At 32.1% G+C, this 127,347-nt stretch overlaps 7 protein-coding genes across 8 annotated transcripts; 4 read left to right on the forward strand and 3 right to left on the reverse strand.

Moving 5' to 3' along the window:
- Window positions 1-11,195: 11,195 nt before the first annotated feature.
- KUP3 (K+ uptake transporter 3) lies at window positions 11,196-15,894 on the forward strand. The gene is made up of 9 exons (XM_028072315.2): window positions 11,196-11,430; window positions 11,856-12,096; window positions 12,200-12,445; window positions 12,588-12,638; window positions 12,742-13,002; window positions 13,182-13,234; window positions 13,604-13,718; window positions 13,808-14,062; window positions 14,574-15,894. Exons 1-9 carry the CDS (start codon window positions 11,386-11,388, stop codon window positions 15,659-15,661), a joined length of 2,355 nt encoding a protein of 784 aa, XP_027928116.1. The 5' UTR covers window positions 11,196-11,385; the 3' UTR covers window positions 15,662-15,894.
- A 22,931-nt stretch (window positions 15,895-38,825) lies between these two features.
- LOC114163842 (DEAD/DEAH box helicase) lies at window positions 38,826-56,163 on the forward strand. 2 transcript variants are annotated; one of them, XR_003599429.2, is made up of 14 exons: window positions 38,826-39,656; window positions 40,121-40,346; window positions 40,445-40,690; window positions 42,610-42,744; window positions 42,841-42,965; window positions 44,107-44,246; window positions 46,493-46,563; window positions 48,390-48,551; window positions 49,412-49,498; window positions 49,716-49,889; window positions 50,016-50,060; window positions 50,596-50,952; window positions 55,283-55,629; window positions 55,705-56,163. XR_003599429.2 is itself a non-coding variant. In XM_028048205.2 (13 exons), exons 1-13 carry the CDS (start codon window positions 39,067-39,069, stop codon window positions 55,382-55,384), a joined length of 2,460 nt encoding a protein of 819 aa, XP_027904006.1. In that variant the 5' UTR covers window positions 38,826-39,066; the 3' UTR covers window positions 55,385-56,163. The 2 variants fall into 2 exon arrangements, 1 of the variants encoding a protein (XP_027904006.1); XM_028048205.2 differs by having other exon boundaries at window positions 55,283-56,163.
- An 8,807-nt stretch (window positions 56,164-64,970) lies between these two features.
- On the forward strand, window positions 64,971-67,593 carry LOC114174559 (syntaxin-22-like). The gene is made up of 7 exons (XM_028059397.2): window positions 64,971-65,253; window positions 65,326-65,419; window positions 65,868-66,007; window positions 66,335-66,403; window positions 66,557-66,714; window positions 66,802-66,902; window positions 67,202-67,593. The coding sequence occupies exons 1-7, from the start codon at window positions 65,081-65,083 to the stop codon at window positions 67,265-67,267; spliced, it is 801 nt and encodes a 266-aa protein (XP_027915198.1). The 5' UTR covers window positions 64,971-65,080; the 3' UTR covers window positions 67,268-67,593.
- Window positions 67,594-82,413: 14,820 nt separating this feature from the next.
- Window positions 82,414-83,878, reverse strand: LOC146888830 (uncharacterized). The gene is made up of 3 exons (XM_085666429.1): window positions 83,154-83,878; window positions 82,965-83,061; window positions 82,414-82,887 (listed from the first exon to the last, which is right to left on the reverse strand). Exons 1-3 carry the CDS (start codon window positions 83,741-83,743, stop codon window positions 82,414-82,416), a joined length of 1,161 nt encoding a protein of 386 aa, XP_085522555.1. The 5' UTR covers window positions 83,744-83,878.
- Window positions 83,879-93,215: 9,337 nt separating this feature from the next.
- Window positions 93,216-95,017, reverse strand: LOC114189806 (uncharacterized). Its single transcript, XM_028078508.1, has 4 exons — window positions 94,810-95,017; window positions 94,630-94,704; window positions 94,279-94,501; window positions 93,216-93,855 (listed from the first exon to the last, which is right to left on the reverse strand). The coding sequence occupies exons 1-4, from the start codon at window positions 95,015-95,017 to the stop codon at window positions 93,216-93,218; spliced, it is 1,146 nt and encodes a 381-aa protein (XP_027934309.1).
- Window positions 95,018-98,859: 3,842 nt separating this feature from the next.
- On the forward strand, window positions 98,860-100,068 carry LOC114173558 (plant viral-response family protein (DUF716)). Its single transcript, XM_028058040.2, has one exon. The coding sequence runs from the start codon at window positions 99,011-99,013 to the stop codon at window positions 99,914-99,916; it is 906 nt and encodes a 301-aa protein (XP_027913841.1). The 5' UTR covers window positions 98,860-99,010; the 3' UTR covers window positions 99,917-100,068.
- A 10,454-nt stretch (window positions 100,069-110,522) lies between these two features.
- SNM1 (DNA repair metallo-beta-lactamase family protein) lies at window positions 110,523-114,546 on the reverse strand. The gene is made up of 10 exons (XM_028062483.2): window positions 113,936-114,546; window positions 113,522-113,702; window positions 113,125-113,364; window positions 112,877-113,021; window positions 112,220-112,354; window positions 112,066-112,132; window positions 111,855-111,932; window positions 111,269-111,321; window positions 110,940-111,150; window positions 110,523-110,816 (listed from the first exon to the last, which is right to left on the reverse strand). The coding sequence occupies exons 1-9, from the start codon at window positions 114,483-114,485 to the stop codon at window positions 111,052-111,054; spliced, it is 1,548 nt and encodes a 515-aa protein (XP_027918284.2). The 5' UTR covers window positions 114,486-114,546; the 3' UTR covers window positions 110,523-110,816; window positions 110,940-111,051.
- Between the last annotated feature and the right edge of the window lie 12,801 nt (window positions 114,547-127,347).

Here is a 127,347-nt window from a genome sequence, read left to right on the forward strand (position 1 = left end):
CACACAATGTGTCTTCCAATGGCTCCTGTCGGTCCCAAAACGAGGATTTTGTCTTTTCCGGCCATGAGAAGAGATGACACTGAAAACAAACATTTAGCTCTGTGTGGGTTTCTTGTTTTGATAGCTAAATAACTGATTAAAACAGCAATGGCTTTGTGATGCACAAAGCATCAATGTACATGAGCGCAATTACCACAACCCCTCTCTCCTACGGACCCTCCCTCCGCAAAGGTACCATACCCTCCCACTCCCAATCCCAATCATCCCAAAACCAAAACGATGTCGTCCTCCAGGAAGAAGCCTTCACCCGCGTTTTCCTCCTCACCGCTCTCCGCGTCCCCTCCGCCGAATGCTCCGCCCTCGAAAGCCGCCTCTGCGGCCACCTCCTCAACTGGCCCCGTGTCCGCAACATCGCTCGCGCAAGGCACCAGGTGGAGGAGCTCCTCGGTGGCGCCTGACTTGCTGAGGAGGACGGGCACATCACGTTCAGTGAGGATCCCGATGTCACCATGGAGCGCGTCGACCGGCGACAAAAAGGCGGAGCGGATGCCGAGCGAGACGAGCATCTGCGAGATCTTGTGGGCGACGAATCCAGACTTGCCGACACCAGTGAAGAAGACGGTGCCTGTGGCGTTAAGGAGGGCGCGCGTGAAGGCTAGGGTTTGGGAGTGGTCTATGTGTTCGAAGAAGAAGTTGAGGTGGCTCTGTTGGGACTTGAACAGAGGTGCTAGCGCGAGGAGGAAGAAGGGTTCGCGAATTTCGAACCCTAAATAAACCCTATGGCTTCGGTTGTTAGAGGAACCGAAGCCATTGACCCCCTTTTGGCATCGGGTCTTTTTGGACCGAGGCCTATACCCTGACTTCCAGCCACTTTTTGGCTTCGGGTCCTACTGGACCGAGGCCTATACCCCTCTTTGGCACCGGTTTTGAGCGAACCGAGGCCTATACCCTCTTTGGCTTCGGGTATTTGGAGAACCGAGGCCTAAAACTTGGCTCTAATTGCAAAAATGCCACCGTGCCATTATATGCTTCGGTTCCTGGCCAACCGAGGCATATAAGGCGAGGTAAAATGGACATTCTGCACTAGTGTTATCTAGTGAGGAGGGAAGCAGGGAGTTACTACCTGTACCTGTCCCAACTCGTTGGCATCCCTAATTATACTCAATGCTCGAAGGTGACTACCTATATTCTATTTTAAAGAGTATAGGTACAAATGATTCAACGACAAAAAGACATTAAAGTTATCCAATAACCAATATGCAAAAAGAAAAGCAACCTGATAAACAATACAATAATCTTTTAAGTTCATGGTATAAGTAAAGTTCAGTAGAAGAAATAGAGATCAATTTGGATCTTTGAGTTAAATTGAAAGAAGGTCACTTAACCCTTGAAAAGGCCATAGTAAGCTTTTAGTTCGTTCAAATACCTTCTGAATGCATATGAGTAGGGTGAACTATAAGTTTCACAATTTAACAAAAAGACATGGTCACTTGACATGTCGACCTATTCACTTGGAATGTGGTAAACATGTTAGGAATGATCCAGACTTCATATGCTAGAACCTCAACATCCTCCTTTAATCCAATCCAATGGCCCAAAGAAAAAGAAATCTCGTGAAGAAGTGTTAGCAAGTAATTGAACACGATGGAAATAAATTATTAATGGTCAACTTTTATAAGAGACATTACTTAACCCACATGGCTTGCCAACATGGTCATAAAGAAAAATCAATGGTAAATGGTGAATGTGAACAAAAGTATACAAACCTTAACAAATCATTTCCCAGTAATACGTATTCTCTATTGAAAATAGATTGCCTCACCAATAATATTTTGGGGTAGGAGTTGAAGAGACCTAAATGATTTAATCCCTTTTAAAGAGTCTTGATGATAACAAATATTAAATGTGAATTATATATGTGCCATATTCTATGAACCTTCCGATGTGTATTTTTTGCTAGTTGTACCTCATCAAATTCTCCAATGATCAATCATAGTTGTTAGACGTTGATAGTCAGTGTCATTCTTGAAATCAAATATTAAGGTTTTCTCTAAAATCTACAATACAATGTGCAACCTAGGTTGATTATTAGAGGATAAATACTGATTATTCAATCTTTATTATTCTCCTCGTACAAATTAAAACTAGAGCTTTAAGAATTTAAAAAATTGGAGAGAAACATATTAAAAATGTAAAAAAAAAAATTACTTTTATTAGTTATCTAGAGATTCAATCCAAGTTTGAACAATTAACTAATTCAATTAATAAATTAAACTAATTATACAATTCAAATAAAAATATGTATATAATTATCAAATCAAGATTTAAAATCAATTTTATTTCTAAAATTGGAAACACAAATTGTAATCACAAAGTATAAAGTCGAATTCAGAGAAATGAAGAACAAACTCAAAATATAAATGATTAGTGCAAAAACTCAATTTGATTGGTTTGATCTTGATTTCTTGAATTGATTCTCAATAATTAGTTCTCCATAGATGAATAACACAAAATGAAAGAAATTGTGAGAAGAGAACGAAGAGCCAATTTGAAATTTGGGAGAAAAATAGAGGAAAAGAGATGAAGACTCAGTTAATAAAATTAAACAAATTATTTATGTGTACATGTTTAGAGCAGATTTAGACTATATATATATAGACTCCAAAAGATAAAGTAAATATGAGTATAAATGTGGCTAGACTCCAAAAGATAAAGTAAATATGAGTCTAAATGTGGCTTCTAATTAGGTTTATAGGCCAAATTACAAAAAATATAAAATAAAACAAGAAAAATTGAATTCATGTTGGTTTTATTACAAAAACTTAATAAAGTTGCTCCCAACTTCCAAAGAATATACAAAGTAGAAAGAATTCCATATGTGAAAAAGAAAATCATACATCCATGTTAAAGCTTAGGGAATGTAGAATACAGTGCAACTAGAATAGGCCAAAAATAATATCTACAAAAATAGTTATAGCCAAAACAATGACAAATATGTTTTCTAAAAATATTAGAATAGTTAAAAGGAAATTTGGTCTAAACATGGGCTAATATTAGAATATTCTAATATAAAGCAAATATTAGAATAGCTAAAAATACAAAATTGTGGCAAATATGTTCATGGAACCTAATTTATTACTATTAAAATGAAATGAGTTAAAACCTAAAAATAAGGCATATGGAAAGTGATTTCAATGTACAATAAAGTCATAAATAAATATGTGCACAAAATATGTCTCATCAAACCTTACATAGCTTATTTGTATAATGGTAAAGTTATCTATATTGCATATGCTTTCTAAAATTAAAGTACAATAGGCATTAAAGTCAATGTTACGATTTTGTTTCCAATGAGATTATTGCAGGTTACATCAATTGTTTCATGGCAAAGACTAGGTAAACCAAGTCAAATTGAAGACTTTGATTCCTATAGTTAAGTAAGAGATTATTGCATTGTGCATGAAATGTCTCTCGTGGCCTAGGCAAGTCACAATTGAATTATGGTGCTTTAGTTATAACACTTTTAAGAAGATATAATTGTATCCTAAGTATTAGTAAAATTATATCATCCATACATTTATCGATACAAACCCTAAGAAGAAGGTGACTCGTCAACTAGGAAAACAATTTGGCACATCGATTTTACAAAAACCTCTTCATAACTTTAATTGCTTGTTGTGGCCAATTCAACAATCTAGGTCTTGAGGGTTAATAAGTGTCATATAAGTAAAGGAAGCAATTGACATATGAAACATAAAATTTAGACAAAGTTAAATCTATTTATTTGTTTCAAGTCATGGAAAGATAACGAGAAACTAAAGACAATGATTCCAACAAGAAGTGCACAAGAAGAAAAGGACGCCTATAAAATGAAAATAAAAAACCAAAACATGTAAGAAAAGAGATAAAGATAAACATCACAATAACATACAAATAACTATTTAAAAAGATATAGAACCAAAAGATAGACAAAATATAAACAAGAACAATTCAAGAACAAGACATCAAATCAAAAAGAGAATACGAGATTTAGAAGATGAAAGAAATGATGCACCACTTCAAAGGTCATCCTCCTCTAAGATAAGTGTCATAAGATGAATTACCACTTGACTCCTATGAACCAAAGTAAAAATCTAAAGAAACTTGATCAGTCTTACAAGAACAAACACATAAGATATTTATCTAATTCTCATAAACTCAAAAGTAATGTATACAATGGAAGGGATAAGGGGTGGATTTATATTGCTACCCAAGGACACATTTGATTGAGAATTTCAAATACAATGTGAAGTCAAATAAAATTTAAAATTCAAATAGATTTAGATCAATGGATAAAAGTGGTTTAGGCTTCCCAGGCTTGAGTTACACCTCTCATGCGAGTTTCATACTTCTCATGTCTAGTCTTCTCCCTTAAATTTATATTACATTGAACAAGATTCGTTTAGGGTCCAAGTGATTTTGGTTGACTTCAAAATACTCCTTTCTTTCTTATCTTCTAACATCCACATCCTTTAGCCTTATTAGGCATAACAAACCCAACTATAAGTTAGAAAATACTATTGCACTTACTTTACAATTAAAATGTAAAGATAAATCTTATATATTATGAGTCCAAGAAATGAAAAATAAAGAAACTAAATAATTATTTTTTTATTAAGAATGTATTTTGTTGTCATGCTCCTTGTTATCTCCCTTGGAATGTTGTGTCCTTTCTATTTTCCCTTACTTTCATCCATACACTCATTGAGGGCCCCTTAGACTTCTTCAATTTTTTCTTTGAGAGACACAACATTTTACTTAATAATCTCTGACATTTTTTTCAACCATCATCGTGGGCTGCAAATCTTAACTTTCCTTTTTCACATCTTACATGTTCTTCTTGGCACGAGACCCTTGATTTTCCAACACCTCATTCTCCTTTTCCTTGGCTAACATAGTGAACTCATTATTCACTACTACCTTTTCTAAATCTAGTATATGACTCAAAGGTTTTGCATAATCAGTGTTGTGACTTTTTAATTATACATGATGGATATACACCTCACTATCATTATCTCAAGCGAACTGAAGAAACCAACAACGCCCCATAATCAGTGTTGTGACTTTTTAATTGTACATGATGGCTATACACCTCACTATCATTATCTCAAGCGAACTGAAGAAACCAACAACGCCCCAAACCTTTAAGAGTTCGACACAAAAAGGACATGGAAACCTAGAGTCCCAATATTGACATGAGTAGATTACATATTGATGTGCCACAATGGACTGGTGTTGGGAGCTTTGATTGAAACATTATCTACTCAAGTCAAGGTATCTTACTTGCTTTGGATGACAAAGGTGGGAGACTCATTTAGGTAGTTGAATCCAATGTAGAAAGGTGACCACATTAGTTTTGCTTTTCTCTATGACCTCTGAAAATCCACTGATGGATTACTTTCTAATAGGTAAGGCTTGACTTTGCACAAAGTTGCATATAATCAAAGTCTTTTTTCCATGAAATATACATAAAAGATGATAGATTAAAGCAAGAAAAAGCATCTAACATAAAAAAATCATTACCAAAATATATATATATATATATATATATATATATATATATATATATATATATATATATATTAGATCCTCGATATATGGAATGGTAAGGAGATCTCAACTACTTAACAAACAAGGAAGTTCTTTAATTACCTTGATATCTATCCTATCGTCAACTGATAATAAATACTTGACTCTATATTTAAATTTATCTAACCTTTGCCAATAAATAGGAAACTAAGGTATTTTACTTGAGTACATGAACATAGTGTTATTTACATCCTTTGTTAAACATTCCATCTTTAAGAACTTAATTTTGAAATTTTTAAACGAAAATGAAGGACCATATTGAGCTCCTTATAAAGAAACCCAACTAATAAAACCATGTTTGAGTTAATAAAAACACATAAAATTATTAATGCTCATAATGGAAAGGTATTAGCATAAGGTATGAAATAACATTCATTCATCAACATCTTACATTTGAAACTAGACAAAGGAAATAAAACTTATAGATCCTTGAAGAAATATTCATTTAAAAGATGAAGTCATCATTATCAACTATAGGTTTTTTATACAGAGAAATCTTGACAACTCTTTCATTCTAACAAATGTTGAAGGATTTATAAAACTCTTCAACTAATTCTTTCGAAATATACTCAGAAGAATAAATTCATTAAGTACCTAGTGATACTTAAAATTCAAGATAAGGGAAACTTGTCTTTTTGTTTCTCGCTAAGGGTACTTGTCTCCACTTGACATATACCCTATTGGCTGTATACTTTTCACCCATTTGGAGTTTACTTGTGACAAAGACAAGTTTAGTCATCATCATTGGAGAAGCTTCATTGACAACTACGTCACTAGTAAGAGGAGAGACAAAAACCTTCGTAAATTCTCCCCAATTCAACTATCAAAGAAAGATTATTTTCTAATGTCGAAAACCTCCCCACCAACAAAGGGGAACCACCAAGAAAATTAGAAAAATAAAAATACATGGTGAGAAGAAGTGTAACTAGTTTAAATGGATGAGAATTCAATCCATTTTATGAAAATAAGACGTGTATAACAAAAAACAAAACATTTACTACTTGTGTTGTGAATTTTGAGGACTTTTAAAACTCCTTATTAAGGAGCATCAAAGGTGCATTCCTTTGTTAGTTTTGAAATGGTGAGTTTAGCCAAGAAGAGGGGTTGAATTGGCTTTATAAAACTTTTTCGAAAGCTTAAACCTTTGCATTCTTACATTGGGAGACCCTAGGATATCCCACATTTCCTTTGCACTTGTTCCTTCATGTGTAACCTCTAGGACATCCCACATTTCTTTTGCATTCTTACATTGGGAGACCCTAAAAAATTCATCCATACTCAAAGATGAAGTGATGATGTTCTTGGCATTGCAATCATATTGAGCTCTTCTCCTTTCTTCATCAGTCCATTCACTCAAAGGCTTGTCCACCTGCTTATTTTCAACAACACATTTAGGAGTATATGGTTCATTAACTATTGCATCCCAAATTCCTTTGTCTATAGATTCAATAAAAAATTGCATCCTTATTTTCCAAAACTGATAGTTTAGGCCACAAAACATAGGTGGTCTATGTATAGAGGCACCTTCAGCAAAAGGGAGTTTACTTTCAGCCATTTCAAAAGATTTTTTATCAAACTTGAATACCTTTCAAGAACCTTGCTCTAGATACCAATTGTTAGTTTTGAAATGGTGAGTTTAGCCAAGAAGGGGGGTTGAATTGGCTTTATAAAACTTTTTCGAAAGCTTAAACCTCTTTTCAATTGAATCTAATGGACTAGAAAGTTTGGATGTAAATGCAGCAAACCAGTACACTTTCAGTCGATTAAAATATAAAATAGCAGACTAAATTTTTCTTGATGCTATGAAACAGTCGATTAAAAGGACAAATCAGTCGGCTAAAATACTGGAGAATTATACAGAATTTGCGAATTCAACTCAAACAACAATCTTTTACATACAAGACTTGTTCCAATCAGTATTTATAACAAGTATAGAGCCTCAGATTACACAAGAACACATTAAATCACACCAAGATCAAATTGTTTAGTTTTCTTGAGTGTTTAAAGAGTTTCAAAGAGAGTGAGATGAGGAAAAGAAGAATGCACAGTTGTTTTTATACTGGTTCACTCAATCACAGAGCTACATCCAATTTACCAGGACAACTTGAGCCTGGTTTCCACTATATTCACAAGTTTTACAAATCACACACCAAGATTACACTTTTGAACAACAAAACTCACAATATTTTTTACTCACACAAAAATCTAGACAAACACCCCACAAGAATCACACTTGTAGACCTGAAATCACATCAGGCAAACCAACCAGAGGCACAAGAACATCCAAACCTGATGGTGGCTGTCTCTAGCCAACCATACATGTGTTCTTAAAGCTACTTAAAAGCCAAAATGCCTCCAAGATCAACCAAGATCAACCAAGATCTTCAAAACACGAGTTACAACTGTGTATTACACACAGAGAGAGAGAGAGAGCTTCCCAGAGATGAATGACAGTTTCGTTCTCAAAAACTCAAAATCGCACTTCTGCTCGTGAAAAAACAACTTATATAGTCTGATTTAAGTGAAAATAGTCGATTGAATTTTTCGTACAGTCAATTGATTTCACCTAACTTAAGTGAAATCAGTCGATTGAAAAATAATTCAATTGACTGAATGCATTCATACCAAAAACTATATACAACAAGCCTTTTAATCTGTTAAAACTCATTTTAACATATTAAAAGAGACACACTAAGGCACACAAGACATCTAACCTATGTCATATAGTCTACCAACAAGATATAACACTAACACATTACATTTAACATGTTATTTACAGATTTAACACACTAAAACATAATCTTCAAAAGGATCTTCATCAAACACCTATGATCTTCATGCACATGGCTTTATCAATTCTTTGCTTCAAGCTTGCTTGTGCCAACATCCTTCACATGTCTACTCATACAAACTAGCACTAAAATGCATATTCTATGTTGATTGTTCATAAATGCAAAGATTTTTCATACACTTGACAAAATAAAATTGTTGTATTTACACATATCGAAAGACATACATAAGTAAATAAAATTTGCATAATGATAGAACTCGATCTTAAAAATTTGACCCTCGTCAATCATAAAAGCTTGACCATCAATAACCAAGTCAATCTTACCAGACTCATTCATCCTCATAAACGAGAACTAATCAACCACTTATGCAAACAAATCATTTACTTAACTTCTACGCTTCAGAGGCTTGTGTACCTACCTTCCTTTGAAATACTCGGATAGCATAGCATTTCTATTACCATAATTATTGGAATTGAATCTAGTAGTCTAGTACTTAACAACCCAATCAGTTGAGTGATGCATAAAGAGTACATATAAGAAAATTGAATACATTAATGCGTTCAAATTCATTTATGAAGGCTGTGAATACACATCATTATTGAACCATATGACTCTGTATATATGTCATATATTGAGAAAAAAGTGATGGACATGTTTGAACTTCATAATTATGAGTGCGACATATCTTTATTTATATGCAAGGTCGAAGTTGGACATGTGAAATGTATCTATAAAATAGAATTAGTCAAAATGCGAAAATTTCTCATAAGCAAGTTGATATCTTTAGAGTCATGAATGACAACTATCCTTAATGAGGGTCGTGTACAACAAGACCTTGTCTACACGATGCTAACTTAGGATAAGGAACCTCAATTCACCTTGTCTTGTTCAACAAGCTTTACTACTAGAAAGAGAGATATACTTTGAATGTTTTTGGTTCAAAGATATCAAACTTCTTTAGCTATAACAATTACTAAAGACAATAAATTCTACTTTTACTTTTACTCGTATTATTACCATTTAAATTCTTTTATTGACTTGAGTATCAAAGAGTATTTTAAAGATAAATGTTAATTTCTTCTTCAACATAACAACCAAAATAATTCATTAGTATGAAAAAAAGATATCATTTATTTTACGTCCAATCACACTTTTTTTTTATAAAAAAAATGATAAAATATTACGTGACAATGTCTTAATGATGTTGATTTAAAATATTATTAATTTTATTAATAACTAATATTTATTTAAAAATTATATTAATAATCCTAAATTTATCCATCTCATTATATATATATATATATATATATATATATATATATTTTTTTTTTTTTTCAAACATTTAAAAGTTATGCACTCAAATGCTCTATACTAACATGCACTTCATTTTTTTAATAGAAATTAAATTATTCTTCAGGTTATACTAACATGCACTTCATTTTTTTAATAGAAATTAAATTATTCTTCAGGTTCTATAATTATTGTAAGTGTATGTTTAATTTGATATTTGGAGTTTCAGATTGATTGAATGGAAGAATAAAAACTAGTTATTTCACTCTATTCTCGACCAACTAAAACACCAATATAACACATAACGCATCCTCCACTATTTTTCCCGAAAGTGAATCGTTCCTCTCCTCTAAAATAACGTCACGTGCAGCTTCTAAATCATACATACATACACATGCATTAAAACAAATCATAACACAAATCTCAAGACAAATTCAATGTCATTGTCGAAATCTTAAGAAAATAAAAATAAATTTAACTCTCTTACGATGCTGTAATATGGTTGTAGGTTAATAGGTTTAGTTAGAAGAACAAAAACTAACCAATGTTTATTTCGTTGACTCCTGTCTATAAAACTATTTTTTTCTCTTAAATTGAATTAACCACTTACATTGGGTTTGACTATTTTGCTGTGGCTTCTAACATGCATTCAATGTAAAAGCCGTTGATGATCAAAGTTTATTCTATTAATTAATTAACTCAAAGAAGAAGAAAAAAAGGCAACGTTATGGCATCATGAACTAGTAAATGACAACCGACCTTTCCCCGTTGAGGTTGACGCTGTAAATGATTGAAAAAATAGTTTAAATTTCACACAATTTTTATTATAAGACATATTTCAAAAACATATTAATCTTTTTCTATAAATTGTTGGTATTATTCTGCTACTTGCAAAAATTGAAGTTCAGATCACATGTTTTATATTTAAAGCTAAAACTGGAACATTATCGAATTTGAGTTCTAAAATACACAATAACTCAACTCATCAAAGTAATGGTCAACAATAAATAACATTTAATTCTCAAATCAGTGTAAAAAACGTGTTAGTAAAATTATTTATTACAAACTACATACAATACAGGTATTAAATGAAAAATAAACTACGCTTAAATTTTTTATCTGAAAAAGACAAGTATAGTTATCTTTTTTATAATAAAACAATAACTTTGTTAAGAATAAAATAAATAGTAATAAGTCGCATTAGTTACATATTTAAAAATAAAAATAATCATAATACATATATTTTAAAACATGTCATGGGCAGTGGGCCCAACCTATGAGTTCACGTAAGAAAAAAATAAAAATAAAAACAAAAACCATTTAAAACTAGTAGGAGGGGCTAGGTGGTGGTGTCATAACATAGCAACCATGTAAGAAGCACGCGCAGGCGTGTCGCGTGAGGTATACGTGTGCTGGATGAGGAAGGTGGAAATGACTGTGAAATTGTTATCATTCTTTTAATTCAACGATTGGTTCCACTTGGTTTCGTTCAGTGTCTCACGCATTTTACTTCATTATTTATTAATTACACGAATCAACGAAACGGAACCCGAATTGAAATGTAAGTACTGCTGCTGAACTAACTCACTCGTGACTCCTGTGAAGAGTGAAAAACCATATCGTCTACGGTTTCTTTTCGTTTCGCTCACAGCTTCACCTTCTCTCTCTGTAGAGAATGGAACCGGAATCTGGAACTTCGACTTCTCGGAATCCTTCTCAGGTTAGGGTTCTTTTTTCCGTGACTCGCTATTGCAGTGTTTTCGATTTATCAAAAACTAGCGAACTGTAAATAGAGTGTGAAGTTCTTGCCTTAATTCCATTCTCCTTGTTTTGCTTCAGTTTTTAATTGATTTTAAGTCAATCACTATCGGTCTCTGCTGCATAAGCCTGTTTAAATTCTTCTGTTTCGTAGCTTGAGCAATTCGAGGACGTGTTTAATTGATGTAATTTTGAAACGTTTGTTGATATTCGTGCCAAACTCCAGTTCTTTTGTTTTTCATTTTAACAGTTTAATAGGTATTTTTATTTAATTTTTTTTTCTTAGCGTTTTTCATATATATAGGTCACTGGTTCGTTTCCCGAGTTTTCTGCTTACTTGAATTAGGAGGTGTTTAATATTTGAATTATTTATTTGGTGTTTTGTAGTTGTCCTGGGTGAATCTCTCTCGGAATCTAATATTAGCATATCAAAGCTTTGGTGTGGTGTACGGGGATCTGAGCACTTCACCTCTCTATGTGTTTACGAGCGCGTTCAGGGGAAAGTTACTGGATCACCATGATGAAGAAACAATATTTGGAACTTTCTCGTTGATTTTTTGGACCCTTACTCTGATTCCGTTGCTTAAATATGTATTCATCTTATTGAGTGCTGATGACAACGGGGAAGGTATTCAGCTGATGACTTTATTTTTTGTTTTACATTTTTTTTTTCTTGTGGAAAGGTTATGAACCGTGTTAGTGTGATCTGACTATGGTACATCTGTTATCAGGTGGGACATTTGCTCTTTATTCTCTGCTCTGCAGACATGCGAAGTTTAATTTACTCCCCAATCAACAAGCAGCTGATGAGGAGTTATCGTCCTATAAATATGGCCCCTCTTCACAGGCTGCGGCCTCTTCTCCATTGAAGAGGTTTCTAGAGAAACATAAAAGGTTAAGAACCGCCCTGCTTGTTGTGGTACTATTTGGTGCTTGCATGGTCGTTGGTGATGGTGTGCTTACTCCAGCAATTTCAGGTACGGCGCCTGTGTTATTAATTTTTTTTAGTATAATGCTTTGGTACAAATTGCCCTTGGTTTGTGAGTGCACAGCTCGTTTTGTTTGTTTATTTACATGAAGATATTAACAAGAAGCTAACCCCTGGTTCTTCCTCTGCAGTTCTAGCATCAGTGTCAGGATTAAAAGTGACAGAAAAGAAATTAACAGATGGTGAGGAAAATCTCATTTGTTATTTTTTTGTTGTTCTTATCGTTGCCTTTCTAATGTTAAGGGCATAAGTATTATATTAATAGAAATTTCCCGTTGTTTGCAGGTGAACTTGTCCTGCTTGCCTGTGTCATATTGGTTGGACTGTTTGCTCTCCAACATTGTGGCACGCACAAAGTAGCATTTATGTTTGCTCCAATTGTAATCATCTGGCTTGTATCAATATTTTCTGTTGGGCTGTATAATACAATCCATTGGAATCCACAAATAGTCCGTGCTATATCGCCATATTATATCATAAAGTTTTTTAGCAAGACTGGTAAAGAAGGTTGGGTTTCTCTTGGAGGGATACTTCTCTGTATCACTGGTATGCTAGTTCTTGATAACTTCAATGTAAATTTTTGTGATGTTATGCTGGTTATTCCATACTTCTGTTCCAACTTTACAAATTTAGTTGAGCTTTTAATTTACTAGACGCTGAGACTTTTAGAACTCAGATGCTAGAGTTCACTAACTGTTTACCTTATTCTTTTGCCCCCTCTCCAGGAACTGAAGCTATGTATGCAGATCTTGGTCATTTCACTGCTTTGTCAATAAGGGTAAGCTTTTAGTTTGACTGAATTTCAAGAATCTGTCACAGTATATTAGGATTTATTTTTGTTTTTGGTCTCCGAATATGTTACTATTGTTTGACTGAGCCTGTTTTTGTTGTAATATTCAATCAGGAGTATTTAGTTAGTGTTTTGTACCATCATATTATTACAGACAGCACAACACAATTGCCCGGTGTTATTTCTCTTTTCACTACAATTTCAGTTTTCAACATCAAATTGATCTCCGTTTTATAATTGATACTGTTTTTCAGGAAAGAATAATTGCATATTGTACATTTGCTATACTGGTAATTTATCATGGGATAATTTTGTTGTACCAGTGAGAAATTTCTTAGTATCTGTTTCCTTGTGCAGCTTGCATTTGCATTTGTTATATACCCATGTTTGGTAGTACAGTACATGGGCCAAGCTGCTTTCTTGTCTAAAAACCTCAACTCTGTTGATAACAGTTTTTATGACTCAATACCTGGTTAGTTGAACTTGTACGCTGACTTTTTGAAATCAACAACAGTGCTTTTAAATTAATACAAATTGTTAATGATTTTGGTTGTCCTGCAGAACCTGTGTTTTGGCCTGTTTTTGTTATTGCCACCCTTGCTGCAATTGTTGGGAGTCAAGCTGTTATAACTGCAACTTTCTCAATCATCAAGCAGTGTCATGCACTTGGTTGCTTTCCTCGAGTTAAAGTTGTACACACCTCAAAACATATATATGGACAGATTTATATCCCAGAAATCAATTGGATACTTATGATCTTAACGCTTGCCATAACCATTGGATTTCAGGACACAACCATAATTGGAAATGCATATGGTAATTTATTCCCACACAAGTCTCTCTCTCTCCACACACACTCACAGAAACACAATGCCGTTTGTGTCGTTACACTTCATCTCTTTTCGATGCTAATCATATATCAAAATTGGCAGCGTTAGATATATTCTGATGTTGCACTCTGGTGTCAATTGGCTATACACTGTTTAAGTGCAATTATTGCCCCCAATTATGAAATTGAATTGATAATTCCAACAGATCAAAAGCCAAAATAGATGCTTCATATGCACAGTTATTAGCTTGTGGTTGTGAAACCACTGTTATGAGGAAATAAAAAATCTTTTTCAATATAGAATATCTTAACGGATAGATCCTACGCTCATGTCAAGTAAGCAGAAAGGTAGCATTCATTGCCCTTAGTGTTCACCTGATCATGTCTTCTACTTTGTTCATGTATTGCATGTTTGGCAAATTCAGATTTTGTTCACATCAGAACTTGTGTTTAATTTGTCATGTGGAAGTTAATTGTTTTTCTGTATTTGGTTTACAGGACTTGCTTGTATGACAGTTATGTTCGTAACTACATTTCTGATGACACTAGTCGCAATCTTTGTCTGGCAGAAAAGTGTGTTCATTGCTATAGCATTTCTTTTATTCTTTTGGGTGATAGAGGGAGTATATCTATCATCTGCATTCATCAAAGTGCCTCAGGGAGGATGGGTTCCTCTTGTCTTATCGTTCTTCTTCATGGCTGTTATGTACGTGTGGCATTATGGAACTCGTCGGAAGTATAGCTATGATCTGCACAACAAAGTTTCATTGAAATGGTTACTGGGCTTGGGCCCGAGCCTTGGCATTGTTCGTGTCCCAGGGATTGGTCTCATCTACACCGAACTAGCTACCGGAATACCTGCTATATTTTCCCATTTTGTAACAAATCTTCCTGCATTTCACAGGGTGCTGGTTTTTGTTTGTGTAAAATCGGTTCCTGTTCCATATGTTTCACCTGAAGAACGTTTCCTTATCGGGCGAGTTTGTCCCAGACCATATCGAATGTATAGGTGCATTGTCAGATATGGTTACAAGGACATTCAAAGGGATGATGGAGATTTTGAGAATCATCTTATACAGAGTATAGCAGAATTTATCCAAATGGAAGCAGTGGAACCCCAGTTTTCAAGTTCTGAAGCTTCTTCACTTGATGGGAGGATGGCTGTTATAAGTTCTAGGAACTTAGAATATACTTCAAGTTTAATCGTTTCAGAGCATGAGGATATTGGCGTGGACATATCCATCCCTAGCAGCAGATCTGTAACCCTAAGAAGTTTGCAATCGGTTTATGATGATGAAAGCCCACAAATTAGAAGGAGACGAGTAAGATTTCAGCTACCAGAAAATCCTGGCATGAATCCAGATGTCAAGGAAGAGCTTTTGGATTTAATTCAAGCCAAGGATGCTGGGGTTGCATATATCATGGGGCACTCGTATGTGAAGGCAAGGAAATCATCCTCATTCTTGAAAAAACTTGTGATTGATATTGGCTACTCATTTCTGCGGAAAAATTGCAGGGGTCCAGCTGTAGCTCTTAACATTCCTCACATTAGTCTTATCGAAGTTGGAATGATATATTATGTGTAGTTGTTAGGTCTGGGTGAAATTTACATCTTGATCCTAGTTGATGCATAGGTTCTATATTCCTTGTAGGTAATCAATTTGGCCCTACTTCTATGGAAAAATGTATCAGAGCGTCTTTTTGGGCTACGTGTTTATATTTGCTTTTGCATCTCTCCCAATGTAATTAAATAGTTGCAATAAGGTATTAGAATTTTATTTAGGAATCAGAATATTTAAATGCCTTTCTTGCGCGTCCATTTGTTGTCTGATTATCGTTTTGTCCGCAAAAGCAAAGTGAATGGTGGGTGTACTCGCAAATTTTGTTAGGAGGGTATGTTTGCGCCAGTAAAACTACCTACCTAGATTTTTAGATAAGGCCGATAGGGATGGCGGCTTCTGACTAATATTTCATGCCCTTTAAACGCACGGTATGGCTGGAGTTATCGGTCATTATGCAGCAATGCTTAAGGTTTCTATTACGTATGTTGCCACTTTGTAACCCTTTCAATAATAACTATTTAGTGAGGTAGTATATTTTAAACTCAGTTTTTGTAAAGTTACGCCTAAAGATTCTTTGGGTCTTGCTTAGATCACTTTTAATGGGTAATTCTTCGTGACTATACCCATAAATTAGATGTCAAAGGACTAATGACAAACCAATCTTAAATTTTGATGGATCTGGGTAAATAAATTCAACTTTACCATGTTAAATTTTTGTCCAAATTTTATATAGAATTTGAACTTATGATTATGTCTATTGTAGATTCTTGCATTTGTACTTTGCAGCTACAACTATTGGTGATATCTTTAAAGGTCATTATACTGAAGCATGCTTATCATGGAAGAAGGTACCTCTAATCAAGAGACATGTGGTTCAATGAGGTCATGGTATGTTTTTATGTGAGTTATTAATTTTACATTGATCGTTAATATGTAATTTTTATAGAACTTCAACTTGTTTTACTTTATATGTAAATTGTTATAATTAAGCAGCGAAATAATTTGTTGTCTTTTCAGTTTGATGTTTATTTTTTGTATTGTATTGTCTATTTCCTATGTTCTTTATGACTAATTAATATTAGTCTTCTGGTCTTTCTTTCGCAAAGTCTTTCCCATTTTTTCAGAGTCTTGTTTCTACACAGTTCCAAGAGTTTTCCAAGTGTTTCTACAAAGTTTCAAACTTTTTGAATTTCATCTACGTTCTAATGTTGGAGTTTCTCTATATAGTTCGCAAATGTTTTCCTCTAAGAGTAAAAGATACCGTCTCAAGAACCTATTCCAAGATAGTGTCTGTATTGAAAGTCTCGATAAGGTAATATTTTGAACATTATCTATGTGAACGGTGAAATTTAATGTTTTTTTTTTTGTTTAATCAATAATGTTTAGATAGTTCGAAAGCCTAGAGTTGGATAACTCTTATCAGATTGTGAATAATCTAAGAAATAGTACTAATCCTGAATCAGATGATATTGACCTATCAATGGTGAAGTGTTTAAGTGTTTACGACGTTCAAACGTCCTCATTAAAATATTATTATTTTGTTGTTCAGTTTCGTTAATTAAGAGAATAATATTTTATTTCAATACCTCAATCCAAGTTTTGCCTGGGAAAGCTCTAAGGTAGGCACGAAAGAAGTATATCCTCTTTACAGAATTAGACGGACTAGGAGAAGCTGTGAATGTTATTTCACTTATGGGTGGAAGAAATGAGAAGAACAACTTGATGACTATTGTCAAAGTTTAGGATCTTATTTAGTTTTAAATTGGTTTGAACAATGTATTATGAGGTAGGACCTTTTTAGTTTTTGTTGTTAGATGTAATATTTTGATAATCTGGCTATGACCATGGTTTATGTATCTATCTGATTTTGTGATTGTAGTATGAAAATATTTTACTTTTATTCACCTGTGTAGATTTTGATGTTAGTATAATTGAAAATTTATATCTTAGAACAATACAAAAATAACTTTTTTGGGCAGGAATTGATGGCACCACAATATTTTTGAATCTAGGGATGGCAATTAGGGCCTGGTCTGCAGAAAAAACGCGGGGTGGATCAGGGTAATGAGCCCGTAGGCCTGCGTTGGCCCGGCCCGCATAGGCCTGCAGTCCGCACAGGCTAGTCCGCGGCCTGCAAGCCCGCATAAAATTAAAAAAAAAACATGCACTTGTGTATATTAATTACTTCTTTTATGGACTCTTGCATTAACGTTTCAAATTCTTGTATAACTGGAAAAGACAAGTATTATGTAATTTTTAATGTGCTAAAATTTAAAGAATACATTGTGTATGTCATAGTATGAATATGATGAAAATGTTGAATTATCAATTTATCATCTAATTCCCCAAAGTCTTTACTTAATTTTGTGAATTTCTTAAAGTTTCCCAATTTTTAAACATGGAAAGTTTTATCATAAAATAAATAAATAAATAAATAAATAAATAAAAAAGTGAACCGGCCCGGGGACTCGCGGGCCAAGAAGTATGCGGGACGGGTCAGTGTTTTCAGCCCGCATAAAGTATGCGGGGCGGGGCGGACCAGCCCGCGTTGTGCGGGCCTTATGCGGGCCAGACCAACCCTCATTGTCACCCCTATTTGAATCCATGAATTTATTGGAATAGAATATTGATTTTAGTTAACTCAGTTTCAATGCATCTTTTATTAACGCAATATACTTTATTGGTTGATTGAAAAATCAACCATGGTTAGATTTAAGTTTCAGTAACATATGAACTTGTATAATAAAGTATCGTATAATATAAAAACAAATCAGTTAATATCATATTGAACTATAATAATATGGTAATATTGCTTATTATAGAAAGAATAAATTAATAAAAGTCTTTGAAACCAAGTTATAATATTATATATACTTATGGATACGTTGACACGAATACTTATTATCTTCGGTATGTTGAAAGGTATTAACTAATCGTGTATCAATTGATCAAATTTGTTGAGAACCAATTAGCTATTATAATCATCATACATGATGGAAATGCATAAACCAATTATGGTGGTGTCTTTAGTTAAAAACTAAATATTAGTTGGGTCCATCTTTGATGATTATTTAATTGCGTTAAAATTTGGTTTTGATTTAAATGCATTTTGTCAGATAAAGGTTGGTTGAGACAAATTAATGGTCAACAATGAAAGATGACAAAGTAGTTGAGAGCTTGTTGGAGCAACTACAAACATGTGATCGACGAACAAAGTTCATGTACTTATTCGAGCAACTTCACGCATGGCTCCAGGTAACCAAGTTCTTGTTATGATTTTCGTGGGGGTGGTGTTTGGAGTTTAAATTTGAAATTTCTTTAATTTTTTATTTCCTGAAATATAATGAAATTGTTTATAGAATTAAGTTTCACAAATGATTGATAAATAGGGGAGAAAATATACAAACATTAATCTTTAGATCCGTTGAAGAAAGAAATGATAAGGATATTTTTTTGTCTTATCTTTAGATCCATTGAAGAAAGAAACGATAAGGGTGTTTGTTTGTCTTATTGCCAGAGTTTGTATATTATTTTTCTTTTAACTGGTGTTGGTTCCAGTCTCTATTCCAAATTCACTTAGGGCTCTGTTTTTGTAAATCAAACAAATAAATTTTGTTTTTGTAGTCATTTTTAATTCTGGTAGTGATTATTGTATTAACTTGAATGAATGTCTTTAGAAGTACTTTCTGCTAATGATTATTGCAATAATACACTTCTGTTAGTTGTTTGTAAGTGAAGCAACAAATAGATAAATGAATACTTAACTAAATATCAGGAAAGATATGCGTAGATCCAAAGCAAGTGTGGATCCATACAGGTTATACATTCTGCAAAACTTCTTGGAAAATGACATTGGTTATAGATTCCAAAGGATTTTTTCACTGTCATGGATTAAAATCTTTAATCCAACCTTATTTTGCACCCTAGAAACTGCAACATATAATTGACCATGGCTAAATACTGATGTAGGCAAATACAGACCAACTGTTTCCAAAGATTGTCCTTGAGATTGGTTTATGGTCATAGCATAGATACCATGATGGGGAATTGTCTTCTGATGAGCTTAAAAGGCCATGGAGACTGTGATGGTGACATGAACATTCGTGAAATGTAAATCTCATCTCCTGTTGTTCTTGCATTAATAATATTTGCACCGATTACATGTTTTGTAAGTTTTGTTACTATTAATATGCTTCCATTACACAAACCTACTTGATCCAAATTTCTTAAAAGCATAATTGGTAGCCCAACCTTTAGGTTAATAATGTGGTTTGGTAAACCTAATGTTTTTAACGAATTTAGGAATTTTGGAGTAATGCCTTCATATGGGTCATCTTCCATGTTGTCTGATGTGTTAATAAAATATGAGCTTAGATATTGTCTTTGTTCACCTGATTGCCATGATGGAGATGATGTTATTAGTAAAGTTTAATAGTTACTGAACATGAACAAGTTAAAACTTAAAAAAATCATTTATTGTTACCAAGTATTGGTTGTAGGACATAGTCATTGATTTCATCAACGGTTTCAATTCTACTTGTCAATATTGCTCTGGTTTTGAGGAAGGTTTCATCTTTGTATTTTTGCATCAGTATTGGATATGTGGTAGACATTATGGCTTCAATAGGATCAATATAATTTAGAATTAATAGGTCAGGTTGGATTTCTATATCAACTAAACCATCATTTGGTTCACTTAGTGTACCATCACCAATTCGAATTATCCAAGATGAGAACTGTTCGATTTCTTCAGCAGTAGACCTTTGCAATCCATCTTGTAAAAGTTTGATGTTTTTTGTTAGATTCATATCTGACTATGATATCATAGATAGGATGAGTTTATTGTTGCGTGAACAATATCTGATTTGCTACCTTGTGGAGTAACGGGAAGAATTTGTCTAAAATCCCCTCTAAATACCATTACTTTGCCTCCAAACACTGAATCACATTTCATTATGTCTTTCAAAGTTCTATCTAATGCATCAAAATAATATTTGTAGGTCATTGGTGCTTCATCCCAAATAATTAGCTTAGCAATTTTCAACAAATCTGAAAGTTTACTTCCATTTGAAATATTGCAGACAAAATGCTCCAGTGTGGGGATTGGAATCTTGAATTTAGAATGTGTTGTTCTACCTCCTGGTAATAATAGAGAAGCTATGCCACTTTATGCAACTACAAGTACAATTTTACCTTCTGACCGTAAAGCAGAACATAATGTCTTCCACATAAATGTTTTCCTGTTCCTCCATAGCCATATAAAAAAAACATTTCACCTAATTCATGATTCACAACATATATTATCTTTTGGAAAATTTGTCTTTGTTCTTTTATCATAATATATGCATTGTATTAGTATATAATGAACTATAGTAAAATATGCAATATATTTATGTATATTAAGACAAAAAATTTAAACATGTCATGGAGTTGAAATTTGATTGAAATAGGAGTCGTTCATCAACATTGTTGTAATCAAGTTCTGCATATATTAACCTATTTCTAGATTGTTGTCCTAGAAAATGATTAGGATATGGCATGGATATAAACTCTTTCAATGATCTTTTATTGGTTTGTAATATTTCTCAATCTCAATCAAGGTTAGATTTTGTAAAGTCTGAATATCTATATTCAATTCTGCAACAAATAAAGATCATAAGTTTTATTTCATGCTTGTAACATAATTTAGATAGATTATAAATAGGTTATACCTGATTTCCTAGCAATAAGTCTCTCATTATATAATATTCCATCTAAAAGTCATTCCCATGTTTTGCTCCAAAGATCTTTAGGTTTGTTGACACTTTTTCATATTAGGATTGTTACAAACAATTTTCTAAGGAAGTGTCCAGATCCCCAATTTTTGGCTTCTTTAATAACTTCTACATATTTTGTATCATCTGCTATAAATCCAGAAGCTAAGCAAGCTTCTCTAAATGTAGGATAAGTTATGTTTTCGATAGTTTTGAGATCTTTGTAAGAAAGTGGACCTTTTATTATTGTTAGCATTCTTCTAAGATAGAAAATTTCAATAGTTGTTGGGGGAACTCATACAATTCTGCTAATGGTATTTCCTTTTTCCTTTCGTTTCCAATGTCTTCCTTTCTTATTGTAAACATACTTTGAGACAAATTGTGGATATGTTAAACTCCTTGCTTCTAAGTATTTGTTGTTACATTCCATCCAACTTATAAAACTCCTTAACAGTTGGTTTTGCAATGATGTCATTGATATCATTATCATCTTTGAAATATACTAATTGTTCATCGGGGAGATGATAAAATAATCGTTCCATAGCTGAATTTCTCCCATGAATAGGAAATGAAAATATTCTCCAACATGTTTCACATGGTGATATGTATATGCATTCCAGATATTGTTTTATCTCATCTGGAGTCTGTTGTAAAAAGATGTTTAATTGTCATTAGGAACTATAGCCGATGTAATTATATCATAACTCTTGTTAATGTAATTAAATAAGTACTTGATTGAATTACTCTTATTACACCATTCTACATTGATATGAGCTAGGTACTTTAGTAGTATCCTGGGGTTATAAGGGACAACAAAACGATTATTTAAAATAATATCATTCTTCACAACTGTTAAACCGTTGTTTCTTTGATGATAATATGGAAAACCATCTTTTTAAATGGTATTAGCACTTTGAAATTTCTTTGGGTAAAACTGTGAACATGATCCATTCTTCATGCAAGGAGATGAGTTGTTAGCCATCCCACAAGGACCATGAATCATATGTTTTGTGACACAATGATATCAGTGATGCAATAAGCAGTCATTGTTATTAATATACACTAGTGTTGGGTATTTTCTAGAAGGATGCAAAAATATCAGCAAATGGGCATGTGGTAGATCATGTTTTTAGAATTCAATACTATATATGTCTACAATGAAAGAAATTTAATAATTAGAATATGAAATGAATTTAATGGATTGAATTTGTTGACTTATAATGTAATACTTACATGCAATCACTCTACCGAGTACATGCTTCTTCGTCAAATATGTTAGAAGTTCATCAATTTGATTCTAAAAACTCTTGCAATTATATATGGTCGGTCCGTTGGTCTTAACTTCATAGAGTTTAATATTCTGGAAATTTATGGCCACTTAGGGTTGCAAGTAAATGTGAGGAAAAGATTTGGGAATCCAACATGACTATAAATGGTCATTTTGTCAAAATATAGTTTGTAAGACCTGAGAAATTTAAATAATTAAATAAATAATTATTTAATAAATGCGGGTAGTGGAAACCTTTATGGTATTTAATACAGGCATTTATGATGTGAAAAAATACTAGCTTAAATGGTTGAGAGTACTTGATTGTGTTAAGAGAACTTGGCTTCAAGTCCTAAGTATGCTAATTGTTTGTTAATTTAATTGTTATTGTTTTTTTGGTGTATGCTTGAGACTAGAGTAAGAATATAAAATCATAGAGAAGTAGGAATTACCAAGAAACGTGAATTAGTTTGATGGTTGTGCATGTACTTTGTAATTGGGAGATTGTGGGTTCAAACCTTGGTTAGAGTAAAATCATATCATTTTTTTATGCCTCATGAATGAATTTAAGAGATGAAGAGCTGGAGATAGGTTCGGAGTTCAAAGGTGGGACGAATTAGGAGCAAAGAGGAACACTAAAGGAAATCATTGTAGCAGAAATTCAAGGTTAGGGGAAGTTGAACATGTGTATTTCTTTTCTCTTTTGTGTTATGATGCCTGATTCTTATTATTCTTCTCTGACGTATGTGTATACCACGATGCTGAAGTTGACATTGTTTTCTTCTTTTATCTCTTATATTGGGTGGATGAGACTTTGAATGGTGTGTTTAAATCTATGAGTGTCATTCATGTGACTATTTTTAGAAGCTAGATATGTTTACTTTTCTTTATCTTTTGATGATTGATGAATAAATCTGAATCGTGTTTGTTCCATGGGGTCTGCAATCGGGATTGATGAATACTCTGCTCTTTCTTTATTATTCTCGGAAGCTGGTTCATGGGGTTGCAATTAATTTTGTTGAGATCACATGTTGGCTAGGTGCAGTGCATAGAGTGGAAGTGTGGTGCAGTTTGTTCTCTCTTATTTAATTCTATATCATATTTCCATGTTGGGGCACATGCAGTTTGTTTAACTCCTTTCTTCGTCGTGGTGCGGTGTTGGGTTTAGACATGGAGTGTATGCCTTTATTCAATATATTAGTATATTGTTTTTTTATTCCATGATTAAGTGTTGGTAGAATACCATGGGACCCACGAGTTGCTAAAGCCCTTGGACCATTTCAACATTGATGTATAAACATATATTTTCCTTGTAGTTTTTTTAGTACATATAGCATTGGATTGGATGAGAAACCAATGAGGGTGTCAATAGAATAGGACCCACATGTTACCTACTTGTGTACGTGAAGTTCCTCTTTTTACATCTATTATCAACCTTTGTAGCTAGTTCCACCTTTGGAACTAGTTTGAACAGTGTGATCTTAGTTTGGATGTCTGTAGTTGGAGATATATGATACACATGGTTGCTGGATTGGAAGTCTTTAAAGTGCATAGTGATGATAAATTGTGGGCTTGGCATAATGCATTTGGAATGAATAGAATGTTGTAGAAACTATTTTGGAGTTAAATTCAATATGGCATGATTTATTGATAAAATAAAAAATGTAAGGAATTATTGTGAAACCTTAGGTGATGGTGTAATGAATTCATGATGTATGTGATTATGTTAGATTGTGATCTAGTTATGTGATTATGACTAAATAAGCATATTTGATGTTATGGATTGTATGTTTAGTGCTTGGGGTTCTTTGGAACTTGCTCCAAAGTTCCAAAAAAACAGTAGCAGTGACACTACTAGTGTGGCGCCTAGCAGCGTAGGGTGTGCCGCAAGGCGATAAGGGAAAACCAGAAAAAGCCTACAACGCGTGGCGTTGACAGAAAGGGTGATTTCGCCAGGCAGAGAAGATCGGGCAGAGGCTCTAGGAAAGCGCATGACGCTTGGTGGCGTGAGGTGTTCGCTAGGCGGTCTGGAACCAGACAACGCCAGGCGACGTATGTGATGCGCCAGGAGGTTTAGGGTGTTGAATTGGACTGCAAGGATAATTCTACACGGCTTGGATGGAGGTATTTATGCGATGCTTTGCTAGGGGTCTAGTTACGAGTGTAACTCGTATTGGGGTAACACGTGGTCACTCGAGGTTGTAGCCTAGTGGTTTTGGAAGTCTAGTAAAGTGTGCAAGATCGTAGCTCCTACCCGTTGTGGGTTTTATCCGCGGATACCCGCGAGTATGAATTTTTTTGACATCCCTAATTATATCAGATAGAGGTGTACAATTTCGGGTTCTCTTTGGAGGGCAATTGTGTTGTACACATGTTGCTTTAATCCTCTTCCCCTAGAGTATCAATTTCTTTTTCATTCTTGCATTTGACAAACTTGTACTGCAATTTCTATTTTGGTCCCCATCTCACTACATAAAATAATATAGTTTAGCATTAGCACATGATAAAGATTGCAGGGAACCAATGTAACAGTTATTTAAATGTTAAAAATAACAGGAAAAAAAGTACTGATACAATTTGTCACCAATAATAGTGAACAATGTGTAAGAAATAATGTTTATATTAGTTCTTCTTCATCCCATGATACTGGGTTTGACATTATTTTTTCAGAAACTCTGATCAGTAGTTAAGGTTGTTCTTGGTGACAGTAAGAGTTTATTAAGTAAGTAGTGTTATTGGCTCCTTGAAAAGTTTGCAGATGAGCGTCAATTGTAATAATTTTGTTAAACTTTCCTTATTTTCATTAGTTAGATGTAGATGTTGATTTTGAGGACCAATTCTTGTAGATTATTTCTGATTGGGAAACTTTATTTTAGGTAATAAATACAAGTCTTTTTAGTTAATATAGATATTTGTGTACATATAAATATTATTATATTAGTACTAATAATGTTAAAAGTAACATCATATAAGATGTGTATTACATGTAATCAATGGAGTAAAAAACTATTATCATATATTCTTTGGAGAAGCTAGAATTCTGGGTTTTTGAATTTACTTTTATATTTACATTTCAGAAAGTCTATAGATATCAGTCTCTGTTTTTTAGTTAAGAAATGCTTTTCAGTTGATACAAAGTTGATAATTGGTGTGGTTTATTTGACGGATGCATAGAGCAGTATTTTCTGGAAATTATTTTGTCTTACTGCTAGTAATGAATATCTTTTCAATTATTAAATGCATGTCTTATCTGACATTGCCAAGTTTTTTTTACTGCTCTCCATTCCATTATATAAAAAAGGAATAAGCTACAAAACTAAATAACTTATAATGACTAATTGCAACCCATGTCTTTTACCTAACTGATTAAGTCTATTTAATTTTGACCTGTCTACGTAAAAAACAATGTTCATTTATCATACTTAATATATATATATATATATATATATATATATATATATATATATATATATATATATATATATATAATAGCAAGTTATTATATAAGTCTTAAGGATTATAGTAAACAAAATGTGTTGTATGATCTAGTGGTGCTTTAATGTCATTTTTTAATATATAAATACACTTTATGTTTATTTCTCGTGTAGAGAATATATCTATAAATATTTATTACAATAAGGTATTTATTGCTTTAATGGACGAAATAAGGCATATAATATGTTGTGAAATTTCCTTAGTATTTGATTAATTATTGGCAAATATTTGTATAGTAGTAATCCTTAAACTGAAATTAAAGAAGATGATGATGATGAAAAAATATGAAATAAAATTGGTCTCCAGCGAACTTCTTGTCCAAGTCCTTTATAGCCTGAAAAACAACATGATCAAACAATCAAATGAAAGGAATTATATGTTAACTATTAAATGTCAATAAATATACTTAAAAAAAATAACACCTTACGTAGGTATGGTCATATGTATATTATGATTGTTTATTTATTTTTTCATAGAGAAACTACTAATGTCAAAGATTTATACATTCCTAGATTAATAAGAAAAAAAAGCATCTACTATATATTTTGCAAACATTGATACCAATCCAATAACCCTCACTTTGAACTCTTCATACTCACTTTGTGTCAAAAAAAATGAGAACAAAAAATGAATCCAATTATTGGTTGATGTCAAATAGAAGAGGTGAAATATGATAGGCAACACAAAGAACAATTTGACAATTTGCCTACTTGACATCTATAATATTATACCTAAGAGAATAAACATTTTTAGTTATAAAAAGGATGAAAATGTAAAACATGTGTTGTCATCTAATGCAAAAACTCTAATCGACAAAATTGAATGTGGTTCGTAACCAAAAACTACATGAAGAGGCAAATTGTAGTAAATATTGATGAACTACTAATAATAAAACACAGATAAATTAGGAATTGTCACCATAGAAAAATACATGCTAGCTTAAAACTTGCAAACATGTTTCAGATCTAGCTCTGCCAAAGGATATGAAATAAATAAGTTCATTAATGACACTAATGGGTGTGGAAGGAAACAATTCTAAACTAAATGTCTATAACAATCAACCAACATTTATCGATAACAAAATACCTCACCAATACAACAACATCGCAATCTAACATAACCCAAATATAAAGGCAGCCATCAAGACACATGCCAAAAGAAATAGATGCATTTTCAAACTCCTAAATCAGTCACCAGCGCACCAGAATGTCAATAAAGGGCACCAAAACAAAAAATTCTCAATACCAAGAGACTTCTCGTAGTTATGGTTCAAAGCTTTGTCAAAAGAAGCAGTTTTATGGTCTTGCATCACTTCAAGGAATAAAAACAACTTTATTCATTAAACTTAATAGTCAATAAAATCACAATAAGTCCATATAATACAATATTAACTTACATTGATCAAATAATACATATAAGTAATTTGGGGCTAAGTTAGCCAATAACATGATTGCTTTGGCATCTTTTGTCATCAATATTCCCTTAGATCACTGTAGAATCTTTTGTCAAGCATAATACCAACAAGCTACAAAATAAATACAAATAATGAGCAACACGAAAATAATGTAAACCACAAAATAAGTACATAAAAGCATATAAGGAACTAACACAATACCCAAAATACAAACCACGAAAACCGCAAATACAATATTCAGAGCACAAATAGTGAAAACTATATAAATAATCGTTTATAAAATAGAAATTTATTACCTTGATATTTGAGTTCTTAATCTCCAAATAGTCCAGTAGACTTTAACTTCTATTTTCCAAACCTGAACAAAAACCCCCAAATACCAGGATATTAATTAAACTAAAACTTAATCCCACAGCTAAAATTCATAAAATTAATAGGTTCTAACATCTACTTTATAAACCGTAAACAATTGATTTAGTCTTGGATCAACTTCATAATAGGTTCTAATGGAGTTGTTAATGACTTGGATGATGAAAAATACAACTATTATGACAAATATATGTATCCAAAAGATCTACAAAACAGAGAGCAAGTATACAAACTTCATAAAATAAGAATAAGACAATAATAAAGGAAGGAACTTTTAATTGTATTATCCTATAAAACCTTCATTAAAAGAAAACAACCAAAAAACAAAGGTACTAGAAAACTAAAAACCCATACTATGAAAACTAAAACGAAGTTAAGAAGAACAACATAATAACAACCTAAAAAAAACTTCTTAAAGAACCATGAGACGAAAAGAATTTTGGTTGAAGAAGATCTAACCTTCAAATTGATACTGAAAAAAAAATAGTAGAAGAAGAAGAAGAAGAAGAACTAATGATCAACAACACCTAAACTTCAAAGTCATTGTGACCGAATAAAAAGATGAGGGGCTGAGAAAGTAATGGAAGATGAAGAAGAACTAATGTTCAAACAAATACACCATTGATAAACAAAAAATGTTAGTGGAAGAGGTAGCACCTAAACTTCAAAGTCGTGGTGACCGAATAAAAAGATGAGGGGCTGAGAAAGTAATGCAAGATGAAGAAGAACTAATGTTCAAACAAATACACCATTGATAGAAGAAGAAGACAGAGACGAAAAATGTTAGTGGAAGAGGTAGCGGGAAATTTAAGTAACTTGCACACCACCATTTGTTCGTCTACCAAATTTCGACATACATCTTTTGATGCGAATGCTTGGGTTCGTCCGAACCAAATGAAAAACAATGGAAGCAATTTGAGTCGAATCTAGATTGTAGTGATCCTGTGAAATTAATGTAGAGAAACATGTATGTCGACCGTCAATGGACCTGATTTCTCAATGATGTCTGATTTTACTATAACTAGCCCTCAAACACCATTGGCATCCATTGTTGTAATGGATGCATCGTGCAACGTAAAGATGGAGTTTCGATTCTAAAACTTTGAAGTTGTATCCATTAGTGATTTGATAATATTTTATTGCAGACATTATTGCCTCTTTTGAATCAAAGTGCATCTGTTTCCGCAGTTCGACTTCTCTATATGGATTGTAATTCATAGTAGGGACCGAAAGAATTTCTTGATCGTCTGGATTGTCTTCATAAAAATCATCAGAAGTAAACTCATCCACGATGTCTGGAATGGCAGGTTCGTCTTCGATTGGATTAGACGAAGAAGATCCTCTATAACTCCATGAACTCATTATGTTAATGTTGCTATGAAATGAGTTGTAAGAGATTTGAGATGTGAAGTGAGCGGTGTATGCATAGAAAATTTGGTAGAAGAACAAATGGTGGTGTATTTCAATATATAAGCACTTAAAAGCATGTTCACATAGCATTAATAACAAAGGAATATGAAGATCTAGAACCAAAATAGATGGAGCGGGATGCACAAAGAAAAAAAAAACCATGAAAACGTGCACCCATAGGATATTTTCTTCTAAAAACGTAGGGCCCCCACATGTTTTCTAATAGAAAACGTGCCCTCTTAGCGTTTTCTTTTTAAATGTTGCCCACGATTTCTGACTTCGACCAAAAAACGCACAGGGGTCACACGATTTCTTCATGAGAAAACATGTTTTGCCTAAAATCATAATTTTTAAAAAACTTGCCTATTCTTGTAATTATGCAGTGTGATTTGCCCAGTAAAAAAAAACCCAGCAAATTGACATAGCAATAAGATAGGAAAAAGATTAAGAGAAGGATAAAATTGTAAACTAAGTACAAAAAACCCGTTGTTTAGGACATGTATCAGTAAAATAAAGTGGATTAAAATATATTTTACCTAATGGTTCATTATATATATATATATATATATATATATATATATATATATATATATATATATATATATATATATATATATATTAGAATATAGCGGAGTTTGTTTGATAGAGAAGAAAGTTTCATCACTCTAATAAAGTAGAATCATCAAATTACATATGTTGAATAGCATTCTAGAACACTTTTATGATAGATTAAGTAAAAGATGTTTTGTGCTCCAAGGCATTCAACATTATTATTGCAACAAATTTATTTTTTAATTTTTCAGTTAGTATTATAATTATAGTTCAAAACTTCCAAAGTAAAAAAAGTATTTAAGATTACAAAAGTTAGAATTTGTAATTACATTTTTTTATTAGAAATTCTAAAAATGGTTTGTGAATTTTTTTAATTTACAGTTACAAATCTTGAAATTATTTTAATATATAAGGTGCTTTTCAAAATTATATAATCTAAAATTTATACCATTTTAATTAGTTTTTTTTTTCTGTACTACACTTCATCTAAAAAAATAAAAAATAAAACATCCTTTCTTATTCTATTATATTATTGTTATGTTGTTGCTGTCATCGTACTGTGCTATCATTGCTGCATAATGGAAAAAAGTAAAAATAAAAAAGCTCTTTCTGAAAAAAGAAACTCATTTCAAAAATATCATTCTATAATAAGAAATGATCTTTTGACTCTTCCTTCTCTTACTCAATTTTTACTCCATTATGTGTGAATGCGTATTTTCACTTTTTGTATTATGCACCAACACATTTGCTTGTACTTAAGTTGTAACGGTTATTCACTTTCTATACACTGCATCACTCAACCTTCCATTATATTTCTTTTAAATTTTTAATTATTTTATTTTTCAATTTTGTTTCAATTTTTCTTAAATAATATTGATAAAATTTAATGACTTTTATGATAATTATCAAACTAAAACTCCACCACATCCGTGTATATACGTTTTGAGTTTATTAAATATTACTTTTACATTTTAAATAATATTTTACGATTATGTTTTTCATTATTTTTTTAAAATACTTTTTGTATTACTTCGAAATCTCTTTTACTAATTTGTAAAACAAAATCATTTAATTATTGTATTATATTTAAGGTTAAAATCTCTTACGGATAGTGTTTTTATTCCAAAAACTTAATTAGATTTTCGGGATTTAAGTCATCTTAATTGGATTTTTATTTTCGAAAATATGTGTCAATTAGGCCATTTCAATTAGTATTTTGCTAATAGAGTTAAATTTGTATGTCAGCTCATGTTTTTTTTTTAAATTTTTTAATTTTTATTAATATTAAAAAATTGGTATATCTCAAAACACCATTGTGCCACATGATGATATAATAAATTTATTTGAAATATAAATTTTTTGGAATATATATTTTAAATAAATTTAAATTTATAATTTTAAAACAAAATTTAAAATTAATTGGTTGTTGATGTTGTCATGCATAAATGGGGACCTACATCAAATTAAGTGGGGAACTGCGTTATATTTTTTGAACAAATTTTTCAACTTTGACTAGTCAAAGATTTTTGACAGCACACCTCCACTATTTTTCGTTTCTTTCAAACTTGAACTTTAACATAAACTAGGTTTTGACCCGTGCATTTTTTTTTTTTTTTTTTTACTTAGACATGATATTTACATATAATTATTTAAAGAATGAATGTTTGATTGTTAGATATCTTTATTATTTAATTATTATTTTAGTATTAATTTATTATTTTGAAAATAAAATATAAAATATCTTTGTATCAGCTAATGCAGAATGTCTTTTCGGATGTCAGAATAAAATTTTTGGATTGTGTAGAAATTTATTTGTGATGAGGTTATACATAGTGTGTAAAAGTATTTTTCAAGATTTATTGTGGAATTTTAAATATAATACTTAAGTTAAGAATTATGATAAAGTTAAAATTTTTGAATTTTGTGTATATTTTTATAATAGTAATCATTTAACTATAAATAAGTAGTATTTTTTATTATTGATTTCTGATTAATTTAGTAGATCATATTGATCTTAATAGTCATTTACAGTACTTTGTTGAATTATTTTTTATTAATAAGAATAACATTAATTGATGGGAAGGTAGAAGTTGAAGTGTTTAAATATTTTAGTATTTAGAATAATTTTAATTAGTTATTATTGTATGGTTAGAATTGAATTATTATTGTTTAGTAGAGCAATATTAAATAAAAAATGTGTTTGCTAAGGTATTATTGCACAAGTCGATTTTTTTTTTGTTTTCTTTTAAACTTAGATTAAGAAAATTATTATAATTATTATTAATTTTAAATAAATAATTTATTTCTATAATTATATTTAAGTGTTATAATTATTTATAATTATAGTTATATAAATATATAATATTTAAAAAATGTTAATAATTTTTTATTATACTAATAATAAGTTTACTATTAATATTAATAATACCAATATTAAAACAATATTGTTCTATGATTAAACTTTATAATTAAATTTTTGAATTATATATTATATTAAAATGAGATGCATATACACGAATCATTGTTAAAATAAAATGTAGGTATATTATGCATTATGGATCCGTACAAAATAAAAATACAGAACCATTAAAATTTGTTAACAAAAACATAGACCTCAAAACTTAAATAAATATTTAAAAATAATTGGTCATATAGAACGATTAATCAATATATATTTAAAAGATTTACAATAACATGAAATCTGTACACAAACTATAGCTAAAATAAAATGTAGTCATATGATTAGTTATAGATCCCACAAAAAACAACAATATTAATAAAAATAAAAATATTATTAGTATTATTATTACTACTAATAAGAATAATAATAATGAAAAATATTAACAATAATATTAATAATAAAAATAATAATAATACTAAATATTCAATAATCTATAACAAAGAGGATTATCTCTTTTGTGTCCATATTTTATAATGTTAATTCTACCCTTTACAATATAATTATTTATTATTATTTTTTAAAATTAATGGTTATTTTTACCTATTTTCTATAAAAATGTTTATCTTTTCTTCTTCTTTTTTTATTCATCAACAATTAATTTCTCTATTCATTTCACTTTATCTTTAAATTTCTCTATTCATTTTAATTTATTTTTAAATTTTTCTATTCATTTCACTTTATTTTTAATAAATATAAATTTATTTTATATATTAATTTAATAACATTACACTATTATCACCTACTAACATACTACCATTCATATTTAAAAGAAAAGATGTGTAGTACTTGTGTGTACACTAATATTAATAATAGTAGTAATATTAATATTAATTCAAATAATAATAATAACAATAATGGTGGTAGAATAGTGTAACAATATTGTAGATCATGGATCCCACACAATAATAATAATAATAATAATAATAATAATAATAATAATAATAATAATAATAATAAAAGTATTAATAATAACAATAATAATTTTATTATTATTAATACTAAGAATAATGCAAAATAATAATAAAATAACAGTAACATTAATAATAATACAAAATATTTATTAATATTAATAAAAATAATAGTAATATTAATTTAAATAATAATAATAATAGTAATAGAATAGTGTAGGCATATTTTTTATCATGAATCTCATACACAATGTTCAAAATAATAATAATTATGATTATTATAGTAATAATAATAATAAATAGTTATTAATACTAATCATATTAATATTAATAATAATAGTAATATATTATTAGTTAGGTGTAGTAAAACAATATTGTTGTATAATTAAAATTTATAATTAAACTTTTGAACTATATATTAAATTAAAAGAAAATATGTATGCACATATCATTGTTAAAATAAAACGTAGATATATTATGCATTATAATTTGGTACAAAACAAAAATAAAAGATGAAGTTTATGTTAAATTTTGTTAAACAGAACCATAGATATAAAAGCTTAAACCAATATTTAAAATAAATTAGCCATATTAAATCATAAAATATGAAGTTAATTAACATAAATTATTTTAATTAAAAGTTGTAACATCCCGTTTTCATAGTTTTTATGCTATTAAATAAAACATTAAATTTTAATAATTCAGAAGCAGGTGATAGTAATAGGCCAGTATAAAGTAACGATACAGTCATCCTCAAAATAACTATACATATACTGCCTATACTAAACAAAAGGGGGTTACAAAACACCCTAAGCATCTAAGAGGAACAACAAATAACAACTATTGCTGGAAACGTCCCAAAACCCACTCAACTCCTGTCCAGGAGGGGTATATCCTCACCTGCACCTATATCTGCTCACGCCATTCAATAAGGACGATCATTGCAAAAATAGAAGACATATAGAACACACAACATGCAAGAAGGGTAAGCTAACTTAAATCAAGGATAAATCATGAAATTTTGATAGTTAAGCATTAATCAGAGTTGATCACACAATTATCAGAATCATCCACATCACCACAACCATAACACAATATCACCAGTCTAGACTCAATATCCGGATTATATAAGTGACATTGGAGCTCTCGGTAGCTTGCACTTGTGACGGTTCCCAAACTCTGCAGAGTTTTGGGCACAAGGGGTATTCACCCAACTACTCCCAAGGTAAGTCTCCTTCACGTCTATGACGGATCGGGTCCATAGACTAGGACCTCCTACTACTCCCCCCGACATAATCCATTATATTCTACATGAGTCTTAATGGTTATTAGGAGCGTCAATATGCCACCAATATGAGTCCTCATGTCCTTACATTTACTAAAACCATTTTCCTTAGAATTTCCCTTGAAATCCTAACTCCAACACATACTCATACAGACCAATTCCACACAATTTCATCATACTGACTATCATGCATAAGAATCACATACCAGACTAACCATTATCACATTAATTCAATTAATACAGCTGTAATTAATCAAAAACAGGGAAGAAACTCAATTTCTGCAATGAATCTTGCTCAAGCTAGAGGGTCTCGCCTAAGCTAGAGAGTTGTCTCGCTTAGGCGAGTTGCTCTCGCCTGGGCGAGACTTCTTACAGTGGCAATTCAATAATCCTAGGCGAACTCTCGCTCAGGCCAAGCTGGCTCGCCTAGACGAGGAGTTCTCTCGCTCAAGCGACTCCAGCTCGCCTAGGCGAGACTTCGCACAGTGACAAAGGCAAACTTCTGGTATTTTTGCTCAGGCGAGAGCTGCTCACCTGGGCGAAATTTCCAGGATTTCTCATCTGTTCTTCACATGCAGACTCGCTCAACTTCATCCAACACTCAATTTCACACACAAGCAGTTCCAAACACAGATTAAACACATAATCAAGCAATTCTATCACTTATGAACACATTTCATACGAAAATTGGGCGAATAGTCAGCTTCCCTTACCTTTTTGCCAAGAATTAGATTGGTGGAGTCAATGAATAACAAGGGAGCAGAATCCTTCCGTTTAACCTAGAAGAATCCATCATCAAGATAGGGAGAATGGAGAATAACGCGATCAGACCCATAATTCAAAGATTAGCTAGCGAATTCTAGCTGGAATTGAACCCAATTTAAAGATGAAACCTACCTAGGAGAGTGGAAGCTGAGGGAGGAAACTGTTGAGGGACATATTGGCTGGTTCTTCCAGAATCTGAATATGGAATAGGGAAACTGTGAGATGGCAGCAAACAGAGAAGAGAGGTTGGGAGAAGGTTGGGTTGCAGAGGAGTTGAGAGAGAAGTAATGTTTTTGTGTTTTAAGGGGAATTAAGAAAGAGGAGGTATCACAAAAGTCACCTCTATATATATATATATATATATATATATATATATATATATATATATATATATATAAAAGACAGTATGACATTTAAAAAAAGTTAGAATAACATGACATGTATATACACGAGTTATTGCTAAAATAAAATATAGATATAGTATGTATCATGGATCCCAGTACAGAACAACCACAACAACAACAACAATAATAATAATAATAATAATAATAATAATAATTATTATTATTATTATAATTATTATAATAATAATAATAATAATAATAATAATAATAATAATAATAATTATTATTATTATTATTATTATTATTATTATTATTATTATTATTATTATTATTACAGTAATATAATAGGATAAATATATTTGTGCATTACGCATCTCGTAAAAATTAATAATAATAATAGTATGAAAAATTAAAATAATTAATTACAAGTATTTTTTGTAACAAAATAATTAAAAAAATAATATTTTTTATACCAACCTTTTAAATGTGAATAATAAAGTGTAATAAATGTTTATAATTTTCAATAAATATAAATTCAATAAATGTTTATATTTTTTATACCAAAAACTAAGATTTATTTAGCATTTCAACCATAAATCACAACTAATCCATAAACCATAATAAAAAAACCATGATAGTAGTTCAAGAAAATGGGTTAAAAGAACATTTAACCTTATAATCTCAGTTTGTCAACTGCAAATGCTTCAATGGCGAATGTCTGAACTTATTTTTGTAGCTTGTGATTTGTAAACCCTTCAAAATTGTGAGTATATACCACATACCAACTAAAATTGACAATAAAAATTAAAAACATAAGAAAAATTAAGTAAATAAAACCTCAAATGCTAAAAAAATACCTTTTTGCTAACACCATACCATTGCATTATTCTTGGATGTATAAAGCCCTACACTTAAACGTAACAAAAAAAAACTTACAAAATGTGACAAACGCACAACGACATATGTAAAATAGGAGCAAAAGAAGGATGTGGAATAATAGATTAAAACCCTAAAAAATATACCAACAAAATCCAAACAAAACCACAAACCCTAAGACGGTAAACACCAAGTAAAACTATCATAAAAAATGTAAACACCAAGTAAAACCACAATCGAAAAACCATAATAAAAAAGCAACTAAACCATGATAATGTTGGAAGAAATGGGGTTAAGAAACATCCAACCGTTTCGTGACCTCTAAATCCTTCAATGGAAACCTCATAACTTTTAGGGAGTACAGAGTGTTGTTCATCAAGTCTTTCATACAGGGTATGGTAGAGAAGAAAAAAAAGGGGAAATACAGAACCACAAAACAAAGAGAAGAAATAACGGGGAAAGGAGAGCCCCTTTTCTCAGACATTTGAAGTGCGAGCCCAATTACGTCTATCAGCTACAGTCTCTGCTTTTGATATTAAAGAACGCTGGAAAGACAAAGTTGTCATTAAAGATGCACATCTTCAAAACAAAAGCAGGGGTACATTAGTAAAGCAACAATGTCACCAATACAATGACGAAAAGACCATGAGTGAGGACAACTCTTCAAATAAAGATAATGGGTATAAACAGAACAATAAAAATGGAAATGACTAAAAACCCATCTATTTGGACAGCTGTCAAGAAATTAAGTATGAGTATTTGGGTAATATCTCTACCAGTATGTTTTCTTATAGTTATAGTAGATTAGTAAAGCAACAATGTCACCAATACAATGACGAAAAGACCATGAGTGAGGACAACTCTTCAAATAAAGATAATGGGTATAAACAGAACAATAAAAATGGAAATGACTAAAAACCCATCTATTTGGACAGCTGTCAAGAAATTAAGTATGAGTATTTGGGTAATATCTCTACCAGTTTGTTTTCTTATAGTTATAGTAAAAGTACCATAGTACTATTTATTTTGCCTTGGCTAGTAATTACCAAAAAATGAACTCGTTTCTATTGTCATGCATAAGTGGGGACTAGAGTGTAATTAAGTGAGGAGTTGCAGTAAACTTTTTGAACAAGTTTTTCAGTTATGGGTTAAGATACACTAGACTTTTTGAACAAGTTTTTCAATTTTAGGTTGGCATACATTTTTTACAACACAACTCTACTGTTTTTCGTTTCCATCAAAGTTGAGCTATAACATAGATCCACCATTTACTTGGATTTGGATCATTCATTACCAAAATGAACTAATTGCTTCTGTTATACATAAATGGGAACCTACATCAAATTAAGTGGGAGCTGCAGTAGATTTTTTGAACAAATTTTTCAACTTTGGCTTACTAAATCATTGTTGTTACCTAATATGTCATTATGTGTAGAGTTTCGTCCATCTGTATCTTCCTAAGAATATATGGACAAGTAGTGATGAAAACATGTGAACAAAGTTTTTTTTTTTCTAATATGTGTAATTAAGTTATTAATTTAAATATAACACAATAGTTAAATGATTTTATTTTAAAAACTAGTACAAAAGATAGTAATAAAAGAATATTTTAAAAAAATAATAAAAAAATATTATCAGATTGATTAAAATGTAAAATAATATTTAATGAACTCAAAACATAGATATAATCATGTGATAGAATTTTAATTCGATAGTTATCATAAAAAGTCGTTAAATATTATAACATGTTATTTAAGAAAAATTAAAATATAAGTGAAAAATAAAATAATTAAAGATTAAAAGGAAATAGAATGAGAGATTGAGTGATGCAGGTATAGAAAATATCAAAAGTTCAAGCAAAAGCATGTGTGCAAAGATAAAAAGTGAAAATACCTGCACTGCCACGTTAGTGAGTAAAAATGAAGCAAGAAAAAAGAGTAAAAATATCATTTCTCTTTCAAAAAACTTAATTTGAAAAATATTATACACATTTCAAAATATTCATTTTTAGAAATTTGATTCCGAAAAGCTTGTTGTGAAAATCATGTTTAAAAAAAGACATTGAAATATTTTTGACCTCAAAAATCACTTTCATAAAGAGTAAGATAATTATTTTAAAAATTGTAAAAGTAAAAGAAAAAAATAGGAGGTGATGAAGAAAAAGTATTTTAATCAAGTACACAAAAATGTTATATTGAATCCGTAACACTAGGAAGAAATCACAGTATGCAGGAAGCAAAAGCTAACAAGATATCTTAAGATTATCCTATCGTTCCTCTTTAATTTTTGGTATACAGAAAATATCTGAACACCAACTTCTGAACACAAATTTGTTGGCATCACTCCCTCCACACAGGCTTCGCTTTGAAACGATGGTCGTAACATGATACCACAACACTGACATTTTTCATATTACAAAAGATAATCCTTCTTTGTTTCCAACAACAAAACCCCTCCAAAACCTTCATCTTCCAATTATCCTTCCTTTTCACACTCTTCTTCTCCAATGGCATTCTGAACACACACCCACATGGCTTCTTCTTCTTCTCTCCTCCCAAGGCCACACCTTCCCACACCCCTCATCTCCAAACTCAGCTCTTTTCCGAGAACATGGAGTCTCTTCATCCTCACACACCCCAAACACGGGAACAAGCAAAAGCTGTCACCTTTCACCATCAATGCAGTGTACACCCCACATAGCCCCTACACCCCTTCCACACCCTCCAAAACTGAGCCCCGCAACGACCCCATCTCCGTCCTCAACGAGAGGATTCGCCGCGAGTACAGCAAGAAAGAGGTTTTCAGAACGGTGATGAACTCAGAGGAAGCGGGGAAGTACATGCGGATGGTGAAGGAGCAGCAGCAGAAGGGGTTGCAGAAGTTGAAGGGCGAAAGGGAGAGAAAAGATGGGGTCTTCAGCTACAGGGTCGACCCTTACACGCTCCGTTCTGGGGACTATGTTGTGCACAAGAAAGTGGGGATTGGGAGGTTTGTTGGGATACGGTTTGATTCTGCTAAGAATTCTTCACAGGCCTCTGAGTATGTTTTCATCGAGTATGCTGACGGCATGGCAAAACTACCAGTCAACCAGGCTTCCAAAATGCTCTACAGATATAGTCTGTGAGTTTTCTTATGCTGCATACTTCTTTGTCATTTGTTGAATCAAATGTGGAGGTGGTGATGCTGAACTTTAGATTGGATGAACTTTTCATTAAGCGCTTATCAGAGAAGAAAATAAGAAGGAAAAACCAGTTAAATTTATCTTATGTATAAGTTAAAATCAACTTTAGAAGAAACTAAATTGGATGGTCTGTGTAAAGGTTAGACTGCATAAGTTGATTCTAACTTATAGGAAAAGTTTACTTCATTTTATCTTCTTATTTTCTTCTTTCCTATGAGTTAAACTCATTGGAGAAATTAAATGCTAGAGTTTGGATATAAATTTGAAGTGCTTAAGTGATTTATTTAGCTTATTCATTTTATTTTCTTCATTTGCAAATGCTTTATCATAAGTTTATTCAAACATGGACTTAGATGCTTTGGTAAATATTGTTGTGTGAAATGTCGCGTGATTGCATTTGTAGGCCAAATGAAACCAAGAAGCCAAGGACATTGAGCAAGTTGAATGATACTGGTGCGTGGGAGAGAAGAAAGGTTAAGGGTAAGGTCGCAATACAGAAGATGGTTGTGGACCTGATGGAACTATATCTACACAGGCTTAAGCAAAGAAGGCCTGCATATCTGAAGACTCCTGCCTTGGCCGAATTTGAAGCTCAGTTCCCTTATGAACCCACACCAGATCAGAAACAGGTGACATTGTAATAGATGCTATGGAGGCTTAATTGATTGCGGTTTTTTGTTGCAATTTTATATGTTATTTTATCTCTTCTGAGTGAACATTCTTGTAGGCATTCATTGATGTTGAGAGGGATTTGACGGAGCAAGAAACGCCAATGGACAGATTAATTTGTGGAGATGTTGGTTTTGGTAAAACTGAGGTTGCAATACGTGCTATCTTCTGTGTTGTCTCAGCTAAAAAGCAAGCGATGGTTCTGGCACCAACAATAGTTCTAGCAAAACAACATTTTGATGTTATTTCAGAGCGCTTTTCTGTATACCCTGATATCAAGGTTGGGCTACTAAGCAGGTTCCAGGTATGTTTGGGAAATTTTTCCATTTTAGTTAAATTCATCTAGTCGATAGTCTTACACAGTAAAAGTAGATATTTTTCATTAATCAAATTAAACTTCTTTGATTGTGAAATAATAATATATTGTTGAGAAGTTCTCTCTATTGATAATCCACTTGAATCAGCATCAGACTATTTGAAGTATCCCATAGATTAGAACCATGGCCTGGACTACATAAATGGCAGTTTATGGGTAGAGTAACATTTCCTGGCACTAACGACACAAATTAAGTTAGTTAATTAGCAATCATAGGTCATTTACACCTCTAATTGTTGTTGATGTTTTGGTGTACATTTCTATCCTCTCATTTTTCTAATTATGAACTAATGACTGTATTAGATAGTTGTTGCAGTTATCCACGTATTATTAATACATATATGAAATATGTCACGTATTTTGCTTTGGTGTATCTATATTGTCCATCACCTATTTTGGTTTTATGGGCTAATTTCGAGGAGGAAGGAGGGGAAGGGGGGAGGTGAATTGAACTATCACAAATTTTTTCAAATAATTAGAATGAGAAATCTTATTAAATCTTTGAATTTCAGAATTTGGTTAATTAATGCACACACTTAAGAATGTACTATATCAAGAAACTGAGATAGATCAAGACAACGAATTTTGATACTTGTTCACTCTATACCAGGAGCTACAACTAGTGCTCAGCCATACTCGCTAAGCTCACTATAATTGTAGAGTTTTTACAAACACAACCAAAACAGTGAAAGTAAATAACTCAAGAAACCTAATCTTGAACCCTACAGAACCTGATTACTGTCCTAGTAACACTCTGTTACTACTATACTTACCTGAAAACCCTATCCAGAAACTATCTAAAGACTAAAATTTAATTGAGGAATAAGAAGAATGTCACCTGGAACAAGATCAACCAGCAGAAAAACAAAACCCAGGTGAACTGCTATGTTTTCTTCAAATCAAGGTATTGATACAAAAATTGCATAAAGCAAGCTTCAAGAATAGTTTTTAGATCAATTTGGACTCTCTCAGTAAGTAAAAATGATTTCAGAAGGAATGGTTTTGATTTCATGTTCAATGGTTTTGAAATGATAGTTATATAGAATTCAATCGGTCAATTTTAATGGATTAAAACAAAAAGTAATCAATTAACTCCTCGTTTTAACATATTAAAACAAAAGGGTCCAAAACTTTAATGTAGCTTAAGTGATTTTAATCTATTAAAATCTCGTTTTAACATATTAAAACAGAAAGGATAGAACTGAACATGGTTTTAAGTAATTCTAAATTCTAATCGATTAAAATGCTTCCTATAGTCATTCCAAACCAGCCAAGAATATGTTAACAGATTAAAGCATATTTTAATCAATTAAAAAACTACATGAAAAGCTCTAATGAGTCAAAAAAGCTTTTTAATTGCAATGTAGGGTCAAATCTTGAAAGGACAACATACATTAATGTTCTAATCAACACAAAACAACCTAAAATACTTGTAGGTTTTCATGAATATTCAAAATCTTCATGGGAATGATTGGATCCATCAAATATATGCCATAGCTCCAACAACCTACAAATTTTTATGCAATGCTGGTTTCTTTCTCCTCATTTGGCAAATGCATTTTATCAAGCTGTTTATGATTGCTACTCTATGCTTAATCTGTTCATCTATCTGAATTCATATTAAATTCAATATTTTACTGAGAAACTGGATGCGTTGCTCCCCCTTTTTCATGCTACAAACTTTTCTTATAAAGTGGAACCACATGGATGTTGTAGGAACATGAAATTGGGAAAATTTTTAAGGTCAATCAAATATGGGCTACATCATGAGCTTCTAGATGAATATTTATGAATAACTTACAAGTTCTATATCAGTTATAGATTATTTCACTTGTCTCAACTTGCAGACCAAAGCTGAGAAAGAAGAGAATTTGGACATGATTAAGAATGGTAGCCTGGATATTATAGTTGGGACTCATTCACTCCTAGGAGATCGTGTTACATATAACAATCTTGGTCTACTTGTGGTTGATGAGGAGCAGGTTTACCAATTATCTGCAATTCATATTTTCCTTTTTCTTTTAATTACAGTGCATTCCCCCCTCCTTCCTTACTGAGCAACAATTTATTGCTTGCAGAGGTTTGGTGTTAAACAAAAGGAGAAGATTGCTTCTTTTAAAACTTCTGTGGATGTACTTACTTTATCTGCAACCCCCATACCACGAACTCTTTACTTAGCATTAACAGGGTTTCGTGATGCCAGGTAAGGTAACTAGTCTTTCTTCAAATTATGAAGGAAGATTCACTGTCTTTGATTAACTAGGTATTGAAGAGAGAGTCTGTGATGAATCTGTCTTGCACATTGTTGGAAAAAAAATTCTAAAATATCAGGTTGATGAAAAATAAAGAATGTAATTTTTGTTTTGCTCACTTAATCATGTAGTGGGGTGCATGTTTTATAGATGTCTTTGTGTGTGAGCGAGTGCGAGAGATACAGTGAGGGAACTATATTGAATTGTGATATAATTGATCTTCCATATTACGGTACATTAGCATATTTTAAGTTGCTTTACTAGTAGTTGGTTTAAGTTGGGTATTGGTTCATTAGATATTAAACCATTCATTAGCCTAACCTGATTGGTTAGGCTTTTGGAAGAGTTAGTTCTTGACACGGTATTAAAGCCTCTATGACCACCACTCGATTAGGAGTTTGATTCAGATTTCCCACATTGTTCTGAATGAGAAGTTAAATTTAGCCCAAGGTAGAGCAACTTGTGAATTAGCCACTCTTGATATTAAGTATAAAACCATTTGCAAGCCTTCACCTGATTGCTAATGCTTGATAGCTTAATCTTTGAGAGTTATTTTTTGACAACTCTTTTAAACTGCCTGTGTTGGTCACACCGAAGATGTCTTTTATCCTAAAATCTAGAAAAAAAGGAGGAGGCTAAGTAAAAATATATGTTCAGAAAAGGGATAATGAAGCACTCTAATATCTTTTATACTTGATGGCTAAGTTATTCCTCTGCCTGCACTGCTTTCTCCCCCAAATTTGTGTATAACAGGATATCTGTACTGTTGAATAAGAAAATCTAGAGCAAAAGGCATAAGTATGCAACTATCTTAGTTATCAGAGAGTTGGTTCATCAATTCCCTAGAAAAATGAAAAATTACCTTAAACACAAATCTGTGTAACAATAAAATTGGTCTTAGAAATGCCCTTAACCTTTTTTTGCTCCTTAATCTTGTGGTTCTAGTTTTGCTGAGTATTACACTTTGGGTGCTTAGATGGAAGCATCATCTATTGTATGTTAGCTCTTCCTATTGAAATCAGGACTAATCAAACATCATTACCTGAGCTTAAGTATAAGGCTAGATATGATTTCTATTAATTTCTGTTTCAGTTTAATATCAACACCACCTCCAGAAAGAGTTCCGATCAAGACTCATCTTTCTTCATTCAGCAAGGAAAAAGTAATCTCAGCCATCAAGTATGAGCTGGATCGTGGTGGTCAAGTTTTTTATGTTCTGCCACGTATTAAAGGTGAGATACTAATTTCTATACATGTATCTGTGTGTAAGCTTATGTATTGTTCAAGTCTGAAAATAAGACCTTTTTGTTTGACTGTAAAAAGTGTTCTTCATATTACTCAGGTGGCTGATTATTAGTGTTCTATGGATAGGGTTTTCATTTGAGAGGAAAAAAGAAGAATGTTTTGAATGGATAAAAATGATAAAAAGGACACAATATTCTTTAGAAGATCTCTTATTGGGATAACCATCTGAATCTGCATCACAATACCCTATAATTTGAATATATCCTTAGTCCTCATACCTCAATATTGGTCCAGGAGCCTTTTTGATATATCTGAGAGTGCAGATTACAACATTTTAGTAGCCAATTTGAGGGTTTTGCATGAATTGACTACCAACTCAGACTAGATAAGAAATATCAGGTCTTGTAATACTGATATAAATAAGTTTTTCCATCAGCTTCTTATAACTTTTTGCATCTGAAAAATTTCACCTTCGTCCACAACTTTTGATTTGGATCATAGGATTATCAATAGGCTTGCATTTACCAACCCTGTCTCCTCTAGAATGTCAAGAGGATATTTTCTTTGTGAAATAGCAACACCTTCCTCTCATTGAGCCACTTCATAATGGTCTAACTCTTGCCACAATTTTGTAACTCATGGTCATACTCTCTAATTGAGTAATTCCCTTGTTTGAATTAGAGATTCTCATCTTAACCTCAAATTTGGGCAGCATCACCAATCTTGGAATAGTTTGCTTTACAGTTATCTCAATGCCCCCTTAGCTGTCTTCATAAACATGTAAGCATCACTCACTTTGGTGTCATGACATTCCATAACCATGACATACCACTGCATCTGCCTTGTCCCAACGTTAGAAATTTGGGATCTGAAAATTTCATACTGTTGAGAAGATGACTTTATTTGGCCTTCCCTTTTGAAATGGTTTGGACAAAATGAGACCATTTTATTTATTTTTTCCCATTGAATCTCATTATCCAAATTTTCTGATTGGTTAAGGGTTTTTTGTCTATCGGACATTTTGGAAGTTTGAAGTTGGAAATGCAGGCCTAGAAGGATAACAACATAAGAAAGAGGCATTGCAGCAATGCAGGCTGCAAAGATGATTACACAGGTTCCCAAGGATTTTGTAGCTCTAGTACCATGTCAGATAAATTGCATCTGATAATTTTTATAGAAGAGCAATTGCTCTTAAATAGAATACAAAGAATCTAATTAAGTAAACTCCTAATTTATGATAGACACAATCTATCCCTATAATTCAGCATCAGTGCAAGGTACAAAGAAAACAAAATATTTAACCACTCTATTACTTATGAAATATAATTAAATCTGTGCAAGGAAATATCCTATACTCCTAATGATAGAATTTAATTAATTCTTTGGAGGTGAATATTATCTTCAGCGAATTCCTAGATATTCTGACATTATCTTAAACATATTTCTAGGGATTCTGACAAAGAGTGTCCTTTGATACAATAAATTGCTGATGATCAGAATGCTTGTCTACCACTAGAAAATTTATTAGAAAATTGCTCAAGTGTTGCTTTGTAATATCAAGCTACCTCATTTCACTTGATTAGTTTGTTTACTTTTTTTTTTCATTAATTTTCAAAAGGTGTTAAAAACAAGTCTTATTTTTCAGCATTTGTGAGAATTCTTGGAAACAAAAAATAAAGTGAAGACAAGGTCGCAAGCTCATAGTACTAATGAAGATAAATCAACAGAGGATAAACCAAATGCACCCTAGTAGAGTTTGTGATTGTATATTAGCTTAAGTGTTTAAGATTCTGTTGTAAGCTATAGATTAGCCTCTGCCAGCCGTAGTTGATTATACCACCTTCTGTTGTTAACCAAACACACCCTTAAGTATTCCTGAAATCATTTGAGACATTAAAATTTAGAAGAAATAACTGTAGAATGAGCTACGCTGGTAATTTTATCAGAGGAATGTGAGTCCAGAAAACTTGTGATTTCAGTTCCTGAGAAGCCTGTTGATATATCAGTTATACATGGATGATAGAAAGAAGTTGATCTAAGGTCTCTCATTAGTGTGAATACATTTTTGTGCACATTTGGTGTTGCTCTTCTCAGAAAAAGAATTATACTATTACATGGCCATCACAGTCCTGTAAGAGGGTCATCATGATGTTGCTGTTAATGTATATTTTCTAATATGTATGATGTCTATTACAGTACTGAATCTGGTTTCTTAATAATTGTTGTGTTACAGGACTGGATGAAGTAATGGCATTTCTTGCAGAGCCATTCCCGAATGTGGAAATAGCCATTGCCCATGGGAAGGTAGTTACACACTTACCTTTTTAAGGGTCTATTGCAAGAAGAATGTTAGTTTGCTAAAGTGTGAGGAATGTTAGTTTTGGCTGAATACATTTGCTCTATAACTCTGTGTAGGTGGATAAGTAACTAAAAAAATTACATTTATTTTTGTATTTTGATACTCTCTCCATTCCAAAATAATAGTCTTTTTATCTTTTTATTTTTGTCCGAAAAACAATATTGCTTTTAGCTTTGTAAAGCTATTTTTCCAGCAGCCTCTACATATGGTTACGAGTAATAAATATTCCACTAGCATTGAAAAGAGATACTAGATAAGTTTAAAAGTTAGAGGTACTTTTGCCTAAATTTATTTTAATTTAAAGGACTTTTATGAAGAGATCTATTGAGATGTTTTAGAAAGTTTTAGATTTTATTGTCAAGATATTTTAGGAAGTTTAAGATTTTATTCTTAATGGTTTTAATTATGTATATTGGTTGTATTTGGGATTTATTACTGTTAGATATTGTTTAGATATTGTTTGATATTATTAAGATATTGTTAGATATTGTTAATCACAATTGCAAACAATATCTTCTATTTACTCTATTTATTTTCAGTTACTCTTTTTAATTGTACCTCTCTCTATTATAAATAGATTACCTATGTGTGATTTATACACAAGGGAAATTAATCTCAATCCCTATTTTCTTTATTCTCAACATGATATCTAGAGCATGGGTCTATTGTTCCACTTGTTTTCGAGCCGTTATGGGACCACTCATCAATGTTCAGTCCCATGCTCTAGATGTTCATGCCTCGGTGTGAGAGTGTGTGTCGGAAGTTCTACATCAATTAGAGATAAGTCCAATTTATCGTATATAAAGGGGATCAAACCTTACCCTACAAGTCCGTTTTGATTGGCGACCACTCGGTTTTGATTGTCTCGGCCAGGAGACCTTCATTCTGTCAACAACGTTTTCATCAAAGCTCCCATGCGCTCCCAAGTGCCTCTTGAAGTTGCCGATTTGCTCCCTTTATCGCTGCACTTGGTGGCGTGTCCTGTCTCCTCTCAGACAACGATTCAAACTACTGAGTTCGCCTCTTTCTCCTCTTTCAGGATGTGTGCTTGGTGCCTTTACTAGAGGCTCTTCAATTTTTAAGGTTTTTCTCTCTCCTGCTCGTCCATGGCTTCTTCCACTAGTGTCTCTTTTGACCTCTCTTCTACTAGTGGTGCCTCTGACCCGTTCATATATACTATGTCAATGTGGACTGGTTATACTTTTCCTCCAGTGGCAAAGATGTGGCAAAGATGGATTTTGTTTGTTTATTTATAGCCATAATGACTTTTCAATAATGGCCATTTTATCAACTAGATGTCAAAAATGCATTCCTCAACGGTGATTTGCAAGAAGAGATTTATATGGAGCAACCTCACAGATTTGTTGCTCATGGGGAGTTTTCTGGGTTGGTATTTTCACTAAGTCTTTACGGGAATCCGAGAATTGATTATATTTCTTGAAGTCCAATTTTAGTTGCTTTCCAAAAGTAGATATGCTTCACTCGTTCAATTTCACTTCTTCCTTTTATTCAATGCAAGGTGATAGTGCTACTTCAAATACAATGGAGAACACTGCCTCTACCATGATAAATGTGTCTTGGATCTTTTGATGGCATTCGTGCATCATAAAAATACTTAGTATACAAATTCATTCTTCATATGATGAATTGGATTGATCAACTCAAGTTAAATTCTGTTATATCAAAAGTGTATGTATGCATCATATATGTTAACATTTGACATTGAGAATTTGATCTTAATTGTATGCGTTTGACTGTTTATCTGGAGTAGCTGTTCTCAAAGCAATTAGAGGATACAATGGAGAAATTTGCTCTAGGCGAAATAAAAATCCTTATCTGCACAAATATAGTAGAAAGTGGGCTTGATATTCAAAATGCAAATACCATTATCATTCAGGATGTTCAGCAATTTGGCCTTGCACAGTTATACCAGGTTTTGTTCTTCCTAATTTCATTCTATTATTTTTGGTTTATAAGTTCTCATATTTTTTGTTGCTGACTCCAAGCATTGTTTAGAACTGGTTATTCTTATTAAATTTGTTGTGTAATTCGTATTACACTATCACTAGGTATAATGCATTTTTTTTTTCAAATTTCAGATATTGTGCTGGAGTAATTCTTTCCTCTCTTACAATCAACTTAATATTTTTTCAAATAAGCATGTTTTTGATAACCATGAAAGAATTTGAATGTGAAGTGTCAGAATTACATGGATTTTGTTAAAGGAGACTACGGATAATAGTCTCTTATTCTTGTTGATGTGGTGCAAAAGGCCAAAGGACTAATCCTTATTTATATTAGTATCCTCTTAATTCTAATCAAATTAGGAATTGTATGATGAAATTCAATGAAAATGGAATTTGCAAACCACTATAAGAGGCCATCCACTCTAAATATGGGATGTAATTCTGACATAAATATGGGATGTATATCGGAGAAAGTACGGAATTCCACATAGTCGCCCTTGAATTTCATTTGCTAACATTGTCTAAATAATTTATTTTTTAGAAGTTCTTTATTATATTTTGGGCTCAATAGCCCTTAGATGACTACTGTGAAAAAATATAGTTTGTTGATGTCTTGGAAATGGTGCACAAATCCCGGATCGAGTAGTATGGGATGTTTGGTATGTTTGGTGGAGTATTAAAGTGTTTGGTTCCCTCACTATAATAGTTGTGGGTTCCCCAAATGTTTTGGTACTCGTCTGAACTTTATGTAGTTGTTATCCGGATGTAGAAGAAAGTAGAACCTGTATGCATTTTGTTAACTTTTTCATTTGTTCAATATTTATAGTTGCGTGGAAGGGTTGGGCGAGCAGATAAGGAAGCACATGCATACTTATTTTATCCTGACAAAGGCCTGCTTTCTGATCAAGCACTGGTATGTTTTTCATCAATCCGTACCTTTTATTTGTAGAACTTATTGCACAAAAGAATTTCGAGTTCATCATATACATCTAACAAATGTAATATAACTCGGTATGTTACATACTTTAGTAATATTCCTATCTGTAAATTGATTCTTTCATTTCAAATATAGAAAGTTAGATGCTAAAGAATTGCTTAAAACCAGCGTTCTCCTTGGTGTTCTCCCATAGGAGAGGCTTGCTGCTATTGAAGAATGTCGTGAACTTGGTCAAGGCTTCCAACTGGCCGAGAAAGACATGGGTATTAGAGGTTTTGGTGCAATTTTTGGTGAACAACAATCAGGGGATGTTGGAAATGTTGGTGTTGATCTGTTTTTTGAGATGCTCTTTGAGAGCTTGTCCAAGGTAAAGTTTGATTTGTGATGTCTATTTGGTATGTAGCATCGGTCCTAGAATTTTAGTTAAAATAGAAGAATTCTTGATCATCTGCATGATAGTTTTGGGCTTATCCTATTCTTCTTTCACTTGTAGGTTGAAGATCACTGTGTTGTTTCAGTTCCTTATCACTCGGTACAGGTATCCTTGATGTACTACAAATAATTATTATAATGAAATGATATTTATTTTCTTTATTTTATATTATAATTAAATGGAAAAATTTAGAAGTCTTTTTTGCAGAAAAGGTAGTTGTTGGTCATCTATATTAATTTTTATAATAATATAACGATGCCAAACACATTAAAGTAATTACTCAATAAGTACTGGTCTAATTAGGGTTAGATGATTATAATGAACTACTTTTGTTGTTTGGAATCTTTCCTCTCTAAGTTGAACTTACAGACAAGATTTTAAATGATCCATATTCACAAGTAAAGTATATCGTTTATGTCATCAGTCTTTAACAGGATGAATTTTGCCCTTTTGTAGAACTCTTTCTTATTTGCTTTGGAAGTATTTTTTATTCTTTTAATTATTCAAACAAACTTTTGGATAAATTTGTAGTTCTGTTAAAACATGATTGATGGATAATAATCTGTATCTTGCATCTGTATAAATGCATGTAGTAGAAATGTTGGGTTGATGAATTTTCTACTTTATTATTATTATTTAGGTAGACATCAACATAAATCCTCATCTCCCTTCTGACTACATTAATTATCTGGAGAACCCTCTGAAAATTATAAGTGATGCTGAGAGAGTTGCTGAGAAAGACATCTGGAGTCTGATGCAATTTACAGAGAATTTGCGCCGCCAATATGGCAAAGAGCCTCGCTCCATGGAGATTTTACTGAAGAAGCTTTACTTGAGGAGAATGGCGGCTGATTTAGGGATAACCAGAATTTACACTTTAGGGAAGATGATCTTTATGAAAACAAACATGAGCAAAAAGGTATTCAAGCTGATGATACAGTCCATGGCATCAGATTTACATAGAAATTCGTTGGTTCTTGAGGGGGACCAAATTAAGGTATTCCATAGAATTTCTTTATTTCTGAATTCTTTAATTTGATGAATTTTGGCACCTCCTGTGATTTGCATTTGTATTTTTTTCATTTTTTTCCTCATTACACATTAAATATTGAATTGTATATAGTTAATTTGGTCATTTTATTGATAGATATTTTTATAGTTAAAATTCCATTTTGTTAAGGGTTCAATTTGTGTAGAAGCACTAATCATAATTTTCTTTTGGTTTGAAATTAATGCATTTGGACAGAAAATTCGTTTATGCTTCACTTTGAGAGCTTTTTGAGAGCTTCTTTCTACTAGACAAAGCTCTATATTTTGAATAAAGAGTGCTTTTAGCTTGTATCCAAACTGGCTCTTTGCCTATGTAGTTTTAGCATTAAAACTACCCATGTGGTTTCTTCCAAAGATGATGTAATAGAATGGCACTATCACCTAGGACACCCTAATTTTGCATAAAAATTCCAATTTGTTCAATCGTGAGGTATGTGTGAGTTAGCCCCTAAATCTCATTATCCTATCCAGATGTATAGAACACCATGCCCATTTTCATTAATTCACAGTGATGTATTGGGGGACTTGTTGAGTTAACAATTTGATTGAGTACATATAACCATTGGAAGCTTAAACAACATAGAAGAATAAAATTGTAAGAAAACTAGATCACAATTAGAATCTCATCCTTGTCTTAAGTCATGAATTGAATGAATCCTTGAGAGGCTTGAATCAAGGATTCCATCAACATAAGAAGATGCATGAGATAAAGGAACTGAGAACAACATAAGGAAAGAATTAAGAACATGATGACTGAATATGATTTAGAAGTAGGCGTGAATACAAAAACAAGGAATAAGAACAAAATCGAATATGACATTAAAGAAACAAAATAGAAAAGATGAAGAAAACTTATGAGATGGAAGAATATGCTACTTAAAGTTGAGAATTCATCTCCAAGATAAATGCTTCGGATAATTGTCACCCTAAGAAATCAAGATAATACCCAAAGAAAGAGAATCACTCTAACAAAAGAGACAATGCTCTAGAATAGCTCTCAATCTTTCGTATATTATAAAAGTGAATTACGAAGAGTAGTGATGGCTATATGTAGCCACTTGCAGAAATTTCAAATGGCCGAAGGATAGGTATTAGGCATGAAAATAATGAGGAAGAGTGGAATAGGTATTATAGAAGTAATGATAGGATATGGAAGGTTTATTGTAGAAGGAGAAATAAAAGGAACCGGTGGAAAAAGGTTATTATAGAAGACAAGAATAAAGGAAATGGTGAATAAAGGAAGGAGTGGAAAATAAGTGAATGTGGTGCTGTCAGTTGGGAGTTGATCTATATAATTAGACCAGTCAGTTCCTTGGAGGGAAGGAATAATAATTTTGTAGATTGAGCTTTAGCTCTTTGTGAACGGGGAACGCTTGGTGGAGAGAGTGCTCTCCTATTTTGTGTTCTTTTCAGTTTATTCAATATATAAAATTACTCTTTTTCCTCTTTACAATTCTAGGTTCCTATCTGTTAGAAGTGGACTTTAAGTCTAACTCAACCCCACAAGACCGGCTTATAAGATGAGGATTGCACTCACTTATATATTATGAATTGGCCTTATCTCTAGTCGATGTGAGACTTCTAACACACCCCACTAACACTGAGATATGTTCATCTCGTGCGTGCGATAAGAAATTAGTGGGTGGTCTGTTAGCAGTCTGATATCGGATAGAACAAAATGTTCAAGAAAGCTCACTAGAATTAGTTTTTTTTTTTAAACAATGACTCTGATACTATGTTAGAATAGTTTTGTGGGATTGAGTTAGGCTTAAAACTCACTTCTAACACTATCAGAGAGAAATTAAAATATTAAAATTAAAATTCCCCGAACTTGATGATTGACTGAGATTAACTATGTGCTTCCATGTTCACAGTTTCTATGCTTGGTAACATTTGCCATGCTTCCCTTGTGTCTTATTCTCTTGTTGCTGAACTTTTCTTCTTAAATTGGGCTTGAGTTTAGTATTCAATTGAAACCCAATTTCAACCCAAACAATGATTACAAATTAAACCCAACAATTTTGAGCCCAAGAAATAGAAAATAAATATTTGTGTTACCCCACCTGTTAGGCACCTTGAAACAGAGACGAGAAAACAAGACAGAGAAGAAGCAAAGATAAACTCAAACTGAATTTCACTATTAGCTGAAAAAGCCAACGTTTACAAAGGAAATAGCTTCCTTTCACACCAGAAGGCCCGCTAACACCTTCCAAAGGGAAACTATTTGAAGAATTTTTCAGAAAGTCTCTCCCCCATAGCAACTAACCTCATAACCCCTTTTATTTATAAAATTCCTTCTATAATACACATTCCACTCATTATTTCCCTGTCTACCATTACCCACAACTGCCGGAACAACTTTGTCTCCAAGGTTGAATTCTAAAATTTGATCTTTAATGGTAGAAGCGTCTTCCCACATGATTGCTTTGGACTGTCCTCTTGCCATTGCACCAGCCCTTGTTTTGAGCATGAAGAACAGGATTATGAGCTAAGGCTACTAAACTTTTATTATCACAATAGATAGCAAGAGGACCATGTGATATGCTTAGTTCTTTAAGAAGAGTTTAAATCCGTAGAATTTCAGGATTTTTTGAGCAAGACTGTGGTGATACTTTGCTTCTACACTAGACTTGGCTACAGCAGCTTATTTCTTAGACCACTAGATGAGGTATGATCCACGAAAAAATGACAGCGCTGAAAGTGGACCTGCGATCATCGTGCCTATACTGCATCACAAAATGCTTGAAAGTGAAAAGGAGAGATAGAGGTCATAGGAGTGAGATGAAGGCCATGTAAAAGCGTTCGTCCCTTTAAGATTTCAAGGAATTCTTTTGACAAAAATTCAAAGAGATCCAAGAAGTTGAGCTATAAACTAAGACACTTTGTTCACAGCCTAGTTGATTTCTGGACAATTTATAGTAGCATACTGAAAAGCACCTACAATAGATCTATAGGAAGTTGCATCAGGAAGAAAATAAGAACCTTCTTTAAGTAATTTGCAATTAGAGACCATAGGGGAAGAAATAGACTTCGCATCGAACATATTGGATCGATGTAAAAGATCAAGGAGATATTTGCTTTGGATTATAGAAAAAGCGAATCAACCTGAACAGTTATAACTCTGATTCCCAAAAAGTAATCAAGGTGACCCAACTGCCTAAAGGCAAAGTTAAATTGATTGATAATCCTTTGAGCAAAAGTGAACGAGTTATCTGTTATAATTATATAATCAGGATAAACTAATAAATAAATAGTGTTAGTTTGACAGTGATAAACATAAAAAGAAGGATCACACTTGCTAGGCTTAGAACCATACGGGACAACAGTTCCTGGTAGTTTGGCAAGCTACGGATGAGAAGTCTGCGTCTAACCATAGATAGCCCTGTTCAGTTTACACGCTAAAGAAAGATCATGACACCCTTAAGGTATAGGTATAGCTGTCAACATTGGCAGGTGTATTTTTCTTTTTTATTCCCTAAGGATTTCCTGACTGTAAATTAAGGTGTCCTTTAGGGTAAATATGCGTTCCCAACCCTACCTAAGGTGTATTTTTAAGGTTGTTGGCTTTCCTGACTGGTGTCATTTGCTTGACTTAAAATACACATAGCCATCTCACCCGTTTTATATATTGCACATTTAACCGTGTCACCTATTAAAATATATATTGCACATTTACAGATTCAAAACCAGGAGGTTGTTGCATGTAAACAGTTTCATTCAGAGTACCATTTAAAAGGGCATTACTAACCTCTAATTGAATGAGAGGCTAGCGATTACTAATAGCCAAAGACAATATAGTACGAATAATAGCTGGTTTGATGATAGGGGAGAAGGTTCATGAAAGCCTTGTTCATTTTACACACTAAAGAAGGATCAGGTTGTTAAATGTAGACAGTTTTATCCAGAACACCATACAGAACAGTATTATTGACATCTAATTGAACAAGAGGTTAGCGATTACAAATAGCCAAAGATAATGTAATACAAATAGTAACTGGTTTTATGACAGGGGAGAAGGTTTCATGAAAATTGTAATCAGATTGTTAACGAAAATCTTTAGCTACAAGACGATACTTGTGTAGAGAACCTTCAACATTGTCTTACCATTTATATGTAGAGTCAGCATTTTCTCTTTTTTCTGGCCATTTGTATCAATTAATGTAGGTTTCTTTTTGCATTATGCATCCTTCCTAACTTTACAAACAACCTAGGCCCCATACACAAAATAATATGTAGTAAGTTTATGTTCCTTTTTCCTAATGATTTTCTTCATGCAGGCTGAACTTCTTTTAGAGCTACCAAAGGAACAACTTCTTAATTGGATCTTTCAATGCCTGACTGAACTTCATGCTTCACTTCCTTCTTTCATAAAGTACTAGTTCCAATAGATGGTCAATTCTGTCAACACCGAAGTTGGAAACTCAACTTACTACTTACTTCACAAATATGTAAAATTTGATGGATTTAGTGTTCTGAAGAGCCAGAAACCTACCACGGCAAATGCAAAACAAGACTGTTTTGCTTGATGACTGTACAGGGACATCTGAACAAGTTGGAACTATCAGCTGATACTACTGAACATGTGCTTCCTTTCAAGATGTATGATCACAGCCACATCAATGAGGTTAGTTACAACTCATAGGCACCTTAGAGTTGGAGCTATCTAAATTGTACTCCTAAATTTGCATGCCTCATGCAGGACAGGGGAGTATGATATGAGGAAGCAGCTAGTGACCTAGTCACCTTTAATACTTGCACTCATAAAACAGCATTCCTTTCAGAAGCCATCTATGGTGATGACCTAGACATCTTCTCCAGTAAACCTTCAATCAAAATACCCAGAATTTACCTTTTGTATACATCACTGAGTAGTAAAGCGTTCTACATTCTTCATTTTTCCCATTTACAATTTTTTATCCAAGTTACCTGATTTGGAGAAATTCATTGCCAAGACTCAGTCTCAAGCTAGTTAATACATTCTAAAGAAACTAGAAATCATTCTCGTGAGTGGAGCATTTTTGTTGCCGATTTGTAAGAAATACACTGTTTATAGTTGTTGCTAGAAACTTTTATTCTCTATAGAAAGAAATTTTTGTAACCGTCACATGTTTTTGTAATCAGTTCCATCATTTAATATTAATTTCGTAGTTGACATCTATATTTCTGTTTTTCAGTCTTATCTTTTTCATTTATTCATATATCAAAAAGACCCCCTTCAAATCAAAGGAGAGAACAAAACTTATGTTCCTTTAACTGTAAAGAAATATGAAAATCTTTTGCGAAGGCATTTCAACGTGTTAATGTGTAGCAATGCTTAATGCATGTTACTCACTGAGTTTATGTTAATGACATTTTCACATGCCATGTCATTAAAAAGTTCCAGATCAGTAAGTTTGATGTAACCAAAAGTACATATTTCTATTCTTTATTTCTATTCTTTATTTATTTATTTATTTATTTATTTATATATATATATATATATATATAAATATAAATATAAAGAATAGAAATATGTAAGGTAATGACAAAAAAGACCGACCCGTCAGCCTGTCCAAAAAATACGGGCGGGGACAGATAACGCAGCTTGTGAGCCCGTTGCAACCGGTCTGACGAGCTTGCCAACACGGGGCCAGCCCGAGAGCTACAGTGGGCCAACTTGCAGCCTGTTGTCTAATTTTAAAAAACTTGTGCAGTGTTAAGTGAAATGTTGTTGGTGGCTTGAAACTAATCATAAGTGCGGTGCCAAATTGCCAATTTCCCTTTCTCTCGCCAAAACTGCCAATCTTCTTTTCTCTCTATTTTAAGATTTTAGTTTAAAAATGATATTATAATTTCTTGTGATTATTACATGGTTCATTATTGTCGAATTTTCATAGTGTACTTCCTTGTATTATTGTATTTTTTTATAATAAATATTCAAAAATTAACGAAGTAAAAAAAAGGGATAAACTATGTTAATGTTTCAAATGACTATTAACTAATTTTGTAAGGAGTTTGTGATTGAGAGTAACCAAAATACCTAATCATTTTACATTACATATACCCTTTGCTTCTTTTATTGTTGTAGGTGTCGTAAACCTTTATGAATACAAGGTTTTGTTTTTGTTTCCTTTTGTGTTTCCTTTATAGATGCTAAAATTTAAAAAAGTCTTTGTAGATCTTGCAATCTAGAAGTATTCTTAACATACAGATATATTCTATATTCTGGATTGGGAGATGTCAAATGCATTTTCAAATCTATAAGTGTATTCACGATCCTTGGAAATGCATTTCAAATTCTATAATCTAGAATATATTTTTTATACATAAAAAACATTTTGAATTTCATTATGTTGTAATGTTATGATGTTTTTCATTATGTTTCAATAGTTACACAAGTTTCTCACACTATTATGAAGTACTCTTTTTAAGTTTCAATGAGTCAATTAAAAGCTTGGGAATGGTTAAGACATAAATTTTCTTATGTTACATTCTCTTATTTAGACCGGTACTAATGTCCATTGGAATGTATAAAAATACTATGGTAGTCATGATTATGATGAACAAAAAATAACTATGCATGTTATAGAATAGTCTTGTTTAGGTTAATGGAAAATGTTATTGGATGTGTGCACAAAGAGAATGACTAGTACTAGCAATATGTAGCATAATATTTATCATAAACTAAAGGGTTAAATATGTTTTTAGTCTCTTAACTTTTAGTGAATTTTAGAATTAGTCAATTTCAAAACTTTGACCTAATTTAGTTCTTCATATTTCGAAATATGTGGATTTAGTCATTTTAATCAAATTTTGTTAAGTTTATTTGATATTTCAAACGCATTTCATAATAGTATTTGACTTAACATTAAAGTAAAAATGTGTCAAACCGTATAAACAACTCAAATACAATTGGACAATATTAATTCCATAATCAAGATCTTGATGTCCAACGTAATAGTATGAAGAATATAAAGAAAAAAAATAGAGCTATAAAATCTTAATATGCATAAAATTCACAAAGAAAAATAAGAAAATCTTAAAAAAAAATTCACGGCTGTAAAAAGTAGTTATAGGATTGCATTAAGACATTATCATGAAGGAAGAGACTATTTTGACATTATAATTAAGACAATTTATAAATAACTTAATTTAACTTAGACTACATTTTCCCCATCATTTAACTTATTTTTTGAATTTTTTTAGATCGGTCTAATGAGTCAAATTCATTTTATCATATCTAAATCAATAATTTAAAAATTGGTTAAATAAATATTTGTAATGTTAAATTAATTTATATTTATAATCTCATTCAAATCTTGCCATATTTATTATTATTTGAAACAAACAACAATTGCAAACCTCATTTGCATTCCCAACAGGTTCTATCAGCTTGGACCCTATGACAATCCTCTCAGAATACTTAGAGGAGATATGAATACCTTAGCCCAAGTTTGGATGACATTCTTCCTAACAAATATAGTGCCCATTGGCCATGTGTCCGACTTGAATGTGCCTAGATGCCATCTCCTCTATTGTATAATGAGGGAGGATCTCAATGTTGATGTGGTCACCATTATTTCTTAAGAAATCCACAAATTTATGACATATGAACTCAAAAAATAGTGAGAAGTCAAAAGGTGCCTTGGGATTCCCAGCTTTAATCACAACTCTTTGCCAAGCTCAAGGGGTGGAGGTAGAACTAACTGAAAAGATACAACCCTTCATCACCAAGAAATTCATTGAGCATTTTTGTACCAACCTAGTGGAATTTGAGCAACCAAAAGAGCCATAGTTAGAACAACAAGTTGTAGAACAAACAACAACTGAAGAACAACAAACAGGTCCAGCACAACAACCTCAACTCAACATAAATGATGAATTACTTGAGCATATGAGGTATTTGAGGTTGCAAATGGAGCACTTTCGCCAACAAAATGCCTCCATTCATAGAGGACAACTCCACCTTCAGGTGTACCTCTATCACAATGTCTACGGACCTTACCCAAGCATGACTCCACTAGAATTCCTTGCATATCTACGATGGCCTGAGGACAATCCAATTTTCCTAAGGGGGAGTGCACCTTTCATGGATGTTCTTGTAGTAAAATGTTAGCCCTTTGAGCATAGTTTCCAACAAAAAAAGAATAAACACATTTAGAGTTTTTGTAGAGAAAGTTATGACTAAAACACTAAACAAAGGTCAGTGCTCCTGAGTTCCACGTTGCGTTGGGCACAAGATCTGGCGTTAGGCGATGCCTGCTAAATTTCATTGATGCTTGTTTCATTTATCATCACTTTTCTTCATGCAGCTCCTTCCACGATGAAGCCATATCCTTATGTATGCACTTGGTCATGGCTAGGTGGTTGGCATCATCCCCTCTCTCTTCAAAAGGATTTGCCGTAAAATATTCATGTTTCCTTATGGCAACATCCTTCTTCAAAAGGATTTGGAGATTTTTTTTTTGGCTTATTCCCTCAAGATCAAATACCATTCTACAGAAAATAAAAAAAAATAAGGTAATTGTTAGTAGAATAATTATGTAAACCATGTAGCTTCCAAAGATCATACACCTTTGATCTAATGAATGATCAAGCCATTGGAGTTTAGAAGCATCTTCGTTTAATCTCTTGTTTGCCTTGTGATGAATCCATGTGCTTTTAGAGTGACTTCCCATTTGAACACAAGATCTTATTTGGTCTTGTCTTTCCTTATACTAGATGAAGATGAAATAATACCTCTTTTGATTCTCCACACAAGCCTTTGGCCTTTATCATGAGTACTCCTTTGTTAAGGCATCATTGGACTTGTGTATGTTACTTTGACACTTAGAATAGTTGATCTCACTAGAGTGTGTGGGAGTGTCTTTCTTTTTCTCTTTAGCTTTTTCTTATTGTTTCTTCTTTCTCATTTGTACTTGATCCTCTACCACTTGAGATGGTGTTAGAGGGTGAAGTACAAACTTTTTACCCTTGTGAGTGAAGGTTATCTCATTGGTATGACCATTGTGTGTAGTTTCCTTTTCAAAATGTCAAGGCCTTCACAACAGGATGTGATAAGCTTCCATAGGTACTATGTCATATAACACATTATCCTCAAAATTTCCTATGGAAAACTTAACCTCCACTTGTTAATTAACTATCATGCCCTTATCATCTTTAAGCCATTGGAGTTTGTAAGGTTGTGGATGGGGCATGATAGTTAATGCTAATTTTTCAACCAACTTAGTGCTACAAAAATTACAACATGAGCAACTATCCACAATGAGAGAACATGTATTTTCTAAAACTTTACGTCTTGTGTGAAAGATATTCTCTCTTTGGGTTAGTTCTTGGGGACTAGGTTGATTGTAGAGCATTCTTTTTATCATAAGAAGATCCCCATTGCAAGGGTAGGCATTCTTACTTTTAGGTGTGCTAATCTCCTCTTTCCCACTATCATTCTCCTCATCTTGGCTACTATATACATCAATACCCCTTAAGATCATGGTCCTTTTGGTAGGGTATTATGATGAGATATGACCTCTACCAAGACACTTAAAACACTTAATGTCACTTATGTGAGTGTGTGATGATGTTCCCTCCCTTAATCTTTCTTTTTCCTTTTCTTCTCTTTTCTCTTTCCCTCGGCTAGAGGGTTCCTCTTCTACCAATTGTTCTCCCTCTCTCTTGTAGTCCTTCTTGGTACTGGAGTTAGAGTTGATAGTTTTAAAACCTTTTCTCAAGAGTTGTTGCTCTACTTTTATGCACAATTGTACAAAATCATTCAAATCTTGATAGGGTAACAATTTCACTCTATCTCTAATCTAAGATTGAGACCGCTAAGAAACCTATATATGGTTTTTCTTCCTCCTCTCTAATTCCTACCCTCATCATGTAAAGCTCCATCTTTTTTCTATAACCCTCTACACTCATAGTTCTTGTTGGAGCCTTTGGAGTTTGTCCATAAGCTCTCTATGATAGTAGGAGGGTATGAGCCTTTTTCTCATGGCACTTCTCAAGTCATTCCAGTATTGGACTTGAGGGGAATTAGAGAGTCTTATTTCTCTCATTAGGTACAACCCACCCTTCAAGTTGAGTCATATAAATTTCCTCCTCTAAAACACCATTCAGAAAAGCGGTTTTAACATCCATTTGGTGTATCACTAGCTTATGAATAATTGTTAGAGTCAAAAAAACTTGAATAGAGTAAACCTTAGTCACAAGGGCAAAGGTATATCAAAGTAATGTATGTTGGGTTTGGGTAAAGCCTTTAGTTACTAATCTTGCCTTATACTTCTCTATGGATCCATCAGGGTGATAATTTTTTCTTAAAGATCCACTTATAACCAATGGATTTTGCTCCTTTAGGTAAGTCTACTAAGGTCCAAATATTATTTTTCTAAATTGATTCAATTTCAATCATAATGGCCTTATCTCATTATTTTGCATTAGGAGCACTAGTAGCCTCTAAAAAACTTGTTGGATCATTCTTAACTAGATAAGTATAAAAGTCATCTCCAAAAGAAGTTTCCTTCCTCTGTCTTTTTCTTCTTCTCGAATCCTCACATGTGGCATCACTATTAGTATATATAGGTTGATCAGATCATTAACCTTTAAAGGACATATATGTTCAAAGAACTCAACATTTTTTTGTCTCTACTATAATATTATGCTCAATCAAATCACTTTTTAAGAACAAGAAACCTATATGCAGCACTATGTTCAACATAGCCTAAGAACATACAATCATAAGTTTTAGAGACTATTTTCCTTTTCTTAGGATCGAGTAACATTACCTTAACTAGGCACCCTTACACTCTTAAATATTTAAGATTAGGTTGATAACCTCTCAATAGCTCATAGGGAGTTTTACCAGTTTTCTTATGGGGTATTCTATTTTGTAAAAAACATTCAGTAGAAGGGCTTCTTCCCAAAGGTTATCATGTGCATTATAACTAATAAGCATGACATTCATCATTAACTTAAGAGTTTTATTCTTTAACTCAACTACTCCATTAGACTCAAGTAAATATGGTGGGCTTACTTTATGGATAATACATTCTCTAACACAATATTCATTAAACAAAACATATTCATTACCTCTATCTAATATAATCCTCTTAATTTTCTTATTCAATTGATTTTCTACTTTTGCTTTATAGGTTAAAAACACATAAAGGCTCCAACCTTATGTTTGATTAAGTATACTTTGGTGTTTCTAGAATAATCCTCTATAAGTATTACAAAATAATTTTTTCCACCTCTAAACATGGTTTGTTTTAAATAAGGTAGATCAGTGTGAATTAACCCTAACAATTTAGTTAAACGTTCTACAGAATGACAAGCTTTCTTTGTAATTTTAGATTTCACGCATATATCATATTTATTACTTTGCTTATCATACATATTAATTAATCCTAGTCGTCGTAATTTCATTACATACGAATAATTAACATGTCCTAATTTACCATGACATACATCATATGAATCAATAACATAGGCACAAGAACAAGATTGATTAATAATTTCTAAAATATTGAGTATAAAGATACTTTGATCACAATATCCCTTCCCCAAAAAACATTATTTGTTGTCATTACAATCTTGTTAGATTCAAATGACACTTTAACCCCAACTTTTCCAAACAAGGCTGTAGAGATTAGATTAACTTTGATTGATGGCACATGTAGCACATCACTCAAAGGCTAGAGTCTTCCCATATATGAGCTTTAGAAGAACTTTTCCTTTTTCCAAAACAGGAGTTGTCTTGGAGTCACTAAGATACACATGTTCTTCTCCATCACCCACAATAGTGTGGGAGGTAAAAGAATTTTTTTTTGCACAGATGTGCCTTGTAGAACTAGAGTCTACCACTCATTTTCTCACATTGGTCACAAGATGTATTTCAGAAATGACCTTAATAATTATGTCTTCTCCTTCGACTATATTTGCCAGAGGAGGATTGTTGTTCCTAACTTTAACCCCAACTTTTCCAAACAAGGCTATAGAGATTAGATTAACTTTGATTGATGGCACATGTAGCACATCACTCAAAGGCTAGAGTCTTCCCATATGTGAACTTTAGAAGAACTTTTCCTTTTCCCAAAACAGAAGTTATCCTGGAGTCACTAAGATACACATGTTCTTCTCCATCACCCACAATAGTGTGGGAGGTAAAATAATTTTTTTTTTTGCATAGATGTGCCTTGTAGAACTAGAGTCTACCACCCATCTTCTCACATTGGTCACAAGATGTATTTTAGAAATGACCTTAATAATTATATCTTCTCCTTTGACTATATTTGCCAGAGGAGGATTGTCGTTCCTAACTTTATTTTCGTTAAAAATGGGGTTGAAAGCATTGTGATCAAGTTTTTTCTCATACCTTTTTGGAGCTTTAGTCGATAATGTTTATGGTGTGTCGCGCAAGCCTTCAGGATACAACAAGAAGTTCTCAAACTTTTCGAGAATATTAGAACTAGCATGATAACTCTTAAAAATGATTAAATATACCCAGGATATTATAGAAGAAAATATTAAGAGAGAAAAGAAAAATAGATAAAGGAAAAAAAGGGAGTGAGGATGTGTCTTTGGTTGGAGCATATGTCAACTATTTTTAGGTGTAGATGGGTTCCAAAACCCCAATCTCCTATGCTAACTCACCATGAGTTATGGAGCGAACCCCACATCTTGCGAAAGAAGCTCAACTCCACACTCATCATGGCTTGCAAAAGAAGAAGAAAAACATTTAAAGGAAAATTGTGGGGCAACAACATATGCAGAGGAAAAGTTGCATAAAATTTGTGAATGTGGGAACCAACTACCTAACATCCATCTTTTGCAATATCTATGTATAAAATGCTTATTTTATAACAACTCATAGCATGAAACGAGTTTGACATGTGAAAAAAAATTAATGTAATTGGCCTGAACTTTGACATGAAATTGAAATTCATCAATGTTCGAAACTTTTATACATCTTGGTCCATAAACTTTAAAAATGAATGGATATGTCCTTTTAACCCAATTATGTTAGAAAACTTTTACATGTCAAACATGTTTCCTAATTGGCATTGAAGTAGAAACGTGTCAAACGGTGTAAACAACTCAAATGTGTTAAAGTTTCGAATAAAGACAAATATCAATTTCGCGTCAAATTTTATGGACTAAAAACATATTTAACTATAATAATAATAACTTTTAGATTTAATTACTCTTTTGGTTCCTGTTTTTGTTCAAAATTTTCAAATTGGTTCTCTAGTTTTTTTAAGTTTCAATTTAGTTCTGATTTTTAAAAAAATTGATGCAATTTGGCTCTTTTCCATTAATTTATTGAAGCGAATCAATGATTTTTTAACAAAATTGACACTATGATTATGTTAATTACATCAATAAATCAAATCATTCTTATTAACAATTTTAATTTTGATGAAACATCTTTGATCTGTTTCAAAAAATCTAACGAAAATGGTCAAATTGTATCAATTTTTTAAAAGTCGAGACCAAATTAATACTTACAAAAACTGAAAGACCAATTTGACACTTTTAAACAAAAACAGTAATCAAAAGAATAATTAAACCTAACTTTTATGACAAAAAAAAATGATAATCTTTTATTTTTATCATTCAAAGCATTTTTATAATCTATCAAACTTATCCATCACATTACTCATCTTTAATCCCTTCCCTTAATCTAAACAATCACACTTTATGATAACACACATTTATGCTAGGAACACGTTACACGTAATAAGATGACCTAAGAATAAAAATATTGAATGGATGATTTTTTAACTCTAATATTGTCTCTCAATTCCAACATTTTTTTTCTTCGAATAAAATCACATAATGAGTGCTTATTTTAATTTTAAAATTTGATTTTATGGTCGAAACAAAGACAGACAAAAGGGGGAGTGGGGTCTGTGCAATGTTACTCGTCACTTTTGAGTCATGCTGCCACTTTTCAATTGGTTCGGTAATAATTAAACTAAATTAAATTGAAATTCAAACTCAAATTCTGAACTTAAACCGAAACCATTCCTCTCTGGGTCTTCAAGCAATTGACTTTTGCTTCAAATTTCATAACCGAAGTGGAGGATCTCATTCCATCTTCCATGAGTTTTCAAGACATCCAAGGTGGACCCCACCCTCCATCTCGCCGGAACCAGTCACCGGCGCAGGCCGTTGCCGCCGGAATATTCCAGATCAACACTTCCGTTGCCACTTTCCGGCGACTCGTCGATGCCGTCGGAACCGTTAAAGACACTCCCGAACACCGTCAGAAGCTGTACCGTCACGTTACCCCCACTTATTTAGTTTTTTTTTTTTTTGTGTGTTTTCACAGTGGTTTGTTTGGTAGGCACAATACGAGGCAGAGGATTTTGCAACAGGTGAAGGATACTTCAGCTAAGCTCAAATCCTTGAGTGAATCTGATCGTGGTGCTAATTCCAATGTAGGCTTCTCTTTTCTTGTTATTTTTTTATGTAATTTTTGTTTTTTCTTTCTTTTTCTTTTATTTGATGCTTCAAATGTGGGACTTTGAATTTTGATTACCCGCAATTGATCATACCCCGGTTATGCTTCCTGGTTTCGCTATTCACTTTTCGCCTTGTATTCGATGCTCTTCCATTTTACTGTGCTTGAAAAAACTACGAAGATTTTCATTTGAATTCTCTCACAATGTGAATATTTTCATGTTCTTATGTAATCATGATCATTTGTTACGTATGTATGTTGACTCTACTAGTAATTATTTCATTCCACTTGCGGGTAATTTCGAATTGGTTAACTAATGATTTTTACAGTGAGAGTGTTTCAAAATTAAATCAGCTAGAACTGAATCTGTGTAAAAAGGAAAAAAGTTTGGATAGATAACCCTCCTTGTTCTTTTTGAAACCCAGGCTAGTCAGAAAATTAAAGATGCCAAGCTTGCTAGAGATTTTCAAACGACATTGCAAGAGTTTCAGAAAGTACAACAGCTTGCTTCTGAGCGAGAATCTGCTTACACCCCTGCCTCCGCCTCTTCTACTTTACCAATAAGGTCAATGAATCTACTTGTATGATTTTTTTCAGAAACACTTCTGAAAGGAAAAAAATAAGAAGTAAAATAGAAATTAGCTTCTCTAAACTGAAATTAGCGCAGAAACACAATTTTTTTTCTCTGTTTTTCTTTTTAACTTGTTCATAAGTTAATTTTAGTTTATAAAGAAGTGGTGTTTCTTTATTTTTATCCTTCTTATTTTTCTTTCTTAGAAGTGTTTATGACGAAAGGTATATATATAATTGTAAAAATGACTTCTATACTGTTGAAACCTAATTTCCTTTTTTCCCTTGTGATTTGAGGTCTTTTTAATTTCTGTGTAAGCAGCTCTGGCTCTGGTGAAGAATCGACTGGAATAGATGTCGAAAGTCAACCTTTTATTAGAGAACAGAAGAGGTGAGTCAGCAACATTTCAGCTGGTTCACTGGACCGATTGAACTCAATAATATTTAATCTTTATCTTACCGTTATAGGCAGGCTTATTCAACTCTCGATTGAAATGTAATTTTTCATGGTTTGATTTAATTGATCATTGAAATAAAACTGTAGGCAAGAGATACTTCTATTGGATAATGAAATATCATTCAACGAGGCCATGATTGGTGAAAGAGAACAGGGAATTAGAGAGGTAGAAGAGCAAATTGGACAAGCAAATGAAATATTCAAGGACCTTGCTGTTCTTGTTCATGATCAGGGAGTTGTTATTGGTAAATAAGATTACCATGTTAGTTGCTTATTGTTGCCAAAACATTTAGTTATTCTAGTAGTTCATATTTTATGCATAATTATGGCAGATGACATTCAATCAAATATTGATGCTTCTGCTGGTGCAACAACCCAAGCTAGGGTCCAGCTAGCCAAGGCTTCCAAAAGTGTGAAATCCAGAACCTCATGGGTGAGTCAAAAAGATCTTATCGTACTAATGCTTGAGTTTTGTCTTTATAAACATTAAAATATGATGCCGTTCATTTCATGTTTTACATTTGGAATTTATTTTTCAGAAATAGTTTCTTATTTCTTACTAATGGCATTGCTCAGTGCACACTACCCTTACATGTTAACATCTCTGCACGTAAAAAATATTCCCAGTATCATACCAGCACGCAACATTATTCTTTAATGCTATTATGTTATTACACTTGTACATCATTCTTATGTTATTTGACTACTCATATAATACTCCTTTCTTTACAGTGTTGGTGGGTGCTTGTAATTGTTGTTGTTGTGCTGGTCATATTACTTATTGTCCTCATTCTTTAGTGTGCAAGTGCATACAACTGGGACAGATTTTTTGTTCCGTATTTGGTGTGTTTTGAGGTGTGAAGAGTGTTTTGACCAAAGGAAAGTGTTGGAAGGTACAGCAATGGAGTTTGATATATTGATTGCATCTGCAGCTGGAAGTTGGAAGAAGCTAGTGAGGTAAAGTGATTTTATTAAGAAATATTGTCCTTTGTAATATTGACCAGTGCATGAATACACAAGGAAAAAAATAAGAAAGAAAACTCAAGAACAATCACAAGCTGTGTATGATAAGGAACAAATGAACTTCTTTACTCATAAAATAAGTCTTTGTTTTCTTTCTTTAATATTTGTGGAAAGTTAATATCTTATTAAATCGATACCAATAATCGTGGATGCAACTATGCAAAACAAATAAGGAAAATAAACCACATTAACTGGAAGCAAATCTCCCCCCCCCCCCAAAAAAAAAAGCAAAACACGGGTGTTCTAAAAAGTAAATTTGATCTAATTAGGATTTATTACTGATGCCTCAACAAAATTGGCATCCATCGAAACATTACTATCTCGTGAGAAAAAGAAAGAGCGATACAATAAGGAGGAGACAACGGTTATGTAAGTGTCATAACAAACTGCATACGTGGTCAAAGACAACGGTTGGATGGCAACGGGTTCATTTTGTCCCAATATCTAAATTAAAAATTCATTTTTTCATTTCAATAATAGATGATTATGAAATTTTTGTTTCATTTCTATTTCATTTGGGAAACAATTATATCATACTGTTTATTTACTACTCTAAATATTAATTAAATATATTTTGATAAAAAAGAATAATTATAACAAAAGAAAAACATAATATTAAGTATTTAATATAAAAAGATACACAACTTTTTTTATATTAAATATTAAGAAAGAAATTATGAAAGTAATATTATCAAATAAAAATATAAAAAATATTTAGATAAATGCCAAATAATTATAAAAGTGAGTAAAAGATTATTATTAGAAATAAGTTACGAATTTAATTATTAAAAGAAAATTAATACAAGTCTTTATTATTCTTACTCAAAATTATATTTTATTAATTTGAGATTTTTCATCAATTGAGATGAATCAAAGAATATTACGAGAACGTGTTTATTTTGTCATTTTAAGTGAGAAAGGAGAATAAGATTCGTTTAAAATATGTTCGTTCTTATTTCTTAGCATTTTCTGTCCCCCAAACCTTATTTGTAGGAGATGAACCCTGAAGTTCTTGAATTCGATAATTCCTATTAATTACCCTTAATTTGATTCTACAAATTTCGATAAATATATCATTCATAGTTTATTTATATCTCTTTAATTTATTTTCAACAATAAAATCTTAATATTTCTAATTAACTTACACTCTCCTCCAAGTTAGTAAAAAGATATCAATGCTCAAAAGGTTGTCTTGGTAGATCCTTCAATAAAATTTAAATAAGTTGGTGATTCATTAAGGTAAAAATTATACAAATCTGTGATAAAGTGTTCATTGAACTCAACATGCTTCATTCAATCTTGTAAGAGTGTGAATTATGAACAGTAACTGCTAAGACTCCAAATACCCATTGAGCTATTAATCTAAACTCAACTTCATCATTGTTGCAGGGAAACAAAATATTGTATTTTGATCCTTCACGTAATAAAGTTACTCCGATGAAAGTGTGCAATATCCTAAGATTAAGAATACAAAAGTTTCGCACATTTATACAGAAAAAACTAAATACGCACAGCTTAATATGAAAGAGCTATCATAGATGGTATACATTCAACTTTCTTAATGATGATCTTTTAGCAAAGTTATCTTTGTATGGATCTTCATGGAGATGACAATTATTATATAATCTTCCATATAAATAATCTTTATGTCCTTGATCACACAATTTGTTAAGAATTGGGCTTTAAGCATAATTCAACTCCACAAAACCGACTTGTAAAGTAAGGTTTGCATCCCAGTATGAATTGTCTTATCTCTAGTCGATATATGACTTCCAACACCTCCTCACGCCGAAGTATATACATTCATGCGTGAGACTAGAATTAATGGGTGATTCATTAGGAGTCTGATAACAAGAGGAACATAATGTCCAAGAAATCTCGTTAGGATAGGCTTTATAAATAATGACTCTAATACTATATTCGAAGTGAAATTTATGTCTAACTTAACCCCACAAAACCGGCTTGTAAGGTAAAGCTTGTACCCCGTTTCCAACACAATCCTCTAAATCTTCACACAGACATATCCTTGTTATGCTTTGTTTGAGAGAGATCATTGTCTTGACATAGAGGGTTGAATTTCCCTCTTAATAATCTTGTTGTAAAATTATATAAATAGTGTAAAAATATTTTATAGATATATTTCATTTTTTTTAATTATGTTGTTCGCACTTGAAGTTGATTTTAGGATTCTTACATTCATCTTCAAAATGTTTTTGAAAAAAATTTATTTCTATGTATTTAGAAGATAACTAATTGAAGGTTGTTTGTTATGTCTATATTCAATTTGTGCAAGAATTATCTTTTCCAGAAAAGTGTTGTTTTTAAAGTGTAAAAGACAAACTTGAATTATGTTGCAACTTACCTTATATATCATTAAGAAAGTGATAGACTAATAAGAATATAATAAAGATGAGATAAATGTTCTAATATATGATGATCACATTACTAAACTAAACACAAATTAAAAGGTTTTGGGGGACTGATTCGGACCATACAAATATTTGGTTTAGTTTGCACAATATAGTTTTTCGTCTAAATCTCAATTAAAAAATAAAAATTATACTTTGACTCCCATTTTTTTACTTTCATCTTTTACTCTCTGACATGGTTTAGTATGAACCATTGATTCTTTCAAAGAAAAATATAGTAGCACATTAATCAATGACTGTCATGTCAAAAAAAAGAGAGTCTTAGTAACATGTCCATTAAAAAATGTGATTTATAAATCTAACAAAGATAATGGCAAGTCCACGTTAGCTACAACTGATAAAAGACCCAAATAGCGGTTAACTTTGTCATAAAGAAAATATTTAAGAATAATCTAACTCATTGTTTATAAATCTGTTAGCTATCACTTGCATCCTAAGTTAGAGAAGTAGAATAAGTTCAAAAGGAAAGGGATTGAACTTTTACAAAATATTTGTCATTTTCTTCCGAAAGAGAATCTATGAGTTTCTTTTAATCAATTAAATGAAGGAATTATCCATATTTTGTAATGCTCTAATGAAATTTACAAGTACAACAAAATATAAAAAAAATAAGAAGCAAAGAAGAAAAATGCTAAATTATTAACTTAGTTAATTAACTAATTTCAAGAGCAACAAAAAGAAAAAGAAAAATACACGGCATGACACAAAGTCTTGAACCTTACAAGATATGTTACCGTAGTTTGTTAAACCCTATAACAAGTGCACCTTAATCTTTGGAATAACAAATGAAAACAACAACGAAAAGATTTGAAACATGATAACTTGGAGGTGATAATAATAACACATCTTTTAGCCCAATATTCATTTGTTAACTACGAGTTTAACTTACCAATACAAAAAATTTTGGAATTACCGACAAAATTTTACTGATGAATGTATTTCTATCGATAAATTCAAATTATTGATAGAATTTTATCGACGAATGTATTTTTTGTTGATAAATTTGAATTATCAACAAAAACATTCGTCAATAATTGCATAACATAAAATCTGTCAATAAAATTCATTGCAGAAATTTTTTTGTCCAAAACTCATCTTAAGAGGGTGCGTTAAAATTAGAAGAGAAGAAAAAAAAGATGAGAAGAAGAAGAGAAGAAGAAGAAGAAGAAAAGAAGGAAGAGGAAGAGGAAGAGGAAAAGGAGGAGGAGACGCTGGATGCGCATTGATGGTGAGGCGGTGACACGATGGCAGCACGATAGTTGTACAATAGTGGTGTAACAAAGACACATTGGTGGAACGACGAGGGTGATTGAAGAGAAAGAGAAAAAAGAGGAAGAAAGAAGAAAAAGTGAGAGAATGAGGTGGGGAAGGAGAAGGAAGAGGAGGAATCAGCAACGACGACAATGGCAATGGCATGACGAATTTTCCAAGATGAAGTGGAGAAGGTTTTGGAAGAAAAAAAATGAAAATATAAACCATAGAAAGAAGAAGAAGGAGGGAGAAGGAAGAAGATGAAAAATTCGCATTATTTACAAACGAATTTTTCAGTCAATAATTACCAACAAATTTTTTTGTCAGTAATTATTAACAAAATTTACAGATAAGAGTTTTACTGACGAATTTTTTATCATAGATAATCCATCGGTAATTTTGATTTACTGACAGAATTTGATCTTCGGTAATTAAAAGAACACATACAAGTAGTAAAAACCTTACATGCGACAAAAACTAGAAGAAGACCAAGGAAAAGGGGGCTGAAACTTAACTTACACGAACGGAGAAACTGATCAGTCCAATTTGAAGAGTTCGCCATAAGGATCACTCCTACGGTTTTAGATCTTCAATCATGTGAACAGAGGAGGAGAATCCTTAGAGAGAAGTCAGAGAACTCTAAAAAAGTGGTTTCTAGAGAGATAGTGTGTTCTAAAATAATGAAACTCGTATATAACAATTCTATTTATACCAAAACCTTTTAATATTAAAATAATTGTATCTCACTATTTTTAAACCTCTATCACCTTTGAAATGCCATTTTCTAGGGAATTACATAAGTTAAGAATAATATTTACATGTACTTTGATTAACCTTATGTTCAAATCTACAATGATTTTATATATATATATATATATATATATATATATATATATATATATATAATTATTTTTGTATTTTATTTATAATATTCACTTAATAAAGTTATCCCATTTTTTAAAAATATAAATGAATAATATTATAAATAAAATACATACAAAATAATATTTTATATATGTATTACTCTAGATATGTACATAAGACTAAAAAAAGTGCAAGTAAATATTATTCATAGTTATCTTATATCTACATACAATAAAAGAAATTAACTACATCAAACTATCTATATATTTGTCTATCGTGCTCCTTTGTATACTACATATAACTAAGAGCAATTTCAAAAGATAAACTCCTATATACCTAAAATCTAATCTATAATGTGAATACACTAGGTACATGTGATCTTTTGGAAGATGTTTGAAACTCTTTTGATATATTTCTATGTATTAGTGAGTCATTTATATAATCTATTGGTGGATCAAACTTATAATCAACATGTGCATATTGGGCTAAAAGATATTTTATTGGTACTTCCTAAGCTGGTGTGAGTCATGTACCTCAAAATCATCAATTGGTGGATCATATAGGAAACAAACTAATGTTGTGTTCACTTGTGGGGGAGTAATTGTTCAGAGAGAATGGTGACGATGGATTAGGGGGTGACATTTGCATTCGTTTATGTGGATTTGAGAGCGAGGAAAGGTGATGATTTGCAGGATACCCAAATTTTTCAATCCCACTTAAATTGAGGTCATTTGAGGGGGATACATGTATAAATACATTGTTTCTTTTCCATGGTGGTGAAGGATGGAGGCAAATGTCCTCCATGGATTTCGTGGTCGAAGATAACAAGAAGAAACACATTTCATTCATGGAGAAGCAAAAGGATTTGATTCCCATGAAGTGAAACCGATCCATGAGAGTGAGCTGAAGAGGGATCTGATCCCATTAAAATAGAATTGATCCATGAGTTAATTTGTGTGTAAGGGATTGATTCCCATGAGTGTTGAAACCATTTCATGATAGAAATGTGAGAGTGGATTTGATCCCCATCTGTCGGAATCGATCCATGGCAATTTAAAATACATGTATCTCAATTTTTGGATATGGAAACTTACCTTTTTCATTATATTTACATGTGGACTGTTTCATGCACTGAATCCAAACATGTATTTTTTTTTTCACTAAAAAATAATTTCAAATAATTGGTTCCATCAACATTAGTGTCTCACTTTGAATTTTCTTCTTTACTTAACTAGATTACAAGAGAATGTTAATGCATGGAAACTTATTTTCTTGGGTTCAAAAATCAGTTGCAAGACCCGGGAAAATTAATTAATTAAATAATTAATTAATTAATAAATGCGGGAGGAAGGCGTCTTTATAACGTTAATTTTTGTATAATGTGATGTGGAAAAGTACTAGCTCAAGTGGTTGATAGTACTTGATTGTGTGAGAGGACTTGGGTTCGAGTCCTAGGTATGCCAATTTTGTGTTGTTGTTTTATGATTTATTTTAATAATATGTAAGAGTGTGGAATTTGAAATGTAAACATATGTTGATTGTGTATATCACCAAATGGGATTTGGTATACTGGTTGTGCTCGCGAAGTGTTTTCTTGTGTGGTTGAATACTCGTCTAGGCAAGGTTGGATGTGGTTTTGGGCAAATTGGTGGCTCGCCCAGGCGAGAGCCTAAGTGAGATAACGTACTATGGGCACTGTTTAAACCTCGCTCAGGCGAGGTGAGCTAGCCTAAGCGAGGCGGAAGGCTTAGCTTGGGTGAGAGGTCCCTAACTTAAGCGAGTTTATGTGATTTACTATGTTTCTATGTGCTTGTGAGTGTGTTTGGTTATTATACCATGGTTAGGTTGTATTTGCATGTGATGTGGTGGGTGGGCTTGAAGGACTAAGTCCATTAGGGGTCTGGGATGTGCTCGGTGGTTGGACACATGATGGGCATGGAACTGGTTGAGTTCCCGTCGGCTACTAATGGGCGATGAGTCCTTAGTATGGTGATTGCATGTGTCGGGCGCACGATGGGCAAGGAACTGTGATGTTCTCGTCGGCTACTATCGGGCGAGGAGTCCATAGTATGATGATTGCGTGCGTGCCAGGATCCAAGTGTGAGACTTGGATGTTTTACTACAAACGAGGAGTCTGTAGGGCATGACTATGAGCGGGATAGGCTCATAGGGTTGGACCACGAATGAGTCAGTTTCGTTGGAGCACAGGGAAGTCCCAAGACCTAGTTCATGCATATGACTCATGAAGGACTATGAGGTCATGGTTGAGTGATTTGGAAATTATGAGTTTTGTACTTATATTGTTTTGGGTGGGGAAGCATATTTACTTCACATATATCTGTTTATGTTTTATTGTGCATAGCTCACCCTATCTATGTGTGTGTGGCGATGATCGGATAACTTGTTATCCAGGAGCAGATGATGTGACAGGTGGGCCAAGAGACACTTAGACGCGGAGCGAGGGCTAGCAGGGGGATAATTTTGTATAGATGTACATTTTTAGCTTTGAGGAAACTATGTAATCCCTTTGGGAGTTTTTGATTTTTAATTCGGTTTATGAATTATGAACTCTTGGATTTATGGATTTTTAATTTTAAAGTTTTAAATTTCCCGTGTTTTGGGAAATAGTTTATATTAAATGCAACACTTGTTGGATTTCAAATTTTTTATTTATTTAATATCAGTAATATTCCTTAGGGATGTTATATCAGTTATCTTATTTTAGTAAGTTGAAAATTATTTCAATTCTTGGTTAGATGAATAGACCATAATTTGAAAATTCTAGCTTTTAAAATTACTCTTACAAAAAAATTAATATCTCAAATTTCTAAATTATTTACCAAAGCAATTATTCATTACATATTTTTATTATTTTTTATTACAATAATTATTTTTTTGTAATTTATTCATTTAAATATTTTTATAAAATAAATTTAACTCATCTTAATATAATTTTATATTACTTTCAACATCAAGGGCAATATGGTAATTTTACTTTTTTTCATTTAAACTTTTTTTTTTAATTTATTGCATCACTCAAATCACTTACAAACTTTATCTCTAAATCCTCTCACTTTCACCCTTAAATCTACTCAAAAAAATAACACAGACTTCACCCTTTAATCCACTCTAATCCATCTTCTTCCTCTCTCAAATTATTCTTCACAAGTGAACACACCCTAAAGGTAGGTGTGTAAAAGTAAGTTGTACACTAATTATTTGAAACATGAGACTAGTAAGACCCAATAGAAACTCCTATGTCACCTTTATATGTAATTAACCTTGTTTATGTTGGAAATATTTTATTATAATTTAAAAAATAAATAATTAAAATAAAAAATTCTACTGTTACTGAAGTTTTTATAGACCTTTAATTTATGGGTTAATGGTTTTTATGGCTAACGGCTATATTCTTATTACTATTTACTTCTTTTGTTTCCATTTTCTACCTATAAATACCACCTAAGTGCATGGGGAAAGACAACAACAAAGACAACAAATATTAGAGTTTTCTCTGAAATGTTCTTCTTTTCTTCTCTATATTATCTTTAAGACAATGGTGGTCATAAGGTTCGGAGATCCTTCGCTGGTTGTTGTATCTTGGGAGAGAAACGCATATGATTTGAAACACATATGAGTGTGTATTTGTTTAGTCCTGTGCAGTAGGGGTGTTTTCTCTCTAAGGATAGCGTTATGCGTGCCTCAACCCAAGATATTTCTACTCCTTACCTTTTATCTTTTATTTATTATTATTATTATAATTGTTGATCTCTGATTAATATTCATTATTTTATATATTGTCTTAGTATTATTATTGCTCTAATTATTATTATTATATTATTTCATATTTTTATTATTATTAGTATTATTTGAGTAATCATTTTCTAACATTCTTAGAGAGAAAAATTATTATCTTGTTATTTCTTTTTTTGATTACTCATCTGTATTCATTTCTAAAATTAGAAACAATATAGAGTTAAAGACTGAAAACACATTTTATGAACTAATGTGTTTGTTATGGTTATAATTAAATCAGTGTCAACTAAGCCTAAAAATTTGTGTGTACAATTGTTGTTATTTCTATTGATAACAATAAATGAAATTATGGATAAATGAAATTCCTAATCATTGAATAATATTTTGTGATGTTTATAGCTAATGTTTTTGTTTTATATTAATTTATGCTTTAATATTGTCTATTCTTACCATTGATAAAGATGTTCTATATCATGTATATATTTTAAGTGTTTTGTATGAAAATGATTATAAAATAATTTGTCTTACTAAAACTACTATTGTGTTATGGAAAAAAAATATCTTGATATCTATATGAAAAGAAAAATGATCGATAATAAATATAATCTTTATCAAATTTATGAATTTAAAATTATTGTTTATGACATGAAATTAAAATTAATTATTTTAATTGATATCATGTTTAAGATCATGTAAATGCTGATAAAAGAAGAAATCTTCATATCAAAAATTGAATGGATGGTCAAGTAAAAACTAAACTTGTCTTCCAAAAATTATTTAAAAAAAAAACAAGAAGAGTTTTTCATGTTTCTGAATTTATAAACTTTCTTGTGCTCAACAAGGTTATAAAGTGGTTTCCAAGTACAATAAGATTACTATTTCTAGACATTGTTTTTTGGTTGGTAAATGATATACTTGTGATGATTTGTTTGAGTTAAGTGTTTTTATCTAGTAATAAAATATTTATAAGTTTTCTTTGATTATTACAAAATGTTAAGTTGTGATTTATGACATGCTAATATTATAATTGTTGAGAAGTTGAGAAATTTTGGTTAGAGACCATTCAAATTATAAAATTTTGAGGTGCAAAATTAATTAAATAGAGAAATGATGATACATGTCTTTATAAATGAGTTTTTTGTGTGAAACTCATGGTATTATTCATTATGTAACATCTTCATATAGTGTATGGTGTTAATATAATGGTGCAGTGAAAGAAAAAAAAATGCTTTGATATGATAAATGTTATTCTACAAGTTCTAGGTTATGTAACATTATATTAGTGAAATTTTATATCTTGCTTACCATATTTTGAACACAAAAGATTGTGATAAAACTTTTTATGAGTTATGAAAGAAAAAAGAACCACATTAAAAATATTTCAAAGTGTGGGGGTGTCTTGCAATGGTTAATATACCTGTTAATAAACAAATCTTGGTTATATATTATAAAGTGAATGAATATATACCTCACTGTATTGCCATCTAGTGTAATATTATTTGTGTTTCTTATATTATGGCAATATGTCCAATTTCTTGAGATTATTGAATGATATTTTTAATGTAAATTGGATATTGATTTTGGTGACGCAAAATCACCTATTGGTTATGGCTATGTTTTAACCTTGGATGGAGGTGCACTATCATGGAAATATGTTAAAAAGTTGTTGTTCTATAATGATCTACTGTGCAAGCATAAATTATTTTTTTGTCCAATGCATCCTGACAATCAAATTATTATATTTAAAGTTTTTAGTAAAAATGTCAATGAAATTGAAAAATTGACATATGAGAATGAGAGACAAATATATTAGAAACTTAATTACTCATGATATTATCTCTCTTGACTTTGTCAGGTTAGAAAGAAATGTTGCAGATCTGCTTATCAAAGGGTTGATGCATCAACAACAAGTATTTGAGTCGTCGAGGGGAATGAGACTATAGCCCATAAATTAATTGCAAAAATGGACACCCATCTCTACATGAATGGCGATCCCATGGAATGGAGTTCAATGGGTAACAACGAAGTTGTTGTTGACTAAAGTACACCGAATAATTTGATTAAATTTTATGTCTCATTCCTATGGCGAGGTGTACTATAAATTGTGACAATAATAAGGTTGAGGTATGTGCATTATCATGCTTATTTTATAAAATACCTCTTAATAAACCCAATGGTTGAGGTATGTGCCTTATTATGCTTATTTTATAAAATACCTCTTAATAAACCCAATGACAATTATTGTAGGGGTGTGAGTCACAAACCACCCTTTGAGGGTTTACCTAGTGAGTGTGATGGTGGGGCCACAATTATGAGACATGGGCAAGTCTCTAAGTGACACTCATGAAACAAGATACATGCACAAGGTCGTAACGTGTACCCACTGATTAGAACCTATAATGAACACCGATATTGTATATGTTATTTACTAAAACCCGACCACAGGGGATGTAGTTCAAGACAATCAAGTCTCTGTATTTTCTCGGGTGGAAGTTTATAAGCACTAGGTGTAAGGGTCAGACCCGGAAGGGTCCTTACACTGAACTACAATATTTTGTTTTAAAAGATAATATATTTGTTTTATTTTATTTTTTAAATTATGTGGGGGATTGTTGGAAATATTTTATTATAATTTAAAAAATTAAAAATAAAAATTAAAAATTCTACTGTTACTGAAGTTTTTATAGACTTTTAATTTATGGATTAATGGTTTTTATGGCTAACTGTTATATTCTTATTACTATTTACTTCTTTGTCTCCATTTTCTACCTATAAATACCACCTAGGTGCATGGGGAAAGACACAACAACAAAGACAACAAATATTAGAGTTTTCTCTAAAATGTTCTTCTTTTCTTCTCTATATTATCTTTAAGACAATGGTGTTCATAAGGTTCGGAGATCCTTCGCTACACTCGATCGATCTGACGGGTTGTTGTATCTTAGGAGAGAAACGCATATGATTTGAAACACATATGAGTGTGTATTTGTTTAGCCCTGTGCAGTAGGGGCGTTTTCTCTCTAAGGATAGCGCTATGCGTGCCTCAACTCAGGATATTTCTACTCCTTATCTTTTATTTTTTATTTATTATTATTATTATTATTATAATTGTTGATCTCTGATTAATATTCATTGTTTTATATATTGTCTTAGTATTATTATTGCTCTAATTATTATGTATTACTTTGTATTACTCCAACAAATATATGTATAATATATTATGTAGTACTTTGTATATAGTTGCTTACCAATAACATTAACAAACCATGCTCTTTTTCGGGTTGCAGGCCTTTGTTCATCTACTTGCAACTCAATCTCCTCATTTTCTTCCTCTTCATTTTCAGAATATGAATGTGATGTAGTTGGTATTGTTGGTTCAGATACATGAAATGATTGATATGGTGGCTGAGAATTAGATTGAGGCGCAATTGGGGGCTGGCTAGTTGAAGATATCCTCACTTTCAAGGTTCTTGAAAATAAATTGGTTAGATATTCCTAAAACTGAATATAAAATCAAATTGATATATACAAAATCTAATGTAAAACATATTATATACATAATACTTATTCATGAAATATGATAAAACAAATTACTTGGCTGAGGTGCAGATGGAGCTGGAGGGCAAACATATTTAGGATCTTGTTGAATACTTGCTTGAGATGCAGATGGAAGTGGAGGGGAAAATGAAAATATAGGACCTTGTTGGATATTTACTTGAGGTGTAATTGGGGTTGGAATTTGTACTTCAAGTCTTGGAGGTTGAGTACTAGGTAGTGAAGAATGAGTACTCACTCCAGTTTTTAACTTAGACTTACTTGAGGTTGAAAAGTTCATCTTCAAGTCTCCTGACAACAGATAAAAATTGATAAAGTTAGAAAAATAACTTAAGTCTATTTAGACCACATGCTAAAGAAATCGGACCAAAATGGGTATGCTTCAACTTTGATGCATTTAGTTGGATAACTTGGGTATGCATTTAATTACGAAACTATGGTAAGATTTAGATCAAACAGTTTTATTTTGTTCAGCAAACATCGCATATCTTCATCTATACCTACATTAACCCAAAGATTCATGTCATAAATTTGTGTCTGATGTATGTCATGATGTTGCAATTCAGACGAGGTTTATAAATATATACAAGTTCACAGAATGGTAATTAAAGGAATAGGGGTTGAACCAATTCAACCCCTTTGGTGTGTTAGGAACCCTAGTATGTGCAACACAATTCATTAAGCCTAATTGCATTCTTCCTCTGTCATGAAATGTAAGGAAAACAGTAAAAAGAAGATACTCAATGAAACCTTTTCTTTTACTTCTAGCAAAATAGATACATAAGTCAAAATATATCTTATAGCTGTGTAGGAGTCTTTGAAAAAGCTATTGTTGTATGATGAGTGATTATAGTTGTTAAGGAATATTAAATTTTTTCGTATATTTATGCAGTTCTTGATTTCAATTAATCTGCTTTGAGCTGGTTTATTGATAGATTAAGACTATAATCAATGTTTATGTTGGGATCTTAGGTGTTTGAATCGAGTGTTTTATAGGAAGGTGAGAAATGTTGAACACTGAATGTATTATAGTGTATTGTATATGATGAAGGAATGCATTATTAAATTCAAAATCGTAGGTTGGCTTTGTATCCATACAAATAAAACAATAATCACACCCACAATTTGCATGTTCAACATGGGTGGTTAGACAACTAATCAATTATTTTACCGAATTGAAACAAACTGAAATAGAATGAATAACAACAAAATAGCCTTTAAGAATTGATCCAATTTGAGAGGCTTGATCGTTATGTCTACAACTTGAAATCTCCTATCATTATGTTTGTTTTTCCAATGAAAAAATTGATTCTTGAATGCTTGTATATTTTCGATCATTTATCTATAACGCAAAATTGTGACTGCTACTTGCTCAAAAGGTCTCCTAACTTAAAATGATAACATAAAGCTAAGAAACTACTCAATCTCTAAAATCTACTTAAAACTCAGAATTACACTATCTGAGACCTAAAACACAAGCTAAACTAAGCTAAAACAAGCTAGAATTACCAAACTAGTAAATGGAAATGTTATGCAACTATCTTGACACCAACTAAATGATACATGAAGGTAAAAAAAACTGAGCTAAAAGTGAAAAACAACAAGAACTATGAAACCAATATGCACATAACCATAAAATGCACTAAATCAGTAAACTAGTTCTATCCTTATACTTAAATGACTTAAAATGAAGGCTCAAGCTATCTACAGCTAAGATTCACTATCAAAGCAAGTCTAAGAAGAAAAAGAGTATTACAAACCATGCTAGTTACTGAAAACAATAGAATTAAAAACTTACTATGAAAATCTGAAAAGAAAAATTCCATGCTACTCTCAAAACAACAAAATAACTATGTTAGCAAATGTAAATTCATCAAAGCATCCTATTATAACAGTTATTTATTCTAAAAAACAAGAAAGACAGAATTTAACCATGCACCTAAAATAATACTGCAGGAAGAAATTAAAATGAAAAGAAAATTTTAACTAGTAAACTAATTTTGAACTAGCTACACGATTGTAAATCAACAACATACAGCTACCTGCAATTACAACAACTGGATAGAATTTAGAACAGGAAGAAAACACATAACAGAATTTAAAACCAGAATGTAGAACAACTTCAAAACAAATATGATAAAAAAATCAAATACAACTATCTGCAATTACAGAAAAATCATAACAACTAAAAATAAAGAGAAAATGTTAGTGATGTTGGTTAAGAAAACTAGAAAGAAAAATAAATGCAAACATTTAGAATTTTAAGACCTCGCCCCCACACTTAAAGTGACATTGTTCTTAATATGGCAAGGGAGTCTGACCTTTTTAGATTTCATTTGTTATTTACACAAAGAAACCAAAAATACCTGAAACAATAAGGTTCAAATCCTAAATTTGATGAAAGAATGATATTGGAGACACAAAGAAAACATGAAGCGACTTGACAAAGATATAAATCAAAAATAAAACACAAAGACTTCAGCTGAGAAATCTCCAACATTTAAACTACATTAGATGAGGTGCACCAGACCCTTGCAGTAGTGCAAGGACAATGCTTGAAGGCCTCAATAGCAAGCTATTGCAATTGACTAGCACCAGACTATGTCAGTATGTCCATCTTATATTATTCTTTTTTTCCAGATTTTGGTATGATAATTTTTTTAATATAAAATCATAAGCTATACATAGACTAAGCCTATTAAGGAAGTGACATAATTACTGAATGAGATTGATGATCAACTGCATGTGTAACTACATGTTCCCATGTAGAAGATTTATTGGTTGACATTTTCTTCTTGGTTGATATTTTCTTCATCTTTCAGTGGTCTTCAAATAAGATAAACACATCAAATTAAACAATGAAGGATTATAGTTTAAAATGAATTAGTAAAATGACTCAACAATGGAAAAAAGAAAAAAAAACCTTGCTAGTTGTATATTTCCATCATCGTTAGAAAATAATATTTCTAGGTTTTGTTGTTCAAATGGCTCACATTCATGAAAATTGTCAACATCATCTCCATCCATGTTGTATAAGTCTATAGGCTTTACATGTATAGGTATGCACTAATTTTTATCCAACTCATCGTCTACATAATACACCATTTGAGCTTCTGATGTCTTAATATATGGCTCGTCATCATCATTATCACCGGTATGGATTAAGCGTCCAAAACTTACTAATGTAAATCCATACTCATCACTCATAATCCCTCTAGAAGTAGTTGTATTATCCCAGTTACATTTGAATAAAACAATTGAGAATCGACCATGGTAGTTTATCTCAATTATGTCTACCAATCGACCATAATACGACACACCTCCAAACTGCATTTGATTATCACTACTACTTGCATAACTCCTTGTCCCAAATGTACCAAACACTCCACTGTTTTGTATTTTAAGCCATAGATCACGCTCCAATATACGAAATTTGAACCCATTAACATTGTAGACACTATATCGCTTTGCACAATCAATAGGACCCATGGCCAAGAACTTTAAATCATCCGAATGGATATCGAATGATCCATTCCTTATCTAAAACACAAAAAGTAAGAATCATATAAATTATAACATACTCATAAATCAAAGATTTCTAGAGAAAATATACATACACAACGTGAAAACCACTCAACAAATTCTTTATGAACCCTTTTGTCTATCACAGAGGAAGATCGTGTGTGGCTTCTTAGTTGTATTCGTATAATGTCTCTAAATTCCCTATGTGAAACATGTAAAATATGTTATCTAATGTTAAATGAAAAACCAAATATATAAAAAAGCCTTGCTCTATAAATACTTACTGTATAAATGGGTCAACTATGGGGCAATTTGTTAGCACATGACGATGTGCTTGCAGCTTTTCCTTTGTAGATAGAGTGAAATAAGTAAAACTCCAAACTGGTTTTCCGACTGGTGGGAACAATGTACTTACATTACAAGACACATTATCAGGTTCATCATCAACATGATGCAATCGATTGAATACAGTCTCAATTCCATCTAAATATCTAGAACAAAATGTTAAAGACTCTTCAGCCATGTATCCTTCAGCTATTGATCCTTCTGCTTGTGCTTTATTACGGACATACGACTTCAATTTTCCTAGATACCTCTCAATGGGATACATCCATCGGTATTGGACGGGTCCTCCAAGCATAGCATCTTCCACTAAATGCACAATTAAATGAACCATGACTGTAAAAAAGGAAGGAGGAAATAACATCTCCATGTGACACAATGTGAGAACAATTCTACCTTGTAGTTGGTCAAGTTCATCCATTTTCAAAACTTTATTACACAATTGTCTAAAAAACAAACACAAATCAATCAAAATTGAGCAAACTTCATTAGGGAGTGTCTTTCTAATTGCCAAAGGTAGAAGTTGCTCCATCAAAACATGTGAGTCATGACTTTTTAATCCTCTAAGCTTACGTTGTTTGACATCAATGCATCTACTAATGTTACTAGAGTAGCCATCTGGAACTATTATGTTCTTCAAAGTTTTGAGAAAGATATCTTTATTTGCATTTATCAATGTATATATTGCAGGAAGATATTTACCATTCTCATCAGGCCAAAGATCAGGTCTAATACCCCAAAGTTGTAAATCTTTTCGTGCTTTTATATTGTCTTTACATTTATTTGAATTATCAATCAACAATGTAGACACAACATTATCACATACATTTTTTTCAATGTGCATGACATCCAAATTGTGATGCAATAAGTTGTCTACCCAATAATGAAGTTCAAAAAATATACTTTTTTTTTCGCCATTGTTGAGTGTCTAACTTAGCATGATTAACTCCCCGTTGTCTTTTGGCCCGTTCGTCAAGTAATGGTTCTTTCCCAAATTCAACATTAAGATTCTGAACTTGTTGTAACACATCATATCTTGAGATCGCCAAAGGTGGATTTCTATTTTCTATAGTTCCATCAAATCTCATTCTAGCTAGTCTAAATTTATGTCTTCCATCTCACCAACGACGATGACTCATGAAACAAAAATTACCACCTTTAATAAGTTTTTTAGGAGTTGTGTCAAAATTACATCTAGGACATGCCAACCCAGTATGTGTGTCCATCCAGATAAGGTTCCAAGACTCGGAAAATCACTAATGGTCCATAATATAGCTGCATGCATATCAAACACTTCACTTCCATATGAATCAAAAGTTTTGATACCAGTGTTCCATAGCTCTTTCAACTCTTCTATTAGTGGCTGTAAATATACATCAATATCATTTCCTGGAGCGCGCTTTCCAGGAATGATCATGGAGAGAATGAATGAAATTTGTTCCATACACATCCAAAGCGGAAGGTTGTACGGTATGAGTACAACTGGCCAAATACTGTGGCTAGTGCTTAAATTACCATATGGATTAAACCCATTTGTAGTCAAACCAAGTCTCACATTTCGAGGGTCTGAGGCAAATTGAGGATGCTTAAAGTCAAATGTCTTCCATGCTTTAGAATCTCTTGGATGCCTTAAGATGACTTCATTTGTACTTCCCGATGAATGCTGGAAGACATAAACATTCTCTGTAAGCGTGGCTTCAAAGGAAAATACCTCAACACCTTTGCAAGAATCTTTTTTCTTTTATTACTTGTAGCACCAATTGTACCTTTTCTTTTTGCCTTCCATCTAGACATTTTACATTTCTTACAAAAGTCCCTATTTGCGTCTTCTCCAAAGTACAACATGCAATCATCTTCTCCAAAGTACAACATGCAATCATTCGGACAAGCATCGAGATTTTGGTGTAATGAAGACCAAGCTTGTTAATGATTTTCTTTGCTTCATAGAATGGGCGTGGAATTTTAGCATGTTCAAAGATATCTCCCAACAACTCTAGTATCATGGACATTCCCTTGTCACTTATTTTGCAAAGACATTTGATGTGATACAACTTGATCAAGAATGAAAGTTTAGAATATTTATCACACCCTTCATATAAACTCTCTTGACCATCTTGCATTAAATCAACAAAATCTCCAATATCATCATTTCCGGCATGGCTTGACTCTGGACCCATTTCCTTATCGTCCACCGTGTCATTGCTATATTGATGATACCCAAATGAATCATTAATCATGTCAAACATCAGACTTATTTCATTATCTTCTTGCGGCATTACACGTGTTTCATCAGTCACATTTACTCCTCTTCTCTTCCTACGTAGAAGCCACATTGTATATCCTTTTGGAAAAGGTTTAAGAATCAAGTGCTCATACACTAATTCACGATCCTACCATTTGTTAAAGTTGCATTTTTTACATGGACATACTATTTTTGACATGGACATTTTTCACATGGACATACATTTTTGACATGCAAATACAAAGTCCAAAAATTTGTTTAAGCCATCCATAATTGAGGTGTGTTTCTTGGCATGTCTATCCAAGATTTATCCATTGGAAATAGGGTCTGTTCAAGCCAAAATAATTCATACATTATTTTAGGATAACAATAATGAATATAATAAAGGAGAATAATGAATTCTCCTTTCCTATCTAAAGTAGAAATTTGTTGAAAAAACCATATGTATATATAATTTTTGTGTGAAGAAAGAAAAAGTGAGAGGCAGAAACTTGCAGAACTATTATTAATGGTGTTATTATTAGTAAATATTAAGACCAAAATGGCTAACTAGTTGTACTAGTAGATAGAAACTTAAACATTATTACAAATATGGAATTACTTTGGAATATATAATAAAATAGAAGGATAAAACATAATGATTAAACTATAATACATAATATATAAGGATAAGAAATTCTTACATTAACTTTACTTGCAGAAACTCAATTAGTTGGTGAATTTGCAATGAACCTTGCCCACTGTCAATTAGCTGTGCAGCACAAGAAATTAGGAATATTATATATATATATATATATATATATATATATATATATATATATATATATATATATATATATATATATGAATATCCCGTGATTTTCAAGAAACCTTAAGGTAGTTTCAAGTAAGACATAAACGGCTGAAAAGCAACTATTATTATTGAAGTGTTAGCCACACCAAAACATGAAAAAGAAAATACAAATGTGTGTCTTCATGTGAATTATTAAACAACCAACAGATTTAAGAGAGAGAAAAAAACACAATGATTATTAAAAAGAAAGGGATGAAAGGAAAACTCATTCACCTTACGTAGAAAAATGATACACACATCACAATATAACCAAGTAAAAGACAAAACCAACCAAATATAGCACATTCAATATAAGAGACACACACACTCTTGAAAACTAAAAACATAAGCAATCTTCAAACAATGTCCAATGACATCAACACTATGTGTGTTTCTTTTTCTGAATGTTTTTTGTCTGTGGACAACACTGGTCTTGGGGATTAGATTAGATTAGATCTACCAGAGAAATAAAGCATTTGTTTGTGCATGCAGTGTAACATCCTTAAAGAATATTACTTAAATTAATATGTAATGATATAAAAGAAGTTTAAACGTCACAACATTATTTATCCCAAAATGCGGGAAAACAAAGTTCAATATTCAATGCGACAATACTCAAAGGAAATTAAATCAAAAGTTATTACAAGTTCCCATAAAACCATAAAATCAATAGTAAAAAATCCCTAGCTCTAGCCCAGCTAGCCCTCACTCCGCAGTCCGAGCACCATCAGCATCATCTGTATTATCATATGCTCCCGTGTAACGAGTTACACGATCATCGCCAAGCACAAACAGAAAGGGTGAGTTCAAAAATATAAGAAATCACATAAATTAAATAATATAAAACACCCAATCTTATTATCATAAATAGACATTGGTTACATTCTCAACACACCCCAAGGCTTTTCAACCTCTCACATACAATAAGGTTAGCCATGCAAATCTACCTCGCTCGTATCCCCACAAGAGAGTAATCGAGTATGAACCTCCCCGCTCATACCATCACATGTTATCCACCATCCATGAACCTACCCGCTCATGGCACAACATCTCCTGATCCACGTTTCATCAAAGCGTACAAACATTACACACAAACTGCACCAAACTCGCTTGGGCTAGAAGCCTTAACTTAAGCGACCAGGCCTGTCTCGTTTAGGCTAAGCTTCCTCGCCTGAGCGAGCGTGCTGCCAGAGTTCACGTGCGAAGGCGAGCTTAGGCGAGCTGGCCTCGCTTGGGCGAGATCTCCCTTCACTCAACACAACATCACTCGCCTAGGCGGCGAGACATCAGAACACACACTCCTCAGTTGCGATTTCTCGCTCAAGCGAGTACCTCTCGCCTGAGCGAGGTACTCTATCGCTCAAACCATAAGCTCCTCGCCTGAGCGAGTCCCTCGAGCATAACCTCACCACTACGCGATTTCTCGCCTAGGCAAGCTGCTCTCGCCTGAGTAAAATGTGCAGATGCAACCCAAAATTTCGTTTTTGCTATTCTCTCCTAGGTGAGCCTAGTTAGCTCAAGCGAGAATAGCAAATATTCCCCCTATCATGCGTGCAGAAACCTATACCCAAAAGCCCCAAAACCCCATTCAACTATGCCCAGCAATACATCACAGGATTCAACATTTTGTGCATGACTTGAACATCAAATTAGTCACTCCAATTGCGAAAGCAGACCCTCAACACCAACAGTACAGCAAATTCCCATAATTCCCATACAATGCTGAACAAATTGACCAAAACCGCATAGCAACCATTTCACCACTGATTCATACCATGAGAAGCACGAAAATTCTTGATCAAACACAGTTATACATGCATCTCAAAGTATACGAAATTCACAATCATAAAAACACACAAAGGAACTCCCCTAACCTGAAATTCCTTACTCAATTGGGTCTTTTAACCAAAACTTTGCACTACCACCAATAATTCCCCTTTGCTCTCCAAAACTCAGATTTCTTGGTTCTCTCTGACTCCCCTTGGCACCCCAAACTCGTGCTCCCCTTTCACTCTAGATTTCAGACTTCACCAAAACCCTTCTAATTACCCAAATTTCCCTTTTTATATGGTTCTTAATTATGGTTAATAAAAAAACGAAAAAGGCTTTTAATTATTTATAATTGTCTTTCATATCTCATTATGAGTTGTTGTCTTTCCCTTCCCTTGGTTGCCCAAGAGCTCTAGAGTTTTCCCACCCTTTCACATTCAGACCACAAGCATTTTAACAAAAATAGAGGGTTGTTATGAAATAAAGTGAATAATAGAGAGAATAATAGATAATAGAGAAGAGAAGAAACAAGAGAGAATAGGGAGCAACTCATCTATGTATTATTATTGATAGGAAGAGTCCTATTTATAGATACAATATGTAATCCATAAAGGAAACAAATCAACTTAGTTAATACAAATATTTACCATAAAGAGTAATGAATCATATGAGTAAATATATCAAATCAATGGACAATCATTAATTCATAACACTCCCCCTTGAGTGTCCATTGATAAAGAATGTGCCTCGTTAAAACCTTACTAGGAAAAACCCTTTAGGATAAAAAAACGTAGTGAAGGAAAAAGAGTACAACATTCTGCATTCTTTAATACAATATTGCTCATCACATATTATATTTCTCCCCCTCATGTAAACTTACATCATTAAGGTGACAAAGTCCGAATTTGTGAGTCATTTGCTCAAAAGTTTTTCTTGGCAAAAACTTTACAAATAGACTTGTCATATTTTTAGATGAACGAATTTTTGGATATCTATATCATCCTTTCAATTGAACAATATAAACTTTTGGTACTGGTGCAAACATTCGTTTTTCATATAAACGTAAATATCAATATGAAATTTTTTTTTTAACACTCTCATAATCAATGAGGTGATCAATGCTTCCATTTGCTTTAGCAAAGAAAATAACAATATCAAGATGAGTAGCATCCATATGGCCATAATCAGAATCACCATCTTCATAAGCAAAATGTGTTTCTATGTTCTTCTCATTGTTTGTAAGATGCTCTAGTGTACAATAAGTACAACTCAAATGGCCTTTACCATCGTAATGATAATATATACCTTCATCTTTTTGTCAATATTTTCACATTTTCCTTTTCCTTTTTTTCTCATTATCGTGCCACTTCTGGTGACAAAATGTGTCTTTGAAATTATCTTTATAACCATGTCCAAAATCAAGATCATGATCACGATCATAAAAATATAAATCAAATGTTGCTGCATTCACTTCTGGGAATGGAGCAGAACCAATTTGGACATGTTTCATGATTTTCTTGAGGTCAAAAGCTCATTTCTTTGTTCAGCCATACAAAGGCATGAAATAAATTCATAATATTTATTGCTGCATTCACTTCTGGGAATGGAGCAGATTAGGCGGATCTCATGATTTTTCATCAAAAGCTTTATTGCTTTGTCCAGCCAGTCATACATAGGCATGAAATAAATTCATAATATTTGTGAAATCTCTTTTCACAATATTTTTGTCGCATGAGCAAATTAATTGCTTAGATGCTTTATTTCTTTATTCAATGGTATCCCAATATCAATTGCATATAAATGTATTTCAACATTTAAAATTCCAATATAAGGAATTCTTCCTTGTAATATCAAGAGTCACAAATCCAAATTTTGCAACTTTTCACGTGTTTAGAACTAGCATATAACATAATAATATTAATAATAATAATAATAATCACGATATTATTATTAATAAAAATAAAAATAATAAGACGAAGATGAAATTTGATAAAGTTAAATAATTCTTATCACAAGAGGAAGAATATAAGGTAAAATTATAATTTGAGAAAGGATTAGAAAGAGCCTGGATTGAGACACGCATAATTCATAACAAGGGCTAATTTGTTCTCAGCAACAAGGGGGTTGAACCCACAATATTTGTATAATCCCCAATATTTTTGGATTTCATTATCACATCTCACACTCAAATATATCATTAAAATAACACACAAAAATTGACACACATAGGACTTGAACCCAAGTCCTTTCACACAATCAAAGTACTCTCAACCATTTGAGCTAGTACTTTTCCCCATCATAACCCTCTACATTAAATACCTTAAAGGCTTCCATTACCCGTATTTATTAAATAATTATTTACTTAACTATTTAATTTTCTCGGGTTTTACATGCAGCATAAACTTGGAAAAATAGTTTGGACTATGGAGCTTTTTCTTTTTTTTTTTCCAACATAACTTTTGCTTTATGGAAAAGAAAATTAGTAATGGACCAATTGCGCAATATATGTTAATTAGTTGCATTTTTCCCTTGTGATTGAGTTCAGCCAGGACCATGAGTGATAACAAAGATATTATGGAATTTTCATTGACATAAAATAAAAAAACATACATAGTGTAGATTTTTGTCTCTGTACACAAAAGTTTGGTCTAGAAAAACTAACAAAACTAGTCTTACAGTTTAAAAATTACTAGATGATTAGGTAATTCAGTATATACATTTTCATAAACACTTATCAGAAAAACAAATAAATATTTGTGAAAGAGATTATATGAATCATCAATACTCACTGAAGTCTTCATATATTAGGTAACTGAAGTCTTCATATATTAGGTAACAAAACAATTCAAACTTGTGCACTTTTGAGACATGAATCCTATGCATTACCAACCTCAAGGAACATTCCTTGGCATGTTCATAAGATACATTTCTGATTTCTTTAAAAATATTCTAAAATATGTGTAGTGCAAAAAGATCACAAGCAGAGGGAAACTCATTGGTGGTTTGCATTCTATAGTTGCAGAGGTATATGGTTTGGTGTAATGTTCACAATTTGCAACCTTAATTTCATCAATAAATTAAAACTTTGATGCATAAAGTGACATGTCTGTATGCTAAGAATGAGACTCATCATTGGACAAGAAAAAGAAATGGCATTTTTTTTTTCTCTTTTTACCTTCAATTTGCTGAAGGGAAAAATGGGTTAGCGCACTCATGCCAACATAGTGTTTCTTTCCTAGGTGTCAACTAAGGAATTTCTACTTAAATAACAGTAGCAATCACATGGTGCCATGGTCAAATAAATTTTGGTTTCTACTTTTTGAGTAAAAATTCTATCATATAACTTTTTTTTTAATTTATATATAATCTAAATTTGTTTGAAGCAGACACTTATTAATTATTTTTCTCTTTAATATATTTATGAAAAAGTATATCTAAATACACCCATATACCTTATATTGTTGTCAGTAACATAAATTTATTAACTTTGGTCAATCATATATAATTTATTTCATATATATATATATATATATATATTTATTTATTTATTTGATCTCTTTTTTCTTTAGAAATTATTATAAATGTGTTGTATCCAACTCAAAGTGTCTGAGTTGATTACCTCATCCTAAGTTTATGGAAAGAATATAATTTTTTATTTTTATACAACATGTCCTATGAAAGGGATATATAACAGGCATTAAATATGTTTAGTTCTAGATTAAGGGTTAACTTTAAGATAATATTTAATTGACACTTATAGAAATATCTAAGTCTTCAAAAGGCAAAAATCTCGTTAGAGTGTTAAAGAAAAATCCTAATGCAATAGAATCCTAATGCACAGATTCAGTCTTGTGCAGATTTTTTAGTCTCATTGATATGCAAAAGGCTAACTTATGTGGGTAGTAAAGCATTATGCTCCCTAACATGCAGTGTCAGGGGACGACCATCATCAAGAAACTCTAAGGTTTGGTTCCAATGAGGGTTGAGAGTTTTGTGTATAACCAGCCATATAGTGCCACAGGCAGAAAAAAATCAAGCCTTGTAAGAGTGAAACATCAAGAACATGCAATGCAACAGAAAAATGACATCTGGAGAGTGAAACATGTCGTAACAAATAAATAGAAAGGTACAATAAACAAGCATCTGAATGAAAAGACCCTCTGGAAAGTATTCTAAAAAAAATTGACATGGTATATGTTAGCACTTATTAGTAGTCTTTTACCACAAATATAATCATCAATTAATGGCAGCCCAATGAAATTAAAAAAGACAAGATAATTGTGACATAACCATCACCAGTATCATGACAAGAAACTACAGTCATAACCATCATCAGAATTCTAACCTTCGTCCTCCGCTTCAAGTTCCCATAGTTCACCCTCACATAAGGATCACTTGTCCCTCGAAGATCGGCAGCAATAAGGTCTCTTGCTTCAATCACAACAAGTTTTATCCAACCATTGGTTGAACCTTGTGTATATCAAAGGATTAGTACATGCTAGAGCTTAAAAAGAAAACACAGCCAGAGAAAACTTCGCATGGGTAAATAACTGAAGTGGTAATAGATGAAATGAAAACGAAAGCAAAAAATCGAAAAGAGAAACGAAATTAGGGCAAAATCAAAAGCAAAAAATCGAATGCAGTGGCAAATGAAATGAAAACAAAACTAAGATTGAAATGCTGGAAGACAAAATCGGGAGATCGAAAGACGAAATAGGGAGATGAAGTATGAAAACGAAATTGGAAGCAAGGGAGAGCGATTTCGTTACCTCAAGCGGTGGAGAAGGATGTGCAGCGGTGGTGGAGGACGGTGGAGAGTGGAGAACAGAGCTTCTCCTCTAAGACACGACCACGACAAAGGAAAGCAAAGCAACACTGCACCTTGAGACAATTGTGTTTCTAAAACATTAAAATTTACAAAAGAAAAAATGAAAAAATTAATTAAATTTGAATTTTACGGGGGTTCCTTAAAAAAACTTGGTACTTAACTGGGGTTTTTAAAACCTCTGGTATATTGGATTTTTCTAGAGGTTATTATAACCCCAACTAATTAACCCTTGCTAAAATTAAATATTTTTGTAGTGTGATGGACGTGGTGGCCTTCGTATTTGCATTTTTGGCCCTCATCTTTCTAATTCCATAAGATGGTTGGTTGGGCTGTTATACTGCAGTGTTTGGTGGTAGTAGTGCTGCTAGTGGGGTTGTTGCTATTGGTGGGGTTATTGTTGTTGGTGGGGTTGTTGTTGCAGGTGGAGTGGGTGCTGCAGATGGTTGACTTGGTGGTGGTTCACTTGGTGTGGGTTGAGTTGGTTGTGGTGCTACAGCTTCAGTGGGACGTTCTTCACAGCCATGGACAGGAAGTGCTGGATAATTGTTCCTCTTGTGCCCAAGTGCGCGACAAACTGAACATCTCTTTCTATGACCACCTAGCCTAATTTGGGTGTTATCTTTTTTCAGTTTCCAATCTTCCAGCCTTCTCTTCTTCTTTGGTCTCCCTGGAAGCCTTCTTTTAAGTGGTGGTAGAACATCAGGGAAGGCATTTGTTTCCCAGAAAAGGTGACCATTGGCAGGTAGAACTATAGAGTTGTATATCTCTTCATATGTTGTACGTCTGAACCAATGTGGAATGTAATCTTCTGCCTTTAAGTTGAGGAAGTTCATGGCAATAATTGCATGGCAGCATGGGATCTCACTAATAAGCCATTTCCTACAACTGCATTCCTGGATTTCTATGTTCACAGTGAACTTGTCTCCAATTAGTGAGACATGTCTAACTTCAAACAATTTTTGACCTGACCAACTACACCAGGAATAGGACCAAATTGAAAAGTTATAAACCTAAACTAGGACCAAATTGAAAAAACTTAACTAATAGTAGGATCACATGAGTGTACCTTGGTATCCAATACTTAGTTTTTTCATATTCTTTTGACAATCTGGTTCGTATCTTAGGGCAGATTCCACCCTAGTACTTCTGCACCCTGGATCTGTTTTTGGACCACCTCTTCATAATATATAAACGGATCTCTTCCAGCATTGAGATGATTGGCTTGGACATTGCATCCACAATAACGCTGTTGAAGGCTTCACTCATATTGTTTACCAACGTGTCATATTTGGCTTGCATGGTAAACCTAGACCTGGACCAATATCTAGAGAAACAAATTTGTTAGTTGATAACACAAAAATGTGATTTTATGTAACAGTGATATGGATGACTAACCTTGGTGGAATTGCTATTAGGTATTTAAAGGCCTCCTCGTTCACTTCTTCAATATTATGCATTTCTCTTTCCCACGCTCTTGGGTATGTGCCGGTTGTAGCCTTCCACATCAAGGTTTTTAGTTGCTTGCTTCCAAACTTTTTTCTATAATTCTTGTATAGATGGCGCATACAAAATCTTTGCTCAGCCCCAAGCAATAGCTCTTGTATGGCAGGAAGCAATCCTTGTGTATGTATAAGTGTTTTAGTATTCATATTAAAGAATTATAAGTACAATTAACATCAAAAAAATGAAAACAGATTACCTTTTGTTGGTCGGACATAAATGTGTAGAACCTACATATATCAGGACCTCCCAAGTCCTCAACCAACAACTCCAAGAACCAGCTCCATGTGTCTTCGTTCTCAACTTCAACTACTGCATAGGCTATATGAAGCATTTGGTCATTTGCATCACGACCTACTATAGTTAGTAGCTCACCCCCATATTGGCCTTTCAAAAAACTTCCATCAAGCCCTATGATGGGTCAACTGCTTACAAAATTGTCCTTGCATGCCTTTAGACTAGTGTAAATGCGCATGAAAATATTCTCATCATTAACATCTTCCACTTTAACTTTCATTGTGGATCCAGGGTTTGATCTAATTATCTCATGAGCATAATCATAAATCCTTCTATATTGATCTTTAAAAGATCCTTCAACCACCTTTGCTGCCAGTTGCTTTGCCTTATGAGCCATTGAAACTGTCACCTTTGTATTCCATTTCCTTGCAGCTTTATTACGTATATCAACCAACTTCAAATTAGGATTTTTTATTAATGTGTTGTCTAAGGTTTGACTCAACCATTTTCAATTCATCAAATTTATACTAAATTCTCTGTTGCACCTATAACAGTCTTGAACTTTTCTCAGCTGCCATGTTTGACATGAAACCAGAAATCCACAATAAAGGGACCAATTACACTTGCCTTGCGCCCCTAAACATCTCACACTCACTCTTTCCTTGTCATTTTTCTCAAACTTCTAGTTCCTCCCAGCATGAACAGCATACGTTCTTACACCATCAACAAATTGTGCCTTATCCACGAAGGTTGTCCCTACTTCCCATTTGTAATCAGCCATTGACTTGGGTTTCTTAAATGTACCAAAAAAACTGCAGGTGCTAATCCCATCATGCTCTGTCTCACTATCACTGCCCTCAATACTAAATAACTCTTCTGACTCCCAACCATTATCAAACAGTCCTCTATCTCTACCATCATGAACCTTGTCGTCATTCTCATCACTGTCTTCACTATCATAGTTTTGGTCACTTAGACAACTTCAACTGACACCAAACCTTCATTAGATTTTTCTTGACCATAATCAACATCTATTTCTACATCTATTATGCCTTTAGTCCCTCCATTACCACAACCCCAGTCATGTCCATCACTATCTCCTAAAGAGTTTGCATCAGAATCAATCCAACTTTCAAAACCTCAACCCTTTCATCATCACAATCCCTTTTGTCATCACCTTCAGCAATATCATCCAGTCCAATATCAGCTTCTGGATTACCAATACATGTACCCACATCCTCAACTCCCATTTCTTCTTCCAAATGCCCAATACCTTCACCCACATCATCAGCTACAATTTAAGGAGCATAAGCAGACCTTCTTAAACTATCAACCACTTCACCTTCCTCTGATTCAATTTTAGGCTCTTGGTTAATTACATATTCACGTGGAGCAGACCTTACTACAATATCAATTCCTAGTACTTCAAATTCACTAACAGCATGGCTGCTTTCACCACTCTCTAAAGGTCTCCCAACATCTCCTTCAGGTTCCACTATATTATCCTCTACTTGGGCTTCATCAACTCCATGCACAACAAACATGTGCACTTCACCATAATGCCTTGCGATATGAAGCATATTAAGTGCACCCCTATCATCATCCAAGGGGTGCAATAACATCTCAACACAATAACACAACCCCTTTATACTATGATACCCCATTTCCTTAAGAGACCCTAATATTTTGAAATAACTCCATCGGTCAGGATCGTATGACCAATGAGTAGTTTCCCCACCAACATACTTACACCACTCCTTTTCGGCAAAGTGACCACGGTGGTGGACCACAACTTCAAACCTTTCATCAGACATTGGAAAGACCAAAAAACAGAAAAAAGCCTGCAAATTATAAACAATCTTTAAATGGGGAACAAATACTCGGTCTACAACCGACAAACCGACAACCAACCATGAAACCCACCCTAGATAGCGACAACACAAACAATTAAAATGGTGGGACACCAGCAAAAAACAACAAAAAATGCACCACCGAAAAAACAACTACAAATTAAAATAATCCATCGAATGCATAAACAAAAGCGTCAATAAACCCTAATCATTAACAGTAATCCCAAACAATAGTCAACAAAAATCAAACCCTAAACCAAAACATACCTCCGCGATGAACACCTTCAACCCTCCCCAAACGATTCTTCAAAGATCAGCATCAATATTAGATGGCAGAAATTGATCTAAAATGGCCAATTAAAGGATATCCCCAAATCGTCAAACAAATGCCCAATTCGACACCAAATCCCCAATTCGACAAACACAACCCTAAACCCTATTCAATTAACCTTAAACCCTAAATGATTCTGCAATTACAATTAAATGGCCAGCACAGTAACATAATAGACACGTCACTAAATAGTGCTCCACGTCACAGAAAATAACTACGCTGGCCACTGTTCCGTTAACCATTTAGACGGAGTTAATGAAAATGAGTTAATTGAAAAAATATAATGAAAGGTACGACCAAATTGAAAACAATTTAAAAAGTAGGACCATTGTGAGAAAAGTCGACTAAAACTAGGACCAAATGACTATTTAAGCCTTTGATTTTATAGTTTCAAAAAAAAATATAAATATTTGAATAATAAGAAAAATAAATATTTGGAATCTTAATTATTATTATACAAACATTATTTTTTATCTCCATAACTTTATATTTTTGTTCAAGTTCTGTGGTGTTTTTTTGAGATTCTATGATGAAATGGTGAAATGGTTAGGTCATTCCAATTAATACAATGACTCAATTGAAAAATATAAAATATTTGAATACTCAATAAAAAAACATTGTTATAGAAACTCAATGAAAAATGCTTAAATTTAAAAGGTTTAAAACTTAATTAATTCTCTTTTTTATTCACTTAAGTAACAACAATGCAAAATAAAATCATGTCATCTTAATTAACAATAAAATCAAATGGTAGAGATTCATTTAAAAGATATAAAAAAATTGCGTACTTAATAAAAAATATTTTTAATAAAAATTTAGTTAAAAATATTTTAATTTATCATAAACTTAAAACTTAAATAACTCTTTAGTTAAATAAAACTAAAAATTCTAATTTGTGAAGCCAAAATTTGAAATTCTTATTCTTTTTCATTAATTTAGAAATGATTAAAAAATTATAAATTATTTTAAATATAAGTGAATTATTTTAAACATAAGTGAGGGTACTATTGGCTTTCACTAAATTAGAAATCATTAATTTTGAAAATTTCATCACTAGGAAAAGTGTTCTGGTTGATTGGCTTTCATTTCATCCTCAAATTCTGATATATTCTACATTATATTCGCTTGAGATAACCTTTACAGAAAAAACATTTTTATTATGAAAGTTGGATGCACTCATAATTCTGAAATTCTCTTTTTAATTACTTCATAAATTATTAAAGAAGTAATTATAAATTATTTTAAATATAAGTGACCGCGTTATAATTCATCTCTCCTTATTGAAATTTTTGTCACTAAAATTTGCTTTCTAGAAGAAAAAAAATTTTGAAATATTCGGCTTTGATCCTATCTTCCAATTCTGATTTACTATCTCCACCATCTCAACTTTAGATAATTTTAACGAAAAACCTATAATGGAAGAGACTTGCATGGGTAAGTTAAAAAACAGTTTACCTTCTACATTAAATCAAATTAATTTTACGCGTTTAAAATGTTTGGTTTTATATAATTAACTTGTTTTATCATAACAAATTTAATATAATATATAATAAATAATATATCTAGTTATCTTATTCTTTATAATAGAAAATACATAAACTAAAAAGTAATAATGCATGTACACTTTTATTTATAGGAAAATTATATAATAAGTTATGGACAAACATAAATAAAAATAACAGTAAAAATAAAAATAAAAATATACACTTACTTTTCAATGTTCTTTTTAAATATCCCTAAAACCACTTTATTAATTTTGTTCTGTCCTGTCTCCTTAGAAATATTCTCTCACACTGGTCAACATTTCATTCTAACTTTTATAACTTCAAAAGCTGGGCCCTTTAATACATAGACGATTTCAAATTCTTTTTAAATTTGAATAAATCAACACAAAAATACATATACTAAAAATTGTATTGAATAGATAAATACATATACTAAAAATTGTATTGAATTTAAAATTAATATAGACGTTAAAATATATGAAATAATAAAGGTTGAACTTAATAAAATAAGAGTGTATAATAAAATAATAATTTATATTAAGCGAGAAAAAGAAAGAGGAAGAATGAAGATGCAGATCCCCAGTGGGGTTCGCATCTGTCTCTGCTACTAACGAGAGAACACAAGGAAAGAAAAGAAGAGAAGGAAAAGGCAGTGTATGAGAGTGTGTGAAAGAGAGAGCGCGTGAGAGATCATAGTACCAGAAATGGGGAGTCTAGTGTACCAAGTGATTTCCTCCGCTGCACTTCTCACGCTTGGGATGTACCACCTCATCAGCACCACGCGCAACTACCTCAAATCGCCACACGCCTACGTCGCCAAACCCTTCCACCCCTTCCCCTACCCTCGCCGTCTGCAGCTCTACTTCCTCATTTTCGCCCTCCTCGTCGCCATCGCCCACCACCTCCTCATCTCCGCCGACGCCGACCCCTTGCTCCGCGGCGCCACCCCCGTCCACCTCCTCCTCTCCCTCCAGTCCGCCGCCACGCTCTTCCTCTTCCTCCTCCTCGCCCTCGCCCTTCTCCTCGCCGACGCCTCCCCTTCCATCCTCCCCCTCCCCGCCGAACTCGCCTTCGCCCTTGCCTCCGGCCTCTTCCTCCTCCACTCCGCCCTCGCCTCCGCCCGCGCAGCACTCCAGACCTCCGCAATCGAGGCCAAGTGCCTCTCCGTCTCCGGCAGCCTCTCCTCCATCTCCGCCCTCCTCTGCCTCCTCCTTGCCGCCCTCCCCCGTCTCTTCCCCGCCGATGCCGCCCTCGCCGCCACCTTCTGCCTCCGCGGCCTCTGGTCTCTGCAGACCGGCCTCTCCCTCTACGCCGACGCCTTCATCCCCGACGGCTGCCACCGCCTTCTCGACGTCAAGAGCGGCGTCGAGGGATCCACGCAGTGCGATCTCGACGAGTCTAAGTTCCGCGCCGTTGCGATTCTCGATCTGGCGTTCCTGATCCACGTCATCTTCGTCGTTATCCTCTTGCTCATAACCTACGCGCTCGTCGCCAGGAGCGTTAGTCTGAGGAGGCTCGGATCCTATGAAGCGCTGCCCACCGCGACTTCATCTGTGGACGCCAACCATAGCCATATTCAGATGAAGGCTTTGACCGGCACCCAGGCTTGAATCTTTTCGCTCATTATATTACCTCTTTTTTGTTCTTTTTTATTTTAAATTTTCTTATCTGTCTTCCTCTGATCATAATGTAGGATTGAACTTTGTGAATACACCTTAGTATTCCTGTTTAGTGAGTGAGGCGAATTGTTTATGTAGTTCAATTTTGTTTCATTACCTGTTACTGCTTTGCATATTCCTAAACACCCTTTCATACATATGATATGAACCATGGCTCTAAATTGCGATTGCAATGGCATCATTCATACTGCAGATTAATTTTTTTTATACCCGTATGATTGTAAGGAGTGTACCAGGTACTCTCAACTGTGGATTGCCTCCTTTTAGACTTTTGATTATGTATACCTTTTGGAATTGAAATTGATAACCTACGTATCTAATTTGGAGGGAAATTAGCGTAACGATCACTGTCGTGAACTTTATACGAAAATGAACCATAATGAGAAAATGAACCATAATGAATGTAGGGTAGAGTGAATAGTGTACGTGGAGAATAATGAAGGATGACTCATTGCATGAACTGTAAAGTTTACGTTTTCATTACATGGGAGTTCTTAGTATTTTTCTTTTTTACGAATCATGTTGAAGTGTTAACATTTCTTTCAATTAGCCTCTGAGTTGCCTTGGAGTAATATTTAGCTGGCCACTCCTTGATCTTTAACTGTCCATTGAGAGGGGGGAAGTGAGCCTATTTTTTAATGGATGCCATGGTTAAATGAAGGACCTGAAACCAGTGTGTAATTGAGGTTAAGGTTTTATTTCATGTCCTTTGCTTCTCGGTGATCTGATTCTGTTTTGGAGGCATATCTTGTAATCTGCTTGAGTTCTTTTCGCCATAGATTAAGGTGATGGCATGAGGATAACAATACCTAACAGATTTATCTAGTATAAAATATTATAGCTAGGTGACGGAGTTTCAAAGAAAATAGTATGAATTACTGGGTTATGCATGCTTTAATTGATAGAAAAATAGTTTGGCACCAAACAGTTTGGTCATTATGGATGAAATCGAAGATATTTGTTCCACTTTAGTACTGCACAAGGTAGATTAGCCATTTATTTTCAGTATTTCCGACATAAGCAAACAACCTTTGAAATGCACATGATTAAATCTGTCTTTGTTTCTGCTGAGATCATTTGATTAATATCCCTCTTGTGATTAATATAGCTCTTATAGTACATGAAATGTATTTTCAAGAGATGTATATGGGGGCATTCTAATGCTGCATACATGGAGTCCGAATACAATGTTTCTTTTTTTCTTTCACACGGCCCATTTTATCTGTAGTGCGAGCAGTCATTCTCTCTCGTGTGCATTTTATTGAGCTGATGTGACAGCATGCAATTCTTCATGCATTCACAGCGGTAGAAGTGTCAACTTCTCTTTCATGTTATTTTGGGCGTTGAAGCATTGTAATGGTAAAATTGGCATGCTAAAATATGGTTAATAATTTTTCTTCCGTATACTTTTGGGGCTGAAACTAACAATGGAGTAGAGAAGGTTGTTGTGGATCTGTTGACTTTGATTATATTGGATGTAATTGATAATTGATGTCAGCTTGCGAGTCAAGATCGCAGAGCAAAGAAATATTATTAGACAGGGAAATTGTAGTGCGAATATGTAGGGGCTTGTAGAGTAAAATATTTCTGATTGCTTCAACTAACCTGCTTTTGCTGACGGCCTAAAAATATTCGCTTGGTTAGAAAAAGTTTGAATTCAAACAGCTATTTCAGTTTAATTAGGGTAAGTTATGGGAAATATTTGTATAATATAGGAGGAATAGAGGTTATTTCTCCCTCAGCAAACCCTCTATTTAAAATAATTGGTTTGGTTTATTAGTTTTCCGTCTAAGGGAAGATATGTGTATGGTAGAAGAAAAATTACTCCATCTAGATATACAAATTTCTCTCAAAATGTATTAGTTTACCTACTATGTTTGACTCTAAATCAATCTGTTCTTACACTCTATTAAACAGGGCATGGTACAAGAAAAAAAATGTTAATAAATCTCATACTGGTCAGATAGAAAATGTGATTTAGTGATGATTGTCATTTTCTGTTTTGTAACAAAACCAAGCTTTGTTATGTAACAAATCTCCGTACTTTTATGCTTTTGAATTAGAAGATATGGAATACAGAAAACAACTAAGGTTCTAAAGAGTTTGATTATATACAACACATAATTCACGCCTTAATGTGCGGGAGTCAAAATCAGAGATCACCAACCTGTCAAAAGACAGAATCATATAGAGCGTGGCCGAATTAGTTTGGTTGAGAAATTCTTGTGTGATTGTGGATAAGAAAATTTATTTCTCACTAAAATATTTGGATTGATTACTCATGCATCTTCTAATTTAGGGTATGTGTATATTTGGATGGAAGAAGAAATTATCTTCCTTCTGGAACGTATACAAACTTATCATGGATTGACTATAGATTAGTCTTCCCCTTTCTGCAGTGTTAACCTGAGCTCGTTGAGATAGGCAAACAATATAGTGGTCATGTTTAGAGAAGTCAGATTTTATAGCCTAATTACATAAATATAATAAAATAAAGTTTAGGTTTAATTAAGTTTTGATTTTTCGATAAATTTAAAAAAAAATTAATTGAGTTTTTATGAAATTTTTTGTGGTATATTGAATATTTTAGAATTTTGAAAATTTGAAATTAAATTTTTGTATATATAGATTTATTTGTTAATTATATAACATGAAAATTATCTTGTGTTGTTATCTTGTTCAAATGCTTTACATAATATTTTGTTTGTTACAAAAGAGATATAGATAACGACGATCTCTTGAAAAGATTTTTTTACATTTAATGAAAATTATTTCTAAAGTTTATTAAAATTATACAATTATAAAATAAAAAACATAATTATTAAATTATTTTTTTGTTATAATTTTATAATTTTGTAATTTTATGGTATTATATTTTTATAATTTTACAAATTATAATTTATAATTATCAAAATTTATAATTTTATGATTTTATAATTTTGAAATTTTGTAATTTAATAATCCATTAATTTAATAATTTTGTAATTTTATAATTTTTTTACCTTATATAATTTCATTATTTTATGATTTTATAGATTTATAACTTTATTATTTTATATAAATTTATGTTTTTATAATTTTATAATTTTATAATTTTCTTATATCATAAGTTTTTTTATTTTTATTTTATAAAATAGATTAAAATGCATATTTGGTCCATATTTTTGTTTTGTTTCATGTCAATTCAATCTTCATATTTTTTTTTGTTTAATAATTCCAATTTTTATGAATTTTGTTCGATTTGTTTTTTTTTTTTGTTGCAAACGTAGATAAGTGTGGGAAGTAACATTATTATTTTATACGATTATGTAACTTTTAACTTCTTAAACTTTTAGATAGATGATGTTAGTTCTCATCTTTAAAATTTTTTTCTAATTTTAAATTAATCATAACTCTAAACTAAAATTATTTAATAAAAACGTGAATTTTAATAAAAATATTATTATAACGTGTATATATAAAAATTAAATTTGATCTCAAGTTAGAAAGGGATAAAATTGTTGCATTTAAAAAAAATACGAGATTAAATTGAAGAAAAATAACGAATATAGAGATCAAATTAAATATAAAACATTGACTTTGACATATGATATGTTGTTGGATTGACACATGAGTATTTTTTAAAAATTAAAAAAAGAAACAAAACTATGAAGTGACACGTGAAATTCATTGTTGATAGTCGTTAATAATTTGAACGATGTTAGCAAACAAGGATCAAATTCAACAAAATTGACGAAAATTGAGACTTGATTGAAAATAAAATATTAGGGCTGAATTAACACAACTAAATGAAAATAGGGAGTGAATATATATTTTTACCTATAAATACAATAAATTTTTAATTTTGATTAACTTTAAAAATAATTTTCATAAAATATAACAAATATTTGTAAAAGATCTTTATCATATTGATATCTTGTCTCAAATTATTATAGGGAACATTTATGTTGTATTTGGATGGGGTAAAGAGGGGGTTGATTTGAGTTGATTTGTAGGTAAAGAAGGGTTGTCTAGATGAAGGGAAATATGGTATGATTTGAGTAGATATAAGTGGAAAGTCAATGGAAGTTTGTATATAATATGATTGATAAAATTTAATAAAATATAATTTTTAATTGAGTAAATTGTATGATTATCATTTTATCCTTCAATGTAAATAAAAAAATAATATTAAAATAAAATTAAAAATATTATTTAAAATTAGAAAAATTAAATTTATTAATATTATCATTAATAACTTAAAATAAATTATTATTATTCTCAATTATAACTTGAAATAATTTATAATATAAACTATTTAATTTATTTAAATTTATTTTATTTTATATAATTAATTCATAAAAAAGCATAATTATTTGAATATAAAATAATTATTTTTATTATTATTTAAAAAATAGTAATTAAATGTATATATATAATATGATTATTATATATATTTTTATTATTATAATATATAATTAAATGTATCAACTTTAACACCGTCTCCTTGACCTGCCAAGTGTCATTTTGTGGAATTTTCAATTTTTTTTTAATTTTTTTAATTTTTTTTTTAAAGTTTTTTTTTTAAAAAATTAAACTGTCACGTGTCACCTAATGGTTGTGACACGTGTCAATTTGAGATTTTTTTATTTAAAAGAATGTACTGCCACGTGGCACGTCACAATTGTGCCCTCGTGTCAAGCTAACATTGGTTGTTTTCAATTTAGTCCCTCTATTTATAATTTTGATTCAATTTAGTCCCCCAATTTTTTAAAATGATTCAATTTTATCCTCTCTGATTTGATACCAAATTAGTAATTAAGCTTAATTACAACTTATATATATACATATTAAAATAATTTTTATTATATTTATAGATTAAATTACTCCATCTAACTATTCAAATTATTATTATTATTTACATGTATAAAAAATTTCAAGTGTAAAAAATTACAAGTGAAAAATGTAAGAAATGAAATAACATGAGTATTTAGGGAGTGATTTGATGTATAAATGATAAAAAATCATTTTAACATGAATATATAAATTGTAATTAAGCTTAATTATTAATTTGGTCTCAAATTGGAGAGGACAAAATTGAATGATTTTAAAAAATTGGAGGACTAAATTGAATCAAAATTGTAAATAGAGGGACTAAATTAAAAACAACCAATGTTAGCTTGACACATGGCACAATCGTGACCTGCCACATGGCAGTACATTTTTTAAATAAAAAAATCTCAAATTGACACGTGTCACAACCATAAGATGACACGTGACAGTTTAATTTTTTTTAAAAAAAAATTTAAAAAAATTTAAAAAAAATTTAAAAAAAGTTGAAAAAAGTTGAAAATTCCACAAAATAACACGTGGCATGTACGGAGACGGTGTTAAAATTGACTTAACGGCAGGAACCAAATTGAACATTTTAAGGAATTAGAGGACCAAATTAAATCCAAAAATAATAAGGAGACCAAAATGAACTAACCCAACAAATTAGGGGACCAAAATGATAATTAAGCCTATAATTAATATATAATTATATATATATATAATATGTAATAAATATAAGTAAATTAAATTGTTAAACATAGGGATAATGAAGTAATTTTAACGTAATGAATTATTTTTTCCTGCATTTCTCTTTATTTTAAAGAATGCTAAACTTTATAACTCATGTATAAATCCGTCCTTTCAAATCAGTGAAACCAAACACATCCCTAATTCACTTCCTATCCACATGAACAATATTCATACATATCCAAACACAGCATTAAAGAAAGTCATTGTACAATATAATTATCATGTAATAGTTAAATTAAAAGAATTCAATTGAAAAATTTTAAAATCTCAATAAATTATAAAAATTTTAAAAAGTTTTAATTAAAAATTGTCAAATTTATTAAGAATTCCAAACTTAATTAAACCTAAAATTTATATTGAATTAAATTATATAAAAATTTATTTCTTTTATTAATAAAAAAATTAGATTATATAATTGTCGTATAATTGTTTAAGATGTATACAATTTTATCTTTATGATTATAAATTACTTTATTTTATCCTCAAATTTTATGATTATTATCTACAATAAAAGAAAATGCTTTTAATAAAATATCACTATTATTTGATATCTATTTAATAATGTTCTGGTCAAGAAAAGTGCCAGATAATTCTTAACCAAAAATAAAAAACAATTTGTTCCTTGACCATGGGAGTAAAACTCTCCCCTATAGATAATACAAATATTAAATCCTATAGATAATACAAAATAAAAATATCTTTTTCCCCTAAAATATCTCTAAATATAATAACAACCTTACATTTATTCAACAATCAACTAAATCCCCTAAATGCCGAGCATAATTTATTTGACATTTTTAACCTCGGCCGTACCCCGATCTGTCAGGTATCTTTTATCCCACCCGACCACCAGATTTTCCTAACTATGACCTCGGTATAACACCTAAATAATTCTTTGGCCGAGTACTAATTCTCTGGCCGAGTACACATCTCTCCAACTTCTGTGTTTCCTCGTCTCAAGAACAAGAAAAGCAGGAGTTGTCTTTTCAATAACTGCTCCTCACCATTTCCCGTAAAATCATAATTGCCCCTTGCATATTCGCAACCACGTGTAAGCCATCCAATGGTCTTTTTTTTCCTCTCCTTTTTAAATTTCAACCACTGCTCATCTCCCTCTTAACCTACACAACCCTAAACAACCCTTCATCTTCTCACTCTCTACACCCACGCTCCTTCCGCTTTCACCTACCCTTTCTCAACCGCTACTTCGTCCCCCAGGTATTCTTCTTTCCACCCTTATCTTCAAATCTCATGCTTATCCCCATGCTTCCCTTATCTGCTTCTTATGCATTATCTTTGTTTTTGTACTGTGTTTTAGCTTTGCGATTGTATTTCCCTTTTCCCTGATTATCTTTACTCTACTGAAACCCTTACCACACTGCAACTGTAACTATCCTCTATGAATACCTATTACAATTCCCTATACTCTTGGGCTCCTCAGGCTTTACGCAAGGAAACCTCATCTATGACCACCCTTACTAGGATCAGAGCCTTTAGATGCCACCAATCCTTGTGTAAAAGCAACGAAACTGATGTAGCTGTTGTTACCTGTGATGGTGATGAACCTATTTGCAGAGACGGCAATTTATTTCCCATTTCACCACAAAGGTTTACCTATATGTATGTTACCATATTTGAAAAACTAGGTTTACAACTCCCCTTTAATACCTTTGAAAAAGAACTCCTCACCATTTTGAATGTTTCCCCATGCCAATTACACCCTAACAGCTGGGCTTTCATTCGTGCCTTTCAAATTCTATGTACCTACTTCGGAATCACTCCCTCAAGCAACATGTTTCTTTACTTCTTCGAATTACGAGTTCCGCATAAGCAACTGTGGGCATCCCTTAGTGGAGTCAGTGGCCGAGCTCTTCTTACAAGGGTTTTAAGGGTATTTTTATAAAAATAGTAGCCCCCGATCACAGCCCTTCCCTCCTAGAAGGTTTCCCTTTATATTGGTGTCAATCGCCCAACCTTCAAACCCCTCAGCAATTAGAAGACCTGTACCCTTCTGAGAAAAAAGACTGCCTGATGCTGGAACAACTGGATGTTATTAGAGTTGGAATTCCGAGTGGTGGATCTAAAATTCCACATCGGTACTTACTTTACTACTGACTTTTCACTATTTTGTAATCAATATCACCTCTCATTTATCCAATTTCACCCACTTTTGCAGAAAGTCTAATGGCAATGTCTCATGAAGATATGCTAAAACGAGCCCGCCAACTCAAGAAGCAAAAAACAATAACAATCGGTGCTAGTCCTTCCGCACCTCCTCCTCACATCGAACTCCATGAAGAGACATCGGAACCCGATCTCGAACCCCTGACCCGAAAATTCAAATCTCGAGGCAAAAAGATAGTCGAAGCAACCTCACAACACTCAACCTCTCAGATTCAACTAGCCCCTCAGCAAACAGTGGATGACACTGAAATGAGCTTTTGGCACCCCCAATTCCTTCATTCCCAACATGGTCGGAAACACTACTATCTCCGTCATGACGCCCATCTGCTAAAGACCCAAGACCTCAAAACTCTTCACGAGAGCATCCTGGCTAATCTCCATAAGGCCGAAGCATCCAGTTTCATGCTGATGGACCAATTCACCCATCTATCCACTCAGAAATCCTTGGACTTAGAACAAAAAGAGCAATCTTTGGTGCTTTCTCAAACCGAAAACTCTCGTCTTGCCGTCGAGGTTATCGAACTAACAACTCAAGTGAAGAAAAAAGACGAACTACTTGTCGATTTAAACAACCAGCTGAAAACTCTAGAAGCCGAGAAACAAAGCTGGAACCTCAAAGAGAAAAATCTCCTAAACAGCTCGGAGCTTCTCAAAGACCAAATCGGCTCTTCCCTGAATATCGGCTTTCAACTCGCACTTGACCAAGTCCGTGTTCTCTGTCCTGATGTCAATTTATCCCCAGCAGACATCTCCAAATCCGTAGTCGACGGGCAACTGGTGGAGACCGATGACTAGAACTCTATTTAAAACTCCCTATTTTGTAGCTCGACATTCTCCTTGTATTACTTGCCTGGTTTTTAACATACTGCTTCTTCGCACCAAACTATTTATGTTAAAATTGCGAACAATATTCTCATCGTTTTATTTAATACTTAGTCTTATTTCCTACTTTTCAGGATCTTGCTATCAACTCTCCTGCCTATCCAATTTATTTTCCTAAGCCTTTAACTTGATACTTGACTCTAATTAACCTATTAACTAACTCGTTTATTAGTTAAATTTCCAATTTTACAACCAATCTCGATTTTTAACCTAGCTCCCAATTGTACCATTAGCCAAGTTATAAACTTCACAACTTCCATCAACAATCTTGATTGCTAATCGAGCCCTTAATTAAATAAGCTACAAACTAATTTCTATACTTCTCGCCTACCACCCATAACCTTAGTTTTTAACCGAGCTCTCAGTTACACCATTAACCAAGTTATAAACTTCACAACTTCTATCAACAATCTTGATTGTTAATCGAGCCCTTAATTAAATCAGCTACAAACTAATTTCTATACTTCTCACCTATCACCTATAACCTCAGTTTTTAACCGAGCTCTCAGTCACAATTTCCAATCTCTTACTACTAATAACCTCGGCTATTAACCGAGCTCTCAATAACACCAACTTTTAACCAATTCCTAATCTCTTACTACTAATAACTTTGGCTATTAACCAAGCTCTCAGTTACAACTTTTAACCAATTTCTAATCTCCTACTACTAATAACCTCGACTATTAACCGAGCTCTCAGTCACACCAACCATACACCACTGATAATCTATTACTAATAAGTTTTTGTACCTCAAGCAACCCGACTTGGAATAGAACACAAAGGTTCTTTTTAAACCTCAAGCAACTCAGCTTGGAATAGAACACAAAGGCTCTTTTAAACCTTAAGCAACTCGACTTGGAATAGAACACAAAGGCTCTTTTAAACCTCAAGTAATTCGACTTAGAATAGAACACAAAGACTCTTTTAAACCTCAAGCAACTCGGCTTGGAATAAAACACAAAAGTTCTTTTAAACCTCAAGCAACTCGGCTTGGAATAGAACACAAAGGCTCTTTTAAACCTCAAGCAACTCGGCTTGGAATAGAACACAAAAGCTCTTTTAAACCTCAAACAACTCGGCTTGGAATAAAAAAATAACGCTGAATAACATTATATTTGAAAAAAATTAAAAACAAAGAAATAAAAATATCTTTACAACTAAATCCCCTAAATGCCGAGAATAACTTATTTAATATTTTTAACCTCAGCTCTACCCCGATCTGCCAGGTATCTTTTATCCCATCCGACCACCAAATTTTTCTAACTATGACCTCAGTATAACACCTAAATAATTCTCTGGCCGAGTACTAATTCTCTGGCGAGTACAAATAAAAAAGTATTTCTTTTATTATCATAAAAAAATAAATATATACACGCTTAGGTTCATGTTATATAAAGATGTTTTCCCTGATTTATATAAAGATTATTGTAAATGAAAAACACCACAAATTAGGTAATTAATAGCTGGTGATATTTCCTTTTTTAACAAAAAAGAACGATTTCAAAAATACGAATGAACAGTGACTTTGAACAATGCTGATCGTAGTAGTAAAGAGGAGACTGAAATAATATAACCGCTTTTGTTTAGTTCCGAAAGACTTGTGTCATTGTCTAATAAGGGAGTGGTTTTTTTTCAAAAAAAAAATACTTAAGATTAATTAACATTGTTTAATTTTAAACTGATTTTTTTATTTCTTTTTAAAAAATAAAATTAGTCATTCAATACATCAAAATAACCAAAATTACGTTATTTTTCCTAAAAAAGAAATAATGTATCTATTCCCCTTTAATAAATACATAAAAATCCAAACTAAGAAAATCATATTCATCTTCAGACCCCAAAAATCTCTCTGGTTGGCCCTAATCCTTGGTGGTGTTAAAATAAAAGAGAAAAGCAGATGAATTCCTAATGTACGTCAAAGACATAAGATTATATTTAAGCATGTTACATTTAAACTAACACATAATATTATATCTAACTATATCTAATAATATTTTAACCATGTCTAACATATGATTATTTCACAGAATACAATTAGGTGAATCACCTGCTTTAGCGAAAGTTATACTGGATCAGTCCAACCAATCGAATAGAGATATACAGCAATTGGGCATTGCTAAAGTACTCTTCAGAAAATATCAGAATGTATGGCATCTCATTTTATTCTGGTCCTACTTTGGTTGTCATAAAGTTGATAAATGCCCTGCATTGCACCGAAATTTAGAAGCAACAAATGGGAACTACACCGGGGTTTAAAGTGAAACAAGCAGAAAGACACATGTTGCATTGCAATTTGAGAAAGTATGTAAAAACAATTCACATATACCTTCTGCAAGCAGCAATAAATGTTGAGTCCCGCAACCGCAAATTGGTTTTAAAATGGAAAACTGAGATAAACACTTAAATCCTCATCTAGAAATAGCAGTGAATAAGAGACTTCAGCACCTCAACCAGTCTCGGAAGTAGGATTGCATCTTTTCTCGATTAGCAGCATTCCCAACATTCACAGTTGGAATGATCTTCTCAGGTCTCAAAAACTGTGAAGATAAAAGATAAATTCACTCAAAAAGGAGAACAAAACAATGCAATTTTGTCGAAATCATTAAATAAATTAACATTTATAGGTTAAAGAAATCATAATATTCAGTTCCAGACCTGAACAAAATCTCGCAGTTCTGTAAAGCTGGAGTGCTCACTGTAGGGAACTCCTGGAAGAAGTAAGAAAAGAGACTTGTGAACTGTGCTGCAATGGTGGATAAATAACGTGCTACTTCCATTCCATACCTTTTAAGAATTAGTTTTTAATAATTTGTTTTTTATTTATCAATTTAAAATTCAAAACAAAATTAATCATCTTGTCAAATATATCTTTACCTTCCTTGCCTAGTTCTAAATACACATTTATCACGGAACTAAAAAAAGAGAAGTGGAAACTATTAAATGAGGGAATGAATTAATAATATAAGTATAATAAAAAATTAATAGTAATTTTAATAAGAATGACAACGTCAATTATATTTCTTAATTCTTAAGTAACAGCCTTAAACAAAACTTTAAAGGCCTGTTTGACACTCAGGGACAATGATCTACTACTGAGCATTTCAGCATCTCAAATCATATCGTTACTAATTAAGAAACACTATACCCAGATCCACCACATTTCAGTCCAGTGCATTTTCAATACAATTAAGTACTAATAATACTTCATATTTTATAACAACCGAAATGCAGTTAATCTTACCATAAATCGTGATATTTCCTTTGGTAACAGGTTTAATTAGTTCCAGATCGTTGCTTATCTTGTCATTGAAAGTCCAACCTAAAATTATGAAGGAAGAAGTATTGGACACTTGAATTAAGCAACTCTGTCGGCACAAATATCTTCTCTGTTGGTAACTTAAAATACCAAGATGATTCGGAGGTCAATGTTATCACAAGTATTTGTAAAATACCTGTTGGACGAAACGCCAAAACTGCTGTGAATTGATCCTTGTATGTCTTCAAGTAATCCTTTAAGGTCTAAAGTAACAAGTAAAAACATGATGGTGAATTATGATATACAAAACAAAATTTTAAGAGGGAAAATGTAACGGCACAAAACTATACCTCAGGTCTCAAAGATGACATGGGCAGGACATGGAGAAGCGTGTCATTTCCTATTGTACAGAGTCTATCTGAAAGGTCGGACCAACCAAAAGCTTGCAAAATCCGTCTTCTTGAAGCATTGGCATAAATTTTTACCTGAATCATAAAGAAAGGCATAGATATTGCGTCACTGGATCAACATGGCAACTTAAAGCTACTTTTACGAATTCAAGGCAGAAAAAAGTCTAAAGCCATGAAGAGGAACCTCATAAATCTACCACAAAGTGCCATAATTGTTGTTTGCCAATAATGCAAGGTTGGAAACACCTTTATGCACAAATTTAGACATTGCAGAAGGATAAAAAAAAAACAAGCGAAAACTTCAAAATCATCAGTAATACAGATTAGATCATCATGAAGACAAACCAATCGCTCAGGTACCAATATCTGATGTGTCTGAACTCTGAAGGATTAAAGAAATAAAGTGAAAACTTCAAAACCATCGGCTATATCTAGATTAGATCGTCATAGAGACAAACAATCCCTCTGTTATCACTATGTTTTTATTTTTTGTGGCACAACCCTTCTTGTCAACAATAAGGACAATTGAAAAAAAAAAACAAAGTGTATAGAATGAACTAGTCAAAATAGAAGTCTGCCACGGAATAACAAACATACCCCAAGAGCTTTAGAAATTGCAAGATATACACATTCTTTGCCAATGCTGTAAGCCCCAACGACCACTAAAGTTCTGTGATGAATTTTGAGGTGGTTCTTCGTAATTTTGACAACATAATTTAGTACATCTTCCTTGGAAGGGAACCTGAACCAGAAATTTTTTAACAATCAGTCGAGATTAGCAAAACCAATAATTACATATCATAACCAAATGACAAGACCTGTACAAAACCAGAACATTGGCTTACCTGTATTTTGGGTTGCAATATGTAGTATCCAAATAAAGTACATTTACACGTTGATTTACAAGAAGACGGTAAGCTTGCATTGGTTTACACGCTCTAAAGTCCCCAGTGTGTAAATAGCGTTGGTCATTTGGGAGGCTAAAGTGAATCAAAGCCGCACCAGGGCAATGATTAGCTTCTAAAAGAGTCACTTTGACACCATCAATCACATGTTCCGTATTAAATTCCAAAGGGTGGATATACCTGTACAAATAAATGCATTAAAAAAAAAACACAAGGTAATCCCTTCACAGGAATGCAATGTGAAAAACATTATCAAGTGCAATCTGATTTGTAAGTTCATGTAAGTGAGCAATCTACAAACAAAGTATAGGAGACATGAGAGTTTCTGAGTTCTTACAAAGGATTTACCGATAGACACATTTGAACAAGCCGTCCCGTGAGAGGAGAGCAATAGATAGGGCCATGAGACCATTTCTTGCTAAGGCCACCATAGTGATCGCAATGGAAATGACTAAGAAAATACGCTGAACACCCTTCAACATACCCATACCGAAAAGCATCAACAGTGAATGGTGTCCCTGCATTTGCAAATAAAGTATGTTCATTTAGAACATTTCATTTTTTCTAATTTTCATAACAAAATCTCAGGACAAAAAATCCGAGATGGAACTATTGCAAAACTAATTTCTCAATCAATTTTGTTTCATCAGTCTCTTGGACTAAACCAAATTGCAGTTTTGTATGTACTTGTTCCATTAAGTCGGTTCCCTGACTCGACTTGAATTAATAGAGTTATGATAATAAGTTTCACCTGGGATTTTCTTATAAAAGGGACAGGAACGTGTAACCCTATTTTCACCACTGAAACCCTTTCTCTTACGGAGAGATTTCGTGTTCTCAGAGTCCTTTCCTCCGTCGCGCAAAATCGAACCCCAATTTCCAGGTTTCACAATCTTCCTTTCAGAAGAACTACCTCCTTTATCAGAATAAACACTCATACTCGGTCCAGATTCAACTGAACCAACGGCGTCGTTTCTTTTGAAACCCCAAATCTGGAACAGGTTGGCCTGCTTCATCTTCTTCCCCGAATCGCGCTCGAAACCGATGTGTCTATCATTTTTATCATCCAGCAACATCAGCGAGGACCAATCGGTTCCGCAGCGATAGAAATCGGCGGTGAAACTGCTCTTTTCCGACGGCGTTTCCGATCCAGGGAGTTGGGACGGAAAACCCTCGTCGTCCAGTGAAACGACGCCGAACGAAGCGCCATCATCATCGTTAACGTCGTAACCGTAGCCGTCCTGAGGTAACGGTTCGTCTCCTAAGGAAGGTGGTGGTGATGCGTCGGTGGATAGCGCCATCGCTTTCGTTACGGCGCGTAAATGGTCGAAATTAAATGCAAATTTGTTTTTTAAAATGAACCCGCGGGAAAATTAAGGAGATTGCGATAAATTTCAGTTCTTAGATATTTTGCCTAGTTGTCTTTTTTATGTTGAATTTGTTTACTTATTTTTTCAAAAATCAATTTGGTCAGTCTTATATATTTTTTAAACAATTTAAAGCAACTATTATTAATTGCTTTTCTAGTACTGTATATGTTATTGGGTAGACTAATAATTATTAAGAGTTGTTTCTTACGTTAATTTTCATATATTTATCACATGAAAGTAAATTATATTAAAATATTATCAATTTCTTTTTTTATATTGTTTATTTTTTATTTGTAATCGTCTCTTTTCACTATTTTCAATTCATCATAATTTATAATTTGATAGTCTTATGAAAGATTATTACAGTAATCATTTTTATTTTTTTATGATGGAGTGACAATATAAACATTGTTTTTTTTTCTATTGATATATGAAAATTAAACTAATATTTACATTATTTATGTAATTTTTGTTATTAGCATTATTAGTAGGAAACACATGCATTTAGTTTTAGTTTAATATATTTTTACTTAAAGAAGTAAAAAACATAACTTTTACATAATTATTGAAATAAAAAATAGACTTAAATATTTATTTGATCATAATTTAGTTTTTTCGATTTGATTCTAATATTTAAATATTTAATTTAATCATAATATTCGTTAATTTTATTTAATTTGATATTATTAATGTTGTTTAAATAATTAATTGATAGTAAATATTTATGATTACGTGTTATTTTGTGGTTTTTTTTTTAATATTTTTTTATTTTTAATTTAAAACAAAAATATCCACATGTTAAAGTAGTATCGTGTCACATGTAAAAATTAATGTCATGTGTTAGGATCAACTTTTTATATTCAATTTTGGTTATGATATTCGTTATTTATTTTAATCTAGTTCCATATTTTCTTAATTGAACAATTTAGTCTCTCTAAATTGAGACAATTTTTTTTTATATAAATGTTATATTAACATGTTTATTAAAATTCACATTTTTATTAAATATTTTTAGTTTAAGGTTACAATTAGTTCAAAATTATAACAAACATTCTAAAAGTGGAGAATAACATCATTGGTCTAAAATTTTAAGAGGTTAAAAATCACATAAAGTATTAAAAATTACATAAAAATGTTATACAATATTATATTAATCGATTATATTAGTTTATTTCATTTTTAACCTCTTAAAATTCTAAATTGATGATGTTATTCCTCACTTTTAAAGTTTTCATTTTAATTTTAAACCAACTCTAACTCTAAATTAAAAATATTTAATAAAAATGTGAATTTTCATAAAAATATAAGTATAACCTTTTATATAAAAATTAAATTTGATCTCTACTTGGAGAGGGATAAAATTGCTCAATTTAAAAAAAATAGGACTAAATTGAACAAAAACTGACTTTGACACGTGACATTAACCTTAACACGTAACATGATACTAACTTGATAAGTAAACATATTTTATAAAATAAAAAGAAATAAAAAATAAATAAAGAAAAACCAAAATAACCACGAAATGATACGTAGCGGTCACTGTTCATCATTCGTTAATTATTTAAATGATGTTAGTGTAAATAACCAAATTGAACAAAATTGACAAATATTATAACCAAATTAAACAAAAAAAATATTATAACTAAATTGAAAAAACCGAACGAAAATTATGATCAAATCAATATTTAAGCCTAAAAAATATTATTAGATTTATGAAAAAATAACTATAAGATAAATAGTTTGTATAGCTTTATTGTAGGAGATTTTTTTTTATTGTTTGAAGTGGGCTTTATCTCTAGTTGATGTGGGACTTCCAACACACTCCTCACGCCGAAGTATATTCATCTCTAACTTGCCTCTGATACATATTAGAAGTGGGCTTTAAGCCTAACTCAACCTCACAAAACCGGCCTGTAAGCTGAGGTTTGCACCTCACTTATATACTATAAATCAGCCTGATCTTTAGTCGATGTGGGACTTCCAACAATTATAGATAGTTAATTGAGTTTAAAAATTATTTATAAAACCTAAAGAGTAAAATAGTAAAGTTGTTTTTGATAAAATTAATATTAGTAATAAAATATGATGATTGCATAATTTTTGTAAAGAAGAATTTGTTAATTGTAGATAAATTTTAAACTATAAAAATAACAAAGTTAATAGATAAGGTGATTACTATTATGTCCCTTTCTTAAAACATGTGTTTAAAACTCTTTTTATGCATCTTTATTATTGGTTGGTATTTGAAATTATTTCACACATAATTTTTTATTTATATTTAATAAGGATATTAATGTAAATTACCTTCTAAAAAGTTATAAGTATAGGAAGACACAATACAAGAGACATAAGGTGGTTGGTCCACCTTTTCCCAGAAGACCCGTTTTAACGTCTTCCATTCTTAACAACAATGGGGTTTTCGTCAACATCACTCTCCTCCAACCCATAACACCTACCTTTATCAGGCTCTCCATGACCCTTTCAATATTCTCTCTACCGCCTATTGAAAGTAATCAAAGTATTGTTTTATTGTCTGTTTTAATTGTCTTTTTATCCCGAATTCTAATTTTGATATAATGCAGTTATAGTTTTTTGTGTGTGAGAAAGAGTGAAAATGCATCACTATGAAGGTGCAGATATGGCTACTACGGATGTCATACCAGGGAATCTTCTTGTGTTTGATGCGCAGGGATACAAGGATTGGTGTGTGAAGATGGAGGCTATCTTTGACTTCCAAGAAGTTGATGATATTGTGAAGATTGACTTCCAAGAACTTGCCAAAAATGCTCCGGAGGATCAACAACAAACATACAAGGTGAGCAAGAAGTTGGATTGCAAAGCACGAGTTTTGCTACATCAACGTGTCTCGATGATTACTTTTTAGAAGATTTAGAAAGCCACTACTACCAAACAAATATGGGATATGTTACAACAGATATATGGGAATGTAGAAAAAACCAAGATGATAAGTTTGCAATCTCTATGGAGACAATTCAAACTCCTTTCTATGTTGATCAAGAATTCATTGATATTTAACAAGATTCAAACCATTGAGAAGGTGCTTCGAACCCTAACTCCACGATTTGACCATATCATCGTGGCCATAAAAGAATCAGAAGATTTGGAGGCAATGTTTATCGAAAAGTTACAAAACTCTTTGAAAGAACATGAGTAGAGAGTGGTTGACAAGAAGAATAGTGAAAGAGTAGTTGATCAAGCTCTACAGGTAAAGATTGGTCAAAGTAGTAGAGGGCGTGGTGGTTGAAGTAGGAGAGGCCAAGGGAGATTTAGAGGAGGAAGAAATGGAGATAGAAATAATGTTTCTAATTCTCATGAACACCTATCTATTAGTGGTTATGATAGGAAAGATGGCACTCAATATAGAAGGAGAGGAAGATATGGCAAGAAGAAAGTGGATACGAGGAAAATCCAGTGCTACATTTGTGATAAATGGGGTCACTATTCATATGAGTGTTGTCAAGATAATGGAAACAGAAAAGGAAAAAAGATTGAAGAGGTGAATCTGGTGCAAGAGAAGATGGGTCTGATTCAGACCAAGTCTTGTTTATGACAACCACAACCAACAATGAAAACTGTACATCTTGGTATTTAGACACATATGCTCAAACCATATGATTGGGAATAGGAATTGGCTAGTTGATCTCCATATGTGTGTAAAGAATAATGTGAAATTTGCAAATAATAGCACAATTATGGCTGAAGGCATTGCTAAGGTGTTGATCAAATGAAAGGATGGGAAAATAACCTTAATGAATTATGTGTTGTATGTTCTTACCATGAAGAACAATCTACTCAGCTAAGGATAGTTATTGGAAAAGGGTTACACAATGAACTAAATCATATTGAAATCTTTGATTCCAAGAACAAATTAGTGATCCAGACACCACTATCAACCAATAGAACCTTTAAGGTGAATTAGGAAGCCACTGAAATTCAATGTTTATTTACCACCAGTTTTGAGGAGCATAATTGATTGAGGCATTATAAATATGGCCATTTAAACTTTAAGTTTTAATTAATTGAGTAACAAACAAATGGTGTGTGGTATGCCACCAATTTTTCCACCTTTGAAGACTTGTGAAGGGTGTGTTGTCGAGAAACAACCAAGAAAAGTCTTCAAAACCATTTCATCTCATAGATCAAAGCAAACACTTGAAGTGGTCTATTCAGATGTGTGTGGGCCAATTGAAATAGAACCTTGTTGGACATGACTAGATGCATGCTAAAGAGGAAGAACTTGCCACATTGCTATTAGGGTGGGGTAGTGATAATTGTTGCCTATATATTGAATATATGTCCTACTAAGAAATTCAAGTATGTGACTGATGAGTGCGTACTTTTGCCCTCATTTAATGTTTAATTCCGAGTATTTAATTGAATTTGTGTGCTGAAAGATTGATTTAATTGGGATTTCCTATAATTAGGTTTATTGAGCATGAGATACAAAAACATGTTAAAAATAGCTTTTTAGTTGCATAAATGTTCTTTGGATATTTTGAGATGTGTTAGTGCAGCTGAAGCTAAGTTGAGCTCATGGAAGTGTGAAAATAAATTGCTTAAAGCTTCATGACACCTTAAAGATAAATCCAAGAATAAGAAATTAGCAAAATCACAAAAATCCAAGCCAAGCATTGCATAAGACGGCAAGAAAAGCTTGAAAAAGTGAAGTTTGGCTAAACCAAGAAGAGAGTAACAAAAAAATTAGACCTTGCGGTTTTCTTTATCTTTATGATAGAAGATAATTTGGGAAAAATATATCTTTAGATATTTTATTTGATATTTTTAAATAATTATCTTATTTAATTATATCATAAAATATTAAAAATAATAACTACCAAATCTTTTTAAATATGACAAGATCTTCTTGAATCTTTTTAGATACACAACAAACAAATATATCTTGAAGATATTGGATTATTTAAAAGATAATTTGAAGAGATTGCACAGGGTTGATTTGGAAAATTAATACAAATAATTAATTGGTGATAATTTATCATATATGTTTAATTAATTAATTAATTTAATTATATTAGATATTTATATTATCAACCAATTATATTTGTCAAATAGTCTATATCTCTCCAAACAGTTTTAAAATAACTATAAAGATAAATAATAGTTATCTTTATTTTAAAATATATTTGAGAGGTTTTAGCAACCGAAAAGCCCAATCCAAGTCCTATATAAAGAGACTAAGGGAGAGTAGAAAAGACAAGCTAGAGACTTCGGAGTTTAGGAACCCTTAGAGGGGCCTAAATTCTTCTTCTCTCTCCTTTCTTCTTCTATTTTTATTTTATTTTGCATTCTATGGAGTGTTAAACTTCTTAGGTTGATTCCATTGTAATTTCATTATGGATTTTTAGGTTAGAATGAAATAATTTCCTTGTTCTTTTTATTATTGTTGAGGTTTTAATTCATCTATGTCTTTTATCTTTGAATCACTTGAAAAGTAATGGTTTTTACATCATAGCTAATTAGTGGGATGTTTTAATCTATATGCATATCAATCATATGAGTTTAAAGGTTTTAATTTTAATTGAGAATTTACTTTGATTAAATTTAGAAACTTTCATGTGATTGAATGGGTTTTTGCCAATGATTAAGAATGTACTTTGATTAAATTTACTATGATTAATCTACAAAGTTGTTCTTGCTTTTGATTGATAATTTACTTTGGTTAATAGTGAGAACGCCAACAAATTAACTGAGAATTTACATTGATTAATTTGCAAATCTACAATAATAATTAATTGAGCAATAATCTTTAGATAACCGATGATGATGATGGATCTATTTTGAGAAAGTAGTGGAATCAATCTATTTTCTTTATTATTATTTTTATCTTATTTTATCTTTTTTCATTTTTATTTCTTTTTTTCAAATACTATTTTATTCGACTAACCGTTTTGTATAGATTTTATAAGAACTACTTGTTAAAAATCAATTCTGTGTTCGTTAGGAGACGACTTAGGGTTACTTTACCCTTTCTATTTTCTTGACTACTGTCTTAGCAATATTGAAGTTGTTATAGTTTAGTAGTATTAATTTGATCGCGTCAACGACAACGTTATCAGTGACACCTGAGGAGGCCTAAATTGGGAGTAAAATGTTAAGACTTTGGCAAGTGTACCAAGTCGCGCAAGTAGTAACTAGAAAGACCGAGATATCGTTTCCCAAGAGACTCGTGTATACTAAATAATTGCGTAATTAGTGACTAATTTAAACTAATGAATAAATCCATAATTTGGGTTTTTGTATGCAAGAAGTAAATATTTCATAAACAAGTAAAATTGAACTTGGATATTTGAAGACTCTAGAAAATGGTAAAGACTAGAAATGCAATGGATTGATATTGTTGGAGTTAGACTTCACCTACTTCACTCTCATGTATATTAGACAATAAAACTCTTCTCCATTAATTACCAATGTCAACCCACAAGTCTACTCACACCCTAATCCCTTAGTTGAATGAGCGTAGGTTTCCTTATTTAGAGTCAATTCCTTGAATCCCTAAATAAACAAACTCGCTTTACATATTAGGGTTTAAGATAACTAATGGGTCAAGTTTCATTCCTAGATACAAGTTCCATTAGGTATCTTGTTCCAATTCTAGGTTTCAAGAGATATTTTCCAATACCTAATGACCCAAATATCATGCAATGAATGGTTAAAACAAAGCAAGCTTTAAATACATAAACAAAGATACTAGTAATCAATGGAAGAAGCATATATATATTCAAACCATTCAAAAATACATGAAAGTTCAATGGCTACATCTAACCCCAACAAAAATGGGTTTAGCTCTCCATTGTCATGTAGAGCTCAAGTTTACAAAATGGAAATGGAAGAGAGAGAGTTACAAAGAAGGAGAAAGGGTAGTTCCCACTAGCCCTAGCAGACCTCTAAGTGCTCCAAAACGCGTTGCTCGAGCTCCAAAATGTCCAAGATAAGTTTCCCCTCACGAAAATAGAAGAAAAAGGGCCAACTTGCCACATCAGCGAGAACTGGTGCCTGGCGAAAGCCTCTCACTGCTAGGCGCTAGCGATCAAACAATGGCCAAACTCTGCATCTACCGCCCGACGATGTCTAGGTGTCGTTAGGCGGTGAGCTACTCTGTCGCCTGGCGCATTCATTCTGCCGCCAGGCGCTGACTGCATCTTGCGCCTGGCGCGGGCATTGTGTCGCTAGACACTTCTTGTTGACATTTTCCTTCTTCTCCTTGCTATTTCGGGTCACTCATTAGTTTGGATTTTTGGAACAAAGCTTTCCATCTACAAAAAGGACACAAAAATGGGGATTAGTGGTATATTTAGATCAATGTAACCCAAAATGTATTTATTTACAAAAGTAAGGTAAAATTGAGGATTAAGTAGGTTAAAAGCTTTGTAAGAGATGATTTTGCTAATAAAATGTAGCTTAGATAATGGTAAAAATTAACATTATCATAAAACATCAGTGCAACATTGAGAGTCTTTGGTTCAATATGCCATAAACACATTCCAGATCAGAGGAGGAAGAAACTGGATGATAATAGTGAACCTCTTATATTAGTTGGATACCACCCCACTAGTGCAACATCATGGAGTTTGGAGAATGATGCAGTAACACAATGCATTCTGGAAGACAAAGTTGAGATTTCAGAAACCAGTACCGTAGTGATGACAATCACCCTAAAGTGCTTTCAGTATGGGCCAATGGCCAGGCCCACTTATCTTTACATGTTTTTAAATACCTAGATAATTGTATAGGTTTAATAATGTTGGTGTAGTTAGCATTGTCATTAAGCTTCTATTTTCGGCCATGTTTTAATTGATGTTTTCAATCTTTTCCTTATCATCTTTATTGGCCGAGATGCAACTAAAGTGAACATCAGCGTTAGCATCAAATGTGTTGTGTGCTTTTGGGTCAATTTGGTATGCAACCCAATATAATCGACTTCAAGCAATGCATCTTCACTCATTTTGGTCTTGTAACACCAACACCAATCTTCTTCAACATCCAAATGCGTTTGAGCACCAAAATCTCTTAGTGAGCCTCCAATTGAACCCAACCCACGTATGAAGTAAAGGAGCGCGACTTTGCCTTAGCACATCATCACAAGGAAGCTAGGGTTTTGTTTTTTGTCCAACGCATCAGCCCATAAGCGTCTCAACTAAAGTTTATCACGACAATCGTTCCTCTTCGTTAGGGTTTCTTGTTGATCCCTTTATATGCAAGGGTTTGTGAGTCACATTTTCCCTATTGCCTCTTTCTTCTTTTTAAAGAAGCAAACCAGTGTCTGTAAGATCTAACTTTGAAAATATGATAGTGGTTAACCTTTTGGCTTTTCTCCTTTCCCCTAGCCTTGCTTCATTGTGAGCATCGAGCTCCATTGAAAGAGCTTGAGTGGAAGCCTCGTTTGCTTCCATCGTTCTTCACTTTCACTGCATCATTCACTGATCATTCGCTATTTTCGCTGCGAGAACGAGGGTTTGAAGATGTTCTACTGAACCTTCTGCCATCACGTAGTAAATGCTAGAAGATATCAAAGAATAAAGCTAGGCTTGTAGTAAAGGGGTTCCTTCAAAAGCATGGAGTTGATTATACTGATGTATATGCTCCAATGGCAAGATTGGAAATAATGAGATTTGTGATAGTAGTGACAAGTTTTAAAAGCTGGAAAATATGTCAACTTAACATCAAATCAACTTTTCTAAATGGATCTTTGGAGGAAGAAGTCTACATATTACAACCACCAGGTTTGGAGGTAAAACGAAAATAGCAACTTGTGATGATTACATAACGTTTTTAAAGAAGAATTCTTTTGGTTAAAGAATAAAGACCCATAAATTCATTATCTTAATATTTTGGGTTGAGAGTGGTGTCAATCTCTTATGTGATTGGATTAAAGTCTCATTGGTATTGTATTTCTCCAATGAATCTCTCCTCTTGAAAAACCTACCTGAGACTCCCCACCAAATCAACACTTTATTATTATTTTTTCAATTTTTTATTAAAACTATCAACTACTTTTAATTATATAGGTTCATAATTTGATCTTTTTAAATATTAGAATATTGTTCAATAATGTTTGAACAATTTATATGTTTAATTTATTTGTTTATCAAGTTATATACATTGATATTTTAATTTTGGGTTAAATATGCTTTTGGTCCTTTAACTTTCAGTGAATTTTGAAATTAGTCCATTTCGAAACTTTGGACCAATTTAGCCCTTCATCTTTCGAAATACGTGGATTTAGTCCTTTTAATCAAATTTTGTTAGGTTTATTTGATGTTTCGTACGCATTTCATGATTGTATTTGAGTTGTTTATACTATTTGACACATTTTTATTTTAATGTTAAATCAAATACTATTATGAAACGTACTTGAAATGTCAAATAAACTTAAAAAAAATTGATTAAAATGACTAAATCCACGTATTTCGAAAGATGAAGGACTAAATTAGTCTAAAGTTTCGAAATGGACTAATTCCAAAATCCACCGAAATTTAAGGGACCAAAAACATATTTAACCCTTTAATGTAATTGTCATGAATATGTTTTATCACCATCCAACATAATTGAAGTTCAAAAGATACAAGATATACGTTAAAATTTTATTATTATGATTATTATTTGTTGTTTGTATTATTTTGATCAAGTGACGTATTATAACTTTTATTAGTGCATAAAAAAGATATTCATTAGAATTTAATAGATTGAAGTAAAAAAACATTTAAAATATATTTTGATTTGAATATTTGTTTTCCTTTTATATTTTTTAAAAAATATTTTTTAATTTTATTAATTAGGTTTCATTGATGGTTGCAAATTTAATAAATGTTTTGGTTCTCATGAAATTTTATTTGGTATTATAATGTAAAATGTAAACAATTATAATTTATTTTAAACTTTTATTATGATATTATTTGTTCTTTGTATCATTTTGATCAAATGATGTATTATAACTTTTATTAGTGTATAAAAAAGAGATTCATTAGAACGTAAAAGATTGAAGTAAACAAACATCTAAAATATATTTTAATTTGAATATTTTTTTTCTTTTTATATTTTTAAATAAATCAACTAAGTTTCATTAATATTTGCAAATTTAATAAATGTTTTGGTTGTCATGAAATTTTATTTGGTATTATAATCTAAAATGTAAACAATTATAATTTATTTGAAAGTATTTGATATCGAAGAAACAAACAACCATCCTTCTAATATTGAATATTTGATAATATTATGTTTCCTTTACCATACTTTTTATTATTTTATAAAAATTAATTAAAATTAATATTGAAGTAGTAAGAAAACAGGTATGGGGATGGGGATGAATTTTTTCTACGGGATGGGTATGGGATAGTGAAACCCATCCCCGTCCAGTCCCATTGTCATCCCTATCCACTACTAAAAAAATGAATATAGTCAATCCACTTTTATTGTACTACAATAAATATATAACAATAAATATATAAAATAAATTGCAAAAACAAAACATTTCTAAGTGAGTGAACCCACTAACTCATGGTGCGTCAAACTGGGTTATAAAATTTCCGACTCAAGAAGTGAGTCAGGTTGAGCTGCCCATTTTTTAGTTCAACCTTGGATGAGTCAACATGTGTGAGTGAGACTGGCTCACTTTAACACTCGTATCTATAACGCAACGCAAGAGACTAAGAACATACCGTGGACAATGAAATGGTGGACCCATATATAACGGCAAGTCCTGTTTTGAATGGACACCAATTTATTAATTTATCATTAATGTTATTAATATTTTTAATTAAAATCAATCAATAAACAAATACATTTTCTAATTATTTTATGGGTATAATTAATATGACATTGTATTTTTTTAAATGATATCATCATACATTCAAAAGATATCATTCAAACTTGTATTTCTTTAGCTTTCACTTTCTTTATTTTTAATTTGATTAGATCGGAGTAGAAAGATAAGAAAATAAGAGATTGTTTAGATTGAAGAAACTTAAGTAGATTTAAATGAAACATTTGTAATAGATATGAATTTTTTTAATTTTTTATTTTGATAATAACATTATAATTATTTATTTATACTAGTAAATAAAAATTTAATATTAATAAAAACTTTAAGACGTAATCTAATATATATATTCACTCAAATCTTCGACGAAGAAAGTTAAGTCATCATTTTTCTTCTTAATATGTGCTAACATTCTTTTCGTTTTTTCGTTTTTTGTGTTTTTATTTTATGTACAATACATTTTTGTGCACATAATGATTAAATAAACGCTTAATTAAGTTCAAATTTCCTAATGAATTTTGGAAACTTTTAATTGAGTTGTTATTAAATTTTTTAGGTCTATTCAGTACTAAAAATTAAAAATAAAAAATTTTCAATAGAGTCTCTGATGTTAGATTGTTGTGAATAATGTGATCGGTTAATTGAGTCATGTGATTGTTATCTTACCCTAGAGTCTCTGATGTTAGATTGTTGTGAATAATGTGATCGGTTAATTGAGTCATGTGATTGTTATCTTACCCTATCGCCTTACTTAGTTCTTACAACATCTAATTTTATAATTTTACAATTTTACAATTTTAAAATTTATTCTATAATTTTATAATTTATTCTATTATTTTATAATTTTATAATTTCATAATTTCATAGTCTTATAATCATATAAATTTCTAATCATACAATTTCATAATTTTTTAATTTACAGATACAAAATAAATTATAAAATTATGAATATATAAAATATAGCAAACACTAACATAATGTCTCCTCAATAACAAGTCATATAAGTTAACATTCACCTCACCTTATTAGGAGACAAAACTTCATTATCTCGTTTCTTCTCATATTGTCTCCTCCTTGTGTCATTGGTCTCACCATCTATAATGTGAGAGGCTAAGGAAGGATCAGAGTGGACAACGAGACTAAGGAAGGATCAGAGTGGGCAACGAGGCGGTGGACCCACTGGTGGCATCTAGTCCAATACTAAATGGACAAACGTTTATTAATTTATCATTAATGTTATTAATATTTTTATTTAAAATCAATCAATAAAATATATCATTTTCTAATTCTTTTATAACCATAATTAATAGGACATTATATGGTATTGTAATTTAAATCATTAACATTTATAAATTAAATTCCAATTATTAGTTATATTAGAGTAATTTAACATGTAACTGTGATAATAATTTTAATACACAACAAGAAAATGCTTTATTAGTAATCAATTTTAGTAACCAAAAGTTGTTAGTTACTATAATTACTAATTTAGATAAAGTTTACAAAGTAAAAAAAATTATTGGTTACTAAAATAAAAGATTATAATTGGTCACTAAATTGGTTTTTAAAATTAGCTACCATAGTTTTGGCTACCAAAGAAAATTGGTCACTAAAAATTAGCTACCTAAGTTTTGGCTACCAAAATAACTTAGTTACTAAATTGCTCTCTAATTAATTAGTGACAAATTTAGTGACAAATTATAATTTTATATTTATATTAGTGACTATTTTAGTAAACAATAAATTTTAATTTTGTAAATTGGTATCTAAATTGGTCACCATAGTGACTAACAACTTTTAGTCACTAAAATTGGTTAGTAATAAAATATTTTTTTGTAGTGATATATCTAATTAAAAATACCAACTAATCAATTAAAAGTTTAAAAAATATTTTATTGGATTAAATATGTTTTTAATATTCATTTATATGTATATATAAACAAATTTTAAAAAATAAAAAATTTAAAAAAGTTTGAAAACAAATTGAAAAAAAATAAA

This window comes from Vigna unguiculata, chromosome 1, assembly GCF_037176805.1.
Source record: "Vigna unguiculata cultivar grain cowpea cultivar isolate G323 ecotype 2 chromosome 1, ASM3717680v1, whole genome shotgun sequence".
Classification (NCBI taxonomy): Eukaryota; Viridiplantae; Streptophyta; class Magnoliopsida; order Fabales; family Fabaceae; genus Vigna; species Vigna unguiculata.

Bases quoted from the DNA above. Each gene is read 5' to 3' on its own strand.
- LOC146888830 (XM_085666429.1), bottom strand. From the start codon at position 83,743: ATGGAGCAACTTCTACCTTTGGCAATTAGAAAGACACTCCCTAATGAA. The intron at 83,062-83,153 runs GTAAGTATTTAT...TAGGGAATTTAG, and splicing joins ATAGTTGACCCATTTATACA to AGACATTATACGAATACAAC. The intron at 82,888-82,964 runs GTATGTATATTT...TTTGTGTTTTAG, and splicing joins TTGAGTGGTTTTCACGTTGT to ATAAGGAATGGATCATTCGA.
- SNM1 (XM_028062483.2), bottom strand. From the start codon at position 114,485: ATGGCGCTATCCACCGACGCATCACCACCACCTTCCTTAGGAGACGAA. The intron at 111,933-112,065 runs GTATTTTACAAA...TCATAATTTTAG, and splicing joins TTTGGCGTTTCGTCCAACAG to GTTGGACTTTCAATGACAAG. The intron at 111,322-111,854 runs GTAAGATTAACT...TACTTCTTCCAG, and splicing joins AGGAAATATCACGATTTATG to GAGTTCCCTACAGTGAGCAC.
- LOC114189806 (XM_028078508.1), bottom strand. From the start codon at position 95,017: ATGGCTCATAAGGCAAAGCAACTGGCAGCAAAGGTGGTTGAAGGATCT. The intron at 94,502-94,629 runs GTCCTGATATAT...TACATACACAAG, and splicing joins GTTGGTTGAGGACTTGGGAG to GATTGCTTCCTGCCATACAA. The intron at 93,856-94,278 runs GTTAGTCATCCA...TTCCTGGTGTAG, and splicing joins CTAATAGCAATTCCACCAAG to TTGGTCAGGTCAAAAATTGT.
- KUP3 (XM_028072315.2), top strand. From the start codon at position 11,386: ATGGAACCGGAATCTGGAACTTCGACTTCTCGGAATCCTTCTCAG. The intron at 11,431-11,855 runs GTTAGGGTTCTT...GGTGTTTTGTAG, and splicing joins CTTCTCGGAATCCTTCTCAG to TTGTCCTGGGTGAATCTCTC. The intron at 14,063-14,573 runs GTAATTTATTCC...TTTGGTTTACAG, and splicing joins CATAATTGGAAATGCATATG to GACTTGCTTGTATGACAGTT.
- LOC114163842 (XM_028048205.2), top strand. From the start codon at position 39,067: ATGGCTTCTTCTTCTTCTCTCCTCCCAAGGCCACACCTTCCCACACCC. The intron at 42,966-44,106 runs GTAAGGTAACTA...TTTCTGTTTCAG, and splicing joins ACAGGGTTTCGTGATGCCAG to TTTAATATCAACACCACCTC. The intron at 49,499-49,715 runs GTATGTTTTTCA...GTTCTCCCATAG, and splicing joins TGCTTTCTGATCAAGCACTG to GAGAGGCTTGCTGCTATTGA.
- LOC114173558 (XM_028058040.2), top strand. From the start codon at position 99,011: ATGGGGAGTCTAGTGTACCAAGTGATTTCCTCCGCTGCACTTCTCACG.
- LOC114174559 (XM_028059397.2), top strand. From the start codon at position 65,081: ATGAGTTTTCAAGACATCCAAGGTGGACCCCACCCTCCATCTCGCCGG. The intron at 65,254-65,325 runs GTACCGTCACGT...TTTGTTTGGTAG, and splicing joins CCCGAACACCGTCAGAAGCT to GCACAATACGAGGCAGAGGA. The intron at 66,404-66,556 runs GTGAGTCAGCAA...ATAAAACTGTAG, and splicing joins TTTATTAGAGAACAGAAGAG to GCAAGAGATACTTCTATTGG.